This window comes from Heloderma suspectum, chromosome 11 (genome assembly GCF_057233095.1).
Source record: "Heloderma suspectum isolate Gila_16-S chromosome 11, 16-S_ref, whole genome shotgun sequence".
Taxonomy (NCBI): domain Eukaryota; kingdom Metazoa; phylum Chordata; class Lepidosauria; order Squamata; family Helodermatidae; genus Heloderma; species Heloderma suspectum.
The window spans coordinates 43,999,545-44,117,993 of record NC_139468.1 but is presented as its reverse complement, the minus strand read 5'-3'; the positions used below and the strand labels follow the sequence as shown (position 1 = coordinate 44,117,993).

Here is a 118,449-nt window from a genome sequence, read left to right as displayed (position 1 = left end):
TCCCAGGATAAGGTGGGCCTCTGCACTGCCCACTCCCCAAGCCATTGAGGCTCATCGTGACCATCCCAGATCATTTCCAGCAAACCCACGGTGCATGTGTGACTGGCATCCTCAGTCTCTGAGCTTACTGCGAGAGGAGATTGTGAGCAGGTGCCTCTTCCCCCTGCTTCAGTGGCAAGGAGTGGAGGACATTTGCCAAGTGATCAGTCCTTGCTGGGGGTCTTGGGCATCTGTTTCCTCAGTTTTTGGTAGCACCTACCTCTATGGCACTGCTGGCTGCTATGGGGACCAGCACTACCAGACCCAGGCTCTAGAACTCCCACAGCTTTCCTGGGCAACTGGGAGGGGCGGAGCCAGCATGGGAAACAGTCTGATCCTTACAGGGCTGTTCATCTCTATAAGGCCACGTCCAGCAACAGGGCTGCTCCCTTACAGGCACCCTGCTGGGCACAGCAAGAGCGCATGAACGCAGTTAAGGGTCCTGTGGAAAAGTGCTGTGATCGTTGCCAGTTCCTGGATTGTGGCTTCTTTCTGCTTGACGGGACACAGCATTCAACAGCTGTAACAGTGTGGGTGCAGCTTTTCTGGACATGATGGAAGGTTTGTGGGGCAACGCATGCAGCAGATACCAGAGGGCAGAACCAGATTCTGGAATCTGTGTTTGTAGAGAACCTAATGGGGAGACTATGAAGCCAGGCCACTCCTTTCTGCCGATGCTGAAACCAGATGAGGACGCGTTTGTGTTGCATTAGGCAGGATGGGCTGTTCCATGTTTATCTTTTCCAGGCTTGACAGGAATAGTGACATTGTGCTCAGACACAGAAAGTGTGCATGGGGGTGGGTGGGAGATAGCAGCACCTGGAGAGTGGATGAGCAGAGCTTGCTCTTGGGCCTGATTTTGCCAGCAGCAGTGCATACCCAGGTGCACTGATCTCTTGGAAGTGCGGAGCAGGATCAGTGGAGGGTGGCTGTTTTGGGCTCTTCCGAAGTTGACTGGCACAGCCACACCCTCGCAGGGGGGAGCAGGGCAGGCTAGTGCTTCCTGTCTCTCAGCAGGGAGCCAAGCACTCTGCGCAGATTCTCTTGGAAAGAGAAACCAGGCCTCTCCTGGACGGGCCTCCCTGCGCTCCAAATGTGGGGCAAACATTTTCAAGTGAGGCATGTGTGGTGGGACACCACTCTCGAGGGAAGGGGGAGCAATATTTGCTCTTGGAGAAGCTGCAGGCTCTGAATGAGACTGGGAAGCCACCTTTGGAAAAGTGGGAAGGAGCTCAGTGGTAGAGCACATGCTCAGCATGGCAGAGGTCACAGAGCCAGCCCCTGGCATCTCCACTTAAAAAAACAGATCAGATAGCAGACGATATAGGGAAAAACCCCTGTGCTTGACACTCCAGAGAGCCACTGCAATTCAGAACAGACCACTCTGAGCTAGATGGGCTCTGCAGCTGCTTGGTATGTTAAAAGGGTCATTCTACAGTGTGGAAATACTTTGCCTCAGAGCAACGTTCAAGGTTGTCACAGCTGTGCTCTCCCTGGCAAGGACAGGAGAACAGGAGGTCCCTGTCCAAACCCAGTGTTTCACTGATGGGGTGGGCACCACCCTAGGCTCCAGCTGTTGCAGCAGGCAAGGTTGCTGAAAGCCAGCTGGCTGTGTGATAAGGCAGAGAATGAGACAGAAGAGGGCAGCTTGAAGACGGGTACATCTGGAAAGTTACACTAACCTATGTGGCTTCTGCCATATAATGTAGTGAAAAATGGCCTTTCCCAGACCTGGGCAGATCAGGACACCCCCCCCCCCCTTTGAGCATCACAGAAGCAACCAAGAGCTCTCTGGCACCTTTTAAAGGCAAACACAGTGTTTCATGGGCTACAGCCCACAAGCTGCATCTGAAGAAGTTCGCTTTAGCCTATGAGAACTTGTGTCACCAGAAAAGTGTTCTTTAATGAGCTCCCTGATTCTTGGTTGTGTGTGCTCTTGAGGCTCCCCTCCTGCAAAATAGGATGCTGTTCCAAGATGTCCTTCTCTCCCAGTATTGAACACAGGAGGTGCCTAGGCAGAGAGTGAATGCCCTCCAGGAAGAGGCTGTAGGTCTGTGCTGGCTTTGGGAAAGGCCTGGGGTGGGTGTGCGTTTTGGGACCCTCTTGGAGCCTGTTGGGGAAGGCGTTCCTCTCCGCCAGTGACTCCTACCCTCTGCTGGAACAGTGGCTCCACCGCACTAGGTTCCAGACCTCCCTTAGTGAGGTCCCTTCCGTAATGGATCCTGCCCCACCCCCAGCCCGGGAAGGTCCCCACGGAGGCAATCGGCAAGTGCAGTAGGCCATTAATGGCTCAGGGAGGTGCTTGATGGTGCCTGGTAATGGATGTGGGAGCCGGGCAGGCCAGTGTGGTCTCTGCTTCCCTCCCCAGGAGGAGCCAGAGCTGCCTCCGCCCTCAGTGCGGCCGGAAAGATGCTGCTCTTGCTCAGCCTGCTGCCACCGCTGTTCTTGCTCAGGACAGGTACTGTACCTCCTGTCACTCTTTCCCCTTCCCTAAAAATGGCCCCTTGGTGCTGCAGCGTACGCTTCAGGCAACGCTGCAAGGCTCGGGCCCTTCCGCAACACGCCCAAGACCTCAGCAAAGCCCCTATGCAGGGAGGCTCTTCCTAGCACCAGCCCTGTGGGGTGTGCCCCGAACTGACAGCATGCAGCATGGTGGTGTGTGTGAAAATCGGGCCCGCGAGAGGATGCCGACACACCGCGCTCTGGCCTGTTCCTCTGCAGCGGTGGGAGAGTTTCCTGGGCAGGGCGAGGGCAGCAGCCCTTCCTCTGCGGGTCCCTTCCAGCAAAAGCGCTAGCAGGCACTTTTTCTCCCTCACAATGCCAGGTCTGATGAGGAGCACCCTACAGCCACCTTGTGGAAGTGCCCCGGGGAGCCTGCGGAAGGCCTGGCCCACGCAGGGCCACCGTCCCCTGGCTTCAGCCCCGGCCCAGCGTGCAGACAGGGCGCCAGGAGCAGCCTGAGCACGGCAGTCTCCCCCGGGGCTCGGAATTACTGGCCGCGAGCCAGCAGCGGGGGGGGGGGCGGAGGGAAGCGGGCCAGGCGCGAGCAGCGGCCGAGGCCGGCCGGCCGCCGGGAGCCCTGCGCCCCCCTCGCAGGCCGGGGGGGCACTGCGTGGGGCGGGCGCCGGCCGCAGGAGGCGCCCAGCCCTCGCGGCCGGGGAGCGGGGCGTGCCCGGCCCCCCGCTCCCCCTCGCCGCGGGCCTCGGTCGGCCTAACTGCCCCGCTGCTTCCAGCTCCGGCCCAAACCGTGCGCCTCTGCGAAGGCTACGCAGGCCCGGACGGGCGCGCTCACGCCGGCTTCTACTGCCCCCGCCTCACCGACCCCCCGGCCCACGCCTACTGCTGCCAGCCCGGCGGGAACCGCGCGCTCAAGTCCTGCTGCCCGCGGACCGAGCTCAGCGCTCCCCGCGGCAACGGCTCCGCCACGGCGGCGGCATCTCCCGCGGACCTCCGGTGAGGGCGGGCGGCGGGCGGCGGGCGGCGGGCCCCCTGCCCCGCCCCGCCCCTGACTGCGCGCCGCCCTTTGCAGGCTCCCGGTGCTGCCGCTGCTGGGCGTGGGGCTCTACGGCTGCCTGGTCTTGGCGCTCACGGCCGTCGACTTCCTGCACTTCCGCCGGCGCCGCGCCGGCGCCCGCCAGGAGGACGCCGCGGGGCAGGCAGGGCTGGGCGGCGGGGCGGGCGGCGGCCCCGCCCTCCGGGCGACAGGGCCCTGCCGGGAGGCGGCGGTCGCGTGCGCATGACGCCAGCGCGGCGCGCCATGGAGGGAGAGGCGACGATGCCGCCGCCGCCCGCCGCCCGCCCGGCCCAGGCCTCGGAGCTCCGCCGGGAGGGCAACGGCCTGTTCCAGGCGGGCCGCTACGAGGAGGCGCTGGCGGCTTACACGCGGGCGCTCAGCCTGTGTCCGCCCGAGGCCCGGCCCGGCCCGGCCCGCGCCCTCCTGCACCGCAACCGCGCCGCCTGCCACCTCAAGCTGGTGAGTCGCTCGCTCCGGCGGCCGGGAGGGCTGCGGCCGAGCGGGGAGCGCCGCGTCTCGCTCGCCACGCCGGCTCTGCCCAAGGCCGGGAAGGCGCATGGCGCCGAGGGCCTCCGCCCGTCCGCCCGCTGCCTTGCACGGGCGGGCTGCGTGTGTGCTGCGCGCGAGCGCCCGGCGGCTGCGGGCGGGGGCCGCGGCTCGCCCGAGCGTGTGCCGGAATGGGTGCGTTAGAGCAGCATCCGGCGGCGTCGCTGCGTTAGCGCAAATGATGAGACGAGGCCCCGATCTATGCGCAAGGGGGAATCCAGCTAAAGTTGCACGTGCACGCGCGGTGGCGCAAGCAGCCTGTTGTGCAGCCCTTTGCGCGTTCCACTTGGGTTATGCAACTGCTTGCCCCTGTTGTGCAGCTGCTTTGCATCTGTGTGCAACCCGCTGCTGAAGAGGAATAGGCAACCACCTGCACAATGGAAAGATTCAGCAGAGCTCTGCTAGTGCTGTTTGAGTTTGTGAAACCGTTTGTGTCACGGTTGGATCCTGCCCCATGTCTTTAAGGTGCCACAAAACTCATTTTTTGGTGTTTTTACTAGGTAAATGTTTGAATAAAACAAGGAATGTAAATTTAATATATAGTCTGAGCAGTACAAGTTTATGTGCTAAATTACATTGTTTTTCATGTGCTTAAAGTAGTGTACTTAGTCTTGATAAGAAAATGGGTACTGCATGTACCTCATTTTACAAAAAAAGTCTGCTTACTTTTTTGAAAAGAACGGGAAAATGGATTTTTCCCACGGTGTCAATATTTCTAGAAACCTTAAATCTCCTAAGACCAGTTGGGAGCCCCACAAGGCGGCAGCCATAGGAACATGAAAGCTGCCTTCTGCGGAGTCAGACCCTGGGTTCATCATTGTCAGCATTGACCAGCAGCAGCTTTCCAGGGTTTCAGGCAGGGTCCTTTCCTAGCCCTACCTGGAAATGCTGGCAGAGATCAGAACTGGGACCTTCTACACACACGGCAGGGGCTCTGCTACTGAGCTATGGTCCTTCCCTATTTCTCCATCTTCCATCACTTGGAAGCTCCCAACCTGCCCCCTTCTCCCTGAGCACTCTTGAATGCAGCACAAAGTGAGCTGGGAGCAGCTGTTTTCTTCACAAGGCTGAGCTTACAGAAGTCAATAGTCACAAAGAGAGAGGCTGACCCAAGGCCTCCCCTTCTCATAACAGGGAGCCCCAGAAAAATCGTCTGTCGTGTTTAGAGAATTTGCCTCACCTACTGAAATTTGGTCACCAGAAAGGAACACAGAAGGCTGTGATTGTGGAGCCCTGACTTCATCTTGAGTCCGTCTGGACAGGGAGGGGAGCTGCTCTGTCTCTCCCCTGCACCCCCACCGCCCGCCTCCAGAGACCTGTTAGTGCTCCCTCTGCAATCCTTTCACTGATGGGGTACCAAACCCTACCTTTCAGCTCTCTTGTCTGTTTTGCTTCTGTTACAGGAGGACTATGTCCAAGCAGAATTAGATGCTTCCAAAGGTGAGAAGAAGAGTGTGTGTGTGTGTGGCCGGTATGTGTGTGCGCACACTGTTTTTCAGGACCCTCGTTCTCTGCTGCCCCTTATGCTTTCCTGTCTATATGCAGCTATAGAAGCTGATGGGCATGACGTAAAGAGCCTTTTCCGTCGCAGCCAAGCCCTCCAGAAACTGGGTCGCCTTGATCAGGCCGTCTTGGATTTGCAGAGGTGTTTGAGCTTGGAGCCCAAGAATAAGGTCTTCCAGGAGGCTCTGCGCAACCTTGGCAGCAGCATGCATGAGAAGGTAGAAGTGGAGGGTATGCTGCAAAGCTAGGTTCCTCCCTTGTGCTGCTCGCTGAGGGCTGTCTTGCTCTTCACCCAGGATTCTGGACTTTGTTTTTCATGCTGGGCTTTTGAAGGCCTTATAAAAATGTGAATATGGTTGTTTGTGATTTTGTTAGTTGTATGTTACTTGTAAGCTCCCTTGGTAGAACTTGGTAGAACAGCCTGAAAGGTGGCATATGAATAATTGCAATAAATAAAATAAATCAAAGAAGCTGCCTTCTGGCAAACCAGCACATCGGTTCATCTGACTCAGGACAGTTGACACTGAGAGCAACGGCTCTCTAGGGTTTCAGGCAGAGGCATTTCCCATCCCTACGTGGAGATTTTGGGATTGATCCAGGGACCTTGTGCATGCAAAGCAGGGGCTGAGTCATTGAACTAAGTCCCTTTGTTTGGTAGCCACTGGTAATCTTGACCCTGGGCTCACAGTTAATACAGTTCCTCACCAAATGCCTGTTTGTTTCAGATGCGAACCGTGTCCTGTACCGATTCCAAAGTGGAACAAATGTTTAAGATGCTGCTGGACACTGAAGAAAAAGATCTGGATAAGAAGCAAAAGGTAGCTCTCCAGTCAGGGAGGGACCTTGTTGATGAGCAGGTTGGGTGTGTTGCCATTGTACATATACAGCGGACATGTAGAATTTGCATCTTGAAAATCTGTTTTATATTTTAAAGAACAACTTCTGCTTTTGGGAAGCAGAGTGTAGACAAAATTCAGGTGGAGGGTAGACGTTGTACAGGCTTTCTGATGGATGGATGATCAAGTGGGAATGCTGTGTTTCATTTTACACTGCCCAGAGAACTCCAGTTATTGGGTGGTCTAAAAGTGCAGTAAATACATATTTGCATGGCAGCTTTCTTTTCACTGACTAGCTCCATGATCTGCTTTGGATTGGTGATTTAGTGGAAGTTACATGCAGTCTTACAGCAAGAGCATCATGGCTGTGATGCTTTGTGTCTGTGTCTCCTTCTGTGGGAATCCACTCCTGTGGCTCTTGGTGCCCCACAAGGGTGCGGTGAGGATGGCTGAGTTCTTGTGGGCTAAGATTTCCAGACATCCCCAGCAGTGCCTCTGTTTCTGCTGTGTGTGTGTGTGTGTGCGCGCGCGCGCACGCGTGTGTGTGTGTGCGCTGATGGGGAAGGCCCTTTTACATAGGGAATGGATGAGGGCAGGGCCGCTTGCCAGACTAAACGGTTCTCCTCCTGGCCAGGCAGCTCAGAACTTGATTGTGCTGGCTCGAGAAGAGCCTGGTGCAGAGAAGATTTTCCAGAGTGATGGAGTGCGCCTGTTGCTGCAGCTGTTGGATACGGGCTGGTTGGATATGACATTGGCAGCCCTGCGGACCCTCACTGGCCTTTGTCATGGGCATCGCTCTAGGGTAACTACACATTGATCAAGACACAATACACTGATTCTCTTTTTAAGATCTTGCTAACTAGTAGGTCCCGTTTCCTGATGGAATACAGTTTTAAGAATGATCTGAGCAGAGATGGCTGCTTGAGCCATGATCCCGTGTGTGGGGTTGACCAACGTTGGGTGGCCTTGTCACCAGGATATGCCCCTGCCCCCTGGCTGCATGCTGCATTTTGAAACGTCGTATGAGGCCAGGAATGATCCACGGTGCCTCTGCTGCCCCCCTCCAGCCTGGAGCCGTTGAAGGGCATTGGAGCTTTCTCCGCCTTTGTGCCTTCCAGGAGGTTAGAGCTCCATCTGCCCAGCAGGTGCAGAGAGAATCTTCTAGTCGTGTGGGGACTGAAGAAAGGAGGGGATCATCCCTCCCTCTCTGCAACTCCGGCGTTTGGAGGAAATCTTAGGCTTGTATCACTGGCCAGAGCCAGGCTGACACCTTGCTGTTTTGAGGAGGGCAAATGAGATGCACTGTAGCCTGTGTGTTGCTGCCCCATTAAAGAAACCCAAACCTCCTCACTCTACCTACATAGGTGAGTGCGTGAGCTCCAGCCTTCCAGGGGCTCTTGAGTAACCCCAGTTGCACCAGTGGAGCTTCCTGCCTAGCGGGCAACTCTTTAATTATGCTCAGAGTGGGAGAGGTGGCTTGCTTTAGAGGGCGAGTGGTGAGATGGGCCTGGATTCTTCCCTAAGCCTCAGAAGATGGCTGCCATTCTTGCAGACAGCAGTGATCCTGGCTGAGCTGGGGCCTCAGCGGCTCTTTGCTGTGCTAGAAATGGAGGATGAGCAGGTCTCGCTGGCTGCCTACAGTCTGCTGCAGGTCATGTTCGATGCCCTCAAGGAGGGGTGGCAGAGGGATGTGTCTGACAAGGAAGAAGCTTTGGTGTCGGGTGAGTTTCTGGCTGTCTTCATGCAGTTGTGGGCAGGGCTTTGGCCTCATCCCCCTTTTTGGAGACTCTTAGTTGGGGCCAAGTTTCCTGTAAATTCAGGGAGTGGAGCTCCTCGCAGCCCTGCAGTGTGGGCTTTTCCAGGCTCCCTCCTGGTCTGTGAGGTCCTGTCATCTAGTGCATGCATACGCTCAGGTCAGTAAAGGCCAGGAATGTTGCTTGCAACTGAGCTATAGCATGGCTGGCCTCCATTGTGGTGATGAATCTGCTGTGTGCCTCTGTGGAATCTTGGAGGCCTCCCATCTAGTTCTTAAATCTGAGCAGCTGGCACCTGCCAACCCACCAGCAGCAGGCCTCCCAGGCGCTCCCTGCAAGTCAGTCTGACAAGCCATGTTGGCGACTGCCTCATGCTGCCTCATGCCAAAGTGGCCTTTGTGCTCACCAGTGTGCTGGGGCCGGGGGGGGGGGGGGGCTCATAGCCACCAGCTGGAGGCGGGGTGGCTCAGGTCCTGCTCCCTTTCATGCCACTTGTATAGATACATCCAATGAGCTGAAGCTGCTTCTCCAGCAGCTGCTGGAGGCCCTGACGCGAGACAGCATCTCCTCCTATGGCCGTGACAGCATCCTCAACTTGCTGACCAGTGTGGTGCCCCGGAAGTCACTGCAGGCCCCCAACAACCACCTGGCCCTCTGGGTCATCGACCAGGGTATGCGCTCCCCCCCCCCCCCCGCCCCGCTTGCGGTTTCCTCTCCTGGCTGCTGCGTCAGCTCCGCTGAGGATGGGTGTTCTTGTAGGACTCAAGGAGATCTTGGAGGTGGGGGGCACGGTGAGCCACAGCCCTGGGGGCCTGCGTGTGACAGAGAACACCCACCTGGCCACCGCGGTCCTACTCAGCAAGCTCTACGGGGACTTGAAGTGCGATGGAGAGCGGGAGAATTTCCACCGGCTCTGCGAGGACTATGTCAGGTAGATCTACTGGCAAGTCAGTATTGGAGACTTGGAGGCCAATCCCTGGTCTGTCAGAAGGTGCAGAGTGCTGCTGGCAGTACAGGGGAGTGGGGGCAGCGGCAGGGTGTGGAGTAGGTGGGTGGAGGACGGCTTCTTTCCTGTGGTGTTTGCCTACTTTCTGGTGCTGGCAGAGTTTATGGATATTTCATGGCATCCTGTCAGTGACCCTGGAGAAGGGCTTGGGCTGTTTCAGCATTAGGTAATCTGTTGATAATGCAAACATTTCTTTTGCATAAAGCTTGGCTGTTGGGGAACGAATCCAGCAGCACCCTTGCTTGACGTGGGTCACGCTTCCTTCCCCTTCCAGGGGCTGGTTCCAGGACTGTGGTGTGCCTGGGAAGCTCCGGGCCATCCAGACTGCAGCATGCCTCCTGCAAGGCCCTGCAGAGGCTGGAAATCGGGTGCTGGAGCTGAACGGTATCATGGAGAGTATTCTGGCCTTGTGTGCCTCCTCGCGGGAAGCTGACCAGCTTGTGGCTGTAGAGGCCTTGATCCATGCAGCTGACAAGGCCAAGCGTGCCACCTTCATCACTGCCAATGGTGTTACGCTGCTCAAGGAGATCTACAAGCACAGCGAGCGCGACAGCATCCGCATCCGTGCCCTGGTGGTGAGGCTGTTGTGGCTCAGCTGGGGAGGGAAGGAGTTGCATTTCCCTTGATGAATGGAAGGTCTGCGGGCACATGGGGGCTGCTTCTCCTGCTGCATCTCAGTCTCACGGTTTCTGTTTTCAGGGCCTCTGTAAACTAGGCTCAGCAGGGGGCACTGATTTCAGCATGAAGCAGTTTGCGGAAGGCTCGACCCTGAAGCTGGCCAAGCAGTGCCGCAAGTGAGTGAGCGCCTGTCCTGACGGTCCCAGGAGAGTTTTTCTGTTCTGTGCATTTGTGGGCCTGGCTTCAAGACATTAATTTGCATCCCTCCTTCACATTTGTAAAGACCATGGGCTCTTTTTAAAAACCCTCCCTGCTCTGTCATATGATTTCTGTGCTCCTTGCCCATTGCATGTGGGGAACAAGGGGAACTCCTCCTTGAATAAAAGCTGGGGGAGGGGGGTCCTGACTGGGCTTATGCTGTGCTCCCTCTCCTCTTTCTAGGTGGTTGTGCAATGAGGCCATTGATGTAGGCACACGGCACTGGGCCGCAGAAGGCCTTGCATTCCTCACACTGGATGCAGATGTCAAGGAAGAACTCATGGAGGACAAGGCAGCTCTGCAGGCTCTGTTGCAGCTCGCAAGGGTAAAGCTCAGTCGGGAGCAAGAGCAGAGCACGCCTGAGGGGGGCACCTGTGGGATGTCCTGACGCTGCTTTTTCTTATATCTGCAATTTCTCAGCTCCCGGAGGCTGATAATAACACCTTGCTTAGAATCAAATATATAGTCAGTGTAAGGCTGTGAATTAAAATTGCCCAGTGCTAGCTTATCCCCCAGTCACCAGTCAAAGAGCCCATTTCCAGACTCAGACCTTGAGCTGAGGGACCTGAGTGCTCAAGAGAGGCCTTCCTCTGCCCAAGGTCAATGATGCACCTCTGGAAGAATGAACAGGGTATGCTTAGCAGATCTGAGAAGGACATGGGATCAGTCTAGTTCCTGCTGAGGCTAGTCAGCCTCTGTCTGGGCAGTACCACTTCAGACTGCAGGTAGGGGTGTGTGTGTGAGACATGATGGAAGTCTCTCCCACCGCACCACAGAAACTAGCATGGCAAGGAGGAAAGCAGCCAGACCTCTTTGCCTCCTTCATGGAAGCATTCAGTTCTGTTGCCCCCACCTGTTAACTGAAGCGATGCAGCCCAGCCACAGGCTGGCCACTTCAGTGGGAGGAGGCAGGCCAAAGCCAGGTAGTTAATATCAAAGGCCAGCTAGTATTGAAACCAACATCTTTCTTTGTGCCCCAAAGATGCAGCAGTGCAGCATAGCTTTTGCACGCTTCTGGCGTCCCGCACCCACCGTGAGGTCAGCTGCCATGTTCTGCATCAGCCGAAGCTTCTGAGTAGCCTTTAAGGACGGGTCCACCTAGCGTATGTGCCAAGGCACAAGCCGTGGTCACTGGGCTCAGTGGATAAAGGAGCTGCTGAATAACACCCCCTTGCTTCCCTCTCCCTTGCTTCCCTCTCCCTTGCTTCCCTCTCCCTTGCTTCCCTCTCCCTTGCTTCCCTCTCCCTTGCTTCCCTCTCCCTTGCTTCTTCCGCTGGTCTGCTGTCCTCAGTCCGAGAACCGGAGCTCACTGTTTGCTGTGGCCTCCACCCTGGTGAACTGCACCAGCAGCTATGACCACGAAGAGCCAGACCCCCAGATGGTGGAGCTCGCGAAGTACGCCAAGCAGCACGTCCCTGAGAAGCATCCAAAGGTGAGAGGAACGAGGGAGTGAGCGGCAGACTGTGCTGAGCCCTGCCGGCGGGCCAAGGGCGTGTGCCGGCGTCCAGCTCCCCTGCTTCCCTGGCAGCTGCCTCCGCAGGGCTTGCCTTCAGGCCGTGGGGCGGGGGGAGGCGGGGGGTCAGAGCGGGAGGCCTTTGGAAGGGGGAGGGGCTGTGCATCTTGCGGACAAGAGAGCGAGTCGGTGCATAGAGGGGGACAGGGGGCACTCCTGCAGACTTGGCTGCCCTCCTCCCTGGTCTCTCCTGACTAGGACAAGCCAGAGTTTGTGCGCCGGCGTGTGCAGAAGCTGCTGGCTGCTGGCGTGGTGTCAGCGCTCACCTGCATGGTGAAGAGCGAGAGCCCTTCCCTGAGCCCCGCCTGCCGGGAGCTGATCTCCAGGTAGGCCTGGTGGGTGGGGCGTGAGCCATGGTCAGCTGGCCTGGCCCCCTCTCCTGGGGGACAAGCTGGGCCTTGGTGTTCCAGCCCTCGCATCATGAAGCGGCCGGGTGACTTGCAGCCCCAAAGGACCTTTGTGCATGGAAAGTTTTCCATGCCCCAAACACTGCTACAGAGTGTGGGCCAGGATGAAGATCCAAGCCTCTAGGGGCGATCGTGTCACACCTGTGCTGTTCACGATGCACAGCCACTGCCGTACCGTCAAGGGCTGTCTCTGGACCATCCACCTGGGCAAAGCATTTTGTGGTCAGCGACATGCCAGCAGCAGAATAGAACTGCCCAGCAATTAGCCTCAGCCCTGAGGATGCATCTGTACCTGGGCATCCTGCTGGCCCCATGCTCTGCCCAGCACCTGCCCCCTCCCCCTGCTGGCCTTCCTCTACTGGCCCCCCTGAGCCCAGCAGAGTTGCTCGTCGCCGGCGAGCCCCCCATATCCTCTGTATTGAAGCATGTTGACTGGAGCGCTACCCAGTGGCCCCGTTACCTATGGCTGCCAGGCATCTGCTTGGCCAAATCGCTCAGAACACGGCTCAAAGGGTGAGCACAGGCATGATGATTGCTGCTTGCTCAGTGCTGCTGGCACTGCCAAATGATTTGGTGTGGGAGTGGGGGGGAGCTATGTGGTCCCCCCTTCAGTGTGCCTGTTTGGTGTTGTAGGGTTTTCCTGGCTGTAGTAGAAGACCCAAAGGACAGAGGTGCTGTTGTAGCTGCTGGAGGGGGGAAGGTGAGCATAACACCCCGCTCCTCTGCACTGTGCCGTGCCTCGCTCTGCCCCTGCAGAGCCAATGGCTGCAGTGCTGACTCTCGCTGACCTCCCACTTTCTCCCCAACTAGGCTCTCCTCCCTTTGGCCCTGGAGGGCACTGAAGCAGGGCAGACCAAGGCGGCACAAGCCCTGGCCAAGATCGCCATCACAACTGCTCCCGAGATGGCCTTCCCAGGCGAGCGGGTCAGTGTGGAGTGGCAGGCGTGTGGGATGAGGGCTGTGCTGTGGAAGTCGCTCTGCTTGGTGTCCCTGAAATAAGCTGGCTCAGCAGCCTGGGAACAGGGCAATATGATGGGGTTGTGGCCCCTGCCTGGCTACCAAGTCTTCCCTTCAAAGGAGCAGGCAACTGTCTGAGCCCACCGCTCTCCTTCTGCAGATTTTTGAAGTGGTCCGGCCCCTGGTGGGCCTCCTGCACTTGAACCGCACTGGCCTGCAGAATTTTGAGGGGCTGATGGCACTGACCAACCTGGCTGGGACCAGCGAGCGGCTCAGGTAAGGCTGCCATGATCGACCTGAGTCCCTGCTGTGTTCATTGGTTGAGGCTCTGGGAGCCAGGCCTGGGCTGCTGCCTCACATCTCTCTCTCTTGTGCAGACAGAAGATCATGAAGGAAAAGGCAGTGCCCATGATCGAGGGCTACATGTTTGAGGAACATGAGATGATCCGCCTGGCAGCCACCGAGTGCATGTGCAACTTGGCTCTGAGCCCGGAGGTGAGCAGGGACTGGGCAGCCGGGCTGTGCTGTGCCAGGAAGGGCCATCTCTTCATACACGCCTGTCTCCTGTGCAGGTTGGCGAGCTCTTTCTAGCTGAAGGCAGCGACCGGCTCAAGCTGTTGGTTCTGTACAGTGGGGAGGAGGATGAAAGGCTCCGGCAAGCAGCTTCCGGAGCCCTGGCCGTGTTAACTTCCCTGCTGCCCCAGATCTGCACCCGCATTCCTCGAGTGGTGAGTGGCATCCTTGGTAGGAGACAGCCGGCTGTAGCCTGCCTGAGTTCTTACCTGCTGTGGCCCATGGGCTTTGCTTTGTTCTGTGTGCCCCGGTAGGGTAGGTAGGTCCAGCATAAAAACAGGACCATGCTGGATCAGACCAAAGGCCCATCCACTCCAGCATTCTGTTCCCTCGGAAGGGGAAGGCTGCAAGCAGGACGTGAGGGCAACAGCGCTCTCCCACGCCTGTTCCGCAGCCACAGGTGTCGAGAGGCATCCTGCCTTGGGTACAGGAGCCATCGTAACTAGTGGGCATTGATCGCTGCCTTCTCCATGAATCTGTCTTTTAAAGCTGCCCAGATTGGCAGCTATCATTACATCGTGTAGCAGCAGATTTGGTAGTACTTCCTTTGCACAATTGTCCCCTTGTCCATATCAGGCCTTTTCTCGTGTCTCCTGACTGCCTTGTGCCCTCTCCTCAGACAGCCGATTGGCTGGAGATCCTGCAGGCCCTGCTGCTCAGCCCCAGCACAGAGCTTCAGCACCGCGGTGTAGTGGTGGTAAGGAACCTGGTGGCAGCTGACAAGGAGGTGGCGGCAAAACTTATGGAGAGCGAGACGCTGGAGATCCTGTCTGCCATGGCTAGGCTGGACGACAAACCCCAGGTGGCCCACATTGCCAAGGAGTGCCTGGCTCATGCCGTGGCCCACAGCTTGATCCAGGCCGGCCCTGCTGGCGGGGAGTGAGGGCCTGCTTGCTTCCAGTCTGCTGGGGTATGCAGCTGCTGGGAACGGGCACCAGGATGGGCAGGGGGCTTGTTGCAGGATTGGCTGCTGGGACCAGGGAAGGGAACAATGGTGCTTTTTGTTGGCCAGCCACAGACACCGCCTGATGACTGCAGGCACCTTCCTAATCTACTGCGGCTTATTTCATGGTAGCAGTGGCTTTATGCAGCATGCTGCTGTTCTTGTCCGTCTTCCCCTGGAGAATGAATCCCTCACTGGTGCTGCCACAACTGCACAGCAGTGCTGGTGAAGTGCCACAGAGCTCTGGCTTCTGTGCAGGGCTTGGGGGGTCACCGAGCAGCGTGTGCTGCACATGGGCGGTTTGCTGCTGCTGAGAGACACAGCCGTTGCCTCACGCTCACCGCTGCTCAGCAGCCTGTGGTTGCGCTTCCCGCGGCTTCTTCCGCTACCTTGGTGAAGGGGAAGCTGCCCTAGACCGTGTTCTTGTCTCTGATCCGCTCCTGCTCTTGCATGCTGTGGTAGAGCCCTGGCATTAGCATTCCCTGGCCCTCTGTGGCAAGTAAGGGCTGCCTTTATAAGCAGAAACATATAGGAAATAATGTGATGTACTCTATGAAATGAAAATGGAAAACTATGCAAACGTTTCTTTCTGTAAAGCAAATTCATGCAGTTCTCTAAATCGTGTTATTTGAACCCCCCAAACTAGTGGTGTGATGATGGCTTGGGAGGGAAAAGCCTACCTTGTGTCCAAGCAGGTGCCTGAATATCAAGTCAAATTTATTCTTCGTAGCCAATAGCCATTACATACCTACATACATGACCTTGGCAGAACACCCTAATGGGTCAGAAAACAAGCTCTTCACATTCTTGCTGCTTAAGCATATAAAACTATGCTATAAGGGAAAACCATCTAATTTTTAAGTAATCTGACCTTGTAAAAGCCTCTTTAAAGAAACAAAGAAACTGAGCCCCAGGTAAATTACATAATGGCCACACAAGATCCAGTACACAATATCTTCAGTCTGACTTGATCCACACAGAGATGTGCTGCTTTATGGGCCTCTTGACGAATTTGCCAGCCAGATATTCTGTGGGCTATAGTTTGGAATCTGTCCTGGGTAAAGCATGTCTAACAGGAAAGTAAATAAGCTACCCTTTTATTATCTGATTTAATTTTAATATACCAGACTAGGCTTGGAGCTCTTCATATGTTTGAAAACCCTTTTGACATGTTCAGTGAAAACTATATCACAGACCTTACAAGCAGATACATCCACATTACAGGGCAAATTGAATAGCTCAGCATCAAACAGTTACAGAATTGGTACTCGCCCTTGTCTATTCTGTGTATCTAGAAAGCATAATTTTGCTAGAAATTAATGAAAGGCTCCCCTCTGCCCCCCAATACAGAATAGTAGATCTGTGGATGTGCTTTTAGAGAAGGGAGGCCTGCTGGAGTAGTGCACCTGGTGCACTATGTGGTGCTGGCGGAAGTGAACACAGGAACTTTGAACTGTATCACGTTCATGTCTACTGGAACTGCCCCAAACAAATACTGCACCATATAGCAAACAAGACATAATCTTTGCAACAATTTTTAACTGTTCTAATAAATGACTGCTCAGTATAATAAAACATCTTTATAGATCCCAGTGAAATGGACAGATGACGATTTAATTGCCTCCAGATGGGTGTGCCATAAAGTGTTTTCACAAGGATGAATCCTTAAATGCTTAAATGAATGACACAATTCAATTCTGTGATTATCCAGGATCCATTTAGGCTGTTCATGCCTTCTGGCAAACACCCCCAATTTGGTCTTACTAAAATTAATAGACTTCCCTGTTTGTAATAAGTTCTAAATTTAGAAAGTGGTCTTCTCATGCCTACTTGGAATAATGAAATAAGGGCCGTGTCAACTTTGGAACTTTTGATTACCAATTGGAGGAGGAGGGCAGGTCCTGATTTCTATCATTAATATAAAGATTAAATGCAAGTGGTATCATGATACAGGCTTGTTTCATTCCCCTTACTGTAGGTATTAAATCTGAAAGGAAGCCCACCAATCCAGTCTGAATTTTAATACCAGTATTGGAATAAAGCCACTATGTGAGAAGTAACAGTCATAATGAAGTGACTTCTAAATTCTTCCATCAGTATTGTCTGCCTGTGGAATCAAAAGCAGATGAAGATTAACAAATGCAACATACAGCTTTTTTGGTGGGCCACTAGCATACTTTTTAATAAGATAGCTTAAAACAATTATACTGTGCTCCTTGTGAAAGCTAGCCTGTGTTGGAGACAGGACCTGAAGTTCTCCAGCCCATTGCTCTCATCTAGACTACGGATGAGCAACTTATATTGCCCTGCGGGCCACATGTAGCATTGGGTGGGCACCCAGGACCACACCTGTGCATGCCCACCCACAGTCATCAGTACAAATCCATCCATACACTCCCCCCACCCTCCAGCCCTGATCCAGATCACTGGGAGAAGGGAGCGGCTTTAACTGCACCCTCCTCCCAGTGATGTTGATTCAGGAAGCTGAGATGGGGGTGGGCTTCAAGCCTTCTTCCCCAATTCCTGCTACCCATGATTGCTGGGAGGATGGAAAGGCTTTAACCTTGCCCTCCTCGCAGCGGTCTAGCTGGGAAAGGAAGCGCATAGGGATAACTTTCTGTGTGTCCTCATTTCCAGCACAAATAGATGCTGCTGGGAAATGGGCACATGGGGATGATCTGCTCGCTTGTCAGCTTCCCAGCAGCATCAGGCTCCCACCATCCAAGTGTAGCAGACAGAAGGGGGCCTGATGCTCTGACTTGGATTCCTGCATTGAGCAGGTGTTTGGACTTGATGGTCTTATAGGCCCCTTCCAACCCTACTGTTCTGTGATTCTCTATGATACTGCTGCTACACAGAGCACACGGGGAGGGTCACACTCCCAGTGTAGTGGAGGCAGCAGGCGGGGGGGGGGGGGGAGAATGGGGCAGCAGGGTACTTTGGAGGCTGCATGTTGCCCTTTCCTGCTCTAGAAGCATACATTTTGGCATGAACATCTAAAAGGCTTATTGGATGTTAATTACGAGGGTCACCCCAAAAACCTTTCTTGAAGGTTGAGACTAAAATACTAAATGTCCCACCAACTGGTTATACTCCCGTGGAATTGTGGTAAACAAAGTTGCCAGAATTGGAGCCCACGGTGGTAATATAGAGTGAGACTATCTGCAACTTCACACACCTCAACAGGCATTGCTTAGCTCTCTTTAGAGAGCCATTATACACACTCATTTGGTGTGAGATTCCTTCTGATACTGAAATTCAGCCCTCAGTCACTGGTTTTCATTTTTGCTAGTGACAGCTTTCCAGAATTTATTCTGAGAACTCTTTTCCTTCTTAATCTTTATATGCATTTCAGTGCACTAAAAAACTCAATATGATTTTCAGATTTGTTTAACCATACATATCTGTCTGCTTTTACCATGGACTATTTACTACACTGCATCAAATTGAGATTGGTTATGAACTTCCAGCTTGTGATAAGGTTTTACCAAAAATGGTCTTAAGTCTTCTATCAGAACCTGGAATAAGCTGAGAGAGGTGGCTACATTACTTATAAATTAATCTCTTGGCTCCATCATGGTCTAATTCCTTAAAATTTGCCTTAATCAGCCACAGGGACTCTCCACCTAATGTCTTCCCTGTACAAACATCCTGCATAGGGTAAGAACCGTTCTTGCTGCTCTTTATAAAAACCTGCCTCTGCCACTAATGAAAGATGATCATTATCAGCCTGATCCTTTAAACAGAAAGATTGTATTTTAAAATATATATGAAACAAGGTTTCATATATATATTTCACCCATTCTGAGAGAAATATGTATAGTGGCCTGTTGTTCAGAGTCCCTCCATTTTAAGTATTGTATCTGATATATGCATATCATGGAGTGAAGACTCTGCACATTTTTATTATAATTCCTTTGTATGCTCTAAAATGTGTTCCAAATCTGACCAAACTTATTTAGCATGATAATTTATAAATTGGGGTCAGTGGTATACCTTTTTGTGGCAGCAAAAAGGGGCCACGTGTTGCCCGCCCATGATTTAGACAAATAACTGGATTAATTTCAGACGTATTTACAGATGGTTTAAATATACCCATTATTTGTTAATTTTAAATCTTTTATATCAAATTGGGTATCTGTAGAGATAGGAACAGCCTGACCTCCATTTCCATGCCCATATTTATGTGTTTAGAAGGCTGGAAGGGCCTGTACCTTAAAGCCTTGCAGAGAGATGGCATTTGTGTCTAGGAGCCGGGTTTCTTGTAAACAAAGCAAATCAAAGGAGTGCATATTGGAGATAAATTCAGGACCAATAAAATCTTTGCCCATCCTACCATATTCCAGGACAGAATGCACAACGAGTGCTCAGGCTGCTTCACTTTTGATCTGTCTCATCTGGTCAGAAACACTTTGGTTATTTACTTTAGTGGATCTTGTACAATTGTACCCATCATCACCATCATCTGACCTTGGTTGCAACTTCAGGGATGGGTCACCTAATTCATGTGGTTCCAGGTAAAATAGGCCAACCGGGCCTTAACAGACCATTGTCTCCTGCTAGTATTCATTACTTACAGGACAGTTTTTAATCTCTACCTCAGTGATCATCTGACTCTGAATTGAAACTGGAAAAGGGTAACCTCTACGCCATGGGTGGGCTAGGGGGGCACATTCCCCCTCCGGAACCCACTGCCAGTCACATCCCTCCCCCACCACAGGAAGTGGCCACATGACTGGGTTCCCAGGGGTTCTGGCATCCCCCACCCCACAGACTGCTCTGAGGGTTTAAAGCAGATGAGGGCAATCTCTGGTCCATGTGGGGCCCAGCCCAGCCCAGCCCAGCCCAGCCCACAGAAGGCTGATCACCTTCTGCAGGCCCCATCTCCAGCCCTCCCCAAGCCCTACCCCATGGGGGGAGAGGAATTCCTGTGTTATAACAAAGGGCTCCCACTTTGTGCCACTCACTCTCCATCAGACAGCGAGTAACATGCAGGGAAACCCTTTGCCATGAATGCTGTGGGAAGAAGCCCAGCTCTGCTTGGCTGGCTCCTGGCAAGTCCCATAAAGCGGGTGGGATGTGTGACAGTGTGGGAGGGTGAGGCCTCGCCCTTCGGCCCACCTTTCTGTGGAAAGGAGAGGCAGACACACTGAGGGTTCAACTTACGGTACTTATTACTGCTTTCTCCAGGGGTGGGCAATTTGTGGCCTTCCAGGTGTTTCGCCTACAATTCCCAAAAGCCCTAGGAAGCCTAGCCAATGGTGAGGGATCATGGGAATTGTAGGCCAAAACACTTCTTGCCTGAATGTCTCCACAGTGAGTCGGGTAGAGGGGGAAATCTGGCCTTTCCAGCCTAGGGCAAGTTCCCTCACTTTTCTTGCACCTCCTCCTGAAAGTTCCTTTTATGTTGTCATGCCAGCATTGAGGGAAAACAGTCGTGTGGCTCCTTCAAGACTAACATGTTTATTACTGCAGAAACATTTGTGGACTAGAAGTGAAGGTTCCTTATTTCCATTTAACAGATTTATTTTGCTGTTATGTCATATGAGCAAGCCAGGTTTCTCAGAGCGAGATGCACTCTACACTAGTAGTAACTTGCTCTTTTAGCTGTATTCCATTAATTAATTACATTTCTATATCTCCCAATAGCCAATGCTCTCTGGGTGGTTTACAAAAGATTATCTGCCCCTGCAGCTTCTATTTACCTCTGTGAATCTTTTTAATCTTGGCCTGCATCTTCTGCCAATGTATTCCACGGGGAATAAGCAAAACACCACAAACTCCTTTTAATCTGAATTATCCTTTATTCCAGTATTTGGGGGAGGGGGGGTGTAGTCACTGTTGACTGAATTTGACAGCTGTGCCCTCTACTCCATCTGACCTTGTACAGCAAATGCCAACCCCTCCCTCATCATTTTTGTTGGCCTTTCCACATCGGGAGGGCCCTGCTGGGTCAGACCAAGGGTCCATCTCGTCCAGCCTTCTGTTCACACAGTGGCAACCAGCTGTCGAGCGGGAACCCACAAGCAGGTCATGAGCGCAACAGCACCCTCCAGCCCATGCTCCCCAGCAACTGGTGCACAGAGGCTGAGTACCTCTGGTATTGGACACGCACAGGTGATACTTTGCAGGGAGGATTCAAATGTATGTGCGGGGAGGGGGCACCAAGGCTTGTTCCAGCTAAAGCGGCCTCCCTTCCCCAGCCTGAGCCTCTCCAAATTATGTTGGACTACAGCTCCCATCAGCCTCAGCACGGCTGGCTGTGCCCCGCCCCTCCGCCGTTTGGGGGAGGCTGCTAGCGGCACGAGCCAGGTGCTGCGGGAAGGGGGGGCGGCCTGCGCTTCGCTGCCCAATTTCCAGCCACGGGCGCCTGGCTGTAGCCGCGGAGGGCCGGCCGGCCAGCCCGCCCTGCAAGGCGCGCGGCGTGGCTGCACGTGGTGCCGCCGCCGCCAAAGCCCTGCCGGCGGCGGAAAGGGAGGGCCGGCCAGCCGAGCCGCTCGCTGCTTGGCCGGCCCCGCGACGCGAGCGATGGAGGAGAGCGCCGGCCTGGGCCGGGCCCGGCAGGGCGACTGGTTCCAGTTCGGGTTCCGCTTCGGGGCAGCGACGGAGGCCGGGCTGGAGCCGGCGGCGCTGGGCGAGGCCGGGCGGATCCGCCGAGTGAGAGCGAGCTGGAGCTTCGCCGCGATCGTGCCCGCCGGTGAGCGGCCCGCGCCGAGCGCCCCGCCATCCCTCCGGGCGCGGCGCCGAGGCCGCTCCCGCGGGTGCGCAGAGCGCCGCTCCACGAGGCGGTTGCGCGGCGGCCTTGTCCCGAGCCAGGCCCGCTCGCCCGACCCGCCGCAGCCGGAGAGTGCCCGGGCCTTCCCTCGCGACGCGCGCTCAGCCCCGGGCAGGCTGGAAGCGGCCTCGGGGCGGCCGCGCAGCCACCCGGCGGGGCCGAGAAGGCCCCGCTCGCGCCGCAGGGGGGCGGCGCCGCGGCGGCTCGCCCGCCCGCCCGGGCTCCGCTGCCCGCGGCGCGCCGCCTCTCCGCGCTCGGCCAGCCGCGCCCAGCGGCAGCCTCCGGACCTGACCCGGGCGGGGCTCAGCCGGGCGCGGGCAGGCTGCCCGGGCGGAGGCCGCGCTCGGCCCGGCGCTCTCGCCGGCGCCGCCTCACCCGCCCCGCTCTCCCCCCACAGGCTCCGCGCCGGGGCTGCTGCTGCAGGGCGCGGTGAGCGCAGCGCTGCCCCGGGACTGCCGCGACGCGCTGCCCTCGGAGACGCACGTGCTGTTGCTGCGGGAGGCCGCGCTGGAAGGCTGGCCGGTGCCGGCGGCGGCGGCGGAGGGCTGGGCCGGCATCCTGGACGGGCAGCCAGCCTGGCGCCGGGAGCTGCTGCCGGAGGAGGCGGCCGCCGCAGGTGGGCAGCGGCCGTGCGCGGGGGCGGGGGCGCCGTGCCTGCCTGCCTGCCGGCGGGCGCCCGTCCGCTCCCTGACCGCCTCCCGCCCCCGCAGATCTGCCCCTGGTGCCCGGTGGGTACGTGGCCCCCCGGCCGCCTTTCTTCACGCCGCTGCCCGCGGCGCTGCGGGCGCGGAAGCTGGCGCTGGGCCACGAGCACGCGGTGCTGCTGAGCGCGACGGGGACCGTCTTCTCGTGGGGCGGCGGCAGGTGAGTCCGGCGGCGGGCGAGTCCGGCGGAGGGGCGGCGGGCCTCATCGGCTGGGGCTGAGCGCCGCCGCGGCTGGCGTCGTCTCTCCGCAGGCACGGGCAGCTTGGCCACGGGGAGCTGGAGAGCAGGGCGGAGCCGCAGCTCGTGGAGGCCTTGCACGGGGTCCCCGCGGAGGACGTGGCAGCCGGCGGCTGGCATTCGGCCGCCGTCAGCGGTAAGGTCAGGGGCGCGGCGGCACGTTCTCCGCGACCGCAGTTTGGCGGGGGCGCTCCGTGGGGCCCCAACGCGGACCTCTCCCCGCCTGGCTGCGCCTGCCCCCCGGGCCTCATCCCCGCCAGGGCTGCAAGGACCGGGCCCCGCCCCGCGCTGCGCTGCGCGCGGGAGGGCATTTGTGAGCAGCAGCTCCCCGCGTCTTCCCAGCCGCTCCCGACCAGGCCCCTCCTGCCTCTGCCACGCACGGCGCCCCCTGCAGGAGCTGCGCCTGCCGCGGGGCTGCTGTGCCCCCGTGGCCGGGGAGCGAGGCGCCGGGCCTTCGGCGGGGATGCGCCCTCTCGGCGGGAAGGGAGGAGGGCGCCGGGGCTGGGCCGCCACGCCTCCTGCTCTCTCCCCCGTGTGCTTCTAGAGGCCGGCGACCTGTACGTCTGGGGCTGGAATGAGTCGGGGCAGCTCGCGCTGCCTTCCAAAGCTGTGGCTGAGAGTCAGGCGGCCGCTGCAGCGGGGGCGAGCAGAGGTGAGGTCCCACAAGCCTGGAAGGCCGCTTCCGAGCAGGGCACGTGCTCCTAGCGGCAGCAGCTAGCCCGGGGCATGTTCGCTCCTCTGGCTCTTCAGACCTGGCCTTGTGGCCTGCCTGGGCAGAGTTGCCCGGACGTGCTCTTCCCTCGTTTACTCTTCGTTTGCCTGTTCCCAGGGGGCTTGGAGCTGAACGTAGCGCAGCAGCGAGAACCAGTGACGGGCCCCCACAAAGCCACCTTCATTTCAGTCCAGTCCTTCCCTGCTTTGCTGGATATGCCATGTGGTGCAGAGGTCAGCAAGGTCAGCTGTGGATCACGGCACACGGCTGCTGTGACACGTAAGCAGATGATGATCCATTACACTTGGAAGGAGGGCGGGTGTGGTGCAAGAAGGGCAGGTGCCGAGACACTGTCTCAAGGCTTCCTTGCCCCGCACAAAGAAAGACATTCTAGGGCTAGTGCTAGTCAGCTGGCAAATGGTCCTTTGTGGAAGAAAGGGGGAAATGTGCACACTCCCCAAAGGGCTGCTGGTGAAGTGCAAAGGTGCTTTAAAACATGCCCCTGAATTTTAATAAGATACCTACCAGTCTGAACATAACTATTGCCAAGGCCCCCTGCTAAACAGGAAAGAAACGCCTTGCCAGGAGACTCCAACAAAGAATTGCCCCATTCAGATATGTTTCCAAATAGTGCCACTTTCTTTGGCTATTGAAGTTTGCCTCCTTGGGGCTTCTCTTTGCTGGGAAATGTAGATCCTGCATGCTCATGTGCTCCCCTTTGGCATTCTTTCCTGGGTCTACCTAGGACACCCCCCCTTCCCCAGCCAACTCTTATCCTTGCAGAGCTTGTACCATGGTGGCCAGCAGCTGGGCTGCAGCCTCACCTGCCCGTTTCATCTGTCTTTCAGGCACTGGTGATCTCTACACCTGGGGCTGGGGTAAGTAAGGGCGGGTTGCTCTTGCCCACCTTTCGAGTAGGGCCCCCTTTCCAAGGCCAGGACATACAGTGCTAACAGCAGTTCTTGTTCATAGGTAAATATGGTCAGCTGGGACACCGGGACACAGCCAGCTCTGATCAGCCAAAGAGGGTTTGCTACTTTGTAGACTGCAACCTTTGTGTGGTTGACGTGGTATGCGGCCCATGGACCACTTATACTCATGCTGTGGGCCAATGACAGCTGGGAAGATGGCCACGGCCTGGAAACCCTCGCTCTGAGGTGGTCTGAAGCACTCTGGGCAGCTGAACAGGAGACCAGCTTCTCTTCCTCCAGTGCCTCCCCACATCCTGCTTTCATGAAGACAGGCCCTCGCGATGGCGCAGGCGCTGTGCTGAAGCTAGCGGCCACACCAGGCGCCAGCCCCCCGCAGCGCTGCCCCCGTGGGCCCCTCGCGTCCGCTTCGGGGGGCGCAGGTGCTTGTTCAGCTTAAAGAGCGCTTCACCACGAGAGAGAACAGGCACAGTGTGAACGCAGAATCATGGTATATTTTATGTAAAGTTAAAATGCACAAGACAAAACAGGTGAACAACAGTCGTTTCATTCAGAGAGTTACAGCTGTCATCCTTCTTGGCTTGCAGTCAGGATTCAGTCCAGCCTCTTGGGCAGCAGGGGAGTGGCGGGCAGGCCAAGGAGGTGGGACAGCCCCCCCCCCCCCCCGAGAAAGGGGGCATGTGGAGGGCAGAGTGACTCACTCCAGCCCCAGATCAGAGCAATATAGTTGATGATTCAGTATACAGAACAGCAGATAAACAAGGAGCGAATGCACTCTTATACAAATAAATAACAGGACTGTAGTGAAAACAAGGTGCAAATCTAGCCAGAAGCCCTCTCTCCTCCCCCTTCCCCAAGAGAAAGCAGGCAGGACCCTTGCAAGAGGGGCTCATTTCATTATAAAGTTGACAGAACCCAGCTCAACTCCAGAAGAACTTTGGTCACCTGCTCCTCCTGCGGAACAAGACGCTTGAGCAGCCATGGCACATGCCAGCAGGGCTTCCCGCAAGGCCGTGGGCCTGTCCTCAGAGTGCACCACTGGCAGGGGGAGGTGCTGCCCACCAGGCCTCTCTCAAGCAACTGCGGGTGTCCTCACAAGTGATCCCCCAACCCCCTGCCCTTGCTGTTAAGAATGAGAGGGCAGCTGCCGGGAAAGGCCCCCCCCCACTCCCAGTGGAAGGCCACCTCATTCCCTTACACTAACGGGATGGACAGAACAGCACTCCCAAGGATGTGCGGATTTACACACCTGCCTGGAAGGGACGGAAAAGCAGGGGGCAGACAGGTGCTTAGGGAACCAAGCCTGGTGGGCCACGCTCACCCACCTGTTGCTAGAACCCTCACATAGGCAGCAGAGGAGGAGGCCTATACCTAACACCCTGGAAGTCTTCCATTCTCTTTAAAATATATATTTTCTGCAAAGTCGTTGCAATAAAAGCAGCAGTTAAAAGTGGCCCTCCTTCCCTGCCAAGAGGCAGTAGCACCAGGCCAGATCAGCATGGAAGTAGCAGAGCTTTGCCCAGCTCTCTAACATACAGGCTAGAAAGACGGTCAGCTGGGGGGCAGTGGGAGCGGCCTTCCTCCCCGCAGCATGCAACAGACGACACCGTTTCAGCTCTCAATATTGGAAGCCGTGGAGTTGAGGATGCAGGACCTGAACTCAGATTTGGAAGCCCTTGAAAGCCCGTGCTGTGAAAAGGAGAGAAATGCATGTGATGTAGCCAACCGAGGCCGAGCAAAAAGCTGCAGAAGCCCTTTCTGTTTTTCGGGGCCGTGTCCACGTCTAGGCCAGTATGGCTGAGGGGGGTGCCCCATGAGCCCAGGCCACAAGGGCCCCTCTCGCACACACAGCAAGCTTGTTATTGGCTGGAGGAGAAGGGAAAAAGCAGACGTGTCAGCTGCAAACACATCAGGAAGTTCCGAGGACTTTTCTCTTTGGAAACAATAAGCTGGTTTGAGGGAGGCACAGCAGTGCTTAGGCATTCCGAGAAAGCCCTCGCAGGCTCCCCATGGAAGTGTCCTGTGGCACGGTGGCCGGGCTGGGCGGAGCCTGTGCCAGAGGCCCCTTGGGCGCTGCACGCAGAGGGCCGGGGCAGGAGGGAGCGCAGCACACACTTGCTTCTGCTGCAGTGGCCAGAAAATGAGTGACACCTGCAGCCAAGTGGGGGTCTGCCCACCCCACTCGCCCCCTACAGCAGCTGTGGTGGCACTTTCAAGGCCCCCGTGATGGCCGTCTGCCTGCTCAGACTCTGCCAGAGGCCTGGACTGGACCCCCACAAGGGCACGAGGAAAGGCTGAACGGCTCACGCTGTTGGACACGCCCTGGCTCCAGAGGGTGGCTGCTGACGGGACGGGGCAAGCGATGGTGGCTGGCAGCCCACCCAAGGGGGCGGGGGAAGGCACTGCGGCAGCTGGGGGGGGGGGTGAGAAGAGGGGAATTACCGCAAACTCCGAGTAAGTGCTGGCAACAGGATTAATGCTGCAGGGGCGCTGGACAGGGGCTGTGGGGGCCCACCCACCGCTCAGAGCTGTTCCGCTGAGCTGCGCCACGTTCTCCTTGTTGCGCTCCGAGCATCCTGGGCGAGGTGGCTTTGGGATCGCACGCCTGGGAGTCTGGGCAGGCTGCAGAGCAGAGAAGGGAGCAGCAACGGTGGTTAGTGCTGCACATGGCAGCTGCGGAGGGGCCCTCCAAGGGCTGGAGAGAAGCGGCAGCGTAACTAGGCGGCAACACTTGGCAGGGCTGTCGGCAACAGTCTAGAATTTGGGGGGTGGGGAGTAGACTTTGCCCTTTCCTTGCTGTGCACAAGCTTGGCAACTACTTTTGCTGAAGTCATCTGAAGCGGGACTTCTGTTTGCTTGTGACAGACACCACTGCATTGGGCGGGGGGATCTGCCACAAAGTGTTGCAGTGTGGAGTGTTCCTACTCGCTGCTCCAGTCAGTCAGTCTCCTCTATGGGAAAAATCCCAAAGAGCCACTGGGTATGGTCTAATGGTAATTGTTTATTCATTGTGCAAATCTCTAAAATGCTCACACAATTGATAGAGCAGACCAGCTCCTACGGAAATAGAAGCAACCTTGACCAAGAGTTTAATTGCCCCTGAAGAAGCGTCTTCGGCCCCATCTACATGGCACCGCCTGGGTCTGTTGCATCATTGGAGCTGCGCAGCTCCTGCAATGTGGATGCTCAAGGACCTAGCTATACGGGGGCCAGCTATGCGCAGTTTTGCTGCGGGGGTGCCCGGCCGAGAGGGGTGCAGTAGCTTGCGGCAGCGGCAGCACAAAGCTCTGCTTCCCTCTCCCATTGCAGCTGTGCCCCTCTCTACCCAGCAGAGCCCCGGCAGACTGGGCGCAGCTGCTTGCAGTGGCAGGAAGCACCCTTCCCTTTCCCATCGCAAGTGCAGGCAGGATGGGAAGCAACTGTGAAGCGGGGGGGGGAGGAAAAGAGCGCCACGCTGTCACTGCCCACTCCATGCCCACCACAAACCACACTGTCGCCCCAAGGGATAGTTAGACAGTGCACCCCGCCGCTGTGAAGCCGCAGCAGCTGAAAAATTTGGAGGAAAACTACGCCTTGGAAATCTGCGTTTTCCAGGCAGAACCCACGGAAGACTGTGGGGCAGTGACTACGTCGTCTAATCAAAAGGACCTCCACTCGCGCTGGCCCTGGAGTAAAAGGGCCAGCGCCCTTCATCTTGAAGAGATGAAGATGAAGAGATCTAGACGTGCCCTTCATCTTGAAGAGCGTGGAGCAGAGCGTTTTAAGAGATTTGCGCAACAAATAATTACCATAGACTCAGTGGCGCGTTGGGATTTTTTTCTTCTTGGTGTTTTTGCGCACAAGCGCCTTCCCTCTTAGCTTTCCAGTCTCCTCTATAACACTCTTAGTCTTCTCTATAACGCTCTTAGTTTTCCAGTCTCCTCTATAACACTCCATTTTATTCCCCCCGTGCTCATACAGCTGCGAGAGTTTTTGTGCTTCTGCAAACCTGCCTCCCGTCTTGTACATGGATGGTTTTGTTTTGGCTACATAAGCAACATCAGTCCCAACGTTGCAAAAGATCCCTGGGATGTATATGCTGGCTTGCACCTCTGGCTGTGAGTGTTGAACCCTCCCCTGCAGTCAAAAGTTAGTATCAAGGAGAGAAGCCCCTGCTATAACTTCCATGTACAAGAATATTTTCAGTCTTTGCACACTTAAAAGTGCAAGTCAATGAAGCATGAAGCTTCTGCATGAAACTGAGTGCTGGATTTGGCTGGGGAGGTCCGAGGGGGAAAGTCAAGCACGTTACCCTTTGCTGCAACCTGAGGCAACAGGGATTTTTAACTGGGAACCCACACCAAGTACCACCTGCAACATTAACAGCAAACTGTATTGCAGGGAAGACAGCCAATTCTGGTAAAGCACTCGGAATCTGACCTATAGCTGGAAATTTATTTATTTATTTATTTCATTTCTATACCGCCCAATACCACTGCAGGACCCTCATAAGCCGCTCCCTCCCCAGCCACAGCCCATTTGAACCAGCAGTGTGTGGACAATGCATGGCATTTGCATTAGCATAGCTATTTTTAAGCAGCTTCATCCTAAATGAGAATCAAGCTGGAAAAATGGAACTCTTCTCTTTGCTACCCTTTGTGGGGTGGACGCTCTGCTGCCCAGTCTCGGGTACCTTAACGTCTTCTCTATTGGTGTAAACTAGGAAGGTACTGCTCCATCCAGTGAGATACTTCCCACTACCCCAACTGCGTCTGTGTCTCATCTTTCAGCTTCTTTGTACAGCCATCCCACCGCCCCCTGGTTGTCAGCATGTCATGGCCGCTGAGCATGCTCAGTTGGGCTGTTGGGGGGTCTTCCCCCCCTTTGAATGTCAGCAGCCCCTCCACAATGGGGTGGTAGCTAGAGACCAGCTTCTCACCTTCCCTCCAGAAAGCGGTGGATGGGATGCTGGGGAACTGAACACTGAGCCCCCCTGGGCTGAGCGGATGGTGCTGTTGGGGGTGGTGGCTGTGACATTGAGCTGCAAGGAAAGAACAAGCGTCACCACGGTGTGCTCTCGCCCACGCAGGGCAGCAAAGCAAATCTCCGTTTTCACTACAGCAAAGGAACTGTGGCAATCCACTCTCGCATCCCATTTAGGCACAGTGGACCTGTCACCCCCACCCCACTAACAAGATAGCACATGCACCCGCCCAGTCCGGTCTTGCGCTTTGTGCATGCTCAGAGCAACCAGAGAGGTGCAGGGTTCTCCAAATACAGGCATAGCCTTGGAATTTGGACAGGGATGCCACCTGCTGCACTTACCTTCCGCATTTTGCCAGGTGTAGCAAGACCCACAACCCGTCTCTTGCTGGGGGTCCGGGGGGTGCTGCCATACATCATCTCCTCCTCAGTCTGGCGGGACTTCCTGAGTTGCTGGGAGAAAGAAAAGACCGATGGCTGGAGCTGCAGCAGAGTTTGGAGATGGGGACTGGATTCTCTTGGGCCTGGTTTAGGGGTTGAGCACCAGGACAGCTCCAACGGTGGCAGGACACAGCTTTGGTGCCACCGAAGAGGAGGCCCACCCCACGTCACCCCTGCAAGTGCTCAAGGCAGCCAGGGATGATTGGGCACCCTTGAGGGCCAGTGGCTCGCGCCAGGCAGCCCTGGGCAAGCCGCCCCGCTGGCACCAGGTGTGGAAGAGGAACAGCCCAACTGCCGCAAGCGGTGGGCGCGGCGCAAGGCTGTGCCTGCTTCGGTTCCGGCCCCTGGTGCCTGCCAAACTCACGCGCTCCTGCCTTTCCTTCTCCTTTTCCAGGTGGTGCAGGCGCCACCGCTCGGCCACGTGCTCCATGAAGCGCTGCCCCTTCACCAAGAAGTCCCGAGCCTGCTCCTGTTCCCAGAGCTCCACCCGGCCCCTCAGCTCTTCCTCCAGCTGCAAGACAGACAGCACGTTGGGCCAAGCTGCCCCAGGGCACGCCTGAGGCACAAGCAGGGCTGGCCTCCCTCCCCGGGGCAGAAAGGGCCGGCAGGCCACGTGCCTTGGGAAGAGTCTTCTGGAGCTTTCCCCGCAGCTTCTCTTCTTTCAGGAGGTTGCCGCCTCGGTTGGTGAAGCGACTGGGATCTGTTGCCTTTCTCTAAAAAGGGACATGCTGGTGACGAGACAGCCCCTCCCACCTGGAGCCCGGGCTCCTCCTGCCACCCCTTCCAGGCAGGAAGGGCCTCCGGAGACTGCCACCTGGCCCAGCCCCTGCGTGGCTCGCAGCTACCTCCAGCTCCTGGAAGAGGTGCCAGTTCTTTTCCCACTTGTGGATTGCTTCAAACAGTTCTTGATGCGTCTCATAATAATGCTTTATTCGCCCAATTTCATCGTCGTGCTGCTGCAATAACTCTTCAGTAAAGTCATCTAGGAAGGAGAAAACCAAATGATCAGGCAGGAAGAAGACACCCTGCCCACCCAACAGCAGCGTTGCAGAGCCTTTTCAGCCCCCGCGCACCCTGGTAGTAGGGGCTAAAGGACAGTCTCTGCTCATCCCCGTAGAAGCACTTGTCCCAGTAGTCAGCCAGCTCAGCCCGGATAGCCTCCACCACATTCCTGAGGTTCTGGAGCTTCAGCTGTTCCAGACGGTCCACTTCCAGCTGCAACTAGGGAAGAAAAACGGGGTCACCATGCTGGCTGGTGTGGCCTCCTAAGCAGGCCACTGCCCTCTCCCCACTTCTGCATGTACCAGAGGACACGAGGGAAGGGCTCGTACAGCTTTGGGATGTGGAGCAGACACAAGGCCGCCCAGGCCTCCCTGGGAGGTGGCAGTTCTTGGATCGTGCTGGGGGTTGGGGAAGACAATGGGCTACAGAGGCGTCAATGACACTGAGCAGGGGCCCTTGGCCCCAGCAAGCTAGCAGGCCTAGAGAAAGGCACAGAGGCAAAGTCGAGCTGTCATTCCTTACAGCATCCGTGGTCCTGGTTCTGGATCCCACCATGTAGGGGGCAAAGGCATCTTTTTCCTCTGCAGGCACCTGCAGCCGATCCCAGAGCACCAGGATTCTGGAGCGCAGCTCTTCACACAAGGCTTCCTTCTGACCTCTCTTCATCTCCAGCTGGGATACAGAGAGAACCAACCTGAGCAAAACTGAAGGCAGAGGGGAGATGGCATTTGCTGGGCAACCACCCCACCTCGCCCACCTGCTGCAGCAGATCCTTCAGAGCAGCAATGTTTTCTGTCGAGAGGCAGAAGGCGCCCTCATCTTCACACACCACGTCCCTCTCGAAACTTGTGTCAGGGCTGTGCTCCAGCTCCTCCATACAGAGAATAATCTTCTGCTTGGTGCTGAGGAAAGCCATTCGCCGGTGCTCCTGGAGGCCAGAAGAAAAAACACTCCCGAAACCTGCTCCGCAGTCGCACCCCTCCCCAACTCATGCACACACACCTTTTCAGCTGCTAGTGCTGCCAAGTGGCGCCGGAAGTGGTCCAGCTCTGCCAGGCTAGGCACGGCATCGCTGTCAATGCAGTAGGGAGCTGCGCAGAGCAGGTCGCACAGGTCCTGGTCCCGCTCCTGCAGCGTCTTCAGCTCCTGCTTCCTCTCTCGCTTCTGCTTCAGCATCACCTCCACACGAGTGCGCAGATCCTTCTCCAGCTGCAGAATGGTGGTCTCCTCGTCTTCCTGGGGGAAGGACAGAGTGCGCTTGAGCTCTGCAGGACCAGAGCCAGCCCACGGCCACCAGCCCCCCAGAACCAGCCTCACCTCAAAAGGAGCCAACTGTAGCTCCCCGCAGAGGATTGCCAGCTCTTTACGGCACAGAGCGATGCTCTTCAGGAGACGCCCCTTGAGGCTCTCCTCCTCAGCGATCATCATGTCCAGCAGGCCCTGGGGCACAGGAAGGGGCAGCCTCGGTGCGAGAGAAAGCCGCTTCGGCCCCAGAACCCGGACGGAGCCTGCGCCCCCCCGCCCGAGGCGGCGGCAAGAGGGCAGGCGCATCCGTGGAACGCGCCTCGGGAGCGCGGACTTCGGAGCGCCCCCTCCCCCGCGCTGGCTGATGCTTTGCGCTGGGCCCACGCAGCCCGTCCCCGGGCCCCGCAGAGGAGCCTCGTGCAGCGAGCGCCCCGCCCGCCTGGGCAGAAGGCGGGCGCAGGCGCTCCCGGGCACGGGGCCGTGCCGCTCTGGGCCGGAGCGGGGCGCCCGGCGTTGCTGCAGCGCCCCGCCTGGGGAGGGAGGAGGAGGCGGCGGCCCGGCCCGGGGCGGGCGGCCTTCGCCGCCGCTGCTGACCTTGACGTGCTTCCTCACCACCTCCGTCCGCTGCAGCCGCTGGTCCTCCGGGATGCCGATCTCTTCCCAGATGTCGCGCAGGTGGCTCAGCGCCCGGTTCAGGCAGGCCACCGACTCACTGGCCAGGACCTCGCTGGGCAGCAGCAGGAGGGGAGCGGGAGAGGGGCGTCAGGCAGCGCCGCCCCCGCCCGCAGCAGCCCCCCTGCCCGCCCCGCGCCGCCCCGCTGGCTTGCTCGGGAGGCAGCGGCCCGGCGGCTGCTCCCGCCCCCCCCCGCCGCCGCCGCCGCCGCCGCCCCCCCCGCCGCCCGCCGCCGCGCGGGCCGGCTGCCACGGGGAGCGGAGCCGCGCGGCCGGGCGCCCTGCGACGGCCCTGCCGGGCCGGGGTCCTCCGCAGAGCCCGCCGGCGCAGGGCCGGGCGGAGCAGGCACGGCACGCGCCCCGCGCCCACCTCTTCCTCATGGCTCCGCGCCGCCGCCCCGTCCCGCCGCGCCGCGTCGCGTCCCGCAGCACGGCCGTTTGCGCGCCGCCGCCGCGGGTTCAAACTTGACCCATCCACGCGCGGATTGGCTGCCGCAGAACGCGCCGGTGCTGCTAGCCAGGCCGCGCCCCCCGGCCAAGCCGCCTGCGCGGAGGAGGCCGCGCCCCGAGCGCTCGTCCGGCCCAGGCGGAGGGCGAGAGCGCAGCGGCGCGGCGCGAGGGGGCGTCTCGGCAGGGCGCGCGGCCCGCAGCCGGGCGCCTGCTCGGGCAGGGCGGAGCAGCTGGCGGGGCCCGGCTCCGCGCGCGCCTCCGCGGGCGGGCGCAGGGGTCGCCGCCGGCTTCCCTGCTCTTGGCCGCGATAGGCCACGTAAAGGTTTCCGTAGCCTATCGCGGCTAAAGCAGGGGCGCAAACGGCGTCCGCTACGCAGCCCGGCCGCAGACACCGCTGCCGCGGACGGGCCGGCCAGTGGCTCCGCGGACTCGCCACGCAGCGGAGGCGGCCAGGGAGGATTCCGGGGGACGGACGGACCCCCGCGGGTGCCCCAGACCGGAACGGAGAGTGGGTTTCCTGCGCCCCTGCCGGAGACTTCAGCTGGCCGCAGACTGGGCGGCGAGGCTGCTAACGGGGACTGGCCAAGGGGCGCCCGTTACGCCAGTACTTCTCCGGCTGCGCTGGCTGCCCGTGCATTTCCGGGCCTGACTCAAAGTGCTGGTGTCAACATTCAAAGCCCTAAATGGCTTGGGGCCCGGTTACCTGAAGGATAAGCTTTTATATCTTGTATTGTTTTACGCTGTACCTTGAGGTTTTGGTTTTTGTGAAGCGCCCAAAGAGCTTTGGCTATGGGGCAGTATAGCAATGTAATAAATAAATGTTTAATAATGCGTTCAGCCACTTTACCCAGAACAGATGCTAAGCTAACTAGCCTGTAATTTCCCAGATCCCCCTTGCATCCCTTTGTAAACACTGGTGTTACATTGGCCATCTCCCAGCCGTCTGGTATAGAGGCTGAACTTAGGGACATGTTGCATATTTTTTTGTTAGAAGATAAGCAATTTCATACTTGAGTTCTTCAAGAACTCTAGGATGGATACCATCTGAGCCTGGTGGTTTATTAACTTTCAATTTGTCAATAAGGTTGAGAACTTCATATTTTGTCACTGGTATTTGCCTCAGTTCCTCACCCTTCCTGAAAACATCAGTTCAGGCACGTCCTGTATCTTCTGCAACCTGAAGACAGATGAGAAGAATTCGTTCAGCTTCTCTGCCCATCCAGCAGTCCAACTGCCTCCCTAGCTGGTTTCCTGCTTCTGATATAAAGAATTCTTTATTGTTGCTCTTGATGTTAGCAATATGCTCCTCAGAATGCTTTTTACAAAAATCTTATTGTCTGCTTGTGCAAGCTTGGTCCCTTTTGTTTTCCTCTCTTGGGCAAAACTTTAATTTTCTGAAGGAAGCCTTCTTTTCTCAAATAGGTTCCTTGACGTTGCTCGTTCACCATGCCGATGACTTCTTCGACTTGGTGCTCCCTTTCCAAATCTGTGCTACACATTCTAGCTCCAAGCATTTTGAAGGGACTTAACCTTCTTGACTCCCCCTTCCAGCTTCCTGTTCAGCAGTTCCCTCATTTTAGAGATGTTTAAATGATTAGAGCAAGAGACAGATGGCTTCATCATGGTTCAGTTCTATTGCCACAGGCTTGAATTAGGATAAAGGATTTTTTAATTACACCAAACATGTTAGTTGGTCTATCAGGGGTGGGCAACTTCCAGGTGTTGGGGGCCACATCGCCCCCTGAACCCACTGGGAGCCACACCCCTGACCCACAATTGCTGCTGAATTTGCCACAGCAATGGCAAAAAAAGCAGTGGTGTGCAGGGAGAGCACATCTTGTTTTGAAGCAGAATTGCAGTCCCCACAGTGGGGACTGCATGTGGCCAGCAACTCATGTGTTGCCCACCCTTGACCTACTGCTAGAATATTTGTGTTAGCAGCAGGGACTGCACTGTGAATGACCAGTTAACAAAGTGATTGTCACCGTCAATACTTTCTGCATGTAATTTCCTGTTGACCCATTTACAATATCCCCACCCACCAACTGCATGTACCGTATATAAACCTGATGTTCTTTATATCGTTCTCTGTCCGGGGCCGGGGGGGTCCATCCACCAGTGCAAGCTCATCGGCTCCCTCTGTGTGGAGGATAACGTGGGGCATCATTGGCACTGTGCCCCGAGGGGGTTTCCAGGCACACTGGGAAGGTGGCTGGCAGTGTTGCTGCTCTTCGAAATGCTGCATTTGCTCCCTCCCATTTTCACGTGAGTGCATTAGCATCGTTTATTACATTTCTATAGCCAAAGGTCTGCATAGGCTTTGGCAGCTGCAGTGGCGGCAGCTCACATATACGCTCAGTTGCTTCCCTTGTGGAGTTTCTGTCCTAAGGGGAAATGGTCATCCCTGGACTGAGTAGGCTTCAGCAGAACCCTGATGTTTCTGTATATGCCAGAAAAAGGGGATGCTTAGAAGTAGCACTGTTCAGACATTTGTCTGAACATGCCTACATCAGGAACAGAATTGCACCTGCCCTTGGATGGATGGTTCTGCTTCTGGCCTGAATGTCATTTGCCTAACGTCTTGGAAAACCAGTGTCCACAGAAACTCAGCTGGCAGAGGCTCTTGCTGCGTCACCAGAGTGATGGTGAGAAACCAGGGTAGCAAGAGCACCACTACCTCTGCCCATCCCAAGCAGCCAGGGGAGAGGTTCCTCTTCTAGACATCAGCCTTCTGGTAGGTCACCTGTCTTTTAGTTCTTGTGCTTTTATTGTTGATTCAGTCAACTTTATTTGTATTTTAATTTTTTCTTCTTGTGTAAACCATCCAGGGAAATGTTTATTGAAGAGTGTTAAAAAAATCTGCAACACATAATTTACATCTTTGTGTGTCCGTTCTTTGTGGGCATCATACTTTTGGCAGCGCTTGTTTTTAGATCCAAGCCATGCTCATGTTGAACAAAGTGTATTTTAACAAGCTGAAAAAGGGACAGATACCTAGCAAACATCTTTGCTTTCCTTCATTGCCAGCTAAGATGTATGAGTGACAATGAAAGGGAAAGTGCCCTGTCTGTAAAATGGAGACAACATATGAAAGGAGTTTGTCAGAGAGAAGCAAACTAGCCCAGTTTAATATGAGATTGGGGCAAACACTCCATTGTTCACCTTTGCATAGCATAAAGCGGGGGGAGCTCTCTTGGTGAAGTGGAGACATGTAGATCATGTTTGCATTTGACTATGTTTGCTTTCTTATCTTCCTTGTTCTACAGGAGATACAGGCTGCTTGTGTGCAGGATCTTCCTTCTGACTTGAAGTAGGTTTTATGCCACTTCCCTACAAGCTTTACTGATCTTTTGCAGTAAGCCAGAAGCACCTTAACCATATCTGTAAAATTGGGCAAGCAATGAAAGCAGCGCCCCCCCCCCCCCCAACACTGAAGCAAGAAACTCATGAACATCTGCTAGTGGCCAGACAAATCTTTTATTACAAGGCAGTTGACACCCACCGCTGGGGAGCCCCCACTGTTGTGGCATGCTGCACGGTGCCACTGGCACAGAAGTCAACCATAAGAGGTAAGTCATCCTGGTGAGGGCACAGTTGGCAGCTCTCAGTGGAAAACCAAAGCCAAGTGCCATGAGGGGTTAGTGCCTGGCAGTAGGTAAGGAAGGAGGCAGCTCAAGTTGCAAGCACGACGCTGCAGTTGGAGAGACAAGCTCCCGAAGCACTCAGGCCTGCAGCAGTTGGCTAAACCAGCAGGGGAAAACAGCCGAGCCCCCCTTTCTTGCTGGGTGGGGAAGGATAGAGATGCTCCAGCCTCCTTTCTGCAGGGAGGGATCCTTGCTGGTAGACTTGCTGCACGTGCAGAAAGAGCACCAAGGCCAGTCAAAGCACCCCCACCATCCCTGCCTTGCCACAGAGGTTGTCACGCCCTCATTTCTACCATGGATTCCAGCAGCCGTGCACTGTTGGTGATGGCTGTAGTCAGGAATATGAACCTGACCCCTAGGAGAAGGGTGGATAGTAAGAGAGTGAAATTGCAAGGCAGTCTGCTCAGTACAAACGCCCACCTTGCTGTTCCAGAGACAGATAAGCAAGGCAGGCTGCATTAGAAAGGTTTTCTTGAACACTAGCTGAAGTCTCTGCCCTGAAAATATGTCAGTTCAGGAAGCCTGGATATCTACATAACTTATTGGACAGGGAGCAGCAAGGAGCTTTGCAGAGCACTGAAGACTTGCTTGGTCCCCTCTCTGGCTTCTGCACACTTTAAGCTTATCTTCATAAGGCCTAGAAACTTGCTTTCTTTTTAACCTGAAAACAATTTGTAAAAAAATGAACTGTGCCCCACGGATGGCTGCCATCCCCTAAGTAGATAGCCCCTCCAACTCGAGTTTGCCTTGTACCTCTTTCTTTGCCAAGAAAACGAAGGGCTGAGATTTCAGAGAAGGTGCAACCACCTAAGAAGACAGCCAGCACAACGCGTTGGGAGTCCCAAGCAGGATTCTCCTCTGCAGTTGCATCTGCAAGGAGGACACGGTATGACAATGTCTCACCATCAGCTGAATTCATTTAAGTGTAATGCTCAACCTTGAGGCAAACAAGATGAAAAGCATGCCCACACAAAATCTTGCAGATTTTTTTTAAAAAGATAACATTCAAGCATTGTCACTTAATCTGGAAAGAAGCCAGTAAGACCACAGGATTGGGCTGATTTTAACAGGTTCTGTAGCTTGATAAAAATGTACAATAAAATTTATATTTTTAAAATGTTTTACTTGAGATTTGTGTGTTTGAAAAGGGCAGGAAGGCAGGCTATAAATATGTTTTACAGATAATAAACTTCACCCCTAAAGCCATACACAAGAGAGGAAGCATGCAAATTTTCCTGTGCTGCTGAGGCTTTGACTTTGGAGAATCCCCTGCCTCTTTCACTGGTGGTGGTGGGGGGGAAGGCAACACATCTCTAGGCTCCTGTACTGTTCAAACAGGGCACATGGCTGATCTTAGGAGAAAGGACAGCTGGGTGGCTCCTCATTTCCACTCCTGCCCACTTACCTCTAACAAGAAATTCATTCCCACCGAGCAGGCGCACCACCTCTTCCAGGCCTAGCCAGCTCTTGCGGTCCAGCACCTGAACAAGGCACAGCGCAGTCAGGGGTGGTGCCAGCATGAACTGCAGGGACAGGGGGACTTAGGCCTGGTCCCCTCTGCCTGCAAGCAGAGGGCAATTTGGAACCATCTGGCCAGGGCCGAGAGGGCGGTGGTGGTGCAAACTTGGTAACGGGTACCTGCTCTATGATCTTGCAGCTCAGAGGGATGTAGGCGCCACTGAAAACATAGGCCATGTCCCGGGGCACTTTCAGGTCATATTCCCCATCCACACGTGGGATCTGTGAGGGAACGGGCATCATTCATACCAGGCTGCCTGCTGCTGTCACATGCCCCACAGTGCCTACCCCGCCCCCACCCAGTACTCACCAGCCCCAGCTTCTTGCTTATCCCTCGGAAATGGCTCTTTTTGGCCAGTGAACTGAAGGCATCCGAGAGCTTCCCTGGAAGGAGGGCAAAGGAGCAGCTCAAGCAGCTTCCAAGGTTCAAGGGAGGCTCCTTCCTAGGCCAAGCAGAGCTGCGGAAGGGCCACAATGCCTTTTACCTGCAGCTCTGTCAGTCACCAGCTTGCTGACTTTGCTCTCCACAGCTGTCAGGGTCTCCCCAGGTATCTGCTCCATCAGTAGCCCCAGATGCTTCAGGTTGTGGAAAGTCAACAGGTGCTCTGGTCCATAACTCTAGCAGGGAGGGGCAGAGAGGTGCATCAGGGTAGGATCATCACCAAGGAAGCTCCCTCATGGGGGGGCGGGGGGGAGGGATATGCTCTGGGAACTCTGCACATTTGAGCTAAAACTGGAAGGGCATGCGCCATCAGGGGTAGCTGCACAGCCCCCTGATGCTGGCTCAAGGGAGTGCTGACTGGGGGAATGAGAGCCAGGATCCCCTAAACCTGCAGGAAGAATGACTGCTCCCCCTGCCTCACCTGTAGATACTGAGCTTTCAGGGAGCGATAGTCTTTGGGGGTGAGCCCTAGAGAAGCCAGAAACATGCACAGAAGTCAGTGCACAGAAGTGCCCCCCACATGCTCCCAAGGACCCCTTTTCCTACAGCAGGGCACCCACCATTCTCTGTGATTGATAGCAGGCACAGCATTCGCAGACTCTCAGTGGGGGAGACCTGCGCCAGCAAGAGGAGGGGAGAGAGAGCAACACATCAGCAGAGAGCCTTCTCCTCAAGCCCAGGGCGGCCCCCTCTCCCAGCGATGGCCCCAGCTGCTCATATACCTGTCGGTTGATGTGCTCTTCAATGAAGCCGATGGTCTCTCGGATATCAAACCCTTCCAGGAGGGCTGCAGGGGCCAGCAGGGAGAACGGAGATCAGAGTCGGAACCAGCCCCAGCCCCAGCCCATTCTCTCCAGCTCTGCCAGAGATGTTGCACAGGTCTCAGTTTGTCCCATTCTGATCACCCACAATCCAAAGAAAGCTCCTGTGCGTCCAAGCAGCCGTCCTTGGAACAGCCATCCTCAGAGATGCCAGAAAGGTTGCAACCGAAAAGCACAGAATGATCCACCACCTGCTGGGGTGGGGTGGGGGGAATGAAAGGCCCAGGACAACCCCCACCTAAGAGACAACTGCCTAACGTGTTACACGAACCTTCTTGGCTGACCAGCTTGGAAGCGAAGGAGCAAACTTAGTGGCTCCCCAGAACTGTGGCACTCCCAGTGGAGACTCCCAAAAGGCAGCGCCTGCCTGTTTCCCACAAATGGCAGAGATGTTTCCATTAACAGCCAAGATCAGAAACTGTTGTATATTTTAAATGGGTTGTTTGGTGACCACAGTTTTATTACCTGCTCCATATCCTTGCACACCCTTGGGTGAGGCAAGCAAGACATTTTAGAAAAAGTGAACTAATGAAAGCATCTGGGGTAGAAAATGTGTGTCTGTGTGTGTGCTTCCACACTCAGTAGCAAGATTTTCCAGAAGCCAGATTTGAGGAGAAACTGGCTTCTTCAGCAATATCCAGGCTCAATTTTTGAAGTATCCCTAGCTACTGGGCATCTGGATTTTTAATGTATGAAAACAGGACTTCTCACAGGACTCAGGGTCCAAGATGGAAGGGGTGGGGGCAGGCTAGGGCCCTTCTTACCATGCTCTGTCTTCAGCAGCTCCTGGAAATCTTGCTTGGTTTTCTTCTTCATGATGGACTCGCAGGCCCCAATATCTGCAGGCATAAGGAAGATTGCTGAACTAGGTAGGAGTGGGGAACCTTTTCCACCCCATGAGTCACTTTCCCTTGTGAGAAACCTGCAACAGGCCGATGCTACATAACACCCCATTCACGCAGACACACACAACACACCCTTCAAAGCAATTAAAATATCTCCCCCACACACACACACTGCAATTTGGTTGGAAAAAAGCTTCCCCTGAGAGCCAACGGGAGGCTTTTTTCCAGGCTTTTTGCTGCAGGGGGTTGGGCTAAGGAGGGGCACGGTGGGCCAGCCAGGGAGGCCTCAAGGGTCATATGCAGCCCATCAGCTGCTCGTCGCTCACTCCTGAACTAGGGCAATGGGCCACGCCTGCAGAAAGGGGTCAGTGAGGCTCTGATGCAGAGAAATAGGGGCACTCCCATTTGGTCCTCCTCCTCACTTCCCTGCTCTGCCTCCTCAGCCTGGAAGGGGGAAGAGAGACCTACGCAGGCTCAGCAGGCGATGCTCCTGCTTCAAACCCTTCAGTTCCTGGGAGACAAAGGTCTTCATCTGCTTGATATCCATCCCGCGTCGTCGCTGTGAGGGGAGAAAGTGGCTGCATGCTGAGCAGGCCAGGGATCCCCTCTCCCACTGCTGGCCTCACCCCTCCCGGCCCGATCCCGCTCACATCATACTGCGCCTGCAGGTTTCGAGCCTTCTGACTCAGGAAACCAAAGACGCTGGAGAAGTGCTCGTTGCGGATCTTGCTGAACACCTGCAGAGGGAGAGATGCAGGCAGCGCGGTGGGCAGCCAGGACAAAGGGCGCTGTGCCACCTCTGGCCAATGTCTGTCAGAGAAGCAGCAGCTCCCAGCGTGGGCCAGAGAGCTGCTGGCCACCTCTGGGCAGCACGTTCTGCAGCTCTCACAAGCCCTTCATCCTTCTGACCAAGCCTGAGAACCCGTGGCTGCCAGGCCTCACAGGAGTAGTGGCGGGGGTGGGTGGGGGCAGGCTTACCTTGTCCTGGGAATTCAGCAGTACCTTGATGCTTCGGTCAGAGGAGGTGACATCTGGGCCAAAGTCCACGCTCCCTGCAGAAAGAGGATTCACCAGGACATGCACCCCACAGACATCGGGCCTGGAAGCCACCTCTTCCCCACAGTCCATCTGCTGTGTGAGCTGCTTGGGATAGTCCTGGGAGGCAGCCCCCTGGAGGTGAACAGCCTGGCCCTTGGAGAAGTGACAGACCGGAAGGCAGCATCAAGGGCTCAGGGCTGGTGGGGGGAAACGTACCACACTTGATGCGGAACGTGTCATCCACCAGGCCTTCATAGACCACCTGAGAGCAAAGGGCTGTGACGTAATCCACATCTGAAAAGAGAGTCACTGGACTGGGGGAGGAGGGCTGGCAGGAGTTGCCCCAGACAGCCTCTCGTGGTCTCTTGGTCCTGGGCCTCCCCCGATCCTAGCTGAGTGGCAGAGCACACGCTTGGCTTGCAACAGGGCGCAGCTGGGGAACACTCCTGGAGAGCTGCTGCCAGTCAGTGCAGATGAGCAAAAGCCTCACTTCCCATGTCACACACATCTTTTCTGCCTTCTGACCTCCTAGAGTTCAGCTCGGCAGTATGCATGGTTAAACTGGGCCCAAGAGCCTGGCTCCCTCAGAAACATCCTGTTCCCTCACAGGTGGTTCCCCTCAGCCCTGCCTGCCTCTGCGCCTCCATTTTAAGCCTTCTCTCTGCTCACCTGGCGGCTCTCTGCAGCCCAAGCCTCCAGGACTCCTGGAGGCTACACCATATTTCAGAGAAACACAGATCTCAGGCCATGTTCTCTCACTTGCTAACTTGCAAAAAACAGGCTGGGAAAGTTGGTGCCCGAAGTGAGCTAGTTGAGGAATCCAAGACAGGACTCCAGGATCAAGGCAAGACACACACACCCTATCCACATCCCCTGTGCCCCTACCTCTGTCCATGAGGAAAATGTGGCCAATCTCTGGCTTCCGGCCCACAGAGTCAACCTCGCTCTCCTCCACCACCTCACGCCACAGTTCATGGACCATCTGAGAGAAGATGAGAGCCCGTCCCTCAGCTCCACCTACTGCTCTCATGCAAAACCCAGCGTGCCGCGGCAAGGTCGCCATCCGCTCTAAGACTCCTCACAAGACCCAGCTGCTTACCTGCTGGGCACAACCTGCTTCCCCCACCCCACGGCCAGAAGAAGGGGGCAGTGTCAAGACCTGTCCAACACGGGGGAGACTTTCCAAATTGCGGGGCAACCAACAGCAAGGGCTGCATTCCCTCGGGGGAAATCTCTTGGGGGCCACAAACCAAGGGTGGCAAGGGCCAGAGCTAGTGGTGGGCTACCCCGGCCTCTCTCCCCCTCAAGTAAGGGACAAGCGGGGGCTTCTGGATTGTCATGTGGAGCAGGAACGAGGAGAGCCAAAGGCGCAGCAGGCCACTTCTGGCCTGCAGACCAGCGGATCCCCACGCCTGATGTGGGGCTCCCTAGAACTCTCCCAGCTTGGCCCTACACCCGATGCCTATGTATCCCCTAGCCAGAGGCTCTCCACCCTCTGGACCACAGCCCTCTCCCAGCCAGCCAGCCAGCCAGCCCTCCTGTAGTGACAAGGCCCCACCTTGGCACACCGCCCAATCCCACAGGTCCTGGTGAATGGGCCAAAGAGGGAGTTCAGCAGCTGCAAAGCCTGGGCCACGGTGCTGATCCAGCGCTGATCCCCTTCCTGCAGGAGCACAAGAGCAACGAGATGGGACTGATCTGGAAGGCTCGCAATGCAAGGCCCTCATCAAGGAAAAAGCTTAAAGTTCCTCAGCTTCACATTGTTAACAATGTTACTCCCTCAGCAATAGGTGAATCTCTTTTGTACATGCTCACTGCAGCAAAACTGATGTTTGGAAGACACTGGGAAGCAGAGACCATTGCAAGTCAGGTAAAAAGCATCCCCTTCATGAATCACTGCCTTGTTGTGGTGAAGGGGCTTGCGTAACGCAGTGAAGCCATAAGCTATGCCGTGCAGGGCCACCCAGGACGGACAGGTCATGGCGGAGAGTTCTGATAAAATGTGGTCCACTAGAGAAGGAAATGGCAACCCACTCCAGTATTCCTGCCAAGAAAACCCCATGGAACCTATCACAAGGCTAAAAGATATGATGCCGGCCGGAAGATGAACGACCACCTCAGGTTGATTTCCGACCACCTCAGGTTGGAAGGTGTCCAATATACTACTGGGGAAGAGCAGAGGGAATTTCCAAGTAGTGCCAGAAAGAGTGAAGCGGCTGGGCCAAAGCCGAAAGGACACTCAGCTGTGGATGTGTCTGGTGGTGAAAAGAAAATCCGATGCTGAAAAGAACAATATTGTTTAGGAACCTGGAATGTCAGATCAATGAATCAAGGTAAGCTGGAGGTGGTCAAACATGAGATGGCAAGATTGAACATCGACATCTTGGGAATCAGCGAACTAACATGGACAAGCATGGGCGAATTTAATTCAGGTGACCATTATATCTACTGCTGTGGGCAAGAATCCCTTAGAAGAAATGGAGTAGCACTCATAGTCAACAAAAGGGTGGGAAAAGCAGTACTGGGATACAATCTCAAAAACAACAGAATGATCTCAGTACGAATCCAAGGCAAACCATTCAACATCACAGTAATTCAAGTCTATGCCCCAACCACTGAGGCCGAAGAAGCTGAGGTTGATCGGTTCTATGAAGACCCACAACACCTTCTAGAACTAACACCAAAAAAAGATGTCCTTTTCATCATAGGGGATTGGAATGCTAAAATAGGAAGTCAAGAAATCACCGGGATAACAGGCAAGCATGGCCTTGGTGTACAAAATGAAGCAGGACAAAGGCTAATAGAGTTTTGTCAAGAGAACATGCTGATCATAGCAAACACTCTTTTCCAACAGCTCAAGAGGCGACTCTACACATGGACATCACCAGAGGGTCAATATCGAAATCAGATTGATTATGGACTTTGCAGCCAAAAATGGAGAAGCTCTATACAGTCAGTAAAAACAAGACCTGGAGCTGACTGTGGCTCAGATCATGAGCTTCTTGTTGCAAAATTTCAGCTTAAATTGAAGAACGTAGAGAAAACCACTAAACCATTCAGGTATGACCTAAATCATATCCCTTATGAATATACAGTGGAGATGAGGAATAGATTTAAGGGTTTAGACCTAATAGACAGAGTGCCTGAGGAACTATGGATGGAGGTCTATAACATTGTTCAGGAGGCAGCAACTCAATCCATCCCAAAGAAAAAGAAATGCAAGAAAGCAAAGTGGCTGTCTGATGAGGCTTTACAACTAGCTGAGGAAGGAAGGGAAGCGAAAAGCAAAGGAGAAAGGGGAAGATATATCCAACTGAATGCAAAGTTCCAGAGAATAGCAAGGAGAGACAAGAAGGCCTTCTTAAATGAATAATGCAAAGAAATGGAGGAAAACAATAGAATGGGAAAGACTAGAGATCTTTTCAAGAAAATCGGGGATATCAAGGGAACATTTTGTGCAAAGACGGGCATGATAAAGGACAAAGAAGGCAGGGACCTAACAGAAGCAGATGAGATTAAGAAGAGGTGGAAAGAATACACAGAAGAACTATACAGGAAAGATCTTAATGTCCCTGAGAGCCATGAGAGTGCAGTCACTGAACTTGAGCCGGACATCCTCGAGAGTGAAGTCAAGTGGGCCTTAGGAAGCATTAGTAACAACAAAGCTAGCGGAGATGACAGTATTCCAGCTGAGCTATTTAAAATCCTAAAAGATGATGCTGTTAAAGTGCTGCACTCAAAATGCCAACAAATTTGGAACACTCAACAGTGGCCACAAGACTGGAAAAGGTCAGTTTACATTCCAATTCCAAAGAAGGACAATGCCAAAGAGTGTTCAAACTACCGCACAATTGCGCTCATTTCACATGCCAGCAAGGTGATGCTCAAAATCCTACAAGCTAGGCTTCAGCAGTATGTGAACCGAGAACTACCGGAAGTACAAGCTGGGTTCCGAAGAGGCAGAGGAACTAGAGATCAAATCGCCAACAATCGATGGATCGTGGAGAAAGCAAGAGAATTCCAGAAAAACGTCTATTTCTGCTTCATTGACTACGCTAAAGCCTTTGATTGTGTGGATCACAACAAACTGTGGCAAATTCTTAAAAGAGATGGGAGTACCAGACCACCTTACCTGTCTCCTGAGAAACCTGTACGAGGGTCAAGAAGCAACAGTAAGAACCGGACATGGAACAACCGATTGGTTTAAAATTGGGAAAGGAGTATGGCAAGGCTGTATATTGTCGCCCTGCTTATTTAACTTATATGCAGAGTACATCACGAGAAACGCCGGGTTGGATGAATCACAGGTCGGAATTAAGATTGCCGGGAGAATTATCAACAACCTCAGATACGCAGACGATACCACTCGAATGGCAGAAAGCGAAGAGGATCTCAAGAGCCTCTTATTGAGGGTGAAAGTGGAGAGTGCAAAAGCTGGTTTGAAACTCAACATTAAAAAAACGAAGATCATGGCATCTGGCCCCATCACTTCCTGGCATATAGAAGGGGAAGAAATGGAAGCAGTGACAGATTTTATTTTCTTGGGCTCCAAGATCACTGCAGACGGTGACTGTAGCCATGAAATTAAAAGACGCTTGCTCCTTGGGAGGAAAGCTATGGCCAACCTAGACAGCGTAGTAAGAAGCAGAGACATCACCTTGCCAACAAAGGTCTGTATAATCAAAGCTATGGTTTTCCCAGTAGTAATGTATGGCTGTGAGAGCTGGACTATAAGGAAGGCTGAATGCTGAAGAACTGATGCCTTCGAACTGTGGTGCTGGAGAAGACTCTTACGAGTCCCCTGGACTGCAAAGAGGTCAAATCAGTCCATCCTAAAGGAAATCAACCCTGAGTGCTCATTGGAAGGACAGATAGTGAAGCTGAAGCTCCAATATTTTGGCCACCTAATGCGAAGAGAAAACTCCCTGGAAAAGACCGTGATGCTGGGAAAGATTGAAGGCACAAGGAGAAGGTGACGGCAGAGGATGAGATGGCTAGATAGCATCACCGATGCAATGAATACGAACTTGAGCACACTCCGGGAGAGAGCAGAGGACAGGAAGGCCTGGCGTGCTATGGTCCATGGGGTCACAAAGAGTCGGACACAACGTAACGACTGAACAACAAAAAGCATTCCCGGGAGCTACCAAAACAAGTCAAATTAACAGCATACAAAAATTCTGTGCCTAACTATTAATCAAGTATTGCAATTTGAGGTCCAACTGACAGTTATATATCTGGTGCCCCCCGCAAATTCTGATATAACATATGATTTTAAATGGATAGAATTATGGCTCAATCTCGTCACACAGGTCTATAATATATAACGTATTATAAATATCTGCTACTTGTATCGAGTTTATCTGCCATGGTTTTAAATACAAATAAAACATTATTTTTAGAGCTGGGGGATGGGAGCATCTCTTTGAGCAACACATTCCAAGCCCAAAGACTAGGCTGGGGAGAGGGGGTATGAAGAGAGACAGGCATCACGGAACTTCATACTGACCAGGAAATAGTCACGGAAGAATTCTGGCAGCTCCATGCTGATGATATCATCATCCAAAGGGAGAAGGTAGAAGGACCACTCATCCCAGGTCACATCTGGAGGGGGACCAACAGTGCACAGGGGGCTTTTGCATTTGACACTTACGCCATCTCCAGTGTCTTTGACTAGCTGCCTGACATAACCCAAGTGATTGCCCAGAGGCTTCTGAACTCGGAGACAGTCAGTGACTAGCTGAATAATTGTCCCACTGTCTGTCCAACCTCTTCCCACTTAATCCCCTGACTGAAAAGAGGCTGAGTTAGACCCTCGAATTAGATCCCTGCTCCCCATCCCTGAAACTTACCCCCGTAGATCCCCTCTTCCTCCAGCACCATCTCACATGTGTGGAACTGCACAGGACAAGACAGACAGTCAGCCTTGGAAAACACCCAGTCTAAGATGCCCCTAGTCCCGGCCTTCCTTTCCAGCATGTACCAATCATAGAATAGTAGGGTTGGAAGGGGCCTACAAGGCCATCGAGTCCAACCCCCTCCTCAATGCAGGAATCCAAATCAGAGCATCCCTGACAAATGGCTGTCCAGCCTCGTCTTGAAGGCCTCCAGTGTGGGAGAGCTCACCACCTCCCCAGGTCATTGGTTCCATTGTCGTATTGCTCTGACAGTCAGGAAGTTTTTCCTGATGTTCAGCTGGCATCTGGCTTCCTGTCACTTGAGCCCATGATTCCGTGTCCTGCACTCTGGGATGATCAAGAAGAGATCCTGGCCTTCCTCTCTGGGACAACCTTCCAAGTACTTGAAGAGCGCTATCCTATCTCCCCTCATTCTTCTCTTCTCAAGGCTAAACATGCCCAGTTCTTTCAGTCTCTCCTCAGAGGGCTTTGTTTCCAGTCCCCTGATCATCTTTGTTGCCCTCCTCTGAACCCTCTCCAGTTTGTCTGCATCCTTCTTAAAGTGTGGTGCCCAGAACTGGACACAGTACTCCAGATGAGGCCTAACCAGTGCTGAGTAGAGGAGAACTAGTACTTCCCGAGATTTGGAAGCTATGCTTCTATGAATGCAGCCCAAAAGAGCATTGGCCTTTTTTGCAGCCACATCACACTGTTGGCTCATATTCAGCTTGTGATCGACAACTTCAATAACTTCCTTCTGCAAGGAAAGAGAGGAGATCACCTCTAAATACACAGTAGTATCTTTTATTTGAGACCATTGTGTTTCAAATTGAACTCTTCAAGAGCGCTCACAGCCATGCCCATTTTAGCCTTTAGTCTCCAAATTCTGTTGCAAAGCCTGGCATTAGTTGTGTCTCACAGCGCCGCTGAAGAATTTAATTCAAAACATGTTGGGCTCAAATAAAATGTACTTCTGCGCACTTGGAGATCTCCCCGCTTCTCCCCCTACAGCTCCCTTCTTCTGACACACCCTCCACTACCCATGCTAGAGCCAGCACCAGCTCACTAAGCAAGAGGAGGACAGAGACGGTCTACCAGCTCAAGACATGACCCACAACACGGGGACTGGGAAATGCCCCATGGCCAGAGGGGCCAACTGGGCAGCACTTCAACGTGGCAACACAGAATTGCTGGGCTGTCCCTGGATCAGAAGCGTGCCTTGGGAGGCAACTCCTGAGAAGCTAAGCTCCCTTCGGAAGGGAGATGTGTGCTGGATATTTACCTTCTGAGGGCTGAAGATAATCTTGTACTTGCGGCTCCGGCCAGCTGCCTTATCGGTGTTCACTATGTCTGGAAAGAGACAGATCAAGGGGCAGCCGGGGCTGACCAGGCCCTTCCCACACCGGTCCTAGGCAGCCTAGTGAAGGTGCTCCAAGATCCCCATGTTTGTTTTGAAAATAAAATGTTGACACTGCCTTTCAGTTGAACCATTCTCAAAGAGGCTTGCAACAGGCTGGTACAATACTGAATTCCCCAGAACACAGCCTCTTTCTCCAGGTTGGTCTCTCCCTTGCTATGATTTCTTCCTTGGAGACAGGGAGTGCAGCCTCCCAGTGACCCTTAGTCCCCTGGCTGAAGGCAGAGGCCAGAGGTCAGGGTGTGACTTGGCTGCAGTTGGGGCTGCTCACTAGTGCCAGCATCCACCAGAACAGAGTGCATTGCCCAGGAGTTAGATTAAATGCAGGTAGCCCAAGGGTTGTGAAGTTCCTGTCCTTGGTCTGATTGCTCAAGATGCCCACCAGGCAAGATTCCTAAAGCTTGCGCGCGGAGGGGTGTGTGTCTGCTGAGCCAGAAGCAGGTTGGCGAGAGGTGTTTCCCCCAGGCAGCCCACAAGGAACTGGGATACATGACAGGGGGAAACATACTCCCCAATTACCCAGCATCCACATGAATGCTGGTACCAGCAGGAGTCTGCACCAAGACAAAGATGGCTGACAACCTAGCCTGGCTTTTCTTCAGCCCCGCTTCAGGGCATGACTATGATCAGACCACCCAATGTATTAATACCGTGCCTACGTCCCTTTCAGGAGGAGCAACACAAATTGTCCCAACACAGATTGTCCAGACTGGCACCTTTTTGCTAGGCCTGCATAACGGGCAGTTGCAATTATTGCTCCTCCCCTGGACCAGTTCATGCTAGCTGCCAACTCACCTGCTACATACTTCACGTTTCTGATGCGTGGCCTGATCAAAAAGCACAATCTTGGGAGAAAGAGAGACAAAAGCAGACAATCTGGGAAGAACAGTCAGGAAAATGGCTCTGTTACATCCACTTTCTGGTCCCAGCACTCTACAGGGAGCCACAAGCCTTGCCCTCTCCCAGACGGAATGTGTTCCTGACCAGTGGAAAATAGCACTGGATACACAGAGCAGCCTATGCCATACACTCACTGGTCACTGGTACTGTGGGCTGGCTTGTTTTCCACCTTGTAAAGCTTGTCCACTTCATGTTGCTGCACAGAAAGATGAAAACTGAGCTCAGTAATCTGCACAAATCATGGGGGGGGGGGGGCTCCTGCAGAATTGCTGAGACTCTTCCTGTGTCACCCTTTTCCTTGAAGGGTGCAGCAACAAGACTCATCTGAAGCTGCCAATTAGCAAGGTGGGTGGAAAGGAGAGCCCAGTCTGATGCTTGCTGAAACTACCTGCAAGCGCAGGGCCGCATCTCCCCCCCTCAGGCCCGGCTCTCCCCCATCCCCGCAGAGTTCGGTCTGGTTTTCCCCCCTTCTCAGCTGCGGCCTGCTCCCTGGGTAGAGCTCCTATGCCTCCAAGCCTTGCACTGAGGACCAGGAAGAAACGCAACAGGGCAGGCGACGCCGCCCACCACCCGGACGGGGCGAGTGGCGCCAGGTGGCTTCCCGCCTGCCGGAGGCACACGCCCTGCCGGGGCGCGGGGCAGGCGAAGGCCGCCACCCAGCCGCGGGGGCGGGCCGCCGAGTCCCCGCGCTGCGGGCGGCACCTTGAGAATGGAGACGTTGGCAATGCGGTCCAGCGGGCTCATCAGGTCGGCCTCGATGAACAGGTCCTTCTTGCCGGGAAGCTGAGGGAGAGAAGCGGGTCAGAGCCGGGCGGGCGTCCGCGTCCCCCGCGGGGAGCCCTCAGCGCGGCCCTCCGCACCTGCTCCAGCAGATAGACCAGCTGGTCCCGGGCGAGGCGCTTCAGGAGGCCGAAGTCGGGCAGCTCCGGCGCGTCGCGGCGCCCAGCGGAGGCCATGGCGCGGCGGAGCCAGCCGGCGCGGGCGGGCGGAGCCGCCGGAAGGGGCCGGCTCCCCCGGCGACGAGGGCCGGCCAGCTTCCGCCGCGCCGTGCGCGCGCGGGCGGGCCGGGCGCCCGCGGGCTCGGCGAGACCCCGCGCCTTCGCCGGCCGCGCGTCGGCTTCGCTGGGCCGGGCGCCGGCGGGCTGCGCGACGGCCGCGCCCCTCGCTCGAGGCCGGGCCCGCGCGGCCCCTCCCCGCGCGGACGCCTTGCGGGCCCGGCGCTGCCCCGGAGACGCGCCGCTCGAGCCCCTCGGGCTGCGTCCCCGCCGTCAAGACGCCGCCTCGCTCGGCCGGGGAAGCGGGAGGGCCGGGCGTCAAGGTGTCGCCCGCCCGCTGGAGCTCGAAGAATCGCCCTCGCCGCTGGGTCGCCGAGAGGAGGCTGACGCCCGCAGAGGCGCACGTTGCTCTGGGCTTTATTGAGGACCGCGGCCAACGTACATTCTCTGGCGATCCCCCCACGACAACAAAACAAAACGAAACATCCCAAGAACCAGGATACCGCTTCGCACTCCTTGGACTCCACAGATGTAGTTTACGAGCTGAGAAGGTTCTGCCCTTCTCGCCCAGGTCAATTACTCCTCTTCTGCTCAACTGCGGAAGAGGTTTCAGTGGCTTGTTCCGAAGGATGGAAAGGCCTCTCAGTGGTGGTTTTGTATCTAGTAGTACACATTCTGAGTAACTGAAATACATGCAGGGGCCATCACGTGCAGCGGTCAGGACGAGAACTCTGAGACATGAGAACAGTTAGTGGAACTGGAAACCAGTGACTAAAAGTCTCCTCATTTTTGATCCAGCAGCTTAGCAAAGTCTGTGTCACGCAGTGTCACTCAGGTAGCCCTCTTGCTTTAAACAGCAGCCACAGCTTTTCCTCCAGCACTGGGCTTGTCCCATGCAAGCCCCTCACTACCTTCGAGGCCCAAAGGAAGTACTCCTGGACCCGTTCTTCAGACCAACCTGGCCAAAGAGAGACTAGTCAGACATTAATGCATACGTGACAACCCTAACAATGGCAGCAGCTGCTTTGTCTGCACACTTTGACAGCTAAAATAGCTTACTACTTTGGGTGGGGATCAGAGAGCCTGTCAGAAAGAGGGGTGGATGCAGAGTCCAGCTCCCTTATCCAGCAGACCAAGCCCAAAATAGCAGTACCCCAAGATCTCCTTCCCATGTCTGCCAGAGCCTTGGCTAATGTGATGCTCACCAGAGCCTATCTTGGAAATGGCACAAAGTTTTGATATTTGAACTCACTTTTGTGGAGAAACAAACCCTATTTTGTTTCACATTTTAGTCTAATTTAATGTGGGTATTTTGTGCCTTCTTAAATATTGCAAGCAACCCCAAAATACAGAGAGAGCAGGGCAGCAGTCTGAATAAACTGAGTTTTTTCCTGTTCTGCAATGAAGAAAAGGGCAGGAGGGGCACTGCTACACCACCTACTCTCCCACCTCGGGAGGACTATTCAGGATGGCTGGTCACAGACAGACCTTGGGGGGTGCAGCGGTTCAGGTCTCGTAAGTTATAGAGTTTGTCAGCCAGTTTCACCAGCCTGGCAGCTTGGCTGCTGTGAACAGCATGTTCAATCTGCAGGCGCTTGCGCTCCATCTTTGGCAACGTCTTGTCGTCCGTCACTTCTTCCACAATGCGCCTTACCTCCTCCCCAAAGCACTCCTCAATCTCTGAGAAGGTGGCATCTGTGTCTTCTACTGTGTCATGCAGAAGAGCAGCCTGGGAATAAAGAGAAGTCCTAGAGCTCAAGCCTGCCTGGGATGATGGCTGTGCTTCTCTACATTTGAGGGAAAGGATGCTTTGCACATGCTCAGTGGCACTTTTTTTGACTGTATGTATTTCATGGCTGAGCCCTGACAGGTTGCACTTACAAGGGCTAGGCTGGGTTGAAGTATGTTGGGGGGGGGGGGTACCATTACCTGTAGCACTGCTATGTCCGTTATTCCGGCTTCCTGGGCCAATATCTGAGCTACACCTGGGGGTACACAGAGGGACAGTGCTTAATTTCTAAAAGGAGCTGGAAGTGACGCCTACTCAGAAGAAAAGCCTGCTGATCCAGGAGGAAAATGCACTCTACACATGCTTAGAGACACGGCAGGTTTCCGCGGGCGGCTCACCTATAGGGTGGTTGATGTATGGCGTGCGCTCCGGGTCTTTGCGGCGCTGTGCGGCGTGCTTCCGGGCGGCGAAGTCGGCGGCGTCCAGCAGCCTCGCCGCGTCGGAGGCGCTCATGGTGGCCCCAGCGCCGCCGAACGCAGCCTCACGGGGCCCTCCCGACCTCGCCTGCGGACTGAGCCCGCGAGAGGCGCCGCCCAGGCTCTGGGCGGTCCCTTGGCGAGGGGCCGCCGGCGCTTGGGTTGGCGGCCGGGCGGCAGCCACGCGGGGGGGCGCTCGGGACCTGCCCCTGGCCCGCGGTGGCCCCTCCGGCGACCCGAACGTGGGGGCGCTTTGATGGCCCGCCGCGGGCGGCCCCCCCCTCGGCCGTGCCGCGCTCCAGAAGCGGGCGCCAGACTATAGCGCGGGCTTGCGCGGCGCCTCCAGCGTGCAAGACGGGGGAGACCCGCAACAAAGCGCCCTCCCTCGTCGCCGCCGGAGCGGCAAAGCGCGGGACCAGGCGAGATCCCGGCTCCGAGTGCTGCTCCCCAGTGGCCCCCGCCACTTCCGGGAGAGCGGAAAGCTCCACCTCCACGCGCGAAGCACCACGGGACGGGACGGAGCTGTTGGGCAGACAGCGCCCCCTTTTTGCCCAGGCCCGGCAGCTTCCATTTATTCATTTGATTTGCTGCATTTCCTCCCTGCCTTTTCCTCCCAAGGTGGCGCCTATCCCCCTCCTCCTGGGGGGTGAGACTGGTTGCTTTGCTTGTGTTCTGACGGGACAGGAGGCGTTCCCTCCAGATGTGCTGACTACAGCTCCCGTCATCCACAGCCATCATGCTGTTAGGTGCTCTTGACTAGTGCACAATTTGTTAGCTAAAGGAACAAATGCAAGCAGCCCCTTTGGGATTGGGCCTACAGTGTAGAGCAGGAGCCTTTTATTTGTGAGCTGCTGCTGCTGCTGCTGCTTTTGGGACCTGGGAGGCCTTACAACTCTTCAGAATAAGCTGCATCATGGTGCGGTCTTGAAGGCTATGTAGTGTTTTCTCCAAGCCACTGCTTGCCTGTGTAAGTGGGGCCTTTCATTTGTCACCAGTTGGTGGCTGACGTGGGGCCACTTTGGCCTGGCTATGCCAATAATTCCCAGTAGATGACAAGTCTTCAAGCAATTCAGAAGCTGTGAAGGCAGAACAGATGCCTCCGTCTACTTGGAGTAGACACTACATTTCCCATCCTCAACACTGGAAGTGAGAGCTACCCATGGAGAAACCCATGATTTCAGTACGGCTGTGGTTAGGCAGCAGTATAACAGCAGAGCCAGGAGTTCCTACTCTTTAACTGGTGGGAAATGTGGATTTTAAAACAGTTTTAAAACATTTTAAAAATTGCTCTGCCAAAAAAAATACAATCCACTGACTTCCATGCAAACAAGTTGCGTATTTGAAAACGTAAATCAATCACTTGCACACACACAAAAAATAAAACAGAAAGAACAGGAACTCCTGTCTTTGATGCTACCTTTTCTTTGTGGAGGGGGTTGGACATAACGGCTGCCCAATCACAGCTACACTAAAATTGTAGCTTTCTTGATCGTTCTCTGAGCTGCTGTCACTTCGCTCCCAGGGAGACTAAAACATACCCAGTAGCAAAGCACTATTTATGTGCTTATATGTTTAAAATCTATGGCCAATGACAAGTCCATTCTGTAGAAGTGGGATTTCACTTCCTGATTTCTTTTCATCCTATTTTTTGTCCTGCCAGCTGTGTCAACTGCCCATAGGAAAGAACAGACTCTACAAATCTAGAACTTCACCAGAGCTGTGATTGGGACACAGCATATTCCCCCTCCAAACACATATTCCAAACAAGTGGTAGCAGCCAAGAAAGGAGCTAGTGTTCCTTCACTCCATTCTTCGTTTGTGTTAAATTGTTAATTGTTAATGGTGTTAATGGTTTTAAAACTATTTTAAAAATTGTCCAACCAGTGCTAATACAGTCCATCACTACTATACCCATATTGTAGGGGGTGGCCGTGCTGGTGGCTGAGGCAGTTTAGAGCAACGCCACAGTGCAGTCCAGTGTTATATCCTAAGCAACATCTAATGCTCTTTTGCCACACTGCTTTGGAAAAAACTGCCATGCCACCACACAGGGCGCCTGGAGATCCACACTTGACCAATCAGGGTTGGAAACTAAAATGTTTCGTTAAAAATCTAAGTGGCTCATTACTTAAATCAGTACTTGATCTAGGGGTGGGAAAAGCTGTGAATAAGAAATTTTAGGATTAGAAAATCTAAGAAGAGCTCATCCCCTAAAATTTGATTGTAAACTAAGTGTCCTGGGTTCACCTCCATGCCATGGAAACAGTAGAGTCATTTACTGAGTAGATTTGTATCTCGCTTTCCAACAGAAGCCCTCACAAGTGGCTCATAACAACCCTAACTTGCAAATATGGCCATCTTGCATACTGTGCTCACAAGTTGGCCTCCGCACAGCCACACTTTCCCCTGGTCTTTTAGCCCCAATTCGCTTCCTCTGGACATTGGGGAAACACTGGAACTGACCTCCCTACAGCACTGCTGCAGAACTTGACACTTCCCACACATCGAAATGGGAACTCTGAAACCTCGGCGTTAGGAACACGCAACTTTTTCACCAAAGCAGAAAAAGGGAAACCTCCTGCAATGGATTTTATTCTATGTTCTTAAACCAGCACAGGGCGAGATCCCCCCCCCCACCTCCTCCTCGGCGCATCGCTAGCCCTCCTCCTTGGAGGCGGCACCTCCAGCTGTTGGGGCGCCGCGGGGATCCTGCAGAGGAGCTCCCCCTCGCTGGCGAAGCACTCGCGGCCCCTCGGCACGACGCCCCGCCGTCTCGCTCAGCAGCCGTCCGTCCCAGGCCGCCGCCGCCGCGCCGCCGGGAGCCCCCTCGCCCCCGCTCGCCGCAGCCCAGGCTCGGGCGTCCTGCTTGCGGCTCCGTTCCGGGGAAGGGGAGAAGCGGCTCCTCAGGACCCTGCGCACCGCCTCGGGCGGCACCTGGAAGCCTCGCGCCAGGCGGCTCACGGGCCACTCCTCGGGCCGCTCCCGGCTGAGATACCTGCGGGGGGGGGGTCTAAGAAGCGCCGCAGGTGCTCCCGCGGGCCGCCGCCAGCCGCGCGGCCCAGGGCCTCTGAGCGTGTGCAGGGCGCCCCGCCCCGCCCCGCCCCGCCCCGCTCACCGGATCTGCTCCATGGCCTGGCGGGTCAAGGCGCGCTCCGGCGGCCCCGGCGGCTCCATCAGCTTCCGCAGCCTGCGCGCGCGGGCCGCCTTGGCCTGGCTCCGCAGCCTCCTGGGGGGAGAGAGACGGCGATGGGGCCGCGGGGAGAGGCGGCGCAGTTCCGCGGGGCGGCGCGGGCGAGCGGGCCTACCTCTCCGCCGCCAGCGCCTCCCCCGGCGGCGCGGCTGCCCGCCCCGCGCCCAGCCGGGCGAGGGCCCCCCGCAGCACGAGCAGCCGGCCGGGCCCCATCCCGACCCAGCCGCCGCGGCGCCGAGCACGCGGGCGAGGCGGGGCCAAGCGGGCGGGGCGGCGCGGCGCCGAGCCAGTGGGGCCGAGGCCTTCGGCCGCTGTGGGCGGAGCCTCCGGCTGAGCTCCGGGCTGGAAGCGCGCTCGGGCGGGGCAGGCGAGGGCGGCGGGCGCGGGCGCGGGCACGGCCGGGCGTGGCGGGCTGCAAGGCCGCCGGCCTCGCGCGGAGGGGAGCCGCGAGGCCCGCGCATGTTCTCTCCGCCCGGACTCGCCCCAGGCGCCCCGCGCCAGGAGGCCAAATGTGGCCCACGGGGCGGAGCTCCCCTCCGTGCTCTCGGCTGTTGGCCGTTGTGCAGCCCCCCCCCCCCCGGTAGAAGACCGAAATGATTCCCTTGAGGCTCCGCTAGTGGCAGCAGGAGCTTTGCGCGCCGAGGAGCTGGCGGCGTGGCCTGCCCCATTTTGTCTTTGGACGCTGGCCCGCGGAGCGTCTCCGAAATGGAACTGGGCCCTCAGTCTGAAAGAGGTTCAACACCCCATTCTAGACGTTACTGAGAAAATGGCGGGAGAAATCAGAATTAACAAAATCACCAGGTCCAGATGGTATCCACCAAAAAGTTCCTGAAGAACTCAAATGTGAAAAATACCCAGAGGATATTTATCTAAAATAAATGTGTTAGCCTTTAACAAATTAGCAAAAACAACAGAGTCTTGTGGCTAACACAAATATGTAAGATCAGCCTACCTGCTTGAGGACTGGAAAGTGGCCAGTCTAACCTCTCTTTTTTTAAGGAATCCAGGAAAGGGGGGGGGGGTATAGGAAATTACTGGCCAGTTAGCTTAACATCTGTTTTGGGGTATATTTGTGAAAAGCATTATTACAGATAAAATTATCAAGCATATGGATAAGCCAGGAGAGAGGAAGAGTGATTCATTATCTTACACCTGTTTCCTCCTCTGGCAATTCCCCCAATAGGAAGGTTCCTGGTTATCTTACCAGCCTGTCCTCTGGTGGACAAACTGGTAATTCAGATGTGGATGAGCCAACCTGGGTTTGTATCCCTGAGACCTGAAGAGAGTCTTTCAGCTACAACCCATCTTTATATTCCAAGGAGCATCAGCATAGGCTGGAAGCTGGGAAGGAAGAGTCACTGTAGTCTGTAAGAGTTGCATCTCCCTCTCCAGGCTTCTGGTCCAGGTCAGTTTTTTTTATCTCATTTTTTGATCAAGTAACCTCCCTTGTAGACCATGGGAATGCTGTAGACATCATGTACCTCGACTTCAACAAAGCTTTCGACAAAGTGCCCCATGATATCCTGTTGAACAAACTAGCTCAAAGTGGGCTAGATGAAACAACGATCCGGTGGATCCACAGTTGGCTACAGAATCGGACTCAAAGAGTGCTTCTCAATGGGACCTTCTCAAGCTGGGGAGAGGTAATGAGTGGGGTACCGCAGGGCTCAGTCCTGGGCCCAGTGCTCTTCAACATTTTTATGAATGACTTGGAGGAGGAGGTGCAGGGAATGCTGATCCAATTTGCAGATGACACAAAATTGGGCGGGATAGCTAATACTTTGGAAGACAGAAACAAAATTCAAAGTGATCTGGATAGACCGGAGCGCTAGGCAGAAAACAACAGAATGACATTTAATAGGGATCAGTGCCACGTTCTGCACCTAGGAAAAAGAAACCAAATGCACCGTTACAAGATGGGGGATACGTGGCTCAACCACACTACAAGCGAGAAGGACCTTGGAATTGTTGTCAATCACAAGCTGAAGATGAGCCAACAATGTGATGTGGCTGCAAAAAAGGCCAATGCTCTTTTGGGCTGCATTCATAGAAGCATCGCTTCCAAATCCCGGGAAGTATTAGTTCCCCTCTACTCAGCACTGGTTAGGCCTCATCCGGAGTACTGTGTCCAGTTCTGGGCACCACACTTTAAGAAGGATGCAGACAAACTGGAGAGGGTTCAGAGGAGGGCAACCAAGATGATCAGGGGACTGGAAACAAAGCCCTATGAAAGAACTGGGCATGTTTAGCCTTGAGAAGAGAAGAGGGGAGATAGGATAGCGCTCTTCAAGTACTTGGAAGGTTGTCCCAGAGAGGAAGGCCAGGATCTCTTCTTGATCATCCCAGAGTGCAGGACACGGAATCATGGGCTCAAGTGACAGGAAGCCAGATTCCGGCTGAACATCAGGAAAAACTTCCTGACTGTCAGAGCAATACGACAATGGAACCAATTACCTGGGGAGGTGGGGGGCTCTCCCACACTGGAGGCCTTCAAGACGAGGCTGGACAGCCATCTGTCAGTGATGCTCTGACTTGGATTCTTGCATTGAGTAGGGGGTTGGACTCGATGGCCTTGCAGGCCCCTTCCAACCCTACTATTCTATGATTCTATGATTCAGTACTGATTTGGAGTGTTTGTAGTACTTGTGTTGGGTACTCAGTACAGGCTGGGGGTGATGTTGGTATACTGCTCACCCCACTGCCCAGCAGCCTCCCCGCTGGAGCTGATAGAGCATGATCTTGGATGTCATGCTGAAGACTACCAGGATGACGGTTCTTGGGGAACCCTTCAACTCCATACTGGGACCGCCTTGTCTGGGGCAGCTCAGGACACACTCTAGATTTCGTTTTCTCAACTGGACAGGAAGATCGTGATTTCCATGTGGGAGACTTGATATCTATCCCTTTTTCATGGTTGGATCACTTCCTGTCGAGATTGAGGCTGTTTGGTGGCTTTACCCCTCATTAAGGGTGGGTGCTCTGTTGAGGTAGCCTGCCCCCCAGAAACTAATGGATTCCAACAGATTCCTGAAGGCTTTGAGGGGTTTTCAAGCTGGTATGGTTGATGCTCCTCTCAGAGTCCTAGTTGCCCTCTAGAATGGAAAGATAACTTGGGTGATTAATACAGTCACTGCAGAGTATCTTATGTGCTTCTTTGGTATACATCTGAGCTGAGGGCAACGAAGGAAGTGGGAAGACAACTGGAACACAGGGAAACAGAAAAAAATTCCTGTCCAATTTTAAACAAGTGAGAGCTCATTATTGGGCCTGCTCTGTGGTGGTGATGGAAGCAAAGAAACTGTTCTTCTCTGCCATTGCATGCTCTGAGTCATCCAGCAGGGCTTTTCTGGGTGGTTTGGGGCCTTCTGAAATCTAGCCCCGGGGGGAGATGTAGTAGAACCCTTGGTGGCATGCTGTGCCACATTTGCAGGACACTTTGAGCGTGAAGTCTCCTGTATCCATCAGGACTTGGATCCCACTATTAATGCAGTTATATGTCTCAGAGCACCATCTGGTCCAGTTTATTGGATGACTTTCACTTATTGGAGCCTAAGGATGTGGACAACATGCTTGGTCAAGTCCAGCCAAATACTTGTATGCTCAACCCTTGCCCTTCATAGCTCATTAAATCTAGTAAGGATGGCAGATAATACCCAGCTTTCTCTCTAATTTTCACCAGACACAGGCGAAACTGTGGCTGTCCCAAACCAATGCTTGGGCACAGTAATGAATTGGGTGAGTGGACCAAGACTCAAATACAGACAAGATGGAGGCATTTTGGGGTTGATGGCTCATTCACCTGGGTGAATGGTGCTCAGCCTATTTTAGATAAGGCAGCACGGGGCTCAAAGGACCGAGTCCATATCCTGGTCCAGCACTGTCATTCAGGGGTGTTGCTAGGTTCTTAAAAGATCCAGGGCACAGGCCCCTAACACAAATTTGCGCATATATATACAATACATATCTGAGTCTAAGTGCACCTCATATATATGTGTGTGTGTGTGTGCGCATGTGGTGTGCTTGCGTGTGTGCATAGATTAAATACAAATATAGGAAGTGTGTATTGACCCCCCATCCCCACCCTACTTCAACTCCAACCCCGATTTAGCATTTTGGAAAACATCCTGCTTCTGCTTGGGCCAATTTGTAGTTGGTCCACTTCAGCTCAGCACCAAGCCTGAGTGAAGGTTTGGAAAAATGAGTCTTTATGCATCCTGTTGACTACCATGGGAAATTAGGAAAAAAACTAACTTTTTTCTCTTGGTCCAAACTGGATAATTTCAGGCATAGTAGCCCCCTAGAAGGGGATTGCACCTGCCCAATGTCAGAAAAATAGGTGCAGGGTTTATAGTTTCATTTTCTTTTAAAGGGAACTGCCAATAACACTTTTATTGCTTGGAAGAATTGGATAATTTCAAGATTCATTGCCCCATTAGAGGAGATCATGTGTGCCAAATTTCAGAATGATAGCCACAAGGGCTTCTGTGCAAGGGTGGCCTTGACATTTTGAGGTCTCCAAAAGAGGACATACTTATCTCTCTATTTTCCTTGTGGACCATTGTTCTGAAAATTACAAACAGTCTAGCGTTGTCCCTAAGTAAGAAACCAGCAAAGTTTCAGAAGGAGAGGTGCAGCTGTTCATGTGGAAGGGGAGTTCTCCAGTTTGGGGGAGGGAGTGACTTGCTTTCCCTCCCCCCCCCCTTCCCCAATAAGTTTTGGGTAAGTTTGTATGAAAATGCACAGGTCGTTAGGTGTGTCGCCCAGGCAAGAAACCTGCAAAATTCCTGAAGGATATACATGCATGCAAATTTAGAATTACTAGAATTTATTTTTATTTCACCAATGTTAGCAACAGGACAACATGGGTGGGAAGGTGCTATAGCACTCATGTCCTGCTTGTGGGTTTTCCCGTGGCCACCTGGTTGGCCACCGTGTGAACAGAATGCTGGACTAGATGGACCTTGGTCTGATGTAGCATGGCTCTTCTTATGTTCTTAAATAGAGAGTGCCTCTGAGCATATACAGAATGCTTTTCTTTCACCACTGAGCACTTACATTCTCCCCCTACCAATTCTATTCCCTTCCATACAACCATCCCTCCTCATCCTACATCCTCCAGCAACTCCTCATAAAAACAAATGTCTTGTTTTGTGCAACTCTCCTCTACCTCCTCCTTGTTATACACAAGCTCTCATTGTATCTTCCTGCCCATAACTTCATTTGTGCCAAGACTTCACCAGGATCCAGCCAATAAATCTGTTTTCAAAACTAGGGCTCAGTTATGGAGAAACTCTGAGCATGTACTAAGTGCCTTTCCCTCACCACTGAAGCTAGCGTTCATGCACGCACACACGACAAAACATGCATAGGACTGAGCTGAAAGGGTAATCAATTCATTAGACAGAACTGGGTAGGCACTGTATTAAGCTTGCAGTATCATGCTCACAACTCAGGACTTATTTCTGAGTAAACATGCAGAACATCAGGGTGCAAACTCCCCAGCAAAAGTAACTTGTGCTGGAATCCTGTAAACACTTTCCTGAGGGTAAGCCTCATTAAACATAATGGGGCTTCTGAGTAGGCGTACATAGACTTGTAGAAATTAGCAGTATTTATCTCCCCTCCGCTTAAAAAACAACCCCCAAACTCCTATTTTTATTTAAGCTTTCTGTTCATAGGAAGCTGCCTTATGCTGAGTCAGACTCTGGGTCCATCTAGCCCAGTATTGTCCACGCTGACTGGCAGCAGTGGCTCTCCGGGGGTTTCAGGCAGGATTCTTTCCTAGCCCTACCTGGAGATGCTGGGGATTGAACCTGGGACCTCCTGCATGCCAAGCGTGTGCTTGGCCAGTGAGCTGCAGCCCTTCCTTTTGCTGGATAATGGCAACTGACAAACAAAACAGCCCCACATTGGTTTCTCTGCAACCATGTGAACCCACTCTTCTCAAAGGCTTGAGGAGAAGGAGAAAAAACAACCCGCTTGTCTGTTTGTAAAAGTCAAATACAGTTCAGAACTTCTCTTGCCCACTGAAGGAATTCTCTTTGAGAATTCCCCAAGATATGCTCTGGGTAGAATAAAGAAGAGAAAGAAAGAACAGGATAGGGGAAGGAAGAAGAAATGAAGAATGGTGATTAGAAATGCGGGGGGGGGGGGGGAGAATAGATAGAATTCCCTAAGCCAAGTGGCTCCTTTCAGAGAGGTAGCACTTCAGAGGAATTTAGGGGGCTGTGGAGAGTTTGTAAGGATTGCACATACTTAAATGAACTTTATGGGGTGAGGTGACTGAGGGCTTTTTCTAGCTTTTTAAAACTGTAGAACCTATTTAAAAGCCCCAGCAATTCCTTGATCATGATGCCACATAGTCCCAACCCTCCTGTTAGAGTGATTTGAATCTTACAGTTATTTAGGAGAAATTAAAGTGGAGGGGGAAAAAGAAGTTTGTGGAGGCTGATTGGATCCTTTGCTGTACTGAAGCTACTAAACTTCTGCAGAAGTGAAGGGTTCCATTTGAGGCAGTAAAATCAGGTGCTGTGTGAAATACCAGTATTGCATATGGAGTTCTTTCTTCCCTTCCTTCTACTTCTTCAAAATGTCATTGCAGGCAAGCTCTCAACAGTGGGCATGTAAGAGCAGAAAAGTGTGTGTGGGGGGGGGGGGTTGCACCTGAAAAAAACTCTACACCAGAGATTAGGGATAGTGACCTCTTAATGGTCACCTTAAACACCTTCTGATTAGGAGCTCTAATCCCGTGTGGCTTGACAGTTTTTTACTTTTTGTTTTAGACTTTGGGAAAAGGAAAATTTATGCATGGCTAGCACAAAAGCACTGAAATTTGGCAGGTTCAGTCAGCTCCTTAGGGGCTGTCAGGTCCCCAAATTCCATGTGCTTAAGTGGAAGGACAAAAAATTATAGCACTTTGCTTTGACAGATTCTCCTGAAAATAGCAAATTTTACCTGTGACAAGCACAAAAGCCACTGGACCTAACTGCCTGAAATTGGGAAGGTTTAATCAGATCCAGGGGGCTACCAGGTCTCCAAATGTCATGTATTTATCATACAAACTAAAAAAAGTTATGGGGCACAGCTCAGAAAAGATCAGTGCCTGTGCCAGGTGGGCCTCCCTCCTAAGGACACCCCTGCTGTCATTGCAGGTGAGGCTCAAAGTGCCTTTTATCAGTTTCAGCTGATGTTCCAGCTGCAACCTTACCTGGATGGAGATAGCTTGTCCACAATTACCTATGTGGTATTATTTAGACTATTGCAAGCGTCTTCGGACAGCGCTGGCTCTTCGGCTTAGAAACGGGGATGAGCACCGCACCCTAGAGTCGGACACAACTGGTTGGGGACACCTTTACCTTTACCTTTTTAATGCATTGTATATGGGGCCACCTTTAAAATGGCTCAGAAACGACAGTCGATCTAAAACAGGACTGCACCACTCACTGGGCCTGGGTGGTCTGAACATATTACACCTGCGCCTTATCAACTACACTGCCTCCTACTTCATTTCTGGGCCCAATTTAAAGAGTTGGTTTTAAGCTCCAAAATCTCCCCACCCAGCATACCACAATGGGGGTGAAAATTGGACCTCCTTCATTCCAGGATCAGCGGAGGAATGGAGGACCTGATGTTCCTCCACGTTGCATCGTGCTGGGCGGCGTGTTTTAACCAGCACACTGTGATGGGACTTTACATTGTGTTGAGGAGGGGCATGGCCTTGAAGAATTCTGCAGGCTGGAGTTGGCCACATTACAGCTCATGGCCTGGAGGTTCCCCATTCTTGTGACAGGTTTATAGAATTATGCATGATGTGGAGACAGTGGATAGAAGTTTTTATCTTTCTCATAATACTAAAACCTAAAGGGGTCATCCCATGAAGCTGAATGGTGGGAGATTCAGGACAGAGAAAAGGAAGTACTTCTTTACACAGCACACTGTTAAACTATGGAATTCACCACCACAGGATTTCATAATGGCTACCAACATGGACAGCCTTAAAAGGGGATTAGGCAAATTAATGAAGGATAAGGCTGTCAATGGCTGCTAGTCCTGATGGCTATAAGCTATCTCCAGGGTCAGGGCAGCATGCCTCTGAGTACCAATTGCTGGTTAACAGCAGCAGGAGAGGGCTATTGCACTCATGCCCTGCCTGTGAGCTTCCCAGAGGCAATGGTAGAAAACAGGATGCAGGATTAGATAGGCCTTTGGCCTGATCCAGCTGGCCTGTTCTATTTTTTGGAAAACTATATGCTACAACTTGCGAGTGAAAGGACAAGCAGACCCCAGATTATATAACTGTATAAAACTTTAATACAAAGTGGGCTACAAAAGGAACCCCCTTCCCAGCCCATAGTGCTCTTCCAGAATGGTGCCTGGACTCTGGCTTGCTGGCTGGCATCCATGGCAGGGAAGCTGACATGCAGGAGGGGTGGGTGGGGAACAGCCAAAGGTGCCTAACACTGTTCTCAGAACTTGCTGCTGCCTGAAGGGAAAATAGCTCTGGCTGCATTGCTCAGCTGTGGAAGGATGAATGTTTAAGGGGCTCACTAAATGATGCCTCAAAGGGATGTGGGTGTCCAGGGACATGCCACCAGGCTACTACAGCAGGGCAGGGGCACTGTCTCCCTTTCTGCCCCTCTTGGCACAGGCAGCAGCAGCAGCGGGATCCCCCAGCCCAGCTCTTCTTCCTCCTAGGATCGCTACTCTGCTGAGAAGTCAAGTCCCTTTCCTATGGGAGGAAAAGGCCAAGGAAGTGGCTAGGAACACTGGCTAATAACTCACCAGGATCAGCCCCACCAAAGCAAGCCCTACTTCTGGGGGTGGGGACAGAGGGTGCTACCTGGGCTGGCTGAGGTGCAGTGTGGCCACGTTGTTGGACCGGTGTGGACTTGTGCGCCGGATGAGAGGGGCTGAAGCGGAGTTGATGGCTAGTCCATGCACATCAGAGCGGTTTAGGGGGGCTGCCACAGAGGGGAAGGGGAAGCTGCTGTGCATGTGGCTTGGTGCTTTCCCAGTGTGAGACAGGCAGCTCAGGGAGCCAGAGCTCATGTGCAGGGGCCTCTTGCTGGCAGGGCTGCCTGAAAAAGAAGCAAGGCAAGGAAAGAGGCGTGGCTGGCTGGTCTGCACACCGAGCGGTGGTGGTCTTCATGGACAAACTGCACTGCGAGGATGCTAGGCGCTTGGGAGGGTCTCCGGGCAGGGTGGGGAAAAGGCGGCTTGGCAGATTTAGCTCAGGCTTTGCCCTGATTGCATATGTGCACAATATATGTATGTGCACTCTTGGCACCGCTGCCAGACACATTTGCCAGGATACTGGTTTGCCCTGTCTCCACACAGACCGTGGCTCTCACAGTACCCTGAGTGCTGATGTTTTTGAGCATCAAAAGGGAAAGGGAAAAGCAGCTCATACAGTACCAGAAGGCCAGGCCCCCACAACTCTTGCCCACAACACTCACCGCCTTCCACCTTGTTCTTGGCACTAGCAAATCGCCGTCCTCCTGCCTTCAGCATCCGGGCGAGAGTGCAGGGTTCACCCACCATGGCTGTGCCCAGCCAGCTCATGTTCTTGGGTGGCTGGATGTGGAGTTGTGGCTTGAAGTGCGAGGAATAGGAGGCCTCCTGGGAAGGGCCAAGGCCCGACAGGGCACCCAGGATGGTTGGGATGAACCCTTGGTTGCCCAGCAATGGGACTTGTACTGTGGGTTGCTGCATGATCTGCTGCCCAAGCTCCTGGACAGAGCCCCCCAAGAGGGAGAGGGGGACGAGCGTCATCAGGCTCTGGGATTCTCGGTTATTAAACACATCTTGGAGAAAGTGGGTCTGGAAGAAAAAAGCAGCAGGTTGAGGCTTTAGAAAGGCCACCCGCCCATGTCGCATATTGCTGCCAGGCTTTCAGGTCCTCCTACACTTGCTGCTTCTCTGCAAAGACCCTTATCATGTTGCAGCAGGAGGCTGCAAACTTCCAGCACCCACTCTTTGTGCTCCTCAAAGCAGGAATGTTTTCCTCTCCCAAGAGGCGTGTGTATCCCCAAAAATAGTTATCAAATGTTTATGTAGCACTGTTGACAACCCTTTGAGGTGAGGCAATCAGGTTCCTGCTTTCCAGATGGGGGAACAAGGGTTGGGAGGGCATGATGCCCACGGCAGGGGTAGAAATCATGTATATCACATGCCAGGCCAATTCTATCCACTCGGCCACCCTGGCTCCTGATGCACCTCCTTTGGCAGCAAGACAGAATTGTACTCCACCGCCCCAGCATGAGCCCTGCACCTGGCTTTCGGAGATGTTGACGTGGGGCCTCTGGATTTCCACTGGCCTGGGCTCAGTGTTGCGGAGTAGGCGGGACAGCTGGTCTACAATGCCCAGCCCCCGGATGAGATTTTCACGCCGCAGGAGAGCTTTGACCCTCTCCACTTCCTCTTCCTCCACTATGGCTTGGGGGGTCATGCTGTCATATGGCAAGGAAGACATCTGGGGAGAGAAACAGCCTGGGTTAGATCTGGGAAGAGGAGCTGAGTCCACAGTGCTCATGTATTACTTTAAAAAAGATTTACATCCAACTTGACAGTTGGAAATCGCAATGCAGCTTGCATAAAATAAGCTTTAAAGTAAAACCACCACAAAACACCCGTTCCTCCCCATCAAGACAGCAAAGCCAGACGTTCTAAATTCTACAAGGCCAAGACTGATGCTGGAGTGTTCCTGCTTCAGCCCTAGACCTTGCTATGCCTCCCCAATATGGCCAACGGTCCCAATATCTCATTGGGACCTTTGGCCAGTTCTTCTAGAGCCACACTTGACAATGCCAGCAGACCCTCCTTCATTCACAGGAGTTACCTGGGCGAAAGATGGACACGCTCCAGGCAGCAGAAGGGTGGAAAGGAGCTTTCTACACGACCCTTCGTGTCTGCAACCACACTGCACAAGGGCATTGGGGGCTGAATTCAGCATCCTCCAAACGTCAGGTGGCTTCACATAGAACAGCCAGTAAAACAGGATGAGATTGAACACATGGGCAACGCCTGGCTAAAGCAGCAGAGCGATCGGGGGAGAGAGGCTACAGCGCCCTTCACAGCTGCCCATGGCAGGTGGAAGAAGAATTCATTCTCTCAATATAACTAAGCAAGCATGCAACACTGCATGAAACACTCATCAGGTTTTAATCAGCAGAAATGTACTGGCCTTGGTACAGAACATTGGTCTGGCAGTGGGATCTACAGCCCTTCCCAGGCCCCTCCTTGGCATTAAAAGAGAATCGGCCTACGAGGTACCTTTGGGTTCCAGGTCTTGCTATGGCTGTATGCCATGCGGGTGAGGGCAGACTTGCCCTTGCCCTTCTCATGCGACTTCTCCCCCGCCGACTCCCCCTGCAAGTTCTCCTTCACATCCCTTTTCTTCTTCCCTGCTGTGCTCTCCCTCTGCTCCTGCTTCTGGCGGATCTCCTCCAGTTGTTGCCTGGCAGGGCACAAGTCACCTTGTGGATGTGACACAGGGCTTCACAAGCATGTGTGCGCATATGTACATGCACATGCAGTGAGTGAACCAGCCCTGCAGGGTGAGGACATCCTTCAACTTGCCCACCCGCTTCCCAGCTACCTGGCACACTCTTCTCTTGCCTTGGAGGCAACTGTCTCTTGGAAGAGGGATCCACTGTGCTTGAAGAAGGGTGCATACTTTTCAGTGCCACATGATGGAAAGATACGCCGGTAGCCACCCAGGTGGCAATTCTCATACTTTTCTGCTTGGGCCAGCCAGGCAGCATGGCTATTCTCCATCTGTTCACGCCTGCAAAGTAAGAGATGTCAGGCTGTAACACCAGCAGGGGAGAAACTCTACAGGCTCTTCCTGGAAGAGGGACTTGTGGGCACTGTGGTCCTTCCCTTGGTCTCTCCAGTGAGCACGTATCGAGCCCACACCAAGGCAACATGGTCCTCCATCCCCGTCCCAAACAGGCAATGGTCCAGTGAGCAGCTTCTACCAAGGTAACCAATTGCCTGCTCCAGGACCCAGCCCTCGTGCACTGCCAAGCAGCCCATCCGAGGGAAAAAAAGACAGATCTTATTTTCTGCTTGCTCTGTTTCTTCTCTCCTGTGATGGCTGGAGAGTCACGCAGCCCGAGAACAGTGCCGATGGAGTGAGGGGAAGGCAGAGTGTTGGTCTCCGAAGGAGAGGCCACAGAAAAGCCTGGCAGCTGGTCCCACTGGAATCTATGAGGAGACCGCAGGGCCAGTGACCCAGACAGGCCCTTCCCATGGCCAGTCCTTCTGGGCCCCTGTGATGCTCATCCTCATGGGGTACCTGGCCTCACGTGGTGGCTGGTGGGCCTGGAGAAGACGCTCCTTCACCCGTCTCTTGTCCTCCTCCAACACCTTCCTCTTGTCACAGGCACGCAGGTTGATGAGATTGATTGCATCACAGAGCAGGGCATCCTTCACTTCACGATCCAGCCGTGAATCAGTGGTGAAGCTGGGGGAGTGGTTGACCTGAAGAGGAAAAAGCACCTGAGCCTGCTGAGACAGTACAGAAGAAGGGCTTCTCATGTGATGGGTGGCCATTCTAGTATCTGGCTTGGCCTGTGGGACTTCATGTGTCCTACTCTTTCTAGGACAATGAGATCTGTTCTGATTTTACAGTTTTTAAAAATAATTATTTTGGCTACATTAAGGACTCGGATATGTAGAAAGTAAAGACACTGAGTAGTTCGGATTAAAGTGGGTGCTTCAGGCAGAGAGAGCAAGTTTCCTTGGGATCTCAACTGGCAGAGCTGGAAAAGACATCTGCCTGGGACCCTGAGCTATGTGTCTGAGGGGGGTGGGGTGGGGTTTGAAATTTGCTACTGGGAGAGGTTAACAACATTGACTTAGATTGGCATCCTAATGTCAGGGTGGAAACTGAGCCCATAGAATCCCAGAGTAGTTCTGATTCTGAGGAAGAGGAGTGTGCTCCTCTTTCCCAGGGCCAACAGCTGACAGAGATTCCTTCCACTGGCATTCCTAGCTTAGATAGCAGTCCTGGGAGTGACAGAGCGTGGGAAGCAGACTTGCTGGACGCGCGACGCCGACGCAGGGAGCGGCGCCAAATGGAGGGCACGGAAAGGAGGCGTAGTGTCCGGTTGGCGCGCAAACAACGGTTACGCCCAGAGGATCCAAGGGAAAAGGGGAGGGACTCTCCCTAGCCCATAAGTTCAGGGTCTGCCAGTGATTCCCTTTCAAACGGGGACCAACTGTTCCAACTTAGGGCATAGGTACTCTGCTGCTCATATCTAGTTGCTAACAGTAGAGTTGTTAAGTTTTAAAAGAGGAATAAAGCTTTGAAAAGAATCCCTTTGTCTGTGTCTGGACTTGGCTACTGGATTAGACTGAGAGAGGCCTGCAAGGAGCCCTTGACACCTAACTCAATACAAAGTAGTTTTTCACATCATACTGTTAATAATGTGATTGTCAATACTTTCTACATTCAATTTCCTTCTGACCTCACTGTTCAGAATTCTTCCTCTCTCCCAGCCCCGGGCATATGTACTATGTGTAAACCTGAAACTCTCTACAACACTCTAGGCATCCGATAAAGCAGGCTATGGTCCACAAAGGCTGATGTCACGATAAACGTGTTAGTGTTTAGGGTGCCACAGCACAATTTGGTGTTTTTGCTGCAACAGACTAACATGGCTACCCACTGGATCTCGCTTGAAGGTATGCATGACATCCACCCTCTCCTACCCCATCTCTAACTTCCAAGTGTTTGCAGACACCATTCCTGCTCATTTCAAGATTCAAAGGAGTGGACCAGGGCACATATGCCAAAGGCAAGGTGTGCAGCCTGGAAAAAGCCCAAGTAATCGAGAAAAAAGCCCAACATGGTGGGATTCTCTTCTTGGGGGGCTGCTGCAGGACACTGGGCAGGCCTCTCCTGGGGATCCTGCTTCAGACAGGCAGTGGCATCCCACTCACCTCCAAGAGCCATGGCTTGAGCTTCCTGTCAAGGAGGATGTCGAAGCCCAAGATCTCAAAGCAGGCACAGCCAGAGATGTGGTTGGGGAAGCAGGTGCGGTAGTTGTGCCTCAGAACCGGGTGGGCGGCAATAAGGGTTTTGATGATGATGTCCTCAATGTCCCGCCACAGCTCAGCTGTGTTACAGCCGTGTTCCCGCATCCAGGCGTTCAGTGTGGACAGTTTCCTGTTGGGGTCATGCAGGGAGAGGAGAGGGTGCTGCAGTGATGTCAAGAACAGACTCTGTCCCTGGTAAAGGACAAACCCCAGCCCTGCCTTCCACAATCACAACGAAAGGGGCAAATGCAGGCTGGGCAAAGCAGGACAACCAACATTTATATCCTGACCCCAAATCCATTTCAGTTGGGCTTACTTCCAAGCAGGTATGCCTCGCTTAGGATTGGAGCCTTGGCATGCATTCCAATCCTTTCATTCACCCACACAGCAGTGTGTAGTAACAGACTGTATGCCAATATCCTCCTCTGATTGGCAACAGCTCACCAAGGTCTTGGGCAGAGGGAGAGGGGCCTTTCCCCGCCCTGTTATCCAAGGCCCCTTAGCTGGCGATGCTGCCAGGGACTGGACCTGGGACCTTCTGCATGGGGAGTGCTCTGCCACCAAGCTGTGCCCGCCTCCCCAACACGGTCAAATCCTCTCTCACAACATTCCCATCAAATGAACAGAAGCAAACTCATACTTTGTATGCAGGAAAGGGCTATAAAATAACCTGCTCATTTTACTGATGGCCTGAGTAGTCTTGGGCAAGTCTCTTGAGTTTCTAGCAGAGTGCGGACTAGATCCCTCCCATCCATGCTCCATCCACTGGCTGGCAACTGCCTCCTAGAAGGCACACAGTAGTCACGAAACAGGGGCCTGGGCAGGGACAATACCTCTTACTGCCTGTGTTGTCATCCCGCACAAAGTTCTCATTATGCTTGTTGATGGCGTAGTTGGTCAGATGCATACAGATGTCATCCTGAGTGAGACACAGCAGGAGGGCTTACTCTCTCTTTCTTGAGCCTTTTTCCCCTCCTCCCTTGGCCAGCAGCATCCAGTGCCCATTCCCCAGCAGCACCAAAATCCTGCTCTCCATACTTCTCAGCACTGCACACAAGGAGTGGCCTTACACTGTGTCACATCCATTTAGACAGCATCTCTCTTTCTCCACCCTGGGAGCTTTGTGATTCCAGAGACTGAACCTGGGATGTCCCTTCGCATGCAAAGTGCCATTTGGACACTCCCCAGAAGCCCCATCAGGCACCAACAGCTTATTATCCTACAAAGTGTACACAAGTTCCTGGGAAACCCCTTCTTTACCAGGTTGCTGCTGCTGGGCTCGATGTACCTCATGGTGGCAAAGCGGGCCAGCCCCTCCTCATACACAAAGATCTTTAGTGGGTCGCAGGAGGTGACCAGGACATAGATGCGCATGTCGAACTTGAAGCCATCGATGAGGAAAGGCTGCAAGGAAACAGGCTGAGTGACCAGGAGGGGGGAACATCCCCAGCCAGCTGGCTCAGGTGCCTTGCGCTGAATGTCTCTCAGCCTGGTATAAAGCCCGCTAGGCTAGGAGTGCAGCAGCTGAGTGCTTGCAGCGGCTGGGGACTGGGCAAAGGGTGCTGCCCACCTTGGCAATATACTGCTGGCAGATCATGTGCTCGCCATGCTTGATCTCCTTGGGATTACGCGTAATGAAGATGCCCCGTCCTTGGCAGCCACTGTCTGGTTTGCAGATGTACGTCCTGTTTTTTCTCATGCGCCCATAAGCTTGGAAATCCCCGTAGCTGTATAAAGAATACAGCTGCTGGTGTGCAAGAGATTCCACATGCCCCCCTCTTGTGCTGCCCAGAGTTCCCTCCCCTGAGCCAATGACAGGAATTGTTCTGGACTGAGGGTCGGGGAGGTGCCCCAGCACTGGCACAGGGCAGATGGCAGGCAGAACTCCCTGCACAACTCTCACCCGTCGCTTGCCCGCCACAGCGCCACCATGGGGGGTGGGGCTGCACTGGCCGGAGGCTGCCCCACCAGAGCTCTTGAACCCTTCAAGGCACTCACTCTGCAGGCAGGCACCAGGTGCGTGGGAAGATGCTGTACTCCTTGGGGAAGAGCTTGAGCAGGCGGTTGAGGTTGCGGGCAAGCAGGTCCTTGCGGCAGATCTCTGCCATGCCTGGGAAGTGATTGATTTTCTGAAATAAAGCAAGAGCAGGAGAGCTCCAGGACAGGGCAAGTGACCACCCATCTCTGTGGCTAAGGGGATTCCAGTGCCTTTGTGAGCATCTCGCCAAGGCTACAGTCCTAGGCCCACTTACTTGGGAATAAGCCCCATTGAACTCAGTTACTTCTGAGTAGACCGGCCTAGGAGTGCACTGTTGTTTAGGGTATTCTATCCCACTTTTTAATTTTACAAGAAGATCCCCAAGGCATCTTCCACATTAAAATAGAGTATGAATAATCACAAAATACTCAATACAAGTACAAAACGCAAATGAAGTATACAATAGCAGAAACAGCCTACAGTTAATTTAAGATGAACAATAAAATCTGAGCATAAAAGCATATCATGACCTACTAGAAGCACAGAAAGGGCCATTTTACCTGGTATCTAAAGCTTATCAAAGTAGGTACCAGGTGAAAATCCCCCAGGAGGGGGTTCCACAGCTGGGCCACAAGCACAGGGAAGCCCCTACCCCCAGTCACCACCCACCTCACCTCCTCTAAGAACTCCGGAGGCAAGGTGGGTGGTGATTGGGGGTCTTCTCTGTGATGTTACCCCAGTTGTAGAACCCCCTCCCAGGTAAAAACAGTACCTCCAAAAGGGCCTGGGAATAGACTGTCCCAAACTAGAAATGGCTTTATAAGGAGGTATATTAGTGTCATCTGTGCTTTCTTTTCAGCACCAAATTGAGACACTCTTGCTTGTCCAGGCATTTAAAATGTTAAGGGAGCAATCCTATCAGGGTAGGCAACTGCCTATCCACGGCACAATGGGAGGGGCATGGAGGGGATCCTCTCCTCTGTGCTCCAGCCACCCTGCATTTGCGGCTGGACGGCCAATTTCGGCTGTCTAGCCGCAGGACGTCAGAGCACGGGGTGGGGAGGCCAGACAATGCATAGGAAGCATCGTACCTGCACTCCCTGCCCCTGGGAACGCCCCCTTTTGCCCCGCTCCATGCTGCTCTTATGAGCCTGGAGCCAATCTGTGCCACCTATCAGGCAGTGAGGGAGGGGCAGGGAGGTGATTCTCCAGGAGTGCAGGCTCCAAGGCCGGGTCCTGGAAACTGGTCAATCCTATGGCCGTCTAGTGGCCATAGGATTGCACCCTAAGTCTTTTTTAAATGGATGGATTAGCTGGTTGGCTGGTTAAATGAATATGCCTCTAATCTTATAATTTTATCATTGATGTGTCTTTTTATTTGTCTGTCTATAATTTTACATATATCACCCTGGAATCCCTTGTAAATGAACTGCAGTTCATAATTCTTAAAAATAAAGTAAGATAAGCACTTTGGATTGAACCAAAAAAAATACACAGACAGCAAAAATGTTTTAACGCAGGCAAGATATTATATGTGGCTACTACTAGTCAATGATCTCTAGTTACTGCATGCTGTACCTATTGACGTTTCCAGGTAATATTCATATGCAGTCCCACATACAAAGCATTGTGGTAATCCAATCTGGATGTTACCAGGGCACTGACAAACGTGCCGATATCTCTGTCCAGGAGGGGTTGCACAGTTCTCCCTAGCTCACAGCTCTCCCTGTGACATCCAGATGAGTGCAAGGCACCGGAATATATGGAGGCAGAGCCAACTGGCAGGGGCAAAGGTACAGATGACCCAGGACTGTCTCTGACAAGTATACAGAGAAAAGTGCACATTCCAGAAAAGATGTTTGAAGCAGCAAAGGATCAAAAGTGCTGTGATGCTTCAGAGACTAGGTGGCTGGGGATACGGAAGCGGGGGGTGTTGCCAGCTCTCAGAAACTGTCTGGGGGCATCCTGCCTTACTCCAACACACTACCCAACCGTGCAGCTCCCTCTCCCCTGGTTCCACTGCAGGTACCTGAAACCTCTTCATTTCCATGACACGTTCCAGTGAGACTGAGCAGTCAGTCCAGTAAACAGTCCACTCCTCATCCTCCCCCACTTCTTTCAGGCCACAGCGCCAAGCAGCACGCCTAACTGCAGCAAAATAAGGAAAGGGCCATGGAGGGCTCCAGGAAGTACCTCTGGCCCCTGCCTACAGCAGAGGGGGCCGCAACCATCTGAGCAGCATGGATCATCCCTCTTAAAATTCAACACAAGAATCACCAGTAGTGGCCCTGGAAACTTCTCCTTTAGAGCAGGTGCCCTATGGATCCCCAGGCCATACAGCAGCTGCTGAACGCTGGCTGCTGTTTGTGCATTCCCCAGAGCACTGCAGAAAGCTGACGTGGGAGACTAAATGATACCAAGGCTCTGGGCAATGCTCTCCAGCTACAAGATGAAGTTATTAAGAAGCAACCACAGCTTACCGCTCTCGTATTTGCAATTGGTCAGGTTGATGGACAGCAGCCTAGAAAAAAGATGGGAGAAAGCCACTGCTCAGCAGCTGGGGAGAGCTGGTCTGTGGAAAGCAGTGACAGCTGGGAGAAAAATCACTCAAGAAAATGGGGATAACCCTGCAAACCTCAAGGCTGCAGCCCCTTAGCCCGGGACAAGCAGTGACTCTGGGGCCAAATGAGAGACCTGTGGGAGGGTGGAGTAGATTCCAACACTGGTGGAATATGGACTCGGATGTATACATGAAAAGCCCACAGCTCCCTCCCAAGATTCGACACAGGTGTCCGGGGGACTGAATGGAAGCATGGAGAGAGGACACACCTATGTTTTTTCTTTTTCTTTCTCCTTGTCTCTTCTGGCTCACAATCTTCTGTTGTTTGTTCTTCCAGATCTACCAAGGAAACACTGGGCTGGTCACTCTTCTTGCCTGCTTGGCCATTGCCTTTGTGCCCTCGGCTCAGGGCTTGTTCCTTGTCCTGAGCGCTGTTGTGCTGAGATGCTTTATTTTCTGCCTCCAGTCTCTTAAGGCATTCATTTGCAGACTCATCTGACAGACCTCCTTCTTCTTCCTCCTCGTCCTCCTCTTCGTCTTCATCTGTTTCATTCTCAGACTCACTGCTTTCATCTATGTTGATCTTCATTCTCTCAGGCACTCTTGCAAATAGCATGAGGGAAAAGGTGTCATAGAACATTATAGCCATATTGGATCAGACCAAGGGGCCATCTAGTCCAGCATTCTGTTGTCACAGAGCAATCTGTGTCAGCAGCACCTGCATTCATTATTACGGATAATGAAATCCAAAGCAGAACTTGTCTTTCTTATAGTGCTCCTTTATACTGTGGTGTTTTCATGATTTTGGCATAATTTGTTTTACTGCAATTCTAACTTTTTATAAGCCACCTGGAAACTAGTTGAAGGGTAAGGTTCCAATCTCTCAGGTAAAACAAGTAAGTACATCCACACATATTTATATCGCACCATCTGTGCTGTTCTCTCCTCAAGCCTCTCCAGCCACCTGAGCCATCCTCCCTTCCTGTGGGCTTCCCGCCGGGCTACCTAGAGTGGTGGGCCCCCTCAGCCCGCGGTATCGGCTGGGCGGGGCAGTGGCGCTGCGAGGCCTAAGGGGAGGCCCTTCCAATCCCGGGCGAGGCGTTCGCTGCACGTCCGGCGGACTGAGCTTACGAGCGAAGCGTGGTCCTGCTGCTGAGACGCGGCCCTCCAAGTCACCCGACACGACGGAGGTGCCCAGCTAGAGAGCCCAAATGGGAAGACGCCCGGAAGGGGCGCAGCTTGCGCGGGGCTGCGAAGGGTCACGCTTGGCCCGGGGTGCGCCGGGTCTCGGGTTACGGATCGCCACTCGTCTCGCTCGCACTCCTGTGAAGCGGGGCCTTAACGGCCCCATTTCGCAGGTGTGCGCGGCGACTCCCACAAGGCCCCTGGAAGCCGGAGCTCCCGCTCCGTTCGCCGCCTGCCACGTGGGGCGGGGGAAAGGCGGCGGCCCCCCACTCCCCGCACCACCCGCGCTGGGACGTCCCCGGGCTCCTCCGGCCGGCCGGCCGCGCCTAGCCAGGAAGCGCTTCCTCCCCGCCCCGGCCGGCGGGCCGCGCAGGCCCCTCCCGCCCTCGGCGCAGGCGCCTCACCGGGCCCCGCGGCTTCCCCCGGGCGGCGGCGGCGGCGGCACCTGGGCCTCGGGCTCCCTCGGGCCCTGACGCGGTCACCATGCCAACAGCAGGCCCCGCCCCTCGGGTGGGCGACGGCGAGGGGGCGGAGCCGGCTCACCGCGGCCGCAAAGGCGGGCTCGAGGGGCTAGAGCGCCCCTGCCCGCCGCCCGCCGCGCTGATGGGGCGTCATCAGCGAGTGACCTCTGTGACGCGACGAAGGCCCGCTCGCCATTGGCCTGCGCCCGGCTCCCTGATTCGCGGCGGCGGGCTGCGCGCGCGCAGGCTTTTGAAGGCCGCGTTTCCGCATCCGGCGCTGCTCTGGCCGGCTCGTTCTTATTCGGGAGCGTCCCGGCAGGGCGGGGCGGTGACGGAGGCGGAGCCTGCGGGGCTCCCCGGGATCGACTCCTTCGGGAGGCCGAGACGACCCGGCAGGCCCCCGCCATCTCGGCTGCGCGACTCCCGGGGCGCTTCGCGGAGGGCCATCTGCCCGGATGGCGCGCCGTCGATAGCGCCACGAGCCCCGGGCGGGAGGGCGGCCCTGCCTAGCGCGGGCGCGGCTTCGGGGCCCCCTGCGTCTCCTCTTCCTCCTCCAGCGCCCAGGCGGCGCGCTGGCTTCCTGCCTGCTGGCGCTTCAAGGGGGCGGGCAGGATCTCACGGGAAGCCCCGGCCCAGGCCTATCCCCGCTTTCCTTTGGTATGACATGGTTACATAGGAAAATGGGTTATACCGAGTCAAACCACTGGTCTACCTGGCTCAGTATTGCCCACAGCAGAGGTGGACAACTTGCATGGCTATAGCGGGGGTGCCCAGTTGGCAGCCACGTATGTGCAAACACACACACACAGAAGCAGACATTCGCACGCCTCCTGCAGATCACTCGAGTAGGGAGGAGGCTTTAATCTCACCTCTACCCTAGTTATAGAGACGGGTATCGCTGGGTTGGAGGCAAGGTTATGTTGCAGAAATCAGAGTCAGAGAGACCACGGAGTGAAGGAAAAAGAGTTCTCCTTTATTAACGCACGGGCTTTATGGCTTTGGATTTTGGAATCACTTCCAAAGTGCCAAAAGCCCCGATTTACATAAGCAAATTGTTTTTATAGATATTGTGACACATAGGCAAAATCTCCCCCGCCCCTTTCCGTGTGGGTTTGCAGTACTCAGCATTTCCTCTCCTAGCACAATTGTTTATAACACAGGAAATGGGTTATAGGGTAGGCATGATTAGCAGAGAACATAACTCTGACCTTAGCTTTGTTGACAAGATAAGAAATTCCTGCGTCTCGTCTCGTCAGCTTACAAACAGATATTCAAGAGAGCAAGAGCTCAGCAAGAACATGAGGCACGAGGCTACTTAGTCTGACCCTCTACATTGCTACTACAGTTAAAGCCTCCCCTCACACACCCTTTTCCCCAGCAGAGTGGGGAAATGGCACACAGGGATGCCTCGCCTCAGGCTCTATGTTGCCCACCCCTGGTCTACCTCTACACTGACTGGCAGCATCTTATTTTAGGCAGAGGTTATACACTTGCAGCTAAACATCTTGGTGCCAAAATCTCCTGGCCGATGACAAGAGAAACCTTGTCATCCTCAGACAAGAGAAACAATATTTTAGCATTCGAAGGTATCTGGTTTCTCCTCAGCTACAAAAGCTCCCGGAACGAAGTTATTGATCCTTCTTTGCTAATCTGCTTCACATGTTGGTTGTAAAGCTAAATATATATATAAATGACATCTAAGCAGTGACTTAAAGCTATAAGTGGAGGAGGGGCACAAAGGACCTCTTGTATACAGGCAGAACATGGCAATGGTGGCACCATTAGCTGGAACACAGATACAAAAGGAGTATGACTCTTCCTTGCAGAAATGAAGCTCTGTCATCTGTGCTTACCAGGTACATTGCTCCATCAGAAGCCTCTGCACTAAACTCAGATTCCCCTCTAAACACCCCAGATGGGATAAGCAACTAATATTTCCAGAGGCTTCTATGTTTCCTTATCAGTTATGACCTCAGTGAACAATGATTAATCCAGTTGACCTTGTGCTTTATTGGCCAGTAATCTTCCATGTCCTCCCACCATGATGTATGTATGAGCGGGAGGCCTCCCTTGCTCTGCAAAGAACAAACTAGCAAAGAGGCACAAATTAGCAGCTTATCTAAAATGGGAAAATCACTTTTGGGGTGCTACCCTTTGAGGAGGTCCACTAGCTCACATTGCAGCTTGGCAAACTGGAAGTCCGAAAGGAGGTATGTCTGAATTGTGTGAATGGCTGATGCCTCTGTGAGGTCCTCAAAATCTTGGGCAGTTTTGATGGGCAGGTGCCCTGCCAGCTCACAGAGTGCCACATTGAATGCAGACTCTGTTTTGATACCAAAGCAGGCTTTCCTAGCCCAGACAATGATCCGGATCCCAGGCTGAGTTCCTGGGCGAATGGGTCCCTCAGGTCTAGCACCCCGGGTTATAAACAGGTTGTGTGCAATCTCCTTCTTTACCAGATAGTTGGTGACCTGGCCAATTTGGTGTGTCAACTTCTCTAACTGCTGCCCATCACTGTAGAACAGGAAGCCAGGAGCTGGGACTCCCTGCAGTAGATAGAAGTTTGCTTCAGGCAGAAGGGGCTTGCAGGGGGCAGATTCAACTAGCAGCTCCCAGTCCAGATAATATCCATGCAGGTGCAAGTGATTGACAGAGGCAAAAGCTCCAAGGCTGTTGAAACCAATGCGGAATCCAGGATGGGCGCTGAGGAGGATGGCATCCAGGCCAAAGTGAAGGGCCTCTGGTGTGAGGATCTGGGGCAACCAAAGTGCAGGGTCAGGGATCAGGAGGATGTGTCCAAACTGCAAGGGGCTGGCGTTAATCACTACGAGGACACAGGGAGGGCCTGCTAGGATCTGAGCACCTGTTGAAGGAGCGCAGCCTCTGGTCATGCAGAAAAGAACCTCCTCCTGCTGGATCCTACTGAAATTGAATTGCTGGGGGTCAAATCTCTGTTGGACACTTTGGATCTGCTGTGGTCTTCTTCTCTCCAACCCTCTTTGGATATTCAACTGCGCCACAAACCCTACAGTCCCTGGCAGGATCCGGGTCTGTAGCTCTCCCAAGTGGTAGCGGAAAAGCCCCCTGTTCAGTCTGTCCTTCCATCCTAACTGCAGGACTCTGTCAAAGCGGGACAGGGGGTGGCTGGCCAGCCCACGCAGACCACTTCCCTGCCACTCCACTCCATGCAACACAAAGTCCCCCTCATCATAGACAAAGACCTCTGCAGAGGGGAGGGCAGGCCCCTCCTGTGATCGGGAGCTCAGTAGATCCTGGCTTGTGTCACCCAGCCCCATTGCCATGCGGGAGGCAATGTGAGGTTCTGCTGCAGGTCTGAAATAGAACAGAACAAAGAAGGGCAGAGCATGCTCCTGAACAGCCCCCAAGAGTGTCGATCCTACTTCTGTGTGCTTCCAGACAGAGGCCTCCTAATGCTACCAATCAATAGAGAGTACTGGGTGCTTCCAGAAGAGGTGTTTGTCACCCTGCCTCCCTTGTGGAATTGTACAGGGAGTCCAGATGCCGTCTTCCTCAATCTGTGACCGTCCCATGTTTCCCCATCACTTCTTCCATAATTTCTCCCCCAGGGTAAATTCATCCAGGAAGAAAGGCAGAATTGCTGCACAAGGCCTTCTCATAGGTAGCATGAGGACCCATCTGCCTGGAAGCACCCACTGGGCAGCTGTTTCACCTTTCCCTTCTTAGGGCTTCCAGATGAGGCTCTTAGGTATATTTTATCTAGAGATATTTATGAATTGCCTCATTTCTACGCGATCTCCAAAACCAGACGGCATAATGCCACCTGGCCACCTCACCGCTCCTGCGCCTGCTGGCGCATTCACAGGCGTTTCGGGGGGGTCCAGGTGTTATTGGCTTCCACTGAGCAGGGGATGGACTCGATGGTCTTCTAGGCCCCTTCCAACCCAACTATTCTATGATCTGTACCTCCGCGTAAAGGAGCCCTTCGGCCAGTCGCGCGAGGAGCGCCGCTGCAGAGGGGCCGAGGCTGCCGCGCCGGCTCTCCGCCAGTCCGTCAGCCCATAACCGGGGCGAGCGACTGCCTCGCCGCAACGCCCGCCTGCGCCTGCACGGGCCGCCGGCCGCGCCTGCCCAAGGCAGAGCCGCCCCTCCGCGCATGCTCGAGGGGAGAGCGCGGGCGTGCGGAGCCCTTCCCGCAGCCGGGGCGGCGCTCCTCGCCGGGGCGGGCCAGGCAGCCCTAGCCAGGCGGAGCCTCTCGGCCCGAGCCTGTCGGTCCGGAAGGCCGGGGCGCTCCGGAGCGCCTGCGCGTGGCGATGTCTCGCCTTGCGGGGGCCGCGGCCGTCGCCTCCAGGAGGAGCCCCGGGGCCAAGCGGCGCTGGCCGGCTGCTGGCAGCCCGCCCCCGCCGCTGCTGCAGACGGAGGGCGAGGCGGCGGCGCCCCCTAGCCAGGCTCCGGGGCTCGCGCCGAGCCCGGCGCGAAGCCCCTCCGGACCCCTCCTGCCCGCCCGTCCCCTCACCTGGCCTGCCGCGCTGCCCGCGTCGGACTGGCCGCGTCTCGGGCGGCGGTAGCCGGCTCAGCCGCCGTCATCGGGCGCGCGGCGGCGACTGGGCTAGCGGGCCGGCCTCCTCCGCGGGGGCGCGCGGCGCAGCCCACGGCCACCGAAGCCCGCGGGTCGGTCGCCGCCCGTTCGCCGCGGCAGCCGCGCCTCGGGCTCTGGCCGGGCAGGCGCCGGCCTCGACGGCGCGGGCGGCCCTGCCTGTCCTGCCCGTCCGGAGGCAGCGCAAGCGGGGCGCGCCCGCCCGAGGAGGCGGGGGGCGCGTCCCGGGAGCCCGCCCGTCACCTCGCGGGGCGGGCCACGAGCCGCGGCGGCAGAGCTCGGCCACGACCCTGCTGCTATTCTCGCGGGCAGGCGAGCGAGGGGCGAGGCAGCGGCGCGCCCGCGCCGGCCGGCGTCCGGGGCAGGCGGCCGCCTCCTCCGGGACGCCGGCCGCGCGCAAGCCGGGCTGCGCCTGTCGCGTTAAGGGGCGGTGGCGCCGCCGAGAGGCTGCCTGGCGGCGGGGCGGGGCGAGAACGCGGAAGTTCCTGGAGTTGGCTGGGAGTTGGGTCCCGTCCCGTCGCCATGGGGGCCTCGGGCAGCCGCCTGCCCCGCGATCTGCTGGGAGAGTACCAGGTGCCTCGAGGGGGCCGGAGGAAGCCACCGCCCCGGGAGGGGTGGCCCGGCCCCCGGAGAGCTTTCTCGGCCGCGGGCTGGGGCCCCGATCCTGCCGCGGGAGGGCGGGCGCCCTGCGGGGCCCGCGCGCCGCTTCCCCGGAACACTAACCCCCCCCCCCGCCTCTTTCCTAGGAGCTGACCTTCCTGAGCAAGCAGGAGATTCTGCTGTGAGTACCCTCGACGGCGAGCTGGCCCGGCGCGGCTCGTGCTGCACAGCGGGGGCGACGAGGCCTCGGCCCGGGAGCTTTGCTCATCCCTGCCACTGGCCCGCGTGAAGCCGCGAGGCCTCGGCTGTCGGGCTGCCCGAGGGGAGGTCGCCTGGGGTCCGGCTGTTGGCGGGCAGGCCGAGGAGGCCGGGCTTCCCCCTGAGCTGCAGCGCCCCCTCCCGCCTGCCCGCCCCCCATAAGCTCGGAGTGTGGCGCCTCCCCCTGCGGGCATGGAGCCCCCAGCCTGGGCCGCCTCAGCCCCAGGAGCTCTGGAGAGGTGCTGTTCCCGAGGGTCACCCCCCTCTCCAGAGCCCCCAGGGTTGGCAGAGGCAGGCGCTGCTCGAGGCGTGTGGCTCTGTGCTACGCGCCTCGAGTTTTTGGCCGGGGTGGGTGGAGGAGCAGGTTTGGTGTGGGGCAGAGAAGTCGCGGGCAAGGCAGGACAGGGCCTGACACAGGCCCGCCCCCAAAGGGCAGCCACAGAGGCTGTTACCTGGAGGCCTGCCAAGGCCTCTCTGGCACTCCACCCTGGGAAGCGGGCACCTGCTGTGGGGTGAATCCTTCCAGGTAAAGAAATGCTCCCAAGTAGCTGCCACTGGCTTCTCTTCCAGGGCCCACAGACGATTCAGCGACCTGCTGTCCAAGGAGGAGCGGGACCAGGCTGTCATGGCAAGGGTGCCCAAGAGCAAGATCCTAACGCTACCTGAGCTGCGGGTGTGTTGGGCTTGGCAGGTTTGCCTTGGGCCTGGCAGGAGGGGGTAGTCTAGAGGCATTTGGCAAGTTCTAACTGGGTTGTGTATAATCCCACAGCTTGGTTGGGTTGCATCCGACAACATTCCTTTGGAACGACTAGTGGTATTCTTGGCGTAGATCCCATATAGATCAGTAGGTTCAGCTTGCTGATAGGGCGGCTGGCCTAATGTAGCTGTTAATCAACTTGGCACCTCCAGTGTTTTGGACTGCAACTCCCATCAGCCACGGCTAGTGACTGTGGTAGGGGGTTGTGGGAGTTATAGTGCCCCCAAACTTCTGGAGGGCACCAGGGTGCCTGCCCCCCACCTGGTGGCTTTCTTTTCCTTGCTGACTGCTGATCATTCCACATTGCCTTGTACATATTTCCAAATATAGTAGCATGGTAGAATTGACAGAAGAGCACAAAGTTGTGATCTTGGGCATCTGGTGTGAAATTCCAAGTAGGGTCTTAACACTTTGGTTTCACTGTTAATGGTGGAAGTTCAGCTTTATATTCTACAGCAATAAGGCTCCCACCCACCCCTTTCTGGTCTTATGGTTCCTCCTTGTGGCTCCAGGCAAACCCCTTCCGGCATCGGATCTGCTGTGTCTTCTCTACAGCTGAGGATGGTGAGGGCAGCATGTCCTTCGAGGATTTTCTGGACATGCTGAGCGTCTTTAGCGACTCAGCTACACCAGACATCAAATCACACTATGCCTTCCGCATCTTTGGTAAGTGTCATCCTGTGTGTGTGTGTGTGTGAGAGAGAGAGAGAGAGAGAGAGAATAATTTTCCCAGATGACTGCCTCTGGGCAGGGATTATACTGGTATATATTCAGCTGCCACTCCAGAAGAATATAAGAAGAGCCCTGCTGGATCAGACCAAGGGTCCATCTAGTCTAGCATTCTGTTCACACAGTGGCCAGCCAGCTGTTGACCAGGAACCCACAAGCATGAGGTAAGTGCAACAGCATCCTCCTACCTATGTTCCCCAGCAACTGGTGTACATGTTGATGTACAACTGGCTCACTGCCTCTGGTACTGGAGGTCACACATAGCCATGGATAGTCTTCTCCTCCAGGAATGTGTCTAACCCCCTTTTAAAGCCATCCAAATGGGTGGTCATCACTACATCCTGCGGCAGCAAATTCCACAGTTTAACTATGTGCTGGGTGAGGAAGTACTTCCTTTTATCTGTCCTGAATCTGCCACCAGTCAGCTTCATGAAGTAACCCCGTTGGGTTCTAGTATTATGTGAGAGGGAGAAAGGTCTCCCTTATCCACATTCTCCACACCAGGCATAATTTTGGACACTTCTGTCATGTCCCCCCTGACCCTCCTTTTTTCCAAGCTAACCAAGCTCAGCTGTTCTAACCTTCCTTCATAGGGGAGATGCTCCAGCTCCTTGATCATTTGAGGTGCCCCTTTCTGCATCTCTCTTTCCAAAAAGCATAGGGATCATTCAGGGACATTGAGTATGTGATTCATTGTCTAAATCAGCGATGAGAGCACTGGCATAGATGGTTTTTAAAAAGCCAGGTAATAGCAGAGAAATGGCAGTTATCTGTGGTGAGCAGTGGAGAGCCTGTGTTTGAAGGCAAACTACCCAGTAGTTGGACTCAACTCGCATCACCCATGAGCATTGGCCATGCTGTGTGGGGCTGATAGGAGTTGAAGTCCAACAATATCCGGAAGGCCACGGGGAATTCTAGGCTTCTCCATTGCTCTGCTTTCAGGGATAGGGGATGGATTTATTACTGCCTGGAAGGGATGAAGGCTCTACTCTACATTACCAAAGTAAATGTTCACACAAACAGCTAGCTCAGGGTATAGGGGTTACAAAGATGAAGGAGTCCATAGTGCTGGAGAAGGAAATGGCAACCCACTCCAGTATTCTTGCCAAGAAAACCCCATGGAATGTATCACAAGGCTAAAAGATATGACGCCGGAAGATGAGCCCCTCAGGTCGGAAGGTGTCCAATATGCTACTGGGGAAGAGCAGAGGGTATTTCCAAGTAGCGCCAGAAAGAGTGAAGCGGCTGGGCCAAAGCCGAAAGGACACTCAGCTGTGGATGTGTCTGGTGGTGAAAAGAAAATCCGATGCTGTAAAGAACAATATTGTTTAGGAACCTGGAATGTCAGATCAATGAATCAAGGTAAGCTGGAGGTGGTCAAACATGAGATGGCAAGATTGAACATCGACATCTTGGGAATCAGCGAACTAAAATGGACAGGCATGGGCGAATTTAATTCAGGTGACCATCATATCTACTATTGTGGGCAAGAATCCCTTAGAAGAAATGGAGTAGCACTCATAGTCAACAAAAGGGTGGGAAAAGCAGTACTGGGGTACAATCTTAAAAATGATAGAATGATCTCAGTACGAATCCAAGGCAAACCATTCAACATCACAGTAATTCAAGTCTATGCCCCAACCACTGAGGCCGAAGAAGCTGAGGTTGATCGGTTCTATGAAGACCTACAACACCTTCTAGAACTAACACCCAAAAAAGATGTCCTCTTCATCATAGGGGATTGGAATGCTAAAGTAGGAAGTCAAGAAATCACCGGGATAACAGGCAGGCATGGCCTTGGTGTACAAAATGAAGCAGGACAAAAGCTAATAGAGTTTTGCCAAGAGAACATGCTGATCATAGCCAACACTCTTTTCCAACAGCACAAGAGGCGACTCTACACATGGACGTCACCAGATGGTCAATATCGAAATCAGATTGATTATGTCCTTTGCGGCCAAAGATGGAGAAGCTCCATACAGTCAGTAAAAACAAGACCTGGAGCTGACTGTGGCTCAGATCATGAGCTGCTTCTTGCAAAATTTCAGCTTAAATTGAAGAACGTCGGGAAAACCACTAAACCGTTCAGGTATGACCTAAATCATATCCCTGATGAATATACAGTGGAGGTGAGGAATAGATTTCAGGGATTAGACCTGATAGACAGAGTGCCTGAGGAACTATGGACGGAGGTCCGTAACATTGTTCAGGAGGCAGCAACTCAATCCATCCCAAAGAAAAAGAAATGCAAGAAAGCAAAGTGGCTGTCTGATGAGGCTTTACAAGTAGCTGAGGAAAGAAGGGAAGCGAAAAGCAAGGGAGAAAGGGGAAGATATACCCAACAGAATGCAGAGTTCCAGAGAATAGCAAGGAGAGACAAGAAGGCCTTCTTAAATGAACAATGCAAAGAAATCGAGGAAAACAACAGAATGGGAAAGACTAGAGATCTCTTCAAGAAAATTGGAGATCTCAAGGGAACGTTTTGTGCAAAGATGGGCATGATAAAGGACAAAGAAGGCAGGGACCTAACAGAAGCAGATGAGATTAAGAAGAGGTGGCAAGAATACACGGAAGAACTATACAGGAAAGATCTGAATGTCCCTGATAGCCATGATAGTGCGGTCACTGAACTTGAGCCGGACATCCTAGAGAGTGAAGTCAAGTGGGCCTTAGGAAGCATTACTAACAACAAAGCTAGCGGAGATGACAGTATTCCAGCCGAGCTATTTAAAATCCTAAAAGATGATGCTGTTAAAGTGCTGCATTCAATATGCCAACAAATCTGGAACACTCAACAGTGGCCACAAGACTGGAAAAGGTCAGTTTACATTCCAATTCCAAAGAAGGGCAACGCCAAAGAGTGTTCAAACTACCGCACAATTGCGCTCATTTCACATGCCAGCAAGGTGATGCTCAAAATCCTACAAACTAGGCTTCAGCAGTATGCGAACCGAGAACTACCAGAAGTACAAGCTGGGTTTAGAAGAGGCAGAGGAACTGGAGATCAAATCGCCAACATTCGCTGCATCATGGAGAAAGCAAGAGAATTCCAGAAAAACGTCTATTTCTGCTTCATTGACTACGCTAAAGCCTTTGATTGTGTGGATCACAACAAACTGTGGCAAATTCTTAAAGTGATGGGAGTACCAGAACACCTTACCTGTCTCCTGAGAAACCTGTACGAGGGTCAAGAAGCAACAGTAAGAACCAGACATGGAACAACCGATTGGTTCAAAATTGGGAAAGGAGTACGACAAGGCTGCATATTGTCACCCTGCTTATTTAACTTATATGCAGAGTACATCATGAGAAGCGCCGGGTTGGATGAATCAGAGGTCGGAATTAAGATTGCTGGGAGAATTATCATCAACCTCCGATATGCAGACGATACCACCCTAATGGCAGAAAGCAAAGAGGATCTCAAGAGCCTCTTGTTGAGGGTGAAAGAGGAGAGTGCAAAAGCTGGTTTGAAACTCAACATTACAAAAACTAAGATCATGGCATCTGGCCCCATCACTTCCTGGCATATAGAAGGGGAAGAAATGGAAGCAGTGACAGATTTTACTTTCTTGGGCTCCAAGATCACCGCAGACGGTGACTGTAGCCCTGAAATTAAAAGACGCTTGCTCCTTGGGAGGAAAGCTATGGCCAACCTAGACAGCATAGTAAGAAGCAGAGACATCACCTTGCCGACAAAGGTCCGTCTAATCAAAGCTATGGTTTTCCCAGTAGTAATGTATGGCTGTGAGAGCTGGACTATAAGGAAGGCTGAGCGCCGAAGAATTGATGCTTTCGAACTGTGGTGCTGGAGAAGACTCTTACGAGTCCCCTGGACTGCAAGGAGGTCAAATCAGTCCATCCTAAAGGAAATCAACCCTGAGTGCTCATTGGAAGGACAGATAATGAAGCTGAAGCTCCAATATTTTGGCCACCTAATGCGAAGAGAAAACTCCCTGGAAAAGACCCTGATGCTGGGAAAGACTGAAGGCAAAAGGAGAAGGGGACGGCAGAGGATGAGATGGCTAGATAGCATCACGGATGCAATGAATATGAACTTGAGCACGCTCCGGGAGAGAGCGCAGGACAGGAAGGCCTGGCGTGCTATGGTCCATGGGGTCACGAAGAGTCGGACACGACTGAACGACTGAACAACAACAATAGTGCTGTTCCATCCTCATTTGAATTTAGCAGGTGAGAGCTCAGATAATTTGTCGAACTGAAATAACTGTTCATGCAAGCACAGTATTAAGCCCAGGTACCAGCTTGCAACAGGCTGTCTCCATGGCAAGAGCAGCATGGGCGCCAGGACAACCTGAACGTTGCAGTAACCAGGCTGGCTCAAGGGGTCAGTGGCTTCCTCTTGGTCAACAGCCATCTAGACACTCCTGTGACTGCTGAACAGGACTCACTTATGGGCAACAAGCTCCTTTATGGAAAATGCCTGTGTCAGGGCACAAGCGAAGCGCCCTTTCCTAAAGAACCAACATAGTACTTCGTAGCTTAGTGAGTATCATCTAACAGCAGGTTCTTTTCTTGACTCCTGCTGCTAGATTTTGATGATGATGGAACTCTAGACAAGAAGGATTTGGAGAATCTGGTAAACTGCCTGACTGGGGAAGGAGAAGACAGCCGACTGAGCTCAGTGGAGATGGACCAGCTCATCCAGAACGTGAGTGCTGATGGTGAAGGGTGCTCCCATCACATCTGTAGTTCATTTGGCGGGGCGGGGCAGGGGTGGGGTGGCTGGAGCTGGTCTTGCCCTTGTCCAGCAAGTCTCCTTCATTTTCTGCAGATCTTAGAGGAGTCAGATATAGACAAAGATGGGACCATCAACCTCTCTGAATTCCAGCACATAATTTCCCGATCACCAGACTTCTCCAGGTACCTTCTGCCTTTCTCTTTCTGCTTCACCTTGGGCTGGGCTGGGCTGGGCTGGGCTGAGCTGAGTGGATGGATGGCTTGCTCCCTGGTTCACCCAGTACCCATCTCTTCCATGTGGGAGGGACATATACTTCAGGAGCCTGTTTCAACAGTATGGGTGATTGCTAACAAAGTTTGTAAAGTGAAACGCGTCCCTCTTTCTTTTCCAGTTCCTTCAAAATCGTGCTGTGATTTGATCTCAAGTCTTCCGCTCCCCCACTGAAGACTCCACTGTGTCTCTGTGGAAAGACGCCATTCCCTCTTCCCAGCCAACGTTGACAGCTGTGCCCAAGGGGATCCCAGCATTCTGCCCCCAGCCCTCATGCACCACAAGGCCAGCATGCTGGCCCCACCAACTTTTGATCTTCGTTTTTCCACAGCTGGTGTTTCAGCCAAGAAAGCGGTGGAGTCAGGAATGCTGGCAGCTGTGGTCTGTACACTGCACACTGGCCACGGCCTTTGTCTGGTAACCCAGGCTGGCTGTTTCACTTGCGGTGGGAAGCCAAGCTTCAAGGAGATTTCTGTCCTCCTTGTAGTCCTCTCACTTGCCACTCTGCGGGCCATTGGCTGCTGGTAGCTAGAGCTGCCATAGGAGCAGAGCAAGGCTGGTACGTCAAGAGATTCTGTGCCTCTGCAGCAGTGCTGGGCTGCTTCCGAGTTGGCTGCTGCCTTGCATACTCTTTGCGGCCTGGAGCTTGCCCACTGGGAACTGGACTGCTCCTCCAGCCACGCATCCCCATGGCACAGTCTCGCTTCTCTCTCTCCTCCTTGTGGATCGGCTGCCCAAGGGGAACACAGGAGAGCGGAGCTTGGCCCAACCGCCTGAGGGGCCTGAATCTTCAGGCTAGTTCTATTGCTTCTGTTCTCTGAGCTGGGGGAGGGGCTCACCTGGGAGCCACAGCTGTTGCTGCTTTCCAAAGTCTGTTTCAAGACCTGTCTTGGCCTTGTTTGGTTTCCATACTTACACTAATAAAATTCAGTAGCTGGGATCCTGCCTGTCACTGTGGCATGTCTTTCCCCCTTAGTGGCAAGGGCCAGGGAGCTCAGCTGGCACTGCTCACAGGTTGGCAGAGCACAGCGCGCTCTCGCATCTGGCGCGGGCAGCCCTTCCAGGCCAAGGGCCACGTTCTGTTTTGGAGAAGTACTCAGGGGCAGCATCTCAGGGCTGGGGGCAGCCAAATGTACAAGGGGCAGGGCCAGAACATCTAGCACATTGTGGCTTAAAACTCTTGCATGCAATTAAGTCTCAGGAAGAGCATTCGGCCCGGGGGGGGGCTGACAAAAGCGGGGAAGCCACCCAACACCCAGCGGGCACCCCAGGAGGGCCTAATCTGGCATGGCCTGGCGAGGGCTGGTGGGGAGGAGTTTGTCCCTCTCATAACGAATGAACTACTGAGAGTGCTGGGGGGAGCCAGGCCCCTCTCCTGCCATGCCCCTGTTACACCGCACCCTAGTGTCCTCCCAGCCCAGCCTACAGCAGCCCTTGGGCACCTCTGTTCAGTGGTGCAGCAGCTTTTAAGCCTGGCTCCACAGTGGACGGGTTTAAATCAAATTTCCCACTGAAACCTTTTCATATATTTCTTAAACACTGGTGCTAATCTGACCACTAAACCATGTTAATTTACAGCTGAATAGGTTAGTATTTACATTGTTTCATTCTTACAAGGCGGCTTTGCATCTCTTTGCCTCCCTGTATAGATGTTGTGCGCTTTCCTCCCACAACAGTTTGAAATTAAGAGCAGAACTCTCCACATGTCCACTCAGAAATAAGTTTCATTGCGTTCAGCGAGGCTCACTCCCAGGCAAAGGGTTATACGATTGCAATTGAAGAATGGGAATACAGGCGGATGCACTCGGGCCAATTCTGTCTTCTACTTTTCTTTCCAGTATCGCTCCTTGTTGCTTCACTTTTTGTGAGGTTGAGGCTGGGCCAAGATGAAGTAGGAAGCAAAAATGAAATGCCTATGGCTGAAGCAAGGTTTGATAGTTTGGAAGACTAGAACGCTCTGTTTTCATCAGGTGAAAATGGAACGCCTCTGTTTACCTACCATATTTGTATTTGAGAAATGATCAGATTTGTTCTTCATTTCTGTAGAAGACCATCCTTTAACCTTTTTGCACAATCAAAATAAGCCACCATGGCTTAATCATGTGAACTGGGTCACTGAATTAGAGGAGGATTTTCTATAATAAGCCACAGTGTTTATTTTAATTCCCAGTGTGTGTGTGGCACCATTTCTCTAATTACTTGCCCAGGCACAGCTTGTGTCGTCCAAAGCCACAGGCTGTTGTTGGGTTATTTGAGGGTCGTTACCCCCTCAGACAAACTATGCTGCAGGGGTTCAGACAACACGACCAGGCAGGTAATTAGGGAAATGGTGCCCAGTACGGGCCAAGCATCAAAATAAGCCACGGTGGCTTGTTTGCTCATGCAAGCCAGGCTCTCGTGTCTGATAAGAGACCCTGAGGGCGCCGTCCTATGGGCTGTGCCCTGGGCACTCGCACACCGCTGAACCAGGAGGCTTGCGAGTCTCCCACAGAGAGGCGGGCCCTCGCTCCTGGCTCTGTGTTCTAGCTAGGCGGGTGATTTCGCCCATCTAGCAGAGGCATCAGGGAGGGAAGGAGGCTGGGTTGGCCATAGGAACAATTGTAGGATGCCGCCCCACTCTTCTCCCCCTCTCCTCGCTCCATTTTATGAGCACTGAGAAGCAGCTGGTACGCTTCTCTCCGTGCCAGCTCCAAGGGGGGCGGGGTGAAGAGTGCAGTTCTGTAGCTTGGAACCGGAAAATCCTATGTCCCTCAGATGCTGCCTCGGGCACATAGGATTGCTCCCTGATTCAGTTTGAGATTAAATGTACAGCTAACTGCTTATATTCAGATTATTTAATGTTAACCTAGTTATTTAATAGAAACGTAGTATTTACATTTAAAAAAAATCAAAATGCTAATTTACATTTCTTAAAACTGTTTTTTTCTGGAGGTTTTATTAAAAAGCACATCAATTTTTATCCACCCTGTATTGTCTTTGTCTTGACTAAATCCTCTGCCTTGCTTTGCCCAGCTCCACCACCCCATAAGCACAGAACTACAGTCCTATCAAGCCTGTGGCTTTGCACACATGACTTTTGTCAGAGAAACAAAAGGCCAGAACTTTCAAGAAGGCCAGAACCATTTTCATGACATGAAAAACTACAATGAAGGCCTTTGATTGAATTACTTACCAATCTATGTAGGTGTGACAGAGCCATTAATTCTTATGAGACAAAGTGTAGGTTTAGCATGTTTATGATGTTTTAATTGTAATTGTTTTAAAATATGAGAGAAATCTAGTATTTGATTAAAAAAAATTAACACCATTTTAAAAAATTGATTGTTATCCACCCTAAAGCTTCCCTTCCTTGAGCAACCTAAGAGGCCCGGACAGGGAGCTGGCCAAGGCGGGCTAGCGCTTGGGACCAAGGGACGCCCGTGGCTGCACACCCACTGCAGAGGCAGTTGAGGGATCCTGCAGGGCCTGAGCTGCAGCAGTCCCTCTTGGGCCTGCTGCTACCAGAACTACCACTGCTCAGAAATCTAAAGCAGGGAGAGGGACCTTCCAGCCCATGGGCCAGATTTGGCCTGCCAGGCTAGCCCATCTGGCCTGCAGAGGGAGAGGCATGCCTGCTGCTATCTCGAAACAGACTCTGAAGGCAGCAGAGCAGAGCTGGGCCCCACGGAGACCCTGTGAAGTGGGACTCCAGCATGAGGTAGTGGAGCAGGTGATGGGCTGTAGGAAGAGCGGCAAGTCTCACGCAGGTGCCAAAGGAGACACGTCTACTTCATGTAAAAACACACACAACAGTTTGGGTGAGTGCACTTGTGAAAGGTGTGGGACAGCAGTGCTGTTTCCCTAGCAACATGCCCAGGCACCTACTTGGCCCAGACAGGAGACCACTCGGCACGGGCACCCAGGCAGACTTCGCACTGGCACGCGTTCGGACGTGCTGGCCCGACGTTCTCTGCCCAGTGAACATCAGCAGTACACCTGCCACTCCCCCGGCAACGGAGCCCTCCTCTCCCGTCCTCGTGCGCCAAACATGGTGGCCCTGAATGTCCAGCTGTCTCCCCCCGGTAACAGTTTTGGGGAATCCAGACCAAGATCCCACCCCCCAACCCTCCGTGCACAGAATATACCCAATGAGAGACTGCCCTTCCACAGCTGGCCCACGTGTGAGACACGCCTTGACATACAGCTGCTCCCCCGGAAAGAAGGGGCAGCAACTGGGCGGCCTCAAGCAGTGGAGGCCCTGGCCAACGGGCTGTGAGGAGGCCACCATGCTGGCCTTGCCAGCGCCCTCCTCCTGCTCCGCTCAAGTGCTGCTTCCGAGGGTTCGGCTCCTCCAAGTTAGAAGTACAGCCTAGGAGAGGGTGCCTCTTCCAGTGGTGTCTTCTACCCAGCTGGGCACTGCCACACCAGCTGGAGCCTCCCCTCCTCCTCTGAGCGAAGGGGTGCCCACCCTTTGCCCGGTAGGACCTGCCGTCACACACGGCTGCAGCACAGGGGCCCGGAGACAGAGATGCCACCCCTGGCCCCGCTCCCCGCCACAGCAGGGTTGGGCACCTCCACCTGAGACCTTTCCGATGACGGGAGGAGCTGGAAGCCCCAAGCCCTAGTCCTGTGGAAGGCTCAGCACAGCAGGGTCAGCTGGTGCAGTGGGCGCTCGCCCATTAGACCAGCGAGTCCCGGATCTCGGAGCCGAGGCGCACTCGGGGCCGCTGGGAAGAAGCAGAGACCTCCGCCACACTCTCGTGCGCACCGAGCAGCCGCCAGCCAGAGTCCACAAAGGCTGTGCTGGGGTGGGCTGGGCCCTCCTGCTGAGGGGTGCTCGCCCTGCGGCTGTCCTGGAGCGCCTTGCAGCCCTTGTGGGCCGGCAGAGCGCTGGGCACATTGGTGCCATTGAGGGGCAGGCTGTCGGCCAGCAGCCCAGCCGGCCGCACTTCTCTGGCACCAGGACTGGCACACCAGCCCTGCTCTAGGAAGCCCTTCATGGCGTCGCGGTGCTGGTGCACGACCAACAGGGCCAGCAGAGTCACGGTGCCGCCAAATAGCACACACATGACGAGGAACTCAGTCCAGTATGTCTTGTCCTCCAGCAGTGCCGAGAGGCCACCCGCTGCCACCGGCGCAGTGCTCCTCGACGTGCTGATGGCCTCCAGTGGGCCCCGGATTGGCCCCAGCCAGGCCGGCTGTGCCTGCTCCACCTGCACGCAATAGCTGGCCATCCGCTGCTGGAAGCGGCCTTCCCGAGCCCAGCACTCATAGCGCCCGGCTCGGTCCGGGCCGCCCACCAGCACCAATTCTCCTCCTGACAGCACCAGGGAGGCACCGTCGTCGAGGGCAGCACCATCACGCACCCAGTGCTGGGAGGCCAAGTTGGACAGCTGCGGGCAGGGCAGCGCCTCCATGGCACTGGGGCGCAGCACCACAGCCTGGCACTGGGACAGGTCTGCTGGAGGGAGAGAACGCGCAGCAGGTCAGGCCGTGGCTCCCACGTGGCCAGGCCCGCAAGCCAGGGCCGCACGTAGCCTACCCACTGGAGCCCCTCCGTGGCGGCTAAACACCCCCTCCCGCTCTCTGTCTCGGAGCACTCGGCCCCCCGCCCCTTTACCTGCACTGTGGCTGAGCTCCACAGGGCTGACCTGGCAAAGCCGTGCCGCATCCCCCCCGTCGACATCCTGGAGCCAGGGCCTGCGGGGAGAGGGAGGCAATGGGGCGGGAGCGAGGGGCAGGTGGGCAGCAGTGCGGCAGGCATGTCGGAGGGCGGCCCCTGCGTCGCCCTGGCAGGCGCACTCACATATCCTGGTGCTGTGGCAGGCGGCTCCAGGCAGAGGGCAGGCAGGCGGCGCCACTCCAGGCACAGTACGGGTCCCGAGCCAGGATACACTCCCCGCAGCCCTGGTACAGGCTGCAGTTGGCGACTGGCACCTGCGCCAGCGCGGCATAGGAGGCGGCGTAGAGGCGGCCCTGCGGGAGGACAGGAGAGGCTGGCCTGGGCCCTTCTGCGGGACGCCAGCAGCACCGGCCCGCTCCATCACCAGCTGCCGCTGCAGGGTGCCCGGTGGCCTCAGCAGGGCCTGCCCAGCTCCCCGGAGCAGCCGTCAGCCGGGGCGCCCTGTCCCTGGGCAGCAGCACTCGCGACGCCTGGGCTGCCGCCAGCCCGGGAAGGGCCCGCCGGTGCAGCTCCGCCTGGCTGCCGAGGGGCCCTGCTTCCAGCTCGCCAAGGTGAGGGCCAGCCCAGCACAGGGCCAGAGGCAAGGCGCAGCCGCCGCCCACGGCCCCTTTCCAAGCAGGCCCTGGGCGCCCCGAGCCCCAAGGCAGAGGCGGAGGGAGCAGCCGCCGGGGGACTCCGCTCCGCAGCGTGGGGCGGCGCTCTCCAGCCAAGCACACAGCAGTGCGAGGAGACCCCTACGCCGGGTGCAGTGCTCGGCGTAGGCCTGGGAGGGGCTGGCCACTGCCCGGCCTGCGGGAGGGCCTGGCTGGCGCTCCCCACGAGGGCCCCCCTGCCTTGCCTGGGCGGGGTCCAGCAGCAGCTCCAGGACAGGCTGCCCGGCAGGGAAGAGCTGGATCTCCTCGATGATCCGGACCTGCTGCCTCACGAGCACAGCCTTGTGCAGCCAGCCATCATCTGCAAAGCACAAGCGGCAGCTGATGACTGGGGGCCCCGCCCGCCCCGCCTGCCCCATCCTCTCCACCCCTGTGCAGCGCTGGCCACAGAGGACGGGGCCTGCACACGCGAGGAGGTCTGCAGGGGCCAAAGGCCATGGGAGCTGCACGGACTCCCCTCTTGGTCAGGCTGGCCTTCTCTGCACAACCTCTGGGCAGAAAGTGCCGCATGAGCGCATCAGAAGAACCCTGAAGCTGGATCAGGCCCAAGGCCGACCGAGTCCAGCATGCTGCTCACCCGGGCACCAACCAGTTGCCCCTGCGAGGGGCCCACAAGCAACAGCCCCCTCTCACTCATGGTCCCAGCCACAGGCATGCAGAGTTCTTCTCAGATGCTGCCCCCCCACAACATAACTAGGTCTGTCCCCCACCAGACAAGACGTCTTACAGAATCAGAACCACAAACACAAAACAAATCCAAACAGAGGAAGTATTAAGGGCTGCTGCCAGATCAAATAAACCCCCAGCAGAATAAAAGACGATCCAAATGCGGGACAGTGTTTTGTCCACAGTAAGGGGCCATCCACAACCGCCTCAAGGCCAGGTGCAAGGGGGCTGGCGTGTCTCCAAAGACAACGGAGAAAGCCTTGCTCTTTGCAGCCGCTGTTCCAGCCTCTGGGTGCTTTTAATGTGCAGTGGTTCATGACAGTAATTGCATGGGGCAGTCAGACATCACTGTCATCCATTAAGTCTAGGTTTTATCTCTCTTTCACTCATTTTTTCTCTTAATGGGGAAAACCCAGACCAGAAGCACAAAAGTGCAGATGTTCCCTATGACTTTGCTCCCATGCGTGGGTTTCTTTGGGGGGTGGCTTCAACATCTGCAGTGATGCTCATTGCCACTCCCCCTCCTCTGTTCACTCCCCAAACACACCAGATGTGATCATGTGCACAAATGTTTTGTACACCTTTAAAAAACAATTCTCCAGAATTCTAGAATGTCAAAATATTCCAACAGTTTGAAATATGCTCCACCACCCTGCTACAGATCTTCCTTCCCATTCAGAGTAGAAGGGTCATTTTTATGAAAGAGGTGGGAAATCTACCTGCAAACACCCTTTCTTTAAATTAAAAAAAAAAAAAACTTTTACAGTGGAATTATGTGAGCTAGAGCTATGTGACTTTGGGCATTTAGCAAATGGGAATCTCGGATCTTGCTTCTCATACATCATGGCTAGATGAGCCTCCTCCAGCCTGATGCCCTCTGGCTGTGTTGGACTGCAATCCCGTCAGTCCTGGTCAGTGGCTATCCTGGCTGGGAATGATGGGAGTTGCAGTCCAACACAACTGGGGGGCGCCCCGCTGGGCAGGCCCGGTGCCACGAGCAGGCTGTGATGAACACAGCTTCTAGGCTGTGATGAACTGCCTCTCAAGGGAGAGGCACGCCATCTCCTGCAGGAGGAGGAACAGTCCAAGACATGGCAGCAGAAGGACTCTAGGTAGGTTGGGGCCGGCGGGAGGCTGCGTCAAAAGTGCCAAGCTCTGACACCCCGACATTCCGGTGAACCGTATGAAGCACCTGCGCTCACCACAACTGGTGTGTTTGGGAGGGAGAGCAGGGGCGGGGCAGGAGGGGAGAGGTGGAGGGGGCGGAGAAATAAGCCAAAGCCCGAGCCCATCCCATCATGATCCGCCGACTGGCACGGATGGGACGCAGTGCATTTCTCTGCAAGAAAACAGGTAGCAGGAACAAATTGTGTGGATGCGACGTTGCAGGTCTGCAAACAACAAGTGGGAAAGCAGCGGCATAATGGCAAAGAAGAAGTCTCATGCCCAGAAGCAGCCTCTGATGGGCCCTGGAGCCAATTCTCAAGAGAAGATCGAAGCATGCCGCTGCCGTGGGGACGTGGGCTCCCTGCCTGTGTAGGGCTTCCAGGGCAAGGACCAGTACCCTGAATTGCCCATTCTCCTGACCAGACGCCATCCCAGTCCATCCTGCACCACAGGGCCCTGGCCAGGGGCTGCTTCCCAGCCTCCTGGCCTCTGCCACCCACCTGTGCCCAAGAACAAGACGTCGTAGGCCTGGTGCAGACCCAGGACATGCTGCACGCTGAGCTGCCGGTAGCGGGAGCGGCCCCGTAAGAGGAGCGGCTGGCCCCGCACAGCGCTGTCCATCAGGAAGTGGTCCTTGAGGTAGCTGAGCACCCGGTCCGGCGTCTGGAGTGAGGAGGTGATCTTCATGCTGCTGACGCACTGTGGAGGGATCACAAGCAAAGGGCGCTCCTGGAGCAGCGCCAGGCCCAGCTGCCGGTTCTCCACGTTCTCAGACAGAGGCCTGCGCCAGCCCTGGAGATAACCCTGGGGCACAAGAGGGAGGGACAAGGAGGTCCACCCGCCTGGTCCCAAGGCCGGAGGGCCGTCCCGAGCCCAGCCCGCAGCACTGGTGCGCGCGCAAGCTACGTACTGCTCCTGGCCGGGGCTCCGGCACAGGGTGGGCATCCGTGTACCACCGCTGTGTCTCCCGGTTGACTCCCTTGTAGAGCCCATCGAAGGCTCCCTTCACGTCCGACACTGAGAAGGCACACACCGCGGCACCCCTGGTGCCCTGGCTATCCCTGGGAGAGACGAGCGGGGCCGAGAGCGGGCGGTCAGAGGCCCACAGGGGCACCTTGCCCGCCACCAGCCTCCTAGCGTGATGCCCACACGCCGATAGCTGGTCTGCACTTGACACCCTGCCCCACTGGCCCCTCTGCCCAGGGGCGGGGGGCCTGGCTCAGCCCCACAGGGTGCCCACAGCCCATGCAACGCTCACCACTGAGAGGTGAACACGCCATAGAAGACGGTCTGCAGCCAGTGCTCGCCGCGGGTCAGCACAAACATGTCCTGCAGCATGTTGAAGGGGAAGCCGTCCTCGGGGTGTGAGCACAGCAGCTGGGCCTTCAGGAAGGTTGTCCACCGCCGCTGAAGCACCCGCTCTCCCCCAACGTCACCCTGGAGGGGGGTGGGGAGAGGGAGGAGGAGCGACAGCCGTCATGGAACTCGCCGAGCTGCAGCCCTCCAAGTCCAGGAGGAAGGGAAAGACTGGGGGGTCGTGCAGGTTCAAGAGAATGCAGGCACCCCCAGACGACGTTGTCCATCCTTTAGTTCAGCAAGGAGGGGCGGTTTTGTTTGCAATGGAACCGGCCTGAGAGGGAATCTGACCCCTGTCCAGCAACCCCTCAGGACAGGGCCAAAGCGTGTGCAGAGTGACTTCCTTCTTCACCCAAAGCGGCAGCACCCACAGATTGAGGATTAAGGAGCAGAGGTTCCAGGGCAGAACGGGTCAAGGTCCGGGGGGCGGGGGGGGATGCTACCTGAACAGAAGCTCCACCCCAGTCCCGTCTGCTCCTTCTTTTCAACCCCAACTGAAGCGCCTGGGGAGAGGGCTTCCCTCCAGCTCAACCTCTGGTGGTGCGTGGGCGAGCGAACAGAGCCTCCGGTGCGCCGCCTCCCACCGTCCACGGCTGGCCCTCCTTCGCCCACCCACCCAATGGCAAAGCGTGAGGCAGTGGGAGGAGACGCCTTGCACAGCCCCTCCTGCCCCTCAGACGTAGCAATCCCACCCCCAGCCTTCCGCCCCTCGCCGAAGGGAGGCGTCCCTCCGTGCCACCCCACACCCAAGTAAGCACTGCCAGCGTCTCTCTTCAAAATGCTGCTGCGCCAAGGCAAGGTTTCTGCAGCCTATCAAAAATGGCCGCAGATCGGGCAGGAGAGAGATGCAGCGGAAGCTGAGCACAGCCACAGGAGCTGGAGAAACGGAGCCCACGCCTTTGTTCGACCTAAAGCAGGGGTGGGCGAAAGGCTGACTGGGATCTACCAGTAGATTTCTGGGCGATCTGTGGTAGATCTGCAAGGATTTCTAAAGCACAGTAGTTTAACAGTTTCAACAACAAAAAAGGCTCTTTGCCCTTTCTAAACTGTGTTATTATTTTTCTCATTAAGAACACTTTGGGGAGAAAACAAAGAGTGGATTTTTGTGTTAAAGAACTTGTAAGCTCACTTTCAGTATGGAAAACAATCCTGGCTCTGGGCATGTGTACTCAGTGCCCCCTCCCATAATTCAAGGCGCCTGTCTGTGCCCCTAAACCACTATCTGCACCTGGCTCTAGTTGGGGGACCTGCACAGCGTGTAAACACGGAAATCTCGTTCTCTCCTGAAAGGGGTGGTTTCCCTCTCGGGGATATGAAGGCCGTTTTGGGAGTGTCCTTCCGAGTACAGGTCAGTCGGGAACTCCAGCCTGCCATCTGCTGCTGGGGCCCAGGCAGGCTCAGGGCAGGCCAACAAACATGACACAGAAACACCTGGGCACCAAGGGGCACTGCAGACCCAGAGAAGGTGGCACAAAATAGAAGATGGACAAGCCTGCCCATAAATCATGCTCCTCACCTTGCACACACGTGCAACGCGTGACACAACGGTGTCTTCAAAGAAGTCAAATTCCTTGCCACTTTCACTGAAGAAGAAGTAGATCTTGTCATCATCTCCCTGGGGGCTGCTGGGCGGAAGACTCTCACGCAGGTAGGCTGAACCCACGAAGAACGGGTCTGTGCCACAGCAAAGCCAGGCGGGTGAGAAGCTCTCTCTCTCCCTCCCTCCCTCCCTTCCTCCACATCCATCCAAATCATAGAATCATAGAATAGTAGGGTTGGAAGGGGCCTACAAGGCCATCGAGTCCAACCCCCTGCTCAATGCAGGAATCCAAGTCAGAGCATCCCTGACAGATGGCTATCCAGCCTCGTCTTGAACGCCTCCAGTGTGGGAGAGCCCACTGCCTCCCTAGGTCATTGGTTCCATTGTCGTATTGCTCTGACAGTCAGGAAGTTTTTCCTGATGTTCAGCCGGCATCTGGCTTCCTGTCACTTGAGCCCATGATTCCGTGTCCTGCACTCTGGGATGATCAAGAAGAGATGCTGGCCTTCCTCTCTGGGACAACCTTCCAAGTACTTGAAGAGCGCTACCCTATCTCCCCTCAGTCTTCTCTTCTCAAGGCTTTGAAGGCTTTGACTTCAAGAACAGGCCCAGTTCTTGAAGTCTCTCCTCATAGGGCTTTGTTTCCAGTCCCCTGATCATCTTTGTTGCCCTCCTCTGAACCCTCTCCAGTTTGTCTGCATCCTTCTTAAAATGTGGTGCCCAGAACTGGACACAGTACTCCAGATGAGGCCTAACCAGTGCTGAGTAGAGGGGAACTAGTACTTCCCGGGATTTGGAAGCTATGCTTCTATGAATGCAGCCCAAAACAGCATGTGCCTTTTTTGCAGCCACATCCCATTGTTGGCTCATATTCAGCTTGTGATCGACAACAATTCCAAGATCCTCCTCGCTTGCAGTGTTGTTGAGCCACGCATGGTTCTGCTGAGTGTGTTACTGATGGAAGTACCACTAGGACAGTGTAGGGCCAAAAACCCTTTGGTTTAAGGCTCTTACAGATTCACTCACGCCCCCAAGAACATGGAAATGATAAGTTGCAAGTTCTATGCCATGTCATGAGCAGCAAACACATTCTGCCGTTTTGCCCGTTAACAACTCAGACCCCATGTACCCCCATTAACCCCAGTCCTCTTCCTCTCTCTCCAGCACAAGTGCAGGCAGCAGCCTCAGCCCTTCTCCCCTGTCATGCATTCACACACAGCAGCAGCACTCTCACACACCACACATGCAGCCATGCTCTCCCGCCCCCCTTCTTCCATTTCTCCCTCCCCACTACTTTCTTCCCTCGCTTACTGGCTTCCCCTCCAGCCATTTTTCCCTTAGGAAGGAAGCTCCACCAGAGAAACTTCAATCTGCCTATCACATGCCTTGCTCTTACGTTATTTCCCATTTACAGTGGGAACGCTGAAACCTTCTAAGGAATACACAACATATTTTCACCAAGCCTGCAAAAGGGAGACTCCTGCAGTAACATTTCCATTAGCTAAACTGGCAAAAATAAAATGAAAAGGAGGGCAAAAGTGGGGGTGGAAATTGGGGACCCTCACACCTCAATGCAAAAATTTTAAACTGCTGTAACTCGCCCATACTTTAAGGATTTGGCCAGCTTATTTATTTTAATTTATTGCTTTATTAATTTAATTACTTTTATTTGTTTAATAAATTATACCCCACTTCTTAGTTTTTTTTTTTTTCTTACAAGGCAGCCTATATATAACTTAGACAATTTAGAACAATATAAACATATCATCATTAAAATTAAACACTTGATCACAATAAACTTAAATGGCAGCAACCTTAAAACAATAGTCAGCCCAACAGGAAGAGTTCACAAACCAGCCCTGCACCGCCACCACCACCGCAGCCCAAATGAATGCTTAAAATATGAAGAGGCAGTGGTAAACAAATACGTCTTCAATGCCCACTTAAGGCCTGTGATGACAGAACATGTCCCATCCCAGCTGGAACAGAGTTCCACAAAGGAGGGGTCATGTCCCTTGCCATGTGTTTCCTCCCAAATGCCATCCTCACGGGACGAAATGTCATGGCATTGTGGCTTGATAGCAACAGAACACCTCAAGCTCCAGAGCTGCTCGCACAGTTCCAGAGCGCCACCTGCTTGATCAGACCAAGGCTTCGGCCAAAGGTCTGAATTCCCACCACTGCCTAAAGGCAGCCACTGCCTCCTCCCTCTCCCACCCAGGTTTTTCCCCAGTTGCAGCCCCCTAATAACCATCACCCCTCTGCACACACCTTGCAACCAGTTGAGGGAGTTTTCTGTCTTGATGGCTGGGCGGCTGCCATGACTTCGGAAGATGGTTGGCTCATTGCCTTGGAAATTGCTTACAGTCCCTGTGTACAGCTCACCATCTGCGAGAAAGCATCCCCATCAGGCCCGGGGCCGGGCACTAGCATGCCATCCCCATCCACTGCTTGGCACTGTGCCACGAGAGGGCAGCGGCTTTCCTTGTGTGGCAGACCAAGCAGATCTTTCATGTTTCCATCACCTGCTGCTCAATTAGGGAATTCTATCATCAAATGCCTTCCAAGAGAATTCTGGAATTAAAGACGAGTTTCCAATGGCTAATACCATCCAGTATAGTCTTCTGACCCAAGAGTAACAAAAATGTCTCATCTCTGAGGACTGCCAGATGAGAGACAATTGTACCAGGCCATTAGAAAAAGATTATTAGCACCCTTGTACTGATTAGAAAGGAATTCAGATAAGGAGGTATCAATGTTAAATTTAGGGTTACGACTTTCACTTGGTAGAGTATCATAAAACTATAAGGCCAGATGGGCCATCAGATAACTGACCAAGAAGCCTCATCCCAGACCATAAATATGTAAGAAAAAAAGGCTCACAAAACAGGATGATGTCAAGGGAACATGTTTGTGTCAAAAACATACCTGTAACATGTCAAAGAAAGCTAAAATGTTTAAAAAATGTTGGCACACACATTAATCTTGATGAGAAACTTCAAAATTCAATAATCTTGTTTAGACATATGAAGATTTAAAGTACAAAGATTATCTTTGGAGTTCATAGAATCATAGAATAGTAGGGTTGGAAGGGACCTACAAGGCCATCGAGTCCAACCCCCTGCTCAATGCAGGAATCCAAGTCAGAGCATCCTTGACAGATGGCTGTCCAGCCTCGTCTTGAAGGCCTCCAGTGTGGGAGAGCCCACCGCCGCCCTGGGGAATGGGTTCCATTGTCGTATTGCTCTAACAGTCACGACATTTCTCCTGATGTTCAGCCGGAATCTGGCTTCCTGTCACTTGAGCCCATGATTCCGTGTCCTGCACTCTGGGATGATCGAGAAGAGATGCTGGCCTTCCTCTCTGGGACAACCTTTCAAGGACTAGAAGAGCGTTATCCTATCTCCCCTCAGTCTTCTCAAGGCTAAACAGGCCCAGTTCTTTCAGTCTCTCCTCATAGGGCCTTGTTTCCAGAGTTCTTGAATAAGAAATAGAAACTGTAGTAAAAATAGTTTGGATCCATTTTATAGCATCCAAAAAGTATATAAAGGAAACTCAGAACACGCAACAGTGGAAGCTCTCCTCTAGGATCAGCTTTCCCTTAACATGCTGCCTGTAGAATCAGCCTGGTGAGCTTGATACTGATTATCACTGAGAACTAGTAAATACACTTGACGCTGCTTAGAAGCCTTGTTTAAGAATGCTGTTAGATGTTTCATGTGTTTGAATTTATGCACACATACACTCTTGTATTTAGTACTGTTATGCTAATACTTTGTAGTAAGAAGACAATGAGAGAGTGTTTCTTAAGAAACAGAATTCTGTATTACCCACATCAGAGTGAAGTATTGAACTGGCTCTTGATGGTATCTGGTTTTAGGAGAAATCTGGCTACATACACAGACAGGTGGTCAGTGGTTACCAACATACTGACAGTAGTTTGAGAGGATCTCTGAACAGGGCACATGCCACACGTGGAGGTGGAGATGACCTCTGTTGGAGGTCCAGGATGGGGTCTCTCCAAAAGGACCACCTCTCTTCCTCCTTCCGGTCCTGTGGGAACCCCTCTGCTCCCTTGCCCCACGGGATGAGGAGTAGCCCTTCCCAGTGCCCCGGCCTGGGAGCTCCTTACCAACAATGATAGCTGTGGACTTGTACTCAGGATCAAAGGGGCAGCGCCCTTTCCCATCTTCTAGCAGCAGCTTCCCAGAAGCCTCTTGCTTCAAGCTGAAGTCTGGAACGTTCTGCAGGGAAGACGGTGCAGTGAGGAGACTGCCAGGGAGTGGGCTTGACTTCTAAGAAGAACGATGCTGGAGCTCACATAGGTCAGGAAAGAACACTTTCCAGCTTGGAAGCCCTTCCTACTAATCCCAGACAGTATGGGCTGGCTGAGGAAGATACACTCTGCACATACTCAGAGGCCCTCTTTGGTCTTCCCTCCTTCACAGTGTTAGAGGCAGGATGCCTCCACACACTAGGGCACTCTTACACCCATGTCCTAGTTGTGGGTCTACCACAGGCCACTGTGTGAACAGAATGCTGGACTAGATGGACCGTTGGCAATTCTTATGTAGCAAGACAGGATGCAGCACCTCAGGCCCTGGGGCCACATCCAGCCCACCTGGGCCCCACCTGCCCAGGAGTCCCCTGGGAAGCTCTTCCAACAATGGAGACAGGGCATTCCTGGCTCGCCTGAGGCCGGGTTCCTGGCAGGCAGGCAGAGCTTCAAGCTGCAGTGTGCTGGCATGCCAGCCCCGCGCCGTTCGCCTTGGGCTCCGCCTGCTCCTGGAAGGCAGCTCCACAATGGAGTTTGGCCCTCGGGCTGAAAGGCGTGCAACACCCTGTTCCGGGGCTGAGCCTTGGCGCTGAAAATGGACTGGAGGCCCAACCCAGATCAGGACGCTCGGCTCAGGAACAGAGGCTGGATGGGGATTGTTCTGTGTCCTGACCTCCCTCTCCTCTGGGGTTGCCCTGCCCCAGAGCTGGAGCTTGGCGCCCTGAGGGAGGCCCCTGCATTGCTATAGAGCTGCCATCCTGCCGGGGGGGGGCCAGGCTGAATGTGGAGCGGGGTGTTTTGCATTTACACGGCAGGAGCAGCGCGGCGGCGGCTGCTCCCCAGAACACAAGGCTCAGCCCAGGTCTCCCCACAGCTAGCAGCTCTGGGCTTCCTTTGGGAGGGCGGGGAGAGCCGAGCCCTGGGCCAGCCAGTCTAGAGGGCTGTGAAAGCCCTTTGTGAGGCAAACCTCCGCTGCAGACCCATGCGCCGCGGGGGAAGGGCTTGGGCAGTCCTGCTTTGGGGCGGGCGGGCCGCGCTCTGCGGTCCAGCCCAGGGGGGTCACGGCTTTCCTAGCGGGAGGGAGCAGACATGGAGGCTGGCTGCTCCTGGCCGCCAGCTTCCCCGCCCCCTGGTCCTCACAATGTAGGTGCAGGAGGGGCTGAAGGCGCTGGTCCCGCAGGTGTACAAGTGGGTGTCATTCAGCTGCAGCAGGATCTTGATGTAGTTGTGGCAGTCTCTCTGCAAGGGACGGAGAGCACACTGGACACAGCCCCTTGCTCCAAGAGCTCCCCACGCACTGCCGGTCCAGCCCCAAGGGTGCCCCCTCACCGCTGGCTTTATGACCTGCCATGCCCATGGTGGAGGCGATGCCCTGAGGGCCACCAGGAGGAGATGGTGCCCTCTGGGCACGGACTGGCAGTATCTCACCCTCCGTGCTCGGGCACTTCGGGAGGGGGGGGCGACACTCACCTGGGGGTCCTTGCCCTTGAAGATGCACTGCCGCTTCTTCTCCTCCTCTGCCCCCCATGGCAGCTGCAGGAGAGGAACAGACACTTAGCAGGGGGGTGGTGGGCAGGCATCCCATGGCCAGCCTTGCACTTTACCAAACATCTCCTGCCCTACAGGGAGGCACATGGGCAATGAATCTCCTTCAGCCAGCTGAGGGCTCTCTTAAGGCCTGTCTCCCTCTCAGTGGCCAGAGAGCTGGTTCTTGCCCCAGCAGACAGCTCACCCAGCATGCAATGCCATCAGCTGCGGAGATGCTGGTCAAGTTATGCCCATCCCGGGGCTGCGCATGCACGAAGAAGGCCATCTCCTGCACTCAAGGCAGCCCAAATTCTATGCCAAGAAAAGCGAAATTCTAGTAGCAAGAGGGCATTCTCAGCCTGTTTTCATCCGCCAAGGGGCAGCAGCAGCAAGGCGAAGGAGAGAATGGAGACCCAGGCGATGGCCACAGAATTTCTTCCCTGCCCTCTTTTGGCTCCTGAAAGTTCATCTGCTGCTGAGCGCAGTTTTGAGCTGCTCTCCCCAGTCAAAGGCTAAACAGTTTTCCTTCAAAAGCCAAGGTTCTCAGACTGCCGGATTCCTGCCTGAAACCAAATTCTGCAGTTGTGCAAGCAACGAGGGATGTGCTACCCACAGCAAGGGATGAATAGATCAGTCCATTGCAGTTTCTTGTTTCTCCAGTCTTAAATTTGGTCCATCCTGACTAAGAGAACTGGTAGGGGGGTTAAAAAAAATCATAAGCATGTTTGTACACATTCCTCCTAAAAAGTGCATCTTTGCCTAATATACACATACACATTTTTGTGTGCAATTTTTCATTTGAGAACGCCATTGAAAAATGTGGAGAAGTGCGAGTTTTGCAGGATAACTGCGTTTTGGTTTGTGCTGTGGTTCGAAAATCCAAAATTAGGTAAATTTGAATTAAAATGTAAACTGAACAAATTTCTCCCCCATCCCCGCCCACCACCCTGGTTGTTGCTGTTCCCCAGGCTGGAGACCTGGAGGGTGACGGAGGGCTTCCCTTGCTGCCAGTGCTGAAGGACTAGCTCCTTGACTGGTGCTCACCTATGCTGGCTGCCCAAACTGGGTGCAGGATGCGCCAGGCCTTGCTGGCCTCATCAGACTGGGAACGCACAGTGGACAGAGCCAGACAGCGATGCCATTTCTGAACATTTCCGCTGCACGAAGGGGGGTGCTATGAAAAGTAAGATATGGCTGTCCTGCACTTACACTCCGGTGCTGTGGCCCAGGGGAGAAGGAGCTGGTGTTGAGGGCAAGGAGAACCTCACGGCCCCCCGCATACAAGATGCCTCCATCCGGGCTCAGCATCATTGCAGTGTAGTTCATGATTCCAGGCATTTCAAAATGGCTCAGCAGTCGGTGGGGGGAGCCTGGGGATGCAACGAAAGGAGAAAGGGCCAGTGAGTGCCGGTTTGGACTCCAGGGTCTCATCCCACCCCTCCGCAGTGCTCTGATCACGCCAGGCTGCCAGCCTCAGGCACTCGCTCACTGCTGTGCCGCACGGGCCCCATCAGCAGAGGCCATGAGGGGCCTGGTCCTTCCACTGGCACAGCCACGGCAGAGCCCTCCTGCTGCCCCGGCCGTCTGCTCAGGACGCCAGCCGTCCCTGGCACCGTCGCCATGACAGCCCTCCCAAGACACGGAGGCCGCGAGGCTGCAGCACCGCTGCGACGGGCTCTGTGGAGGGCGGGCTGCGGATTTTGCAGAGGCCAAAGGCTGCGGTGATGACCGGCTCCAGTATCGAGGGGAGGGGGGCCGGACTACGTAGCCCACCAGCCCCCCTCCCACTCCACAGTTCTATCGGGCTGCCTCACACCAGCCACTGCTGCTGCTTTCCAGGGTGCCACTATCCAGCCACATCCAGGCTGCCCTCCAAGCCCACTCCTCTTCTGCTGCAAAGCAGAGATGTGGGGAGTGCCTCTGGGGGCACGCCAGGCCAGCCCCTGGAACCCTCATCCCATTTGGTGCTGGTTCTGCTGCCTGGACTCTGCAGATTCAACTGGGAGGGGGGCTGGGAGTCACCTGGCCTGCCCAGTTTGGCACACTGAACTGGCACACAGCTCAGGCTTCTCGGGCGCGGCCGGAGCCCCAGCACCTCTCACTGTGGAAAGAAGCCAGGCTGCCCCCCTGGCAACTGAGGCAGCAGGGTGGGGAGGCCGGCCCACTGGCCAGCCGCCTCAGCACCAGGGATGCACCAGCACTGGCTGAGCCCAGCGCCTGGGTGCCGCCCCGTCGTGCGGCGCTCACCAAGTGCTTGGCTGCAGAGCCTGGGAACTGCCTCAGCACTTGATTGCAGAGCCCAACCCAAATGACCTCAGGCAACCTTCCCTGTCACGTCACTCCAGCTCTACCGTGGAGCCTGTTCTGCTTGTCCGACGTCTGATCACTGCAGCTGGACTGGTCCCAGCCTGTTGCTGCCATTTGCCAGGGCCGAAACCCTCACTCAGTTCTGCTTTCTGGATGGCAGGGCCTGGTGCAGGCGAGAGCAGCTGGCTCCCTGGCCCTACAAAAGGAAGCTATGCCAGCAGGCTCGCCTGCCCCAGAGGGCCCCAGGGCAGCCCACTCCTCCCAGCTGAACTTGCCCAGCCCTGCACAAGGCTCTGAGCCCCACGTTGCCCCTAGCCAGCTTTGCCACAGCTGACAGCGATCTCATCGCAGCTCTGCTTAAGAAGCCAAGAAGCGCCTGCCAACACTCTCCTTCAGCTGGGCTGCTCTTGCAGCTGGGAAATCCCTGCTGATGTTGAATGGGTGGCTAGATGATCACACAGCATCACTGCATCCAGAGCACGGGCTCCACCATCGCAGCAACGCCAACAACTCTCTGCACCTCAGCCACTCGCAACTCCATACAGAGCAGATGGCCGGGGCAGCAGGAGGGCTCTGCCGTGGCTGTGCCAGTGGAAGGACCAGGCCCCTCGTGGCCTCTGCTGATGGGGCCGCGCATGAGCCTCTCCTATTCCAGGGAGGCCTCAATGTCACATGAGTCTCATCCAAGGCCTAAAGCTCCAACCAGGAGGAAAAGCTTGAACCTGATACAAATTTGATAGGTGAAACTATCACATGAGGACGATACTGTTTGAACAATGGTGTCCCTATGAACTGAACAAGAGAACTGTTCCCACACGGGAAAGAGCAGAGAGATCTGATGATAATCAGTCTTAAGTGATGGAACTATGAGTGAGGATCTCGCAATTATGGAGATGATTCTGGGTACAACAACCATTAATAAGCCTGAGGCGTTCGGTCCCAGGGACATCTTGCCTGGACCCCTGAAGACCCCATCCTGAGCCCTGCCTTGGTTCTCAACTCTCCTTCTGCATCCTTTGGTGCTGGCGGACCAGGTTGGGGACTCAAGAGTCATTGTTGGAGGGCCCACCTGGCTGCCAGAAGATCCTTTCATCTGGGCTGTACTCAGGAGGAGGGTAAACTTTCCAGCGGCAACTGCTGAACCAGGAATAGAGGTCGCTGATAGCAGGTACATAAGCCAAGAGTGGGAAATTACTTTCAGGTGGGGGCTAAATTGCCCCCCATGTGCTCTCCATGGACACGGACATGCCCACTGAAGTCATGCCCCCCCCCCCTTTCTCCATGCTGAAATGGGCCTGGAACTCCGTTCCTCCCTCAGCACAAAGCAAGGTACTTGGCTGTCGCTGGGAGCAGCCCCCATCATGCCAGACAGAGAGCTCATCCTAAGTAAGATTCTTACCCTTGGGACGAAAGAGAAGCAGGCGCAAGCAAAAAGAGAAAAAAGCAGATCATGATCTCCTCACAGGATCCTGATTCTCTTGAATGGATTCACCCCTTGGACATGTAACAAAAGCTGAAGAACCGTTAGCAATAGCTGTCCCTGGATATCTGACTGCGTAAAAAAGTAATCTGCCAAAGTCTGGACCAGCTGTATGGGTTGGTCTCTGCACCTGCATCATCCAAGTTCGATTATAGATCTAATGGGCTTAAGGTTTCCGGTTGAACATTAGGACAAACTTCTTAATGGTCTGAGCTGTTCCAACAATGTGACCAATTACTGGGGGAGGGCTCTCCCCCACTGGAGGTCTTCAAGCTCTTGTGAACACTGTCAGGGTTGTGGTCTGCTCCAAAGCTTCCCAGGTGGCTCTGCCACCAGAAGGACTAATTCAGAGTGCGGAAGAACTCTATCGCATCCTCATATGACCAGGGCTGGCTCTGCTAGTGAGCAAGCTGAGCACTTCTGAGCTAGATCTGCTCCTGGTCAAAGCAGCTGTCATCTGCGTGGCCATGAACAAGGCAGCTGGGAACTTGCGAGAGGAGCCTCACAGCCCTTTGCTTCATCACAGCGAGACCCCTGGGTGACAAGTGCTCTTGGGACACATCCAGCTGCATGATGTGATCCACCTGTGTCCGATCCTGGGGCTCATGGATTGTACAGTGCAACAATTCAGGAGGGCCAAAGGGGGAGGGGCGGAGGCCTGCTCCTAGGAAAAGCAGGTCAAGGGCAGAGAAGTCACGCTCATTCTCCTGAATGGCCCCTATGGAAGTCCCCGGAGCTGCTGCTGCTGCTGCTGCTGACAACTTCTGTTCCTGCAATCGCCCCCAGGACAAAGGCCTAAACTTCCCACCTTCCAGAGGGTGACAGTGCTTTGAGACTGCAGGCACCAGCTGAGGGCACATTTGGGATTACCTGCTTTGTCACTGGGTTGGGCAATTTACTCCCCTCATCCTGGCTTGGGGGGTGGGGGGCTGAAAGAAGAAGGGACAAAGGCTGCCCCAGAGCCAGATGATCCAAACCATGAACATCCTGGTCCGGACCAGGAAGCATCACACAGGATTAGCCATCTTTGTTGCTGCTCTCGATGAAATTAGAAGACCTAAGACACAGCCCTTGGCCAACTAGCTCCCTACACTGGCAAACAGGAGCCCAAGAAGGGCACATCCACACAACCAAGCGACCCCAGCATACCTGAATGCTACTGATGGTGCACAGTCCTTTGAACACACCATAGTGATTAGTACCACAGGTATACCAACTATAACTATCCTCAGATGAGAGGAGTTTGGGATACAGTATTATGGATTCACCTCCTTGTGGGTGCTGCAGGGAGGGCAACTCAAACTGCTTGGCCACGTTAGCCACAGCAAAGATGGTTCCAACCAGGGTCCCTCTGGTCATGTCAGGTTTCCTTTGCTCTTGGAGGGGCTAACTGCAATCCCAATCAGCAGGCTGAGGAAAACTGGGAGCAGGAACAACCCTTGTCTGCTCAACCACAGGCCACGCTGGTGCTTCAGAGCAGATGCACACAGGTGAAGAAGGCTTCTCATTCCTCAGTGGCTTATGAAGAACCTATGAACTGCCTCCACTGGGGAGTATTGTTTTGGCGGTCACTTTGGGTCATACAGATACTCTGCCGTGTGTGAGCAGTGCTTCCCACGGGCAAGTTGTCACTTGAAGTTACCACCGTCGAGAGGTGAGCACACATGTCCTCATTGGCTCCCCAAATCCACTGAACCTGTCCTCCTGCCCTATAAGGAAACAGACTTGTCTGGGGCTGATGCATCGGCTTGCAAGCGAAGGAGCAGGTGGCTGCTGTCTCTGTGTCTCCACCCCCATGAGCTACTGAGGCCCAAGGAACCAGCAGCCCCAGGTGTGCCCAGCCCCACAGGCAGCTCAGTAGCTGTGCTAGGAGAGTGCTCCATACATGGGCTGGTTTTGTTCAGGGGCCCTTCCCTATGGGCTCCACCCGCAGCCAGCCAGCCCCGCGTCTTTGTATGAGGCTCATGGCATGCATGAAGGAAAAGAAAAGATCTGATTCTAAGAGAGTTCAGGAGGGCACCAGGAGGGGCAATGGTTCTGCTCCACACGGCCCACTCCAGTGGGCAAGCCATGCCAGCCAGGCCCTGGCTGGCCACATCACTCCGGCAAGACACAGAGCTTCTTCCCCAGCTTGGAGGGAAGCCAGGGGCTCCCAGGCCCTGGAGGTCCCAGCTGCCAAGCAGCTTCTTCCTCAGCTCCGCCAAGCACAGCGCATGTCGGGACAGGTCCTGCTGCTCCAGACAAACCTGCGGGAGCGAGCGAGGGAGGGAGGGAGGGAGGCTGGTCTGGCGGCACCTCAGACCGAGGAGGAGAGGCCGGGGGAGCACGCTGGGGGGAGGCCCGTGGAAACCAACTCTGGCTGACCACCCAGGCCTCTGGGGGAAAGTGCGGACACTGCCAGGGAGGAGAGGCACAGCTCCAGAGACACCCTGTCTGCATGCGCAGAGCCGCCTCTCTGCCCCCATGGCACTGTGTGGGGAGATGGCCGAGCCTCTCCAAGTCAGCTGACGGGGGTGTGACAGGCCAGGCCTTGCAGGGCTCCCGGCCAACGAGAGCCCTGCCAACGAGAGGCCAGGAGCCGTCACGGAGCTGGCCTGAGTGGGTCTGCGCAGCTCAGGGCCCCCTCCCCGCCCCTCGCCAGCCCGGGGCCGTGCAGGGCCAGCTCACCCTCCGGCGGGCTCCCCACCTCCACCCAGCCACGTGCCCCTCCCGGCCCAGAGGGCTTCCCCCCAGGCAGCTCAGGGCCCCCAGGCAAAACACCCCCTGGGTTGATCTAGACTGCGCGGGACAGGCCCTGCAATCGAAGCCGGCGGCGCTCTGGGCTCCCGGCGCCCATCATGGCAAAGACCGCCCCGCACGCCCCCCAAGGGGGGCTGCGATACGACACTGGGCAGCCGGGCGCTCGGCCCTCCTTGGCGGAGCCACACCCCTGGAGGCCCCGGGAATGCGTGCAAGTCCCCTCCAGCACTGCTGGTGCCCACAGAGGTGCCACAGGACGCTCCGCGCGACACCGCGGAAGGCGGCGGGGGGGGGGGGGCTGGCCTGGCGCTTCACTGCGCTGCGCCGAGCACGCGGCCCTCGGACCGGACCGGACCGGCGCGGCGCGGCGCAGGCAGGAGCACGCGGCTCTTGGCGCTCGCCGCACAGCCCGACCCGCGGCGCCCGCGCGGGGGAGCAGGCGCCGAGCCGGCTCTCGCGGCCGCCGGATCGGGCCGGCGCCTCCTCGCCCGCCGCCTGGGCCTGCCCTGCCCGCCCCGCCCGCGCGGCCAGCGAGGGGCAGCCGAGCGGCCCCGGCGCCCCGTCGACCACGGCAGGCGAGGGGCGCCTCTCGCTCGCCACCGCTCCGGGCGGACGGGCAGCAGCCAGCCTCGGGGCTCGCCCGCCGCTGGCTCCGCTCACCCACCGTAGCGCAAGCTCAGGCGCGGCACCGGCTCTTCGCACGCGGCCAGCAGCAGCAGCGCCGCCGCCGCCGCCGCCGCCGCGGTCCGGAGCCCCATCGCGCAGCAGGTCCGCCGAGAGCGTGGCCCGGGCAGCGGCGGCCCGCTCCGCTCCGCTCGCTCGGCTGGGGCGGCGGGTGGAGTTGCGGAACTTCGCTGCGGCGCTCCCGCCCCCGCCCCCGCCGGGCGGCGCCTCCGCCCCCCCCTCCGGGGCAGGCAGGCAGGCAGGCAGGCAGGCCCGGCGCGGAGCGGAGCGGAGCGGAGCGCGGCCGGGCGCAGCGCGCGGCCAGGGGCGGCGGCGCCCCGCCCCGCCCCGCCCGCCCGCCCGCCCGCGCAGCAGCAGGCCCCCGCGGCCGGCCCGGCCGCCTGGGCTCCGGCCGGCGGCGATGCCGACCTTTCTTCCTCGGCTGAAGTTTTCTGGCAGGAAGAAGCGGCGGGGCGGCGAGAGGCGGCCGTCGCGGCGGCCCTGCAAAGGAGGCCGGGCGATGAAGGCGCCGCCGACCCGCCCTGCCTCGCCGCGCAGCAGAGCCCGCCGCGGCTCCCTCGGCCGGCCCTGCTCTGCTCTCTCCCAGTCCGCTGGAGGCTGCCTGCCGCGCTCCCTTGGCGCCGCGCCCATTCCGTCCTGGCAAAGCTCCCGGCAGGGGCTGGCAAAGCGGGGGAGAGGGACAGACGCGCTCCCAGGCCAGGGCAGGGCAGGGCAGGGCAGGGCAGGGCAAGGCTGCCTGGGCGTGCCTGGCTTGCAACAGGCTCCTGCCTGTTCCCCTGGCACTGGGCCCACCAGAGCTCCAGAGCTGCCTTTGGCGCTCCCCAGCTGTCGCCTAGCCAGCAGCCATCCCACCAGACTACCTGGAGTGCTTCCATCCAGCAGGTCCTGACAAGAACTTGATATGCTTGCCTTTTTCCTCCTCCCTCCCTGTCCTTCCTTCCTTGTATGCCATGCCTTTTAGCATGCTTCCTGATGGAGGGCTCCTAGCACTAACGCTCAAAAGGTACTGTGTAGCTATTCCATCCTCTCTACCTTTACAGTTTTTTTTCTGGTAAGAAAGGAGTGGTGGGAAAACGTCGGTCACCAGTGGAAGAGTTTGCCCTCCCCCCTGGAATTCCATGAGCGAAGCAGGGTGGTGATGGTGTGATAAAAGCCTCGTCCAGAAGCACCCAGGGCGAGGGCAGTCTTGCTACCGAGATTTGTACACCACTCCAGGTGGCTTTTGGGACGAAGAGTGGCGTGAAAGAGCCTTAAATCAAGCAATCTGCTGGTAGGCCGAGTGAGCCCGAGCCCCTGATGCTACCCGGCTGGCTGGCCAGCCTCCCCTCCCCTCCCCTCCCCTCCCCTGCGGTTACAACTCTGCCTCTCAGGGCGCAAACAGGCCCCTCCTCCCCAGGATGGGGTGAGCCTTGTAGCTGCTTCACTGGCTCAGAGCAGAAGTCAGTGTGATCCGCCACTTGATGCTGACATCCGATGGTTCTTATCCAATATTGTGCGGGGTCTGGATTGCGTTTCTGAATGCCACTCTGGTATCTGTAGATGAGGGGCAGTGGGGAAATGGTCCCTCTACCCTGCCCTCTTCCCATGGCTCTGGGCCAAGCAGCTGCTGACCCTGCTGGCGTAGGCGTTCCGAGACAGTGGCTGTTGGGAAAGATGGTGGAGGGGGCCGGGGATGCGCAGGAGCCACTGGCTCGCCTGCCTCCATCCAGCAGTTGCCACAGCAGTGACTTATTGGTGACAGTCACGTCTTTTGCCACGGCAACAGAAGCAGGAGAGAAGGGCCCCCTTTGTAGCTACTGAGAACGGTGCACACGTGGGGGTCCTGGGTCAGTGAACGCTGGGACCTTGGGAGCCTTGGGAGGCGCAGGGCCCCGCCAGCGGGTGTGGCGGGGGCAAGGAGTGCAGGGCGGAGGGGTGTGGCCAAGCTGTGGCATGGAGACCCTGTGGGCATCTGGCTTGGCCCTAAGCAAGCAGCACCAGTTACTAAAGCAGGGGAAGAGGCCAGCCCTTCCCCACTGTCCAAGCTGGGGGACAGAAGGCTGCTCTTCCCTTCACCTCAGCCTCCCTCTTTGCCTGCAGGAAGCCCGAGTGGCCGGGGCTTTAACGCCACCACCCCCACCCCTGCAAGCTGGCTGAGGCATTGGCCAAGCAGAGACTGCCCCAGTCTGGCGTGGCAAGGGCCCTGTAGGGCTGGGCCCATATTTCCACCCTCAGATGTCACAGGTACCCCTTCCAGGCTTCAGGCAGCTGGCATGTTCGCCGCCTTGCAGGAGAGCCTCTCCGCACCTGTGGCTGTTTGCTAGCCAGGAGGGAGCAACTGCCGTGCTTTGGGAGAGCCTCGCCTCACAAGGCGGGCTCCCACCGGAGCCCCATGAATTCCGTGTGCAGCCATGGGCTCTCACGCAGCCACAGACACGCACATCAGGAACAGCAGCCTCCCTCGCAAGGTGCTTGTGAGGGTCAAAGACAGTCAAGATGGCAAAGCATGTGTGCAGGCATGAATCAGTGTCTGTGCCACCTTGCTTGCTTCCCTGCCAGAGAAGCATCCTCTGGTAGCCCTCTGATGATAACCTGGGTCCCTCTTGGCCATCTCTTTGCCTGGGAAATGGGTTCCTCCTTTTGTCCAGCCACCCATACTCTGGGAAAGGCAAAGGTAGCCTGGAGGCAGGGCAGGAGGCCAGGCTGCTTGCCCACACGATCCCTCTGGCTACGAGCACAAATCCTGCTGGGACATGGGGGGGGGGGAGTTGGGGGTGCAAGGGCCAGGCCCCAGAATTTATTCCATAATGTCCCACCCCCTGGGGTGGATGGGCTGAGCCCAGATGGCAGCAAGGGAGGGGAAAGAAAGGGACAAAATGCCTTTTCCGAAGCAGCTTGCAGGATGGAAATCTGCTTGCAACAAAACATGGTGCGAGCAAGGTGGGAAGCAGCAGCGAAAGTGGGAGCAGGAGCTGAGCAAGGCAGAGCAGGATCTGGGTCAAGGGGCTGGGCTGAGAGCAGCTCGGGGTCGCCTCGGAGAAGCGAGGGGAGCCTGGGCCATCAGCCCGCCGCAGCGCCACAGGAAGGCTGTGAGAGCGGAGCCAGCCTGCCCAGGAAGCCGAGCGGCGGGGCCTGGCCTGGCCCGCCCGCCCGCCCGCCCGCCACACGACGAAGAGGAGCGCCTCCCTCCCTCCCTCGCTCGCTCGACGGCGACCGGCCGGCTTCCCAGTCAGCGTGGGGGGCGCTCTTCCCGGGGCCGAGCGAGCTGCCCGTGCTGCGGCGCAGGGGCACGCGCTGCCCGCCCTGCCCTCGGCCTCGCCCGGCCCGGCCCGGCCCGGCCGCGGGCCAAAGCAGCGGAGGCTGGTGGCTCCGGGGTCAGTGGGGAGGCGAATCCGCTCCGGGTTTCAGCCCGCGGCGCTGCCCCTGCGCAAAAGGAGCGCCCCCCCCCAGCCAATGGAAGGAGACCGCTGGGCGCGTGCTGGCCCGTGCCGGCCCTGGCCGGATGCCGCGCGGGGCTCCAGAGGCGGACGGGATTGCCGCCGTGGCCACTGTGCCCGGGAGCTGGCAGCCGGCCTCCCTTGGCGCTGGCCTGCGCGGCCCCTGCGCGCGGGACGCGCGCCCGGAGGGGCTCCCTCCGCCCGCTCACTGCGGGGGCGGCTGCCTCGCGCTGACCCGGAGCCCTCGTTCTCGCAGCCGCCGCAAGCCTGAGCGCGGGCAGCTCGCTTAGCTCACGTCCAGCCCTCCGTTGTCTCCCCGCGGCGACCGCTGGCGACTGGAAGCTCCTCCGGGCAGGGGCCTGCCTGCCTGCTCTTGCGTCCGGAGCTCTGTAGAGGCGCACGAATATCGCGGCGCAGCTGCGGGCACAGCGAATTCTGGCGAAGGCTTCCGAATCCAGGCTCAGTCGCAGGAGGAACGCGCCGCCGCCGCGGGCCCGACGGAGCTCCGCCGCGGGCTGGGAAGAGCGAGGGCGCGGCGCCCTCTCGTGGGCGGTGGGGACTCAGCCTGTGGACCTCCCAGGCGCTGGGTAACTATGGGGTGGAGAGAGGCATCGTTGAGGGCAGCCCTCCTCCCGGTGGGGCCGCTGCAGGAGAGTCCCCGGGCCCCCAGCGAGAGGTAAGAACGCGGCTCCCGCCGCCCTCGCGCCGCGGCCAGGACTGCCCTTTCCCTGGACGGCAAAGGGCTCTCTGCTGCCACGATCCTGGCGCGCTGCAGCAGACAAGCAGCAACCCGTTCGCCAGCGCTGCTGAGAGGACGGGCTCTGGGCACGTGCAGCTTCACGCTTTAATCCCGCTGCAATTCCAGCGCCACCAGGAGCAGCGGAATAAAATGGGCGCTGTTCCTGTTGCCCCGGTACTACGCACGTGCACTTGCGAAGAGCCACCATTTTATTGTAGAAAAGGAGCAGCGAAAGTGAAAAGTGAAAACGATAAAAGGAGCATCCGCGCCGGGCCTACGCCTGGCTGGCCGCCCCGCGTATGCAGCGTTCTTACAGCGGGAAGAAACAGTGGCGGCTGGTGGCCGATCCGAGCGGGGGCCCGGCGGCATCCATTTTCCGCGCAGCCCCCTCCCCGCCGCACGGCGCCCCAGACCGGCGGCGGGCGCTGTTCGCTGCGACGCGGCGCCCGCTGCTCCGCGCCCGCGCACAGCTGGGAGGAAAGGCGAGCAGCAGCAGCCGGCGGGGCTCTCTCCGCCGTGCCGCGCAGCGCGCAGGGCTTCCGTTCACTCTGCTTCAGTCCCCAGCTGGTGGCCCCCGCCTCGAGCTGCCCGCCGGCTCTGCCCCGCCTCCCCGCCCGTCGGACTGGCCCCCAGCCGCCCCCGAGCCCAGCGAGGGGCGAGGCGTCAGGGCCTCTCCGGGCGCATCCAGCCCCCGCTCCACGAGCTCGGGCTCGCGGGTGCCTGCTCCGCCAGCGTGACAGCGCTGCAGTCCTCCCGGCTCGTGGAAGCCCACTCTCCGGCTGCCCGCCGCGCCCGCTGGATGCCCGCCGCACAGCCCCCTTGGGCCCGAGGAGCTGCCGCACGACGTTCCGGAGAGGCGTTTTTTGCGAGACAATTCCGAGTGGGGCGGAAGATTTGAGGGAGGAAAGCGGCGGAGGAGACCACAGGCCAGGGAGTGCATGCAAGCGCCCGCTAGAGAGGCGGGGCAGGAAAGACCCGCCCCCCCCGCGTTAGGACCCCGGTGCCTGTAGCAATGCGCGGGTGGCCTGGGAGAGGCCGCATCCCGTGCCTAGAGGAAGGGCATCGCACGCAGAGTCCACCAGACTCTCTGCAGCGCATAATCCCCCTGAAAACAGTGAAGCGCTGGCAGCACTCTAGCTTTAGAATGAGGCTGAGCATGTACAAAGTAACTTTGCCAGCAGCTGCCATAGGCTTTTACTGGGCAGGAAAACCTTAACAGCCTTTCAGCCGTTGCTCAGAACTTCGCCAGACCAATGAAGGCGTGCCCTCCCGCAAGGGATCCCTACCCCATATGCCAGTCTGGGCTTTGAAGATGAGAAGCATCAGAGGGCAGCATTCTTTTCCATCCGTCTCCCTGCCTGCCCTGCCCTGCCGTGCCCGGGCATCACAGCATCTTTTCATTTCGGCTGCTGTTGAAAGGAGGCCAGGGCAATTTGGCTCACCTGCTTGATCCGGGGCATTTTAAATAAGCTTCATAACTCCACCATATGCAACAATGTTTTTTATTATTTTAGTTATTTCTATGCTGCCTCTGAAGGCAAGCCCTCCCAAGACAACTTGCAATTAAAATATTCAGAACAAAACAATTGATCATATAAAATCAGCATCAGATAAATTCATATATAGGATCCCAATAACAAAATCAATACAAAGCTTGATGGAATTAAAAAGTCCTTACAGTCTGCTTAAAGGCCACATGAGAGTGGGCTAGTATAAAGCAAACAGAGTGGTGCAGGATAAAACATATACACATACTGGACTGGTTCGCCTGTCATGCTAAGCCACTGTGGGCCAATTAATCCACAGGGCTTCATGGTGTGTGCTGGTGGCCATTCTGAATATGCAATTCGTGGTGGGTGCAGAGTGTGGCTCGTCGTGTTGTGTGAATCCAAGCAGTGTGGGTTATGCAAGGGTTAAAAACTGTCGCATAACCCTAAAACAACCCATGGGTTAAACAATCCTCATATAACCCTAGAACAACCCGTGGTTTAAAAAGCCTCACATAACCCTAGTTATGTGAAGGTTAAGTCTCACATAACCCACACTGCTCAGGTTCGCCATGGTGTGTGCCCACCATAGCTTGGATATTCAAAATGGTGTCTGGCACATGATGCAAAGCCTTGCAGGTTCAGTAACCCATGGTGGGCTGATTTGATTGTGTGAACCAGGTCAGTGGGTTGTGCGCTCTATGCATCAATAGTGTATTAAGATTCAATACTCCAAAACAGGGTTAACTCATAACAGTTATCCAGCATAGTTTTTATAGTAGGGACAGTGGGAGCCATCGTGTTTGTGCCTGGGCCCGCAGCTAGCCAAGGGCCCACTAATGCCCCCAAAGCACCACTATTCCAGCCTTGTACAAGGTGCCTGAGATGCTCAGAGGGGGAAGGGAAGAGCTCTTGGTTGGAACGTCCCAGGTTTTACCGGTTAAAGGGCACCTGGGTGGAGAGCTTGCCTAGGGCCCCAAACCCCAGAATCAGCACTGATTTGTGGCATAGCTTTTTCTCACCACAATGCCATGGGCTGCTTAGGCAAGGGTGTTGCAGCTACAGCCATCCTCCTGTTTTTACCCTCTACGACAGGGTTGGGCAGGAAGTAGATCTTCAGATGTT

At 55.3% G+C, this 118,449-nt stretch overlaps 10 protein-coding genes across 41 annotated transcripts; 3 read left to right on the top strand and 7 right to left on the bottom strand.

Moving 5' to 3' along the window:
- The first annotated feature begins 3,060 nt into the window (after positions 1-3,060).
- On the top strand, positions 3,061-16,059 carry UNC45A (unc-45 myosin chaperone A). Of its 3 annotated transcripts, XM_084817762.1 has the most exons (20): positions 3,061-3,492; positions 3,569-4,012; positions 5,503-5,539; positions 5,645-5,820; positions 6,328-6,420; positions 7,073-7,240; positions 7,991-8,159; positions 8,693-8,863; positions 8,952-9,123; positions 9,473-9,773; positions 9,898-9,992; positions 10,258-10,399; positions 11,366-11,506; positions 11,786-11,913; positions 12,628-12,694; positions 12,805-12,918; positions 13,112-13,227; positions 13,329-13,446; positions 13,524-13,679; positions 14,144-16,059. In XM_084817762.1, the coding sequence occupies exons 2-20, from the start codon at positions 3,776-3,778 to the stop codon at positions 14,405-14,407; spliced, it is 2,865 nt and encodes a 954-aa protein (XP_084673888.1). In that variant the 5' UTR covers positions 3,061-3,492; positions 3,569-3,775; the 3' UTR covers positions 14,408-16,059. The 3 variants fall into 3 exon arrangements, with proteins under 3 accessions (XP_084673888.1, XP_084673890.1, XP_084673891.1); XM_084817764.1 differs by lacking the exon at positions 3,061-3,492 and having other exon boundaries at positions 3,792-4,012; positions 5,645-5,833; XM_084817765.1 differs by lacking the exons at positions 3,061-3,492; positions 5,503-5,539 and having other exon boundaries at positions 3,792-4,012.
- A 4,294-nt stretch (positions 16,060-20,353) lies between these two features.
- RCCD1 (RCC1 domain containing 1) lies at positions 20,354-24,631 on the top strand. Its single transcript, XM_084817791.1, has 7 exons — positions 20,354-21,164; positions 21,640-21,858; positions 21,953-22,106; positions 22,199-22,836; positions 23,014-23,175; positions 23,745-23,774; positions 23,869-24,631. The coding sequence occupies exons 1-7, from the start codon at positions 20,501-20,503 to the stop codon at positions 24,009-24,011; spliced, it is 2,010 nt and encodes a 669-aa protein (XP_084673917.1). The 5' UTR covers positions 20,354-20,500; the 3' UTR covers positions 24,012-24,631.
- A 398-nt stretch (positions 24,632-25,029) lies between these two features.
- Positions 25,030-33,100, bottom strand: PRC1 (protein regulator of cytokinesis 1). 7 transcript variants are annotated; one of them, XM_084817769.1, is made up of 14 exons: positions 32,518-33,100; positions 32,070-32,202; positions 31,548-31,670; positions 31,233-31,466; positions 30,988-31,158; positions 30,753-30,902; positions 30,302-30,449; positions 30,074-30,210; positions 29,846-29,941; positions 29,593-29,739; positions 29,130-29,240; positions 28,744-28,845; positions 26,268-26,447; positions 25,030-25,514 (listed from the first exon to the last, which is right to left on the bottom strand). In XM_084817769.1, exons 1-14 carry the CDS (start codon positions 32,526-32,528, stop codon positions 25,437-25,439), a joined length of 1,821 nt encoding a protein of 606 aa, XP_084673895.1. In that variant the 5' UTR covers positions 32,529-33,100; the 3' UTR covers positions 25,030-25,436. The 7 variants fall into 7 exon arrangements, with proteins under 7 accessions (XP_084673895.1, XP_084673897.1, XP_084673896.1 ...); XM_084817771.1 differs by having other exon boundaries at positions 26,345-26,447; positions 32,518-32,869; XM_084817770.1 differs by having other exon boundaries at positions 32,088-32,202; positions 32,518-32,650.
- Positions 33,101-33,696: 596 nt separating this feature from the next.
- VPS33B (VPS33B late endosome and lysosome associated) lies at positions 33,697-50,808 on the bottom strand. 15 transcript variants are annotated; one of them, XM_084817778.1, is made up of 23 exons: positions 50,557-50,808; positions 49,822-49,902; positions 49,254-49,315; positions 49,015-49,064; positions 48,085-48,152; positions 46,758-46,803; positions 46,415-46,509; positions 42,464-42,568; positions 41,791-41,887; positions 41,122-41,199; positions 40,846-40,919; positions 40,518-40,604; positions 40,336-40,426; positions 39,787-39,861; positions 38,924-38,988; positions 38,762-38,816; positions 38,623-38,669; positions 38,245-38,377; positions 38,070-38,143; positions 37,880-37,981; positions 37,647-37,722; positions 36,995-37,111; positions 33,697-33,774 (listed from the first exon to the last, which is right to left on the bottom strand). In XM_084817778.1, the coding sequence occupies exons 1-23, from the start codon at positions 50,806-50,808 to the stop codon at positions 33,743-33,745; spliced, it is 1,962 nt and encodes a 653-aa protein (XP_084673904.1). In that variant the 3' UTR covers positions 33,697-33,742. The 15 variants fall into 15 exon arrangements, with proteins under 15 accessions (XP_084673904.1, XP_084673907.1, XP_084673903.1 ...); XM_084817781.1 differs by lacking the exon at positions 33,697-33,774 and adding an exon at positions 36,056-36,902; XM_084817777.1 differs by lacking the exon at positions 33,697-33,774 and adding an exon at positions 36,056-36,596.
- Positions 50,516-52,793, bottom strand: HDDC3 (HD domain containing 3). The gene is made up of 4 exons (XM_084817797.1): positions 52,242-52,793; positions 52,044-52,099; positions 51,603-51,843; positions 50,516-51,072 (listed from the first exon to the last, which is right to left on the bottom strand). Exons 1-4 carry the CDS (start codon positions 52,354-52,356, stop codon positions 50,942-50,944), a joined length of 543 nt encoding a protein of 180 aa, XP_084673923.1. The 5' UTR covers positions 52,357-52,793; the 3' UTR covers positions 50,516-50,941.
- Positions 52,794-54,871: 2,078 nt separating this feature from the next.
- On the bottom strand, positions 54,872-59,150 carry NGRN (neugrin, neurite outgrowth associated). Of its 2 annotated transcripts, XM_084817795.1 has the most exons (3): positions 55,625-55,762; positions 55,435-55,545; positions 54,872-55,314 (listed from the first exon to the last, which is right to left on the bottom strand). In XM_084817795.1, the coding sequence occupies exons 1-3, from the start codon at positions 55,720-55,722 to the stop codon at positions 54,975-54,977; spliced, it is 549 nt and encodes a 182-aa protein (XP_084673921.1). In that variant the 5' UTR covers positions 55,723-55,762; the 3' UTR covers positions 54,872-54,974. The 2 variants fall into 2 exon arrangements, with proteins under 2 accessions (XP_084673921.1, XP_084673920.1); XM_084817794.1 differs by having other exon boundaries at positions 55,435-59,150.
- A 4,587-nt stretch (positions 59,151-63,737) lies between these two features.
- Positions 63,738-75,781, bottom strand: TTLL13 (tubulin tyrosine ligase like 13). 3 transcript variants are annotated; one of them, XM_084817760.1, is made up of 16 exons: positions 75,680-75,781; positions 74,360-74,692; positions 74,011-74,051; positions 73,560-73,678; positions 71,551-71,681; positions 71,123-71,279; positions 70,813-70,956; positions 70,386-70,471; positions 69,457-69,682; positions 67,808-67,992; positions 67,106-67,294; positions 66,781-66,964; positions 65,780-65,980; positions 64,965-65,328; positions 64,349-64,586; positions 63,738-63,991 (listed from the first exon to the last, which is right to left on the bottom strand). In XM_084817760.1, the coding sequence occupies exons 2-16, from the start codon at positions 74,677-74,679 to the stop codon at positions 63,832-63,834; spliced, it is 2,745 nt and encodes a 914-aa protein (XP_084673886.1). In that variant the 5' UTR covers positions 74,680-74,692; positions 75,680-75,781; the 3' UTR covers positions 63,738-63,831. The 3 variants fall into 3 exon arrangements, with proteins under 3 accessions (XP_084673886.1, XP_084673887.1, XP_084673885.1); XM_084817761.1 differs by lacking the exons at positions 63,738-63,991; positions 75,680-75,781 and having other exon boundaries at positions 64,253-64,586; positions 74,360-75,432; XM_084817759.1 differs by lacking the exons at positions 63,738-63,991; positions 75,680-75,781 and having other exon boundaries at positions 64,253-64,586; positions 71,123-71,662; positions 74,360-75,432.
- A 907-nt stretch (positions 75,782-76,688) lies between these two features.
- On the bottom strand, positions 76,689-80,731 carry GDPGP1 (GDP-D-glucose phosphorylase 1). Of its 2 annotated transcripts, none has more exons than XM_084817792.1 (2): positions 80,232-80,731; positions 76,689-79,069 (listed from the first exon to the last, which is right to left on the bottom strand). In XM_084817792.1, the coding sequence occupies exons 1-2, from the start codon at positions 80,300-80,302 to the stop codon at positions 77,884-77,886; spliced, it is 1,257 nt and encodes a 418-aa protein (XP_084673918.1). In that variant the 5' UTR covers positions 80,303-80,731; the 3' UTR covers positions 76,689-77,883. The 2 variants fall into 2 exon arrangements, with proteins under 2 accessions (XP_084673918.1, XP_084673919.1); XM_084817793.1 differs by lacking the exon at positions 80,232-80,731 and adding an exon at positions 79,682-79,848.
- A 50-nt stretch (positions 80,732-80,781) lies between these two features.
- On the top strand, positions 80,782-90,935 carry CIB1 (calcium and integrin binding 1). Of its 2 annotated transcripts, XR_014785444.1 has the most exons (8): positions 80,782-80,885; positions 81,059-81,093; positions 81,741-81,843; positions 82,440-82,593; positions 87,207-87,325; positions 87,449-87,537; positions 87,747-89,796; positions 89,963-90,589. XR_014785444.1 is itself a non-coding variant. In XM_084817796.1 (7 exons), the coding sequence occupies exons 1-7, from the start codon at positions 80,835-80,837 to the stop codon at positions 87,766-87,768; spliced, it is 573 nt and encodes a 190-aa protein (XP_084673922.1). In that variant the 5' UTR covers positions 80,782-80,834; the 3' UTR covers positions 87,769-90,935. The 2 variants fall into 2 exon arrangements, 1 of the variants encoding a protein (XP_084673922.1); XM_084817796.1 differs by having other exon boundaries at positions 87,747-90,935.
- Positions 90,594-111,819, bottom strand: SEMA4B (semaphorin 4B). Of its 5 annotated transcripts, XM_084817757.1 has the most exons (15): positions 108,179-108,322; positions 107,849-107,937; positions 105,682-105,842; positions 104,416-104,478; positions 104,086-104,184; positions 102,802-102,913; positions 100,941-101,057; positions 98,646-98,803; positions 97,032-97,210; positions 96,684-96,834; positions 96,274-96,577; positions 94,126-94,241; positions 93,411-93,580; positions 93,225-93,304; positions 90,594-93,065 (listed from the first exon to the last, which is right to left on the bottom strand). In XM_084817757.1, exons 1-15 carry the CDS (start codon positions 108,229-108,231, stop codon positions 92,284-92,286), a joined length of 2,634 nt encoding a protein of 877 aa, XP_084673883.1. In that variant the 5' UTR covers positions 108,232-108,322; the 3' UTR covers positions 90,594-92,283. The 5 variants fall into 5 exon arrangements, with proteins under 5 accessions (XP_084673883.1, XP_084673879.1, XP_084673880.1 ...); XM_084817753.1 differs by lacking the exons at positions 107,849-107,937; positions 108,179-108,322 and adding an exon at positions 111,663-111,819; XM_084817754.1 differs by lacking the exons at positions 107,849-107,937; positions 108,179-108,322 and adding an exon at positions 111,663-111,819 and having other exon boundaries at positions 90,594-93,062.
- Between the last annotated feature and the right edge of the window lie 6,630 nt (positions 111,820-118,449).

Excerpts from the sequence above, each read along its gene's own strand:
- UNC45A (XM_084817762.1), top strand. The coding sequence starts at position 3,776 with ATGACGCCAGCGCGGCGCGCCATGGAGGGAGAGGCGACGATGCCGCCG. Across the intron at positions 4,013-5,502 it reads CCGCCTGCCACCTCAAGCTG|GAGGACTATGTCCAAGCAGA; the intron begins GTGAGTCGCTCG and ends CTTCTGTTACAG. Across the intron at positions 9,774-9,897 it reads TCCGCATCCGTGCCCTGGTG|GGCCTCTGTAAACTAGGCTC; the intron begins GTGAGGCTGTTG and ends TTCTGTTTTCAG.
- RCCD1 (XM_084817791.1), top strand. The coding sequence starts at position 20,501 with ATGAGCGCAACAGCACCCTCCAGCCCATGCTCCCCAGCAACTGGTGCA. Across the intron at positions 23,176-23,744 it reads GCACACGGCTGCTGTGACAC|GCACTGGTGATCTCTACACC; the intron begins GTAAGCAGATGA and ends TCTGTCTTTCAG. Across the intron at positions 23,775-23,868 it reads TCTCTACACCTGGGGCTGGG|GTAAATATGGTCAGCTGGGA; the intron begins GTAAGTAAGGGC and ends TCTTGTTCATAG.
- PRC1 (XM_084817766.1), bottom strand. Across the intron at positions 29,740-29,845 it reads TCCAGAAGACTCTTCCCAAG|CTGGAGGAAGAGCTGAGGGG; the intron begins GCACGTGGCCTG and ends TCTGTCTTGCAG. Across the intron at positions 28,846-29,129 it reads CACCTGGCAAAATGCGGAAG|CTCAATGTCACAGCCACCAC; the intron begins GTAAGTGCAGCA and ends CTTTCCTTGCAG.
- HDDC3 (XM_084817797.1), bottom strand. The coding sequence starts at position 52,356 with ATGAGCGCCTCCGACGCGGCGAGGCTGCTGGACGCCGCCGACTTCGCC. Across the intron at positions 51,844-52,043 it reads CGGACATAGCAGTGCTACAG|GCTGCTCTTCTGCATGACAC; the intron begins GTAATGGTACCC and ends CTTTATTCCCAG. Across the intron at positions 51,073-51,602 it reads GAACCGCTGCACCCCCCAAG|GTTGGTCTGAAGAACGGGTC; the intron begins GTCTGTCTGTGA and ends CTCTTTGGCCAG.
- VPS33B (XM_084817774.1), bottom strand. The coding sequence starts at position 50,808 with ATGTATTTCAGTTACTCAGAATGTGTACTACTAGATACAAAACCACCA. Across the intron at positions 49,903-50,556 it reads TGGGGGGATCGCCAGAGAAT|CTTCCCGGCAAGAAGGACCT; the intron begins GTACGTTGGCCG and ends TCTCTCCCTCAG. Across the intron at positions 40,427-40,517 it reads ACCTGCAGGCGCAGTATGAT|CGACGACGCGGGATGGATAT; the intron begins GTGAGCGGGATC and ends CTCCCCTCACAG.
- SEMA4B (XM_084817757.1), bottom strand. The coding sequence starts at position 108,231 with ATGATCTGCTTTTTTCTCTTTTTGCTTGCGCCTGCTTCTCTTTCGTCC. Across the intron at positions 102,914-104,085 it reads GCCCCTCCTGCACCTACATT|AACGTTCCAGACTTCAGCTT; the intron begins GTGAGGACCAGG and ends TCTTCCCTGCAG. Across the intron at positions 94,242-96,273 it reads CGTCTTGTTCTTGGGCACAG|ATGATGGCTGGCTGCACAAG; the intron begins GTGGGTGGCAGA and ends TGTGCTTTGCAG.
- CIB1 (XM_084817796.1), top strand. The coding sequence starts at position 80,835 with ATGGGGGCCTCGGGCAGCCGCCTGCCCCGCGATCTGCTGGGAGAGTAC. Across the intron at positions 82,594-87,206 it reads CTATGCCTTCCGCATCTTTG|ATTTTGATGATGATGGAACT; the intron begins GTAAGTGTCATC and ends TCCTGCTGCTAG. Across the intron at positions 87,538-87,746 it reads CGATCACCAGACTTCTCCAG|TTCCTTCAAAATCGTGCTGT; the intron begins GTACCTTCTGCC and ends TTTCTTTTCCAG.
- NGRN (XM_084817794.1), bottom strand. The coding sequence starts at position 56,177 with ATGGGGCAGGCCACGCCGCCAGCTCCTCGGCGCGCAAAGCTCCTGCTG. Across the intron at positions 55,315-55,434 it reads CAGGCCATGGAGCAGATCCG|GTATCTCAGCCGGGAGCGGC; the intron begins GTGAGCGGGGCG and ends CCCCCCCCGCAG.
- TTLL13 (XM_084817759.1), bottom strand. The coding sequence starts at position 74,739 with ATGGCTATAATGTTCTATGACACCTTTTCCCTCATGCTATTTGCAAGA. Across the intron at positions 73,679-74,010 it reads CAATTGCAAATACGAGAGCG|TTAGGCGTGCTGCTTGGCGC; the intron begins GTAAGCTGTGGT and ends ATTTTGCTGCAG. Across the intron at positions 70,472-70,812 it reads AGCCCAGCAGCAGCAACCTG|GATGACATCTGTATGCATCT; the intron begins GTAAAGAAGGGG and ends TGTCTCACTCAG.
- GDPGP1 (XM_084817792.1), bottom strand. The coding sequence starts at position 80,302 with ATGACGGCGGCTGAGCCGGCTACCGCCGCCCGAGACGCGGCCAGTCCG. Across the intron at positions 79,070-80,231 it reads CGGGCAGCGCGGCAGGCCAG|ACCTGCAGCAGAACCTCACA; the intron begins GTGAGGGGACGG and ends GTTCTATTTCAG.